At 38.7% G+C, this 121,896-nt stretch overlaps 4 protein-coding genes across 6 annotated transcripts; 3 read left to right on the forward strand and 1 right to left on the reverse strand.

The window, feature by feature from the left end:
- Positions 1-33,236: 33,236 nt before the first annotated feature.
- Positions 33,237-64,805, reverse strand: rps6ka5 (ribosomal protein S6 kinase, polypeptide 5). The gene is made up of 18 exons (XM_047345492.1): positions 64,510-64,805; positions 58,533-58,604; positions 57,845-58,063; positions 57,639-57,754; positions 57,448-57,549; positions 53,770-53,853; positions 53,563-53,666; positions 53,330-53,480; positions 50,841-51,002; positions 49,464-49,589; positions 47,128-47,261; positions 44,500-44,593; positions 42,171-42,341; positions 41,677-41,868; positions 38,176-38,335; positions 36,544-36,707; positions 36,062-36,336; positions 33,237-35,968 (listed from the first exon to the last, which is right to left on the reverse strand). The coding sequence occupies exons 1-18, from the start codon at positions 64,577-64,579 to the stop codon at positions 35,830-35,832; spliced, it is 2,535 nt and encodes an 844-aa protein (XP_047201448.1). The 5' UTR covers positions 64,580-64,805; the 3' UTR covers positions 33,237-35,829.
- Positions 64,806-66,445: 1,640 nt separating this feature from the next.
- hadhab (hydroxyacyl-CoA dehydrogenase trifunctional multienzyme complex subunit alpha b) lies at positions 66,446-77,906 on the forward strand. Its single transcript, XM_047346258.1, has 20 exons — positions 66,446-66,589; positions 67,928-67,969; positions 68,058-68,128; positions 68,222-68,355; positions 68,762-68,900; positions 68,973-69,092; positions 70,459-70,561; positions 70,709-70,831; positions 70,922-71,040; positions 71,682-71,738; positions 71,824-71,933; positions 72,094-72,228; positions 72,329-72,500; positions 72,608-72,694; positions 72,778-72,918; positions 74,853-74,921; positions 75,058-75,253; positions 75,350-75,464; positions 76,788-76,933; positions 77,016-77,906. The coding sequence occupies exons 1-20, from the start codon at positions 66,523-66,525 to the stop codon at positions 77,159-77,161; spliced, it is 2,292 nt and encodes a 763-aa protein (XP_047202214.1). The 5' UTR covers positions 66,446-66,522; the 3' UTR covers positions 77,162-77,906.
- Positions 77,907-80,689: 2,783 nt separating this feature from the next.
- LOC124856056 (kinesin-like protein KIF3B) lies at positions 80,690-92,064 on the forward strand. The gene is made up of 8 exons (XM_047346257.1): positions 80,690-82,397; positions 82,486-82,587; positions 82,727-82,849; positions 83,032-83,150; positions 86,791-86,907; positions 87,421-87,535; positions 88,793-88,965; positions 89,277-92,064. The coding sequence occupies exons 1-8, from the start codon at positions 80,982-80,984 to the stop codon at positions 89,425-89,427; spliced, it is 2,316 nt and encodes a 771-aa protein (XP_047202213.1). The 5' UTR covers positions 80,690-80,981; the 3' UTR covers positions 89,428-92,064.
- A 2,391-nt stretch (positions 92,065-94,455) lies between these two features.
- On the forward strand, positions 94,456-121,624 carry asxl2 (ASXL transcriptional regulator 2). Of its 3 annotated transcripts, XM_047345436.1 has the most exons (13): positions 94,456-94,751; positions 97,985-98,067; positions 98,230-98,232; positions 99,785-99,893; positions 103,598-103,733; positions 104,821-104,939; positions 105,836-105,956; positions 109,802-109,861; positions 110,223-110,383; positions 110,565-110,661; positions 110,791-110,896; positions 112,970-113,708; positions 115,791-121,624. In XM_047345436.1, the coding sequence occupies exons 1-13, from the start codon at positions 94,695-94,697 to the stop codon at positions 117,606-117,608; spliced, it is 3,609 nt and encodes a 1,202-aa protein (XP_047201392.1). In that variant the 5' UTR covers positions 94,456-94,694; the 3' UTR covers positions 117,609-121,624. The 3 variants fall into 3 exon arrangements, with proteins under 3 accessions (XP_047201392.1, XP_047201393.1, XP_047201394.1); XM_047345437.1 differs by lacking the exon at positions 98,230-98,232 and having other exon boundaries at positions 94,457-94,751; XM_047345438.1 differs by lacking the exons at positions 94,456-94,751; positions 97,985-98,067; positions 98,230-98,232; positions 99,785-99,893; positions 103,598-103,733 and adding an exon at positions 104,086-104,211.
- The last annotated feature ends 272 nt before the right edge of the window (positions 121,625-121,896 follow it).

Genomic DNA, 121,896 nt, shown 5'->3' on the forward strand with positions numbered 1-121,896 from the left:
AGAACGGTTCATTTTAAGCTTTTCTAGTCACAATAACTGAAAATTAAAGTGGAGTCAAAACCACAGCGGTTTTAGTGAAAGCTGCTTTATAGATTTTTACATGGTCTTACTTTGTTGCAAACAGTTTTACTTCACTGTCGCCACCTGCTTGGTTAGGATGTGGGATTGCTGTAAAGCCAAAAACTACTATAGACATAATAAATGTAATTCGACTACATTTTATCATTAGTAGAATGAAAGTGGAATGTATGTAAGTGAATTTGTATCTGTCTGTATGATGGGAATGACTTGTTATATAATTCCTTATATAAATCAAATCTGTTTGTCCAGACACATTTTTTGTTTTAACTGACCGAAAACATTTTACATGTTCCATCCGAGTATGTTTCAAAGGGGAAGGTAATTGGTGGCGTAACACCACCTCGCTCCATTTCTTATGTAAATACTCATCTGTGTAAATAACCAACCAATGCAAACATGACGACAGTTTAAACGTCCATAAAATAGCACTGGCTTATACCACTGTGACATTTTTTAAATAGGAGTTGTAGGTGTTGTTTTGTAACTTCAGGGGTCATAAAGGGTCGGCAGAAAAAAGAAAACGGCAAGCCTGTGTGCGCCAGAGAGAATCTGAATGTGATGATAGAAAGTGGAAGCCATGAAAGTACACTTAAAAAGGGACGGATGTATGAAAGACTTACCATTCTTCAGTCTGAAGCACACAATATGATTCTGTAGAAGAACCAAATCCTTTTTCTATTTTCTTTTTTTTTGCTTGAGGCCATGACATTTTGCCAGCTTGTTATCACCCTCTTGGGGTCAAGAAGTCTCTTACCATAAAGTTAACAAAGAAGCTGGTTCTGTTTTATACAACTATTTAAGGAGCAAGACCTTGGTTACAGACTGTCTGTAAAGCACTGGAGGCACCACGTTCCAAGTCTGGCCTGCGTCCAGTTCCTACACAATTGTGCCACCTTCTGGAGTAAATGGTAAAATAGAGCAGGGACAAGGAATAATTCAGGAGCCACTTAAGGTAAGAGTTTCTCTGTGCTGTTAGTCCCTTCTTTATGTTTCTGTGGTCCTATTGGTTGAATGCAAGGGAACACAGAAAGAAAGGTTGCATCTATTTAACAGTTTATTTCCCTTGTTGCCATTAACTGTTTTTGTCAATCTCTGGGGAAAACTGTATCTTTTTTAGAGCCCATGTTAGAGAGTAATTGTATACATTAACAGATTAATGGGTCATAATGTGAATTTTTTTCAACTGTCAAGGCTGTAAGCTTCAAAAAATTAAACATTTCTATTTCTCCAGTTTTATTAAGAAATTATTTTTGCAATTTTTAAATGTATAAATAAGATTTCACCAAGAAATGTAAAAGAGGGCTTCGTAAAAGAAAGAATATCAGCTCATTGTAAACAGCTTAAATCAATTTGTAGCACCATTCTATATTGCCTCGGTTATTTTTATATGTTGATGGGATAGAGGCATCTCTGTTTGTAGTTTATCACAATTAAGATTTGCACAACTGTCACAGAAAGGCTGTGGTGTTTGTCTGCATGTCGCTGGTTCACTAGTGACACAAGGGTGTATACAGACGCGTATTTAGGGGCTGGGAAACGAAAAGAGAAGATTGGGGAGTGATTCAATCGCTACACAAATGGATTTGGCTAATAGAGGCAGCCTCTGATCCTGACTGGTACACAGCTGGAGCTCCCCTAATTGGAGAGGGTGAAGAGTGGAGAAAAGAGTGGATAGAGATGAGAAAGAGAGAATATGGCCCCCAGAGAAAATGCACCTCTGCTGTAACACTCATGGCAAACATTTGTGCCCAAGGAAAAGGAAACACAAAAAAGGCTGTGGGGGATCATCACACTTTATTATAAATATTCTCATTCCTAAAAGCAGCTTTGTGTAATCATTTCTGGTATTCTAAATATCTGATAAAACGTGGTCTGAGAGCAAAAGGTGGCCCACATCACTGCAATAAGGACCATTGGAGAAATGCTACAACTATTTATCAGCACTGAGTACTTTTCATTTTTTGTAAAATGTCTCTGAAATAGTTGGAAGTAGAAAATGCAAAGCAGATGTCTAACATCTCAAGTTAATGTTTGAAGTGTGATACTCCTCCCATGTTTTTTTTTGTTGCTGTTTTATTTCTGCATAATTTTGGATCTCTCAATGAAAATGGCATGAAATTTGATCAGGTGGAGTACGTTGGGGTAAATTCGGTGGTCTTAAAATCTTTTGAGAATTTCATGTTTCATTGTCCAATTAGGTTAGAATAGTTTTTTATATAAAATTAACAATTTCCATGTAAGGGATGGAAATGAAACACATTTTAATGACTTTGTATGAAAAATTAAAATAATCCTTTACCATAATCATACTTAATGCTGTACCAAATATTTGTTCTTTTAACCTACATTTTTGCAGTGATAACATAGAAAAATACAATGAGTAAACACTGTGCCAAAAAGGATGTTTTTGCAAAAGGACAAGCAATAAAGAGTCTCTTAGTTTTTAAAAAAATACAAAAATTCTGACCCTAAGAATGTGTAAATGTGTGGGGTTAAGTATGCTTGTGTGTGTGTGTGTGTGTCAGGAGGGGGGAGACGCCCGGGCAGAGTGCAGAGTGGGAGAGCTCTTGTGTGTATTCTAAAAGTAGGTCTCTTCCAATCGCCATAAAACACAAAGAGCTGCGGAGCAAGAACTCACTAGGGGGGCTCTTAGGTACGCCATCAGCTCACAGAGAAAGGGCAAAGGAAAGGCTTACATGTAGGAAACAGGCTGTAAAGGAGAAGGATTTTTCACACACGATTTTGCACTTATATCCTCATGAGGATATTTAATTGTCCTTAATATAAATCCAGCTGCTCTATGAAGGCCTCTGAGATTTAATAGAGAATATTAGTGAACTACCAGTATCATGAAGTATAGAGAATCTGTTGACAGGGCAACTATTAGATATGCACTTCACAGATTTGTGAAGTGCATATAAAACATTGCATGAAGAAATCTATTTCTGAAAAAGAGGTAGATCAAGAACTGGACACAGTAATGTATTCTTGTCAGATGAGATAAAGGCTACACCTTTTCACCCACATGCAAAAGCTATGTGTGGCTGAAAACAGTGCATATCAACACACTGTACCCATCAGGAAACATGACGGTGGCAGCATCATGCTGTAGGCATGCTTTTCTTCAGCAGGGACATAGAAGCTGGTCAGAGTTGAGAGGAAGATTGAGAGAGCTCAATACAGGACAATCATAGAGGTAAATCTGTTAGGGGCTCCAAAAGACTTGAGACTGTGGTGGAGCTTCACCTTCCAGCAGAACACTAAGTCTGAACATACAGCCAGAGCTCAGCCCATACCTAAATCCAATTGTCAATCTGTGGCAAGAGTTAAAAATTATTTCTCCATCCAGCTGGACTGATAATGATTTTTCTGCAAAGTAGAATAGGCAAACATTTTAGTCTCTCGATGTGCAAACCTGGTAGAGCATTATCCTAAAAGACCTGCAGCTGTGATAGTAGCAAAAGGTGATTCTACACAGTATTGACCAAGGGGAGCTAAATGCAATTGTGCTCCGCAACTGAAAATCATGTACTTTACAATGATGGACTACTGCACGTTAATCAAGATTCAGCCCTGAACCAGTTATTTGAAAAGTCTGTAGCATGAGTTCCAAATATCTCCTCTTTTCATTTTTAATAAAATCAGTCCTAAAGATAGATTGGATGTACAATTATGTCCGTAAATAGTGCCAAGAGTGAAGACAAAACACAAGGGAGAACTCGAACACTCATTTGATTTTTAAATGCACACCTTCATATTCTGCGGGATAAAACAAAAATATGGTGTTTATGACATAACGCAAAGGAAATAATTGGTTTCCCACTCTTTACGCTCTACATCCAATAATCCCCGATCATCAACATGTTAATGTATAAACATCTTGTGGGTACACGTACGCACAGAAGCAAGCCAACTAACCCTCCCACCGTGTTTCCTTTGTGCAGACCATTGTAACAGTTTTGTCTGAGACATATGGGCTGGTTAAGGGATGTGGACCCCCAGCAGCTGAGGCTTTGTCTTCATGTCATAGAGGTCATGGGGATTGTGTTCCCCGCTAATTCCTTCTTTCAGGGACTACAGATCAGAGTCTATAATGATCTGGGCGACCTAAGACAGGGATTACTGCTGCTACCAGACATCAACAGGCCTCTGTGTGTGTGTGTGTGTGTGTGTGTGTGTGAAGGGGATGTAAGAAGAGGGTTGGGGGTGAAAAACAGAGAAGATAGAGAGAGATGGCATCTTAGATGAAACACTGTTGCTACTCTCTCAGCAGGAATCAATTGATTCCTCTTCTTGCTGGAAACCCAGCCACCACACCGATATGGATCCACCCCAACTCTCAAACACACACAAACACTCTGAGTTTTCCACCTCATTTCATCCAGTCCAGTTTAGGCAAACAGTATTAGCAGAGAGAGTAAAGACAGTGAAGGGAACGTAATGGCTTCTGTTGTCTTCCCTGACCTCCATTGTTGCCATGTGGATTACAAATTACAAAGCACTGTCTACTTTTTATCCTCATACCTTTTTAACATCTATTATGTAACAATTTTAAAAGAGTTAAACAAGATTTGCACACCCAGTAGATTTTACTTTCTTGGAAGCTGATTTATTTTTTTAATGAAAAATCTGCTGCAAAGTCAACAATAGATTTTAACTGCACACGGTGTCCACTGCTCATTTAAACTCAATTGATGGGACTAAAGAAGCCAGGTAAATATTTTTGGAAGTAAAACTTTTCTTTATATGTGTTCATGTATAAACTAGAGTAAAATTCTACTGAGAGTAAAATGGGCTGCAATCCCAGTCTTCTTTGTTAGGAGTCTATAAGTGTTGTGACTATGAATCTGAAAATATTTAATATTTAATATTAATAATTTAATATTTTATCAAATAATATTTCGGTCTGTTAAGGGTTGTCCTGTGAATACCAGCCCAGTAAGGCGATGGTATTAGGACAAAATAGAAAGGTGTGAGACGAGCTCTGACATTATTGAACAGCATAAACTCTGCACATAATATATGGAATGAATTCACACAATTTCTTAAAATATAAGAATTTATTAACAAAAATAAGTCAACTCAAAGTCAAACATATTTCAATCAACAAACTCTTTACTATGCTAAAACAATCCAACTAAACTACCAAGCAGAATTAAAGAATAATCAAGACTAATGGGCTATGTACAATATAAACAAGTTGATTAAAGATGATTGGAAATCATGACCAAAAAGAGTGATGCAACATTACCATTCAATGTTTATGTTTGAGAACCAAGGATTATCTTGAAGAATCTGGAAGTGAAGTTAAGTTAGTCTTGGAACTAACTTAGAAAATAATCAGCATATCTTTAGACAACCATTCACAATGCAAAATCAGATAAAATGTTATTTTAATAAAATAATGTTTTAAGAAAGATCTGCTGAATAAAACCAACCTTCTGGATGACTAATTCTCAACAATGTCTCATTAGCTGCTTTTATTTATTAAAATAATATTTAAAGAAATATTATTAAGGGAATATTTTGGAAAAGAGACAAATCTTTCTGGAGAAATGGGGCTTAATGGTGTTTACTTAGCTTTTAGTAGTTAAAGCTAACAAAAAAGCTAATAGCTCAGCACCAGAATCAAGCACACACCTTTAAAATACCGTTAATAAAAAAGGTTAAAATGCATAAGCGCGGACGGCGCGTTATGATCAATCTTCTGTCTTTAAAATCACCCTTCAAGTAAAGTGTGTCTTAACTTTAAAAACACACAAACACAGAACACAAAACTGAGCACATGTGCTGCAGATAGCCTGCTAGCACTAAGATAGCTGAGTTTCACACAAACAAAACTTTATAAAATGAAAAACATGATCATAAATCTTTCTCTATTACTCTGCCCAAACACCAAACCTTGTATGAACCATGCTGAGGAGTTGTCCGGGCGACGACGAAGTTTGAAGAAAGCTCTGTGAACAAAGGGTTAGCTTCCAGCTAACCTCCGGAGCAGTGGCTGGGCGGCCGGTTCTGTCCGCTGACCACACTGCACGTTACCACGGTGATGTGGCTACTGTTGTCCTTCTTTCAGACTGGGAAAACTCGGCTTCGTAGAGACCGCGTCTCTGCAGAGAACTCTCTAGAACACCGTTTGCTTCTGCAGGCCTCAGAGAGAAAGTCAAGCCAGGCTTGTACCTTAATTCCCGTTCAGGAATGAAATCTACCGGATACACACACAGTTATTCATTTGTACTTATCTTAGTGCATATGATCGATGATCATATGACACTCTCGGATCCAGTTAAAGAGTTATGTCTGTTTGCCAGCAAAGAGACATTAGCGCGCTGGGTCTCTCTGTCCAGGTCCATGTGTGACCCGCGTAGAAGAGGCAGGATGTAGCATGAGCGGTGCTTTTATTTGGACAGTGACATCCCAGGAAGTCCGCAGTTACCCCATTTCCTGGCTGTGCCGGAAGTATGTTAATGCAATTTATTTTGAAAGTTCCAGGAACTTCTGTACTGGCCTTTCATGCTGTGACTATGGCTGTGGTCCCAACATCATCATACCACACCAAGACTTAAATGCAATATTTGTCCACTCTGCCTTGCGAAAGTTCTCAGAATCTACCAGACTTTAAGGACACAGCCCTTTTCAGGAGATCCCACAGCTGTCTGTCTTATTTACCTGTGATTTCTGGCTGGAGCATTGAATATTTTTCTCATGAAGTCATTCTTTTGCCGATTTGGAGGAAGAATTGGCTCACTCCAATGCTGAAAATAAATCGTTCTTCATCTTCATCTTTCTAGCTGACAAAAAAATAAATGTGAGGAAAATTCAACTAGAACACCTGAACTTTATTTCAGCAGTATCAGATTCACATGAATTGATGGCAGGTGTGAACTTCAGGACTGGAAGCTGAAACTGTCATTGTTTTAGACACTGATTTGACCCACATGCAGAGAACACTCAGGAGAATCAGAAAAGTTTAACAGGTTTATTAGAGGAACGTAGATGTTAGGTCTGTACCGGCTGGAAACTCATCAACTGCGTGAGAGAAAAGCAGAATGTGAATAACGGTTTACTTTGAAGAGCAAATACTGACTGAAACTGTATCTTACTAGATTGGGGGCTGTGAACTGCCAGGAGGAGAGTATATGGGGAAACTGTAAGCGGCTGAGGTTGATGAGGGTAAGTGTGAGGTTTGCCTCTAGAGATTTAATCCAGGAGGACAGCGTCCAGTTCTGCAGAGTCTGTGTCGATTGTCGGGCGTGGGTGTGTTGGAGGGTGGACAGGGTTCGCTCTAGTTGTCCTTGATGGTTGAAGTTTGGAAGCGGCCAGTTGATGAATATGTCCGGTAGATCACGGCTTGGTTGCAGGTTGGAAACCCTCAAGTATCTTCTGTAATCCGAGAAACGAGGTAGGAACAGGAACAATCAGTCGGAGGAGAGTCTGGGTAAAATCCAGGTTGTCTCCAGCATAACACTGTTAAAGAGGAAACAACAGGTTAGACGAGAACGAAGCGAGGACTTATGTAGTGATGTTACCTCTAATACCGAGGCTTCAAAGCACGCTTCAAACTCGACAGACAGGGTAGTTATGGTGAAGCAGTGGGCTGGAGCTTGCTTCATGTGACGTCACCGATGATGTGTGAACCACTTCACTGCTTCATTCTTTAAGCTCACATTTCTGTATTAAAATTGTTTTTTATTGGTCTGATGTAGTATTCTAATAGTACTCTAATCTTAGATGTCGCGTTTTTATCATAAAATCATCTTAGTTTACAGAAACAGAAGCTTAAAAACATCAGACTGTGTGTAATATATCTATATAATTTGTTTCACTTTGTTATGGAATTACAGAAATAAATTAACTTTTCAATAACATTGGAATTTATTGTATACGACCAGGCTGTAGCTTTTCTGACGATTGTGTTTCATCACTATTTGTTTTAGCTGCCTATTTATATCTTTTATCTGATTATTTTAATAAGTTGAACTAAATATTAGAATACTGCTTTTTAACTAAAAGATTAGTTTACTAGGTAAGTACTCCAGGTTATGGCTTAGTCTATTCAATCCATTCTTTCATAGCATTAACATTAATCACTGTAAACCAGCCATGCCATGTTAATTCAACCCAGGACAGGATGAGTCCATATTTGACGTAGGACTGGGTGTATATAATTATGTAGGTTAATTTATTTTGCCAGACTCGTCCAGGGTGCACCCATCTCTCACTTAATGACCGCTGAGATGGGCACCAGAACCACATGACCCTGTAAGGATAAGCAGGCACAGATGATGGATGGATGATGGATGGATGGATGGATGGATGGATGGATGGATGGATGGATGGATGGATGGATGGATGGATGCTTCAGTGTAACATCAAAACAATAAACATGGCAGTAAGAAATGCTAAATTTTAGAATGATTTAGGTTTGGAAAATTATCCAAAAAATAAATAAAATACCATGACGACTACTTTGCTAACTGATTTTGAAGTCTGTAACTCAGCTGTAAATACTTGTGGAGTAGAAGCTCCAATATTTGTGTTGAGATGTATTGAATCATTCTGTACCATTAAGTTGAACTTATCTTACAAAATACAATACTTAATGTGAACAATTTCTGTTTTTTTCTTGAACTTTTTTGTTTAAACTGCATAACAAAATACTGAAAATAAGGTATGGCATAAAAATATATTATGAATGTAATAAAAGTCAGTCCTTTCAAACGCAAATTTCAACTTTCATTGAGATCAAGAGCAAGAAATCCAGTGTAGATGAAAGGCTTATGGAAACAAGAGCCTTTCAGTTCCTTTCAGGAAGGAAAAACAACATTGTCACTGTATTAGACTTTAATAAACAGTGCTGGTCTCTCAACCTTACTAATTAGATATGTGTTTTTCAGCATAAAGAGGTCTGCGTCCTAAATGAAGAGTAGGACAGCACATGTAGACCAAATATGGAGCGATGCTTTAAAAAACTACTTTTAACAGAGCAGCTGAAAACAAAACTTGGTTCTGTTCCATCGTCCCACTTTTAATTTTCTGCCCTCACTTGTTTCTGTTGACATTGCTTCATAGTTGATTCTCTTCCTTCTGCCCTCTTTCTAAAGGGACTTTCATTCTGTCAAGAAGTGCTCCCCATGCAAGGCCAGGCAATAATAAGGTGACCCATTTATCTGGCATTTTATTTGTGTTTTTTTTTTTCCTTTCTTTCTCTCTTGGCTTTGTACAGATCACGGTTGCTGTGAGATGGCAGCTGTCTGCAATACATTAGCATTGCAAATTAAATAGTTAATGAAGGGAAAAAAGAGGAACCTCAATGTTGCGCTACAGGCCTTTAGGCTGGTTTAGGACAGAATGGATGGGAGGCCTGGCCAGATGCTTGTGTGAAACTGAGATGAAGAGCAGCTGAGAGACCAAGGTCCTTTAAACAGCAAGGAAATATGTTCTTGGATTTTCTTTTCATTTAATTTTGTGCAAACTCCACAGATCATATTTATGCATGAAAAATGAAAAGAGCTTGAAAGAGTTTTTCGCATTTCCTCTCAGGTGGACAACATGCATTTAGACCTTAAAATACATGCATGTAGTAATTCTCCGGACTTGAGAGTACCAATATGCAATCACTATGATGTTGTTAAAATATAATGTATAAAACAATTAGTAAAATTTTATTCCTGTCAAAGGTGATCAATTCAATTCAATTCAATTCAATTTAATTTATTTATATAGCGCCAATTCACAACACATGTTGTCTCAAGGCACTTCACAACAGTCAGGTACATAAATTCCAATTAATCCTAACAATTGAACAGTGCAGTCAGAGTTAGCTTTTTATTCAAATTGGATAAAAAGTTTTTCTATCTAATCCTATTTAGTATTTAAATGTTTTTCTGCTAAGGTTAAACTCTGAGTAGAAATTAACCTGAGGATATCTTAGTGCATGTCTCATACCTTAAAAGAACACGTTGGCTCCACAGTGATAACCTTAGGCACCATGGTATGATTGAATCTGTCTGTCTGAAAAAAAGGAAAACATACTGGCTTTGAAAAAAACAGTAGAATCTATTTTTCTTAATGGCTATTGAATGTGGACACGGTAAAAACTCTGAGTTGTCTGTGCTTCTGGGAGCTGATTTAGTGGAGGGCAATAAGGAGATGAAGAGTTGTTGATGAAAAGATGGCGGACAGAGACAGACTCAATTGTCCACGTCTGACTATCCGAAACACAGTGACCAAGAATCGTGCCCACAAACAAGTTTGGTCCACTTGTTTAACATTTTGTAGTGTGTTTCTTTTAACCAGAACATTCTTTAAGCAAGACGGTTTTTCAATCTGCTTACAGTTCTGAAGTTCAATACAGGAATAGCCTTCCAGCCTCAGTGTAAACTTCCTGGCCAGACAGCGCTGCTGGAGATCCTTATCGGCCAAAGGAGATAAGGCTGATTGTTGTCTGGTGCCTGACTGCACGCCTTCCTCTGATGGGATCTTCTCATTAATTCTTCCAAACTTTCCTTCAGACTCCAGACAGGTATTTAGAAATCCAAATTATGCATGTAAACAGGGAGTTTACCCTTAGAGAGACCATTTGATTTGGTTAAATCCATTATCTGCCCTGAATGTTCTTTCCCCAACTCTTTAAGAATTCCCTTTAAGTAGTTACATTTTACATTTGCTTATTTGCCTCTTGTCAGTTGAATTATTATTATATTAGTGTGTTTATCATTATTTTTGTGACTAGATAAAATTAGATCTTTCATTTTACAGTTGAAGTGTCAATATTGGGATTCCTGTCATTACTTTGCAGTTTAGGCTCTCTGAAAAAGAGATTTTGTAGCCTTTTAGTGGCGAATAAATTAAGGATATTGAGTGAAATCTTCAAAATAATACAAACAAAATAATACAACAAAAGGAAATGAGAGTCATCAATGGACTCTATGATAAACAACACTCAGTCAGTGCAAATAATAACTGAAATAATCACTGAAACTTATTTTTTAGATAACTCATGGCTGATATTTTGCTTTCGTCTTTCTAAGCAACCTTTAGCTACTTCAGCATCCGCAGTTCCCTCAGCACTGTCAGGTCTGGTCATTGCATCTATGTCCCAGTCCTTCCTTTAATGGGATTAATGAGCATTGTCACTGTCACCCCTCTTACTTGCTCCACTACCAGAAGGTAGCAGGTCTATATGTCACACACTGTACTTCAGTCTTACAAAGCAAAAACACATTAATTGTAGCTCACACAACTGAACTTATCTGCAAAAAAATGTTTTGGTTGCAAAACACAGTAACTATCAGTTTTTGCTGAAATGTGGAAATGTTGCTCCTGTTAAAGTTTTTTGAAGAACAAATTTGATCTAATTTGCAAGTAAAATATACGGTCAGTGATGCATGATGTCCACTTAAATGGATGATTATTCAAATCCATACGTCTCACAAAAAAAATATTATATATATATATATATATATATATATATACAGTACAGACCAAAGGTTTGGACACACCTTCTCATTCAAAGAGTTTTCTTTATTTTCATGACTATGAATATTGTAGCTTCACACTGAAGGCATCAAAACTATGAATTAACACATGTGGAATTATATACTGAACAAAAAAGTGTGAAACAACTGAAAATATGTCTTATATTCTGGGTTCTTCAAAGTAGCCACCTTTTGCTTTGATTACTGCTCCACACACTCTTGGCATTCTGTTGAAGAGCTTCAAGAGGTAGTCACCTGAAATGGTTTTCCAACAGTCTTGAAGAAGTTCCCAGAGATGCTTAGCACTTGTTGGCCCTTTTGCCTTCACTCTGCGGTCCAGCTCTCCCCAAACCATCTCGATTGAGTTCAGGTCCGGTGACTGTGGAGGCCAGGTCATCTGGTGCAGCACCCCATCACTCTCCTTCTTGGTCAAATAGCCCTTACACAGCCTGGAGGTGTGTTTGGGGTCTTTGTCCTGTTGAAAAATAAATGATGGTCCAACTAAACGCAAACCGGATGGAATAGCATGCCGCTGCAAGATGCTGTGGTAGCCATGCTGGTTCAGTATGCCCTCAATTTTGAATAAATCCCCAACAGTGTCACCAGCAAAGCACCCCCACACCATCACACCACCTCCTCCATGCTTCACGGTGGGAACCAGGCATGTAGAGTCCATCCGTTCACCTCTTCTGCGCCGCACAAAGACACGGTCGTTGGAACCAAAGATCTCAAACTTGGACTCATCAGACCAAAGCACAGATTTCCACTGGTCTAATGTCCATTCCTTGTGTTCTTTCGTCGGTCCTCATGTGAGCCACTTTCACAGTTTTCCCAATTGTTCGGACTGACTGACCTTCATTTCTTAAAGTAATGATGGCCACTCGTTTTACTTTACTTAGCTGCTTTTTTCTTGCCATAATACAAATTCTAACAGTCTATTTATTAGGACTATCAGCTGTGTACTGTATCCACCTCCTGCACAACACAACTGATGGTCCCAACCCCATTTATAAGGCTTGAAATCCCACTTATTAAACCTGACAGGGCACACCTGTGAAGTGAAAACCATTTCAGGTGACTACCTCTTGAAGCTCATCAACAGAATGCCAAGAGTGTGTGGAGTAGTAATCAAAGCAAAAGGTGGCTACTTTGAAGAACCTAGAATATAAGAGATATTTTCAGTTGTTTCACACTTTTTTCTTCAGTATATAAATCCACATGTGTTAATTCATAGTTTTCATGCCTTCAGTGTGAAGCTACAATATTCATAGTCATGAAAATAAAGAAAACTCTTTGAATGAGAAGGTGTGTCCAAACGTTTGGTCTGTACTGTATATATATATATATATTCTTACTTCAAAACTGTCAGGCTGTCATAATGTGAAAGAACTGGCAAGATATTCTAGTGGTGCTCTGCACTTCTGGCAGACTATCAGACATGAGGGTTTCACAAAATACACTTCCATGTACTGTCCAGTAGGTGGCAGTCTGTGGTTTGGCATGCTAGAGTCAAAGAAAATGAGAGTATAATTCAGTTAAGTTTTATTAAATTTAGTTTATTTACATAGCATTGCATCACAATAAATGTTATCTCAAAGCACTTTGCGAAGAAAAGAAAACATCCAGTAAATTAACAAATGTATGGTCAATTTAATCCAATCATATAGCTGAACATTGTAGCAACTACTATGCATGAAAGGGCTACCTATGGCTTTCATCTTTGTTTCAAACCTGTCAGCTGAAGAAAATATGCATATTTGTGAAAAGTAACTTTTGCAAATGCATGACATAGTCATATCTACTTTAAACAAACACATGTTTAACTTCTAGTTTGGGGTAAAAAGACAAAACCCCTTGCCTTTGGGCTGGATGTTAGATTTAAAGGCAAAAAGCTGATATAGTTAACCAAACTTATACTCTATTTCCAGACTTGGGGAAGCAAGGTTAACATTTGTTGGTCTTCAGGTGCTGGAACTTATTAATTTGTTGCCAGAGGTTTTTATGACTAATGGTGATCCTTAAGATACCCCTTTTTCACAGTTTCTTGAGTGTGATGCACATTGCAAGCCTGTGTAATGGTTATTTATTCAGTATTTTTCTTTTGTCAGGTGCTTAATCAATGCATCATTATTGAACCTTATTCACAAAAAATGCAGCAGAAAAAGGCAGTTGGAAATATTGTGTAAAGAGCCTCAGATACAGAGGATAACAGTGTTTACATTTGCCCTGTAATGAATGCAGTTACTAAAAAGCTGAATTGATTACCAAAGCTTCTCAAGGCTGTCATTCACACTGCCATTAATGTCCAAAACGTGTCAAGTTGCCCAGGACAAATCTTATTAATGTTGTCTTTAAAAGAAAGCAATAGAGGAAGGTGATTGTTCCAGACCCCCTGGATTGTCCTGGCAAACAGTGAGCTCTCAAACTTCATGCATCCCCTGAGGAGACCTCAGAGTTGCGCAATGACTTGAATTAATCACCGGCGGAACAAAAATCTGAGAGGTGAGTCCGGTTGTGTTGAGAGAGATGCTGGTAAACGTTTTTGTGACATGGAGATGAACTTGGATTTCACTGTTACTCCAGTCGGATTGTGATCATTAGATGCTATCAATAAGGACAAATGGAAAGGGAAAATTTTAAATCACTGTGCATCAGTCTCAGATTACTTGTTGGTATATTTCTAACAACAAACGTTTTGGATGGAAATCTAAAATTAACTACATTTATGTAATACACACTGATTCCCTTCTACATTTGTAAATGACTGAAAAACAACAGAACGGTAAAGATCAATGGAGAGTTCAGCTTCCTATGCACATCTTTCACTGTGACTGAGAAGACTGAAACAAGTAGTCTATGTTAGTTTTTTTCTTTTGAAAAATGTACAATGTAACTTATTCTCCAAATGTATTTAGTTCTGCATTTCAAAATTATGTTTTTTATCCCAAGACACACACATAACTAGTGGTATGGTAATTATGTTGAAATTTGTACTACAGAATCCCATAAGACAGTTTCAGTGCATTTCTATCTAACAAATGTTGCAGTTTACTTTCTTTATTAGCATGTTTTATTTTCACAAGATGTTTGTTGCTTATGGCTCAAAAAAGCATTACTAACCTGTCAGAGTTTAAAATCATTTTCACTACCTGTAACTTATTTGCTTAGGTTTAGTTTTTTCATATCTGAGCTGTAATTATATTGAAATGCGCCGCATTAAAAGAGTTTTAGGAATTTGTCATTTCTCTTTGAATAAAAATTTACAGTTTAAAGAAAACCTTTCAGCTGTGCAAGGATATACCTTTGTGTGTAGTCAAGTAATAAAACAATACTACTTAATGGCAAAAAAATAGAATTTGGTGGAAGATACTTTACAGTATGTATAATGAAAATGAGCAATGGGACAAAATGGGAACACTAAGGGCCATGTTTAATTAATAAATGTCTGCCAAAGAAAGAGTGCATTGGACAAACATAAACAGAGCAAATACAACAGGGATGGCTTTCAAATGATGAGTTAGTTTAATAAGAAAAAGAAACCAATCTGGCCCTGTAAAAGTAATTGTATCCCACTGACTCGGGAATGAACTTAGATTAACCCCATCGTCACACTCAGGCATCATTACTGCCAGACTTATAGAATCAACAGATCACTTGCACAGTACCTGTCTGACAACATAAAGTAGGCTATCAGGTCAAAACATGCAACACATCATTGATGGATCTGAAGAAGCTCAAGAACAGATAAAAAAAAACAGCCTCTAAGTATATCAGTCTGGAAAGGGTTACAGAGTAATTTTAAAGGCTTGTGAAGGACACAGTGAGAGTCATTATCCACAAACGGAGAAAACATGGAACAGTAGTGAACCTTCCCCGGAGAGGCCAGCCTACCAAATTACCCAAAATTATTCCAAGAGCGTAACGACGACTCATCCAGTAGGTCACAAAACACCTCAGAACAACATCTAAATAACCATTGCAACAGTTAAGGTTAATGTTCATGATTCAACAAATAGGACTAGACTGGGCATAAATTGGATCCATCTGTTTACTTTACTTACAACAAGTTTTAAAATGTATTTACGTAGTGACACAACTACTTACACTTGCTCCCACATATTAATGTAAAAACATCCTAATCAGTCACTGAAACACTGTTTTTAGACTGTCACCTCACCTCGATCCCAAGGCACAACACAATGAAGAAAATGAACAAAAACCTTCTTGATGGTCCCTAAGATTTTTAGGAAAATATTCTGTGTGGTGACAAGACAAAGGTAAAACGTTTTGAAAGGTGTGCCTGCCATTACATTTGGCATAAAAGTAACACAGCAATATCATGGCAATAGTCAAACATGGTGGCGTTATTGTGATAGTCTGGTGCACAGCAGCCGCAGACTATCACACTAAACAACTGGCTGTAATTGATGGAACCCTGAATTCTGATCTCCAGCAGAAAATCTTAAATGAGAATGTCTCAGTGCAATTGGTTTATCCACCAGGGCAGTGATCTAAAGCAACAGCAAGTCCAAGATCAATATTTTGAAGTGCGCTTGTCAAAGTCTGGACTAAATTCTGATACGGTGGTGTGACCTTAAACAAGACAAAAATAAATGAATAAAAAATCTGTTAGGGGAACGAAACTGGAAGATGCTTGAACACCACAGTTTATGTCCACAGTGGAGTCTCTGTAAGTTCAGAGCCTGCTGACCAAGAAAGACGCCCTTGTTACAAAATGAACAGCTTCACGCTTGGCTGAAGTTTGTAGCTGTCCATGTGGACAAACCAAATAAATACCTTCTGGAGAAAAGATTGAGCTATTTGGTCACAATAACAGAAGATGTTTTGAAGAGTCAAGGTGAAGTTATCAAACCTCAGAACACTGTACCATCTGTTAAGCATGGTGAAAGCAGCATCATACGTAGGCTCTGTTTTGCTACCAGCTGTACTTGTGCATTGTAAAAAGTGGTTGGAAGATTGAAGAACTGCACCTCAAACTGTTGAGGTGCAGTTCTGGAAAGGCTAATGCAGGTTATGGACTATGAATAAAAGCCAAGTCAGTTCGACCCAACCACCAGAGCTTGGTGTGCTTAGTTTTAACCATACAGGGATTAAACAAAATTAGCGAAAAAATCAAACTTGTGCAACAAAGTGATGTTTTTAGACAGATTTCGTTCGAATTATTTTTGTACCTCAGAAAAAGAACAGCTCAAATGAATCATTAAATATAACATTCATGCTGATAATTATGTCTGTAGACTTTTGACATTCAGAAAAGTCACTTGTTTGCATTTGATCTTGAATTTCCTAATTTATTTTTCTGTAACCCATTTTTCTGCTTTGCAAGCATTTACTTGGATTATTTTCCACTTGTAGAATTTGTTTCATTTAACTCATATTTTAACATTGCCAGACTGGTTATGCTTATGTAATTGAATGGAATAACTTCAAACTAAACCATTTAGCTTTATTTGACAAAAATTAATCATGTTGCATTTCTGCTGGAGTAACCATTAAGTAGCAAAAGGCCAGAGAGAGGAAGGACGACTGTCTGGGTCCTTTAGAAATACTAGAGTGGATGTCCTCCTACTGCCAGTCCTTGCACAGGGCCACAATTAAATTCTTCACCCACTTATTCTTCTCTTTTCTGTCTGTGGAGGAGACACCTCTCTTGAGAAACCACTGAGGCTGCTTTTTAAAGGTCCCTGTGTGGCAGGGTGACAGAGGACACCACTCTCTGTCTTTTCTCTAATTTGGAAAGACCATGCTAAATTGAAAAGGGGTTCTCAGCTCCCTTCCCAAAGGCCCTCAATGCTCCTGCCCCCTACCCAGAAACACCCCACCATTTCAGCCGTGTTCAGGGAGCGCTCCCCTGGTCAGTTCTCAGATCCCCCCGCCGTTCTGTGTGATACCAGCGGCATTGTGAGAGGCGGACAAAGAACAGGAAGCCTAGGGGTCAGCAGGGCATGCCTGAAGGTCAGCTCAATCAGTCTCTGTGTGATAGATGTGGCACGAAAGCCAGGTCGCCTGAAAATGAAGCAAATAGGATGTCCAAATGCACACTTTACTCTGTTCTTTTTTCAGCTTCTAATCTGTCAGTGCACACATGATCTGTAATATTCTGCAATAGGTTTGACTATGTGTGAAGTTTCTCAGGAAGTCTGAAGATATATATTATTTTTATCCGTAGTAGTAGTAGTAGTTTCTATATAACACTGTATAAAAGATATAAATGTTATTTCCCTTCAGGATCAGTAAATCATTATTTAAATGGGTTGAACTGAATTAAACTTAACCAGACTAAAATAAACTAAACTAAACTGAATGGAAATTAACAAAGTGAATTAAACTGATTTGATTTAAATGAAATAAACTAAACTGAACCGAATCTGTTTCACTTTTACCATGTAAATGTATATAGACTCAGCTGAAGCAGCAAAAAATGTGCTAAAAATCTAATCATTGAATGAGATTTATTGCCTTTGCAAATGATGGGTAGCTGTAGAGAATTGGTTCTTAAATTCATGGTTGTAAAAAATGGCACACTAGTCAGTGGGTGGGAAGAGGTGGGTAAGGGTGCTTGTGTGTCCGAAGTTGTCATGGAGACTCCCGGGTGTGGGAAGCAGTCCAAACATGATGGAGCTGACTTTACTGACTCAAGGTGACTGGGACAGGGACACAACAGCATACAACACCGGGACAATGGCCTATCCATTAGTGCTAATGGGGGGACACATGTAACTGGATTAGGGTAAGGACACCTGGGGGGGAGACCACATGGGGAGATGGTACCCCCAACACACCCATCTCACCCCTTCACACACAGCCCCACTCCATCAAACATTCACAAAACCAAGCTACTACTGTGGAGGGATGACTACCTGCAGGGAGACGCTGGAGGCATTCAAACATCAACAGCAAACTACTGCGGAAAATATATAGAAAATGAAATTGATTATTATAACTGTGCCTGGACTGATGGTGACACATCAAATCAAATTTAAACCCAATCATAATTTCCTAAGTAGGGGTGATAATAATTATAATAAATCCATGCACAACACATAAAATCTGTTCACCAGAACAAAATATTTATGATCTTAAATCAAATCAGAGCACATTTTTCGGCTTTGTAGCTGGCATAATACAACTAATTCTCAACAGAATATTTTCAAACCTGCCACAACTTTTGCCCTGCTGGAATAAATCAATTGGTAGTCAATCTAAAATTGAGGTTGATGTACCTCTATCTGTATTGGTTCATCCTGCACCCTCCATCCAACCCTCCTGCCTCATCTCTCATCCCACTTTTCCGTCTCCCCCTTCTGCAAATTCCTGCACCCTGCTCAAGACGCCCAGTCAATTAATAAGACATTCTCTCCACCCCTTGGAGCTTGTGCACAAGAGGCCACCCAGGAGCGGGTGGGCCTTCCCTCTAAAGCTGCTTCACTGGTGGCCCCCAGGAATGCCAGTAGCTTTGGGAAAAGGCCGAGCAGGGTGGGGTTAGAGGTCCGAAGGGGGTGAAGTGGGGATGGAAAGGCATATAGGGGGCATGGGGTTGGTTGGGAAGCTAGATAATGGAAACAGCCCCATCATGCTCATGTGCTGGGGCAAGCCGGTTAAAAATTAGAGGGCAACAAAAGTAAATGCTTTCTCTGCTCTTATGGATTGAAGGCACTTCAGCCTTCAGCAGTCCAACTTAAATCCTGCCCTGTGAGCAGCCCAATTGAGAACACACACACACTTTTTAGTTTGGTAGTACTAATAAGATTTTAAGAATGCCTGGCGGCTTTTTTTTAACCCTGTCCTCATATTTAAAACAATAAAACAAAATGATCATGGATATTTCTTGATGATTTCTTATATTTCAAAATAAACTTCTAAGTCCTTCTAATTTCCACTCAAAAATTTGGTAAATGTTTAACTGTTTTGACATTTGGCATCATGTTGGTGTGAAAACACTTTCATGCTTTTATAAAATGCCTTTTTTTTTTTTTGGTGTGTCATTTGTACCAATTTCTTTTATTTACTTATTATTGTGGGGAAAAGGTAAAGACAGGAAATGTGAACAGATGAAAAAAAGAGAAAATGCAGCAACTCATGAACGTAGTGAATGGAGAACAGCTTTACAAAAGTTTACACACGATGCAGAGGGAATCACCAGTATGTATTAAAATCAGTCGCATCGTCTAAAATATGTTAGTTTCTTTGTAAGGGAGTCCAAATTGCAAACTTTACAAAACGAATAAGATAAATTTATTATGGAAATATGTTTATTCTCAAAAATCATGTTAACTTTCAATTTGATTCTTCAGTAATTGACTAATTAAAGAAACAAGGAAATTGAAAACAAACATAAAATCAACTTTAAAAAAGGATGAATGTTAGCATTAGCTGATAAAAGATTGAACTTTATGAAGTTTTATTGTCTTTCTGTCTCTGAAAGATGAACTCAAGGCTTTCATGCATAATTTGGAATCTTAATACCTTCCAAGAACAGTTGTAAGAATTTAGCCAGGGGCTTCAAACAGAGAAAGGCATTTGGAGTCCAGCAAATCCATATGCCAAAAAAACAGTCCACTCATAGGAGGACTACCTTTAGTTGGGTCAGATGCTATTTACTCTCTCAGAACCAACTTGGCTTCTGTTCCAGGTTCTGTCAGCTTTCTCTCTCTCAGCTGGAAGGACCTACAGCCTTGGCTTACATCTGGGTAGTCTGACATTCGAAGGCTGTTAGATGTAAGCAATTTGAAAAAAAAAAAAAAAACTACTGTGTTGCTGGAGAATCAAATACTATTACAGTAAATACAAAACAATGCAACTCCATTTTAAACAAACGATCACACTTGTCTGTGGACCCGATTGAGCTCTTGAGCTTGTTGGTTCTGTCTGTGTCAGTGGTCGGTCGATCATTGTCTCAGTCTGACTCTCTTCTTAAACTGACTCAGCACTCACCAGGGCACAGAAGTCGCAGACGTGTTCAGTTATCATACCGAAGCCAAAAGAGAATGATTAAACCATTTATTTTTTTACATTTTTTCAGACTATTCCTTTTCAAACTTAGATAAAGACATTACTGCTTGGAGACTGTGTACTCAGGTCTACTACACAAGTCATTCATGTTCAGTTGCTCAGAGATTTAACCGTCCAGATATAGATCCTTGCTTTAAAGAGTATTACTTTTTTTTATTTACTGACATGTACCTAAATAAACAGTTTACCATAACAGCTTCATAGTCACTGCAAACTTATAATAATAAGCCCATATTTGTATCTGTAAGTGAAGGAAAAAACATTTTAAGAGTCATTGTAACATACTAAAACATGAAAACTACATAATAATAATAATAATAGGTAATACATACATACGTTAATAACATCTGTGGAATAGTAGCAATGACAAAAATTATAATTTTGGTAACTTAACAGTCAATTCAATTCAATTTATTTATATAGTGTCAATTCACAACACATGTTGTCTCAAGGCACTGCACAAAAATCAGCTACATGCATTCAAATTAATCCTAACCATTGAACAGTGCAGTCAGATTCAGTTATTTATTCAAAATTGGATGAAAAGTTTTTCTATCTAAGGAAACCCAGCAGATTGCATCGAGTCAGAGACTTTCAGCAGTCACTCCTCCTGGATGAGCATGTAGAGACAGTGGACAGTCACTGGCGTTGACCTTGCAGCAATCCTTCATACTAAGCATGCATGTAGCGACAGTGGAGATGAAAAACTCCCTTTTAACAGGAAGAAACCTCCAGCAGAACCAGGCTCAGTGTGAGCGGCCATCTGCCACGACCGACTGGGGGTTTGAGAGAACAGAGCAGAGACACGAAGAAAACACAGAATCACTGATCCAGGAGTACTTTCTATGGGAAGGAGAAGTAAATGTTAATGGATGTAGCTCCTTTAGTCGTTTCATCTATAAAGAAAGAACAGATAAACTCTGAGCCAGTTTTCAAGGTTAGAGTCTGAAAGAGACCACATAGATTTAGTTACAGTAAAAGGTCAGTCAGTAGCTTTGTTTAGGAGAGAGAAAGGGTTAAACACTGAAAGACAGGGCCATGTGGATCATCTGTAGAAGGTGAGCATTAAGTTGTTGCCAGCAGAAGCTTGGACGATTCCCCCCCTCCAGAAAGGTGTCACAGGCAGACACAGAGCCAGGCCAGGTGTAGCTTCTAGGAAGAGAAAAGAGAGAGCAAGGTTAAAAGTTGAAATAACAGCAAATAATGCAAAATTGGAGAGTAGTGTGAGAATGTAGCGAGGAGGGTGAAAGTGATCATTATGTCCTCCAGCAGCCTAAGCTTATAGCAGCATAACTACAGAGATAGCTCAGGATAACCTAAGCCACTCTAACTATAAGCTTTATCAAAAAGGAAAGTTTTAAGCCTAGCCTTAAAAGTAGACAGGGTGTCTGCCTCACGGACTAAAACTGGGAGCTGGTTCCACAGGAGAGGAGCCTGATAACTAAAGGATCTGCCTCCCATTCTACTTCTAGAGACTCTAGGAACCACCAGTAAACCTGCAGTCTGAGAACTTAGTTCTCAGTTAGTCAAATACATTTATTATTCATTACAGTCACTTCCCTATTGTCCACAGTTAGGCCAGTCAATCTAACAGGCCACTCCTAGATCAGCCAGCATACAGTGGGCCCTCTAGACACATCCATTATCCAGAACCCAGCCCACTGCAGGGAAGGCTATGCAGAGCAGGCACATGCCCTATGAGGGGCCTTTTCTTACCTGATAAATTTATTGCCAATTTTTTTGTCAATCCCAAGAGTCTGTGTCACAGTAAAAACATACATGGCCTGTAACCTTTCATTAAAAAAACTACCTTCTGGTCTGCATGCCTCCATTCACAAAATATTTAAATTATCTTTCGTTTTTCAGGATCCATTGGTCCCCATACCAGACCCCCTCTGGCCCTTGGCTGCGCCTAGAAATCCTGTCCATGAAAGTTATGAAGAGGACCGGTGACAACGGGCATCCCTGCGGGAACAGGTCCAACTTATGCAAATAGAAACCTTTTATTTATTTATTTTTGGGGTGCTACAAATATTTCTGACAGCTCTTGTGTGATGCCCTGTAGCTGGTGCAGTAAAACAATTGCCTACAGAGACAAATAATGTATGTCTTCTATCTGGTCTTATTGCAAAATAACATTTTATCATGACTTAAAGCAACAAAAAAATAACTATCCCTGTTTGGGTCCAGTGAGTTATGTCTCATCCATTAAAGACAACTTAAAAATAAATCATGTAGTTGTTTGTCTTGGTGAAAGTTGTATAAAACAACAAATGTGGAAACTGAATGCTGTTTTATTTCACTACGAAAACTGACTGAAGTGATGTACATTAGCTATAGATCAGCAAAGAGAGAAATTGTGACTGACTGATTCTGACTGACTGAGAACATCAGAACATTGATTATGGATCATAATATTGTCAACAAGTGGGTTATTGTCAGAGTAGGTTCTTTCATCTTGTTATCAGACAAGTGTCAAATCTATGTAAATGTTTTCTAAACGATGGATGGATTTTTTAAGATAACACTGAGCCCAACCACTGGGAACGAGACGTTACTGAAAGCTTTGATGGGTACGAAGATCATCTGGATCACATCCTGCATCCTTCACCAGATCTTACTAGAACTAAAAACTCCCTGTGTAATTTTGGACCACTAAGATTTATTGATCTTTGAGAGGTATGTTGCTGTTGTGCAAAGAATTTACATTAAAACATCTTGTAGCAGCAATAAATCACATTTATCGCTGTAATGCTATAGCTGCAAAATCCATCCATTTTTCTACTTTAAGCAAATTTTGTATATATAATGTCTAAAAATATGTTTTTATTTCTGTTTCTATGCCTCTAATTTCTATCATAGCTCAGTCTGTGACTGGGGGACCAGTGTGTTTTAATAAAGACAGTAACTCTCTCTGTTGTGAGCTGTTTTCAGCTCTGCATTCTTTAAGGGCCACAAGGCGCTAATTCACATGTTGAAACACAGTGAAAAGGCAAACCGGTTCAGTTTAAATGTTTAAAATGACAATGTGTATAACTCCATTGTTCCCTTTCAGAGTGCAAAGAACAGTAATTCATAGTTTTCAAATTGTTTTACAAATACAAATCTGAAAAGTGTCGCATGCATTTGTTTTCATCAACTGAGTCAGTTCTTTGCAGAACCACCATTTGCTGAAATTATACCTGCAAGCCCTCTTGGGTACATCTCTCCAAGCTTTGTACAGAGTTTGAAACTTTTGCCCAGTCTTCTCTGCAAAGCAGCACTAGATCAGTCATTTGCCACAGATTCTGGGTGGGATTTGGTTATGATCTTGCCTTTCTAACACTGCTTTGATCTAAACCAGTATAAACCATTGTCCACATGTTTTTCCAAATGGGCCAAAATCTTCAAGTTAAGAAAACTTCAAAAATTATATATTTCTTTATTTATTTACACCTCTGCAGAACCTCAGGAAGCATGGAGGCTGATCCCCTCTTTGCCATGCTACATTGATGCAGTGATTCATGCAAAAGAGACCCAAACAAGTATTAAGTACATAGTAATTAACACATTTTTGAGAATTCTAACATTTCTGTTAAAAATAGACTTTTTTGTTGATCCCATACAATATTCAAATTTTGTGAGACACTGAATGTGTGGCTATCATTATCTGAGTTTTCACATGAATGAGCGACAGAAAACACTGAACATTATCACGATATTTTTAATTTATTGAGCTGTATTTGTAGCTGCTTTATTTTGTCAGTATCACATAAAAAATTCACGAAGGGACTTTTTTCTGTGTTAATATAAAACTGTATTCATGTTAGATAAGAACGGCTAAACTTTCTGACAAGCACAAACCGAAGTCTACCGATGAATGTTGTCATTGTGAGTAAAAAGGTTTTCCCTTTACCACAGCAGCTTTAGTCCCCCATTTTATAGCTTTAAAATGTGAGTTTTGTGGCTTACTATAAGTCCTTCATGTATTTGCAAACATATATGAAAGTTTAAATCAACCAACCATATTTTGTATGTGTGCATCTTTTTCATTAAGTGGTAAAGAATTCTCTTCTGTCTGTATTTTTGATACATCGGCCCCCAGTTTTCATTAAGAGGCTTTGTGTTGGGTTTTAGAGTGTACCTTCCATCTACATACTCACTGAGAGTATACAACACATTGTCTAGTAATGGATAGCATGTTAGTGCAGGGGAGATTTCAAAGAAAAGACATCTTGCATAGAGAGAGTACAAGCAGTGTAATGAGTTTCTGCTGCTTAACATCCATGTTGCAAAATTACCTGGAGGAAAGTGCCCTTTAAGTGCACCTCTATATTCTTGCATATATGGCAGCGAGTGGGGTGAAACCACAGCAGAGGGATTCAAAGCCATGAATAGACAACTCTGCTTTGTTTTTCAAATATTTTACAGCTGTATCAATCTTGGTCCTGCAGAAATCATCCTAACAATCAAAAACATGGCCTGCTCTTATATATAAAAGCATTTGCACACATTGGCCTTGTTAAATATTAATACTCCCCAAACATTATCACATTTAGTCACGTTACAAATACAAACTTCAGTTGGTATTAATGGTATTTTACATGATGAACCAGCACAAGGAAGCTCGGAATTACAAATAACAATCTGAAAAGTGTGGTGTCCATTCTATTGGGTTGTATTGTCCCTGGTACCCCTAAATAAAATTGAGAAACCTTCAGACGTCACCTAATCAGTGAACAGAGTCTGCCTGTGGGTGATTTCAATATAAACAGAGCTGCAATGCAAAAACATCAGAGGTTTGTTAGAGAATACTATTGAACACAGAGCCGGCTCAGGGTTATTGGAGGGCCTAAGCAGAATTTCATTTAGGGGCCCATCTTCAGTTAAGCCTTTCCACCACAGGGTCACTGTCCTTGCTTTGATATTCTCAGTGTTTGATCATTTTTTCATTATGTCAAGTCACGTTTTTTTTATATATAGTGCTTTTTAGCAACAAGGCACTCAAAGCGCTGTACATGAGGAAAAACATTACAATGATACAGAAAATTAAACACAGAAAAACAAATCAAATGACATTAATAATCCCTGGGAGTTTACTGGTAAGAGCTGGTTCTAATCCAATCTTTCTAATAGAGGTAATTAGCTCATTAAGTCCTCTGTGGTAAGGAATTCATCCTGTGCTAGAAGAAAAATGATCATATTAATCCTTGAGGTCGCTGGTATGAGGCAGTTGTGGTCCAATCATTCAAATAAGCTGGGTCACTGGTATAAAACAGTTTTAGTGCAAACCTTTTAAATACTAATAATGTTTGGCTGTCACTGGTATGTTATAGTTGTAATACAATCCTTTTAAGAAATCTAAAATTCTCTGGTCATTGGTGTAAAAACAGCTTTAGTCCAAATTTTCAAATTCTAATAATATTTGGCTTTCTCTGGTTATCCTTCTGAGAAATCTGACAATCTATGAAAAGTAATGAAATCATACTTTTAAGCAGATGAGAAAAGAGACCACATTAGGTAAGAAGAGGGAAAAAAAATCATATTTCACACTTTATCCTTAGCAGGATACAGTTTTTGTTTGCAAAAAAAAAACCTCAGCACAAAGAAGCAACATATATACAAAACAACATTATGCAGGGGATCCAGTGAAGGCGGTGTGAAGCGGTGCATATGTTTATCTTGAGCATGTGAGTGTGTGCAAGTAAGTCCATGAAGCACTGTCCCAGAGGCCATTGTCCTTGATGGTACGTTGGAGTGTTCATCAACCGGCCACAAAGTTCTGAGCAGGTCCACAGATGTCCTCAGGGAAGGGAGGGGACAGAGGGAGCAGAGCGTCATGTTTACGTAACTTCCAGGAGAAGTTGAAGATAGCCAGCCATCAAGGCCGTGCAGGGGAGCCAGATTCAGAAAAACAACAATTATTTGGGTTAGGCTGACTCTTAATTTTCTGTCTGCCTTGAGAGACTCGCTGGTTCATCTCAAAGGCGAATCCAAACAGCCAAATTCCAGGTCCTTTCCGCCAGATCCGAGCGAACACCTTTCTCCAAGATTTATCCCATTTCACCCCTGAGTCCAGGAACCGCAACCTGCCTGCGATCCTGTGTAAGGATCACATCCAGTCTGCGATTCAGCTCACGTAACATCTCAGTCTGAGTATTGATCGCTCTGCAGATCCCATCATACATGCCAGGCAGCCTTACAATGCCCAGAACAGCTGCCGACGTTTTTCAAATTTCTCGATATGCCAGGTAAACCCCAACTCCAAAAAGCAGAAATCCTGTAATCAAACATCCAATTGTGGACCCATCTTCGACATCTTCGACTGACAATATCGACAGACACACAATCCTCCACCTTTGCCAGGAGTCCATCGTGTATCCAGAGAAAAATGTCCCCTCTGGACAAGAGGGTTCCCCTTCACGCTGTCTTCTCATCGAGAAAATTTGATCAATTGCATTGAGAGACCAGCTGACCAAATCCATAACTCAGAATTTTGGAAGATATGCAAAAAGAGGCTCCAAAAGGAAAGACAAGACACAGAGCTGAAGCAGGTCAGATATGGGGAGGGCAGGAGACAGAGAAAAGCCTCCTTCTCCACCGAGAGCATAAAGAAAAGAACTGCTTGTTTTGCAATTGCCTATAAAGTTTACATTGAAAGTAAATGGGGCAGCACTGTTGCATGGTTGGTAGCACTGTTGCATAGCGCCAGAAAGGTTCTGGGTTCGACTCCCCGCTCGGGTCTTTCTGCATAGAATTGGCATGTTCTTCCTGTGCATGTGTGGACAGGTACTCCCATTTCCTCCCACAGTCCAAAAATAATCACTGTTAGGTTAATTGGTCTCTCTGAATTGCCCTTAGATGTGTGTGCATGGTTGTTTGTCTCGTATGTCTCTGTGTTGCCTTGCATTGGACTGGCAACCTTTCCAGGGTGTTCCCTGCATCTCGCCCAATGACTGCTGGAGATAGGCACCAGCTCCCCCTCAGCCCTGTATGGAAGAAGCGGTTATAGAAAAAGGATGGATGAAAGTAAATGTTTGACAGATTGTGTTTTGCTTGATAATCAGAGCAGTTACATGACATTATTAATAAAATAAAGTAACACCTTGAATCAAGGGCAAAACTTTCAGATTTTTAATTTCTTCCATATATCATTTCCATACATATTTCTATGAAAATGCAAAAAGCAGTGTTCAAATAATTTAATTTACTGAGCGAAAAAACCATCCTAACCAAACTGGCACTATGTGAAAAAATAATTGCCCTCTAAACCTATTGACTGGTTGTGGCCCCTTGGAAGCAACAACTGCTATCAAGCAACAACAACTGTCCCTTACATCCCTGTGGATGAAGTTTGGCCCAATCTTTTTGGCAGAATCATTTCAATCCAGCCCCATTGGAGGTTTTCAAGGTTGAATGTTATTCCAAAACCTTGATTTTTTTTTTGTTTCATTCAGAGGTGGACTTGCTGGTGTGCTTTGGATCACTGTCCTGCTGTATTACCGACTGCAGTGGAGCTTGAGGTCACGACTTAATGGGTGGATGTTGTCCTTGTCCTGATTTATTTACGACTAGTCAGCGTCCCTGAAAAGTGACTCTAGCTCTTACAGAAGAAGCAGGAATGATTAAAATTAGCTTTAAATTATGACTTTGTTAATATAAATTTTAAACTGACATTTTTCCCACCAATTTGTAGACAAAGAGAATTTACGCATGCACGAAGCAAACATGTAATACCATCCCCCAGGCCAGGATTTGAACCCCAGACCTTCTTGCAACAGCTTCCTCCTCAAAATAGTCCCATAATATGCCAGTAAATTTGAATAGATGGTGTGGTTGTTTGTCCTGTGTGGGTTTATGTTATATTTAAAATGAAGGTATCGTTGATATGAATAAAATAAATTACATGAAATTATCATTTTCTCAGCCTATAGGAAAAGCCAAGGCTCAAAGAGCGCCCTCTCCTGTTGGCATGTGAAAGTACACAGTTCTTTTTTTCAGCTCTCCAATCACTGCAGTTTGAGCCTTTAACCCCAATTAGTCCTACAATATTATTTTGCCTTAACCAGTCCGACATACAAAAGCCATTTTACTAATGATGCAGATGATAAGCTGCAAATGTGATTTGTGTGATTTTGGCAATTTTAGTTGCCAAGATTGTAGAATTATGTTTTAAAAACATTATTAATGAATTAATTAAATAAATACACAGCAGTTGTAATAATGACTTCAGTAAAGAAGTCTTTTAGAAAAATGGGGAGCAAATGTAGTAAATGGATAAAATTGCACATAGACTCACCCTTCAGATATATATTCATGTAGAAAAAGATTTTTATTGTCATTTATGTTTGGTAGATTGTGCATATAGATCTAGGAATTACATTTTAGGTGTGATAACATCAGAGACACAAAATGGGTTCTTCTATTTTTCTACTGCAGGCATTAAATTAGGAGTTAATGTGTAAACTTTTTGTTTACTTTTTGGAAAACACAGCAATCATTATTTGTTTATTTATCTACCATCAACATAAAATGCATCAATCGTGCCAAGAAACATTAATTTATTTCTGAAACATATGAAAACTTTTTTATAGATCAGGGCTTACCATATTCTTTAATAAACACCGCCACCTAGAGGTTCCTCCCTTGTGTAAGCCTTACAGGCCGTTAAAGTCGGTAAATCCTTTTTATTTAGCAAAGGTTTCTGCCTATTTTTTTTTTTTTTTTTTTTTGAAACCCAGTAATAACTATATAAATTATTTATATTTACACTAATCCAGGTATTACAAAATATTTTAGGAAATAATGATGTAAAGTCTGGTGTAAAGATGTTCAATGTGCAGATGTAGGCAGCCAGTATAAAGCATTTTATTGAAGAAAATTACATTTTTTCCTCAATCAGTCAAACTAGCCGATGTGACCTGAAAAAAAGAGGATCTCCACAGTGCTCTACAAAGTAGGTAAGCACAACGTATATTCTTGCATCAGGTAAAAGTACTGTCTTATCGAGGTTTATATTACAGAACAACAGCCATGAACAGGAACAGACACATAAACAAGTAAAATATATTAATCAAACGTCTCAAAGGGAATGCTTTCTACTTCATATATATAAAAAAAAAAATAACAATGCACATTTTTGCCCTTAAAGCTTAATTTTGTTTCTTTTATATGACATACACAGGTGGACAAAATTGTTGGTACCCCTCGGTTAATGAAAGAAAAAACCCACAAAGGTCACAGAAATAATTTGAACCTGACAAAGGTAATAATGAATAAAAATTCTACGAAAATGAACAAATGAAAGTCAGACATTGCTTTTCAAACATGCTTCAACAGAATTATTTTTAAAAATTAACTCATGAAACAGGCCTGGACAAAAATGATGGTACCCCTGAAAATAACGTGACCAAAGGGACATGTTAAGTCAGGGTGTGTCCATTAATTAGCATCACAGGTGTCTACATTCTTGTAATCAGTCAGTGGGCCTATATATAGGGCTACAGGTAGTCACTGTGCTGTTTGGTGACATGGCGTGTACCACACTCAACATGGACCAGAGGAAGCGAAGGAAAGAGTTGTCTCAGGATATTAGAAAGAAGATTATAGACAAGCATGTTAAAGGTAAAGGTTATAAGACCATCTCCAAGCAGCTTCATGTTTCTGTGATTACAGTTGCACATATTATTCGAAAATTTAAGCTCCATGGGACTGTAGCCAACCTCCCTGGATGTGGCCACAGGAGGAAAATTGATGACAAAACAAAGAGACGGATAATACGAACGGTAACAAAAGAGCCCAGAAAAACTTCTAAAGAGATTAAAGGTGAACTTCAAGCTCAAGGAACATCAGTGTCAGATCGCACCATCCAATGCTGTTTGAGGCAAAGTGGACTTAATGGGAGACGACCAAGGAGACCATTGTTGATAACAAATCATAAAAAAGCCAGACTGGAATTTGCCAAACTACATGTTAACAAACCACACAGCTTCCGGGAGAATGTCCTATGGACAGATGAGACAAAAATTTAACTTTTTGACAAGGCACTTCAGCTCTATGATCGCAGATGGAAAAATGAAGCATATGAAGAAAAGAACACTGTCCCTACTGTGAAACATGGAGGAGGCTCTGTTATGTTCTGGGGCTGCTTTGCTGCATCTGGCACAGGGTGTCTTGAATCTGTGAAGGTATAATGAAATCTCAAGACTATCAAGGGATTGACCCAAAACACAAAGCTAAAAACACCCAAGAATGGCTCAGAGGAAAACATTGGACTATTCTGAAGTGGCCTTCTATGAGCCCTGACCTAAATCCTATTGAGCAATTTTGGAAGGAGCTGAAACATGCCGTCTGAAAAAGGCACCCTTCAAACCTGAGACAACTGGAGCAGTTTGCACATGAGGAGTGGGCCAGAATACCTGCCGAGAGGTGGAGAAGTCTCATTAGCAGTTATAGGAATCGTCTGTTTGCAGTGATTGCCTCAAAAGGTTGCGCAACAAAATATTAAGTTAAGGGTACCATACTTTTTGTCCAGGCCTGTTTCATGAGTTAATTTTTAAAAATAATTCTGTTGAAGCATGTTTGAAAAGCAATGTCTGACTTTCATTTGTTCATTTTCATAGAATTTTTATTCATTATTACCTTTGTCAGATTAAAGTTATTTCTGCGACCATTGTGGGTTTTTCTTTCGTTAACCGAGGGGTACCAACAATTTTGTCCACGTGTGTATTTGCTCAAATTCAAAGGGATCTGCTGCTACAGTACTTCTTGATCCACTGACACTGGGAAATACAAACCGGAATAAAGCGGCAGCACATGCAAAATGACAAAATGGTGGCAAAGCCTCACATTCATTCAAACTACACATGCAAAACTACAGATTCCCTTCAAAAATACAATTTATGTCACAACATTGTCTTAGAAGAGATCAGTATTTAGTAACCACTTCTCATATGGCTGCTTTTGCATTGTGTTGTGACTAAATGAGGATTTTCTAATCATATTAAGCCAACTTTGTAAGGAAAACAAAATAAATGAAGGTAAGAAGCGTTTGTTGATATTTTTTTCTCCAATGTACATCGACAGCCACCAAAATACATCTATTTGGACTAATTCATCTTCTCAGTTAAACAAATATGAACATTACATATTTTCTGTACAGAAACAGCAAAGCTGCTGACATAAACAGACATTTATTTAGAGAATATTTTGCTAAAGTTCTGTCAAAAGTTGTAACATACTCAGGCTCATGAAAGTGGTTCCCTTATTATAGACCAGAACAATAAATACACACAAGATAAGCCTCTTTCCATTGTCAAATCCCATTTTTTTCCTGAGGCAGAATAACTGCAGTCTTTCTATGTGTCCTCAAGCTCTCCTGGCAGGAGAATCGCTTCATTAAAGGGCAATGTCACATTAAAACATCAAAATCAGTTTGGGCACTTCAGCACCATGATCAGCTCTGTGGATATTCATCCCTTACACTTTTCGAACAATTAAAATAAAAGGATTTGTCCAACAATCTACGAAGAAGCCGTGCATTCGGTGCTCAAAAACACAATGCTTGTTGTTACAGAAGCACACAGAAACATTCTAAGCTAGTTTCATTAACACCAAAACACGTAACCTCAGTCAATGCTTTCCAAAAACACAAGTTCAAAAGAATTCATTAACAGTGCTTGGATTTTAAAATGCGATTGTAATAAAGGGTTAGCTCCATCAGGTGTGGTGCTCTTAATTTCAAAACAGAGAAAGCACTGGAGGAAGAGGGAGAAATTTCATTAAACTTACAAGCGTGTTAAACACAACACAGCGCTACATCCCTCCTCTCTTTTTCATAGGACAGCAAACAAGCTGCTCATCCAATGGAGGAAGCGGGGCAGGGGGTGGGACCAAGTTTTACAATCCTCCCCAGGAGACGATGGAACCAAACTGTCCCTTTAATGTGATGCACTGTTCTGTTCCCTGCAGAGAAAGTGAAGCTTGGCCCCATAGAGACGGAGTGGAGTACCGTATTTTCTTTGGAGCAAACAGCAGTGCAGCACATCAGTTAATAGAGCACAGCTCCCAGAGGAGAGCTCAATATAGGACAATCCTCCTCTTCCTCCACTTGAGCTATTAATACACCCAAACAAAAGATGAGGCTTAATGAGGCAGCAACGGGGAACTCATGCGAGCTAACTTAGACGAGAGCTTTGTAGTGTTTAGTTTAAGGATTTCAGCTCTTTCTATAAGGGCAACAGATCCCCACTTTGCTTCTTCTTTTATGGTTGATGGTATCAGATGAAAAACGAAAAAGCACAGAGCATGTACATTGTGCTACGCCTTTTTATGTTTGAACCCATTTGATTCGATCTCTTTTTAAAAAGGACAAAAGCAACACAACGGCAAAAAGAGATGCATAGTTTTAGGCATGAGGGTGTGCTGGATGTAGATCTTAAGAAAGAAAAACAGGTCTGCTGTTAAAAAAAAATAGTAATAATAGTAATCTTGAACATGTTGAACAAACTCGAACAGAAAAAATGAAGCAATTCTTTGCATATTTGCATGAAAGGAAATATTTCTCATGCAGCTTAAAGCAGCTACCTTAGAGTTAATGCTTTGGTTCAGATTCAGAGATCATTAAAATGGCAGATGGTGAGAGTGTATAAATGGACACAGTAGTCAACCTCAGGATTTATATTTCACATCTGACCTCCAGTACCCCTGTATATAAATCAACAAAATACAGTATTTCAGTTATTAGTAGAAAGAGAGACATAACTAACACAGCAGGTTGCTAAAACAGTCAAACTATAGCGACTGTAACATTGGGACATTATAATATTTAGGCAAGGGTGAAAAGTAGAGATGCACCGAGTAATTAACTAGCGACCGGAATCGGACGATTTTTACCTTAATCGGCCCTAAGCAAGGGGAATCTCAAAAATCCCAGCCTTTTCTCCAATCATAGAATGCACCATACTAAGTGCTACCAGGTCATATAAACAACAACACTCTTCGGAGAAGATGTGGTGACGGAGTGAAGTAGATTCAAATTTAGCTATTTTCAGTAGCAGTAAGCTTTTTAAAATACGAAGACAGAGGAAGAACAGACATTTAAGTGGCTCTTTAAAAGTGAAAAAAACATATTTTTAATGACATGCCGAGACACATCAGCAGTCAGACCCTTCAAAGACTGAATCTGGCTTCTTCTCTTTCTGTCCCTCTGTGTATCTGGTTCTATACCACCCCGCTCATTGTCACTTAATGCAATGATAGTCTGTCTGTCGACTGGTCGAATGATTATCAAAGTCAAGTTCCACCTTTGCCTGCATGCATTATCAGCTGAGCTGACCAAGAAAGATTTAAGATTCGTCTCTTTTCAACAAGAGTCAGTTGTTCTCATTTGCAACAGAGCAAGAGAGAGCAAGACTTTGCGCAAGTAACAGGAAGGGTGACCACAACACAGAAAACTTGCTCTGTTTGATCATTTTGAGCTTTAAAGCTCTGTCTGTTAGGGAAATGCTAAATTTGGAAATGTTGGCAGCCTTCTAGATATACCAAAGTTCATGTAAGGGTCTACATTCTCATGGGAATTACACCAAGAGACAGTTGTTTTGTAATGGTGGCCATGCTAACTATGCTTATCCCAAATATAAGACACTAAAAAGAGCTTAACATTTCAAATCAGAAGTCATTTTGTTTTTATTTTTAAATAATAGTAAAAACGTTGATAATCCCTCACAACAGGAAAGCTACAAAAATATATTTTCATTACTTCTTATACATTAGCTCTTAAAGAATAATCAGCTAAAATTGGAAGGTCAAAGCTTTACAAAAACAGGAGATGGTAAATCAACCACTCACTCAAATCAGTGCATCTCCGGTAAAAAGGGGATTAAGTACATTTATAACAAATAAATAAAGTCTCAAATTAAATCAGGGCCTATAAATGTGCAATTAAACACACTCACGCTAAATCATGTAGGACTGTGTCTTAAAGGCCATAAATACAAAAGGATATAAGTGGTTTATGTTTCAGTTCACATTATATCATGCACTGGAAACTTAGCACTAACCAAATCTCTGCACAGTTCCTAATTTCAGACATCCAATGGGACATGGTAGAGCAAGGACAGCATCAAAGATGAGGACAAATCTGAGCTTTGTCAGACATAAAATAATTTTAAGACTTTTCAGAAATCAACATATTTTTTTGCTCCACAGTCTCCTGAAATATAACCACCTCTACACTCATAGCTGGAAACCGGACATTACTTGATTCAGCTGCAGTTTTGGCACACACAAACAACCTCCCTGTTACTGATTAATTGCATTTCGTTATTTCTGAACAGGAGACCACTTGAAACTGCCCATTCAAATCCTCAATCAGAGAAAGCTCTACTGCATCTCACATTGAGCGGATGTGACATTTTAATTTGGGCCACCAAAGATCTAATTGGCTGTAGTGGGGAGGACACATTTAAGTCTTACACAGTGCAAGCCAAGGATAATCCCCGCATGTGCTAAATGCTGCTGACCTGAGGATAGGACCATGTAGAGAAGCAGCCATGCTAAGTTTTGAAGTACTCCCACATTGGAAAGAACAACTCTAAATTAGGCTCTGTTCTCAGGGTCGCATCCCTGCAGGCTGCAGAGTTCTCAAGATGACAATAAATGCTTGGATTTGGCAGAAACTACAAAACACATTGGGTTGTTTCCTAAAATGTTTACATCTTTGCTTCTTTAATCTTTATGCATACATTTTTCTAAAAAGTGACAACAGCGTTGGCTATTTGTTTGTCCATGATATTGATTACCCGCTATTAAGGAACCGTACTTACACAAAAATATGTTTTTAAAGACTCGCTGTATCCATTATTTCTATTCGGGCTCATTTGGAACCATAAATAAGTTAACAGTACAGATTATCATAAATACATTACACTCTAAAATTCACATATAAATAAAAGCTCCATCTCACAGAGACTTCTTAATGAAGCGATCTGACCCAATGTTTTGTTAAATATCTTCTCTCCCTTTGACAAAAAATACAAAGCCTCCATGGTTTAAATACTACAGGTTTCCCTTTAAAGACGCCTAGAGACGTGGACAAATACAGAGAACGAGGAGAGGACCGAGGTTGGGAGTTTTTAATGACGAGAATAAAGATGTCTCTCCCTTCCATCTTCCTGAACCGGGGACAGCAGGACAGCCCTTAAGACAACCATGACACCTAGTCCAGTCCCTGATTGGTTCAGAGGAAGTGTGAAAGTCAGAGAAAAAGAACACAGAGGCTATTGCTAATGATGACTGATTGATTGATATCACGGTGCAAGCCGCTGCTCCTGCTGCATGCTTGGTTCTGGTGACATGCAGACGTACATGCAATAGAGCCAGAGACAGAAAGCTGCCTGGGGTGGAGACAAAGAAGAGAGCTGTCACACAAGTTGGATCCACGGGTCCAATAATGAAACTGAATCTGGATGTGTCTCCTGTTGTCTCACTGTCCTTCTGAAAAGCGAAAGGCTGAAAGTGCTGTCTGGTCTCCACAGTCTGTTTCTTCGGTCCCTGGTGTGTTGGAAGGTGGTGGATTGGGGTCACCCTCTGTTAATATCTTCTCTTGAGACTGGGAGGAGGAGGAAGAGGAATGGGTGCTCTCACTGGAACTGCTGCGGGTCTCCGTGCTGGTACTTGTCTTTTTCATTTTCCTCCTCTTGGCCAGTGGCGCCTTGTCCACTGTTTGTAGGCGGAAACCCTCCCGCTTACATTTGTTAAATGCCTAAGAAGAAAAATGAGTAAATATTATCTGAATTTCTGTAAATTATTTATTTTCTAGTTCAGCTGTTATTTGTGCAATTTTCTTACTATTATGTTTTAAGCTAGGTGGCATATTTAGCAGCAGGTTCAAAGAAGGAGAGAACTGCAAGAATAGATGGAACATTCTCACCTACTTTCTGACAACAGTGTTCTTTCATTACTTTCTTACATTAAATGTCGCTTTGACGCAGGTGTGGACAGAGGCGGTTGAGGAGCCAAGGATGTCGGGGGTCATGAGTGGGTTGGAGGACAGTTGGCTGTCGTCCTGCAGCCAGGCGTTGTAGCGCAGACCGCACATCTTAATCCTCTTGTCTGGGTCCACCGTCAGCAGCTCTGCAGGAAAAAGACCCAGACAATTCACTTAACACATGAGAGAGGAAGGTGAGTTATGTGTGAGTCCTACAAAGGAAGTGATGTTCTTCCCCATGCAGGTACTTAAGCCACTTCAGAGGTCTCTTAATGATCCTATTGGCTAATAGCCAGCAGAGGACAATGATAGGGATGGTGATGTAAAATGTTTTATTGTCACTTTAAACATTTTCTTAATAAGTTTTTGATCTCAGCTTGCATAAGAATCAGGAGAATAAAATTTAAAAGACAAAAATCTTCTCTTTTTAAAAAAAAAAAGCTACATTCTTGCCTTTATGACCTTGGGTGAAATTTTGAAATAATTCAATTTTAGGACAAAAAAATGGCCCTTTTAAATCTTGACCATTTCTTTAAAAGACTGTGGTCTAAACTCTAATAGATGACACCATCGTGTACAGCATCATGATGAAGAGTCATCATGATGTCCATCGGACGTGACCCACAGGCTGTAACAGATATTTCCGGAAAGAAGAAGTGGCTCTAAACTAGAAGCTTTTATAACGTGGAGCCGGGTGCTCAAGTCTAACAGAAAAAGAGCAAAAGCAATAGTCAACTTAAAGAGTTTAAAAGGGTGAATGTAAACAGAAATATGAGAGTTGTTGTATTACAATCATGACAGAAAGAAAATGCTTACTACTTGATTACTGAGATGCTTGTGGCCAGTTAACACATTTTAGTCATAAAACCAGTTTAACATACAGTATAACTTACTACACGGAGCTCTTTTTTGTGGAGGTAAACACTTCGCTGAAGTTCAGTTGAGGACAGACTTCCTGTTTTGACAGCATATATCTATATCTTGTGTAAAATCTGTGTGTCTTATCTACAAGGCTGCTGACATGTGTACATCCCAGTTTTGAAAAGGTTTTCATTCCCCTTGAATCAAATTTGATCACATGACAACCACAAACTTCTCTGGGTTTTTATTGGTTTCCATTGACCAACACAAGCTAGTACATAACAGTAAAGTGAAAGCAAATGATACATAGTTTTGACAATTTTTTACAAATAATGTGATGTGCAAATATATTCACACCCTTTACTCTGAACACAGTAGACAGGTTTAAGCAAGGTTAGGTTATAAAACAATATTTAGAGTTTCAGACATCTCGCAGAGCTCTGTTCAATCAACTTGACAATAGAAGGAGTAAAAAACTGTAAACCTTCTGCGACATGGCAGTCCAGTCAGCCAAGAGGCCCAAGGTAACTATGGAGGATCTGCAGAGATCCACAGCTCAGGTGGGTACTACTTTATGTGGCTCTATCACATGAAATCCCAATAAAATAGGCTGAAGTGTGTGGGTGTGATATGACAACATGTGAAAGGGATGAAATACAGTGCCTGTTATTAAATCTGGGTACTTTTTATTATTGTAACAAATAACACTTTAATCTCCAGGTCAAAGCAGCAATGAGGAGGATCCAGCCTCACCTTGTATCAGGTCTTTAGCCTGCGGGGATACATTTCTCCAGGCCTCACCTCCAAACGAGAAATCTCCTTGTTTGATTTTGTGCATGATCTCCTCAGCACTGGTGTGGGTCAGGCTCTTCTCCTGACACTGAAAAGGCACCTGTCCAGACAGCATGGTGTACTGAAACAAGAGGAGCACCAGCATCAACCTAGAATACAGACTTAATTACCTACTTCTAGTGTAATGCTCTAATGCTTACATGTTGTTTAAGTGTGGCACACAAACTGTTCAATGTTTGCTTTGCTTTATAGCACGCTGCCTACACTGAGCTGGGAAAGGACTGAGGCACTAGTGCTTATGTGGCATGCTTTAAAGGGCTCTCGACCGATCACGACCCTCCACATTTTTTCATTGTTATGCTGCACGTTGTTGACCATGGTTGCACCAGCACTAAAACGTAGAGTGTCCTTTGCTCAGCTGAATAAACAGGATGCTCTCACCTTCGCCCGCTTACATCTGCCCTCATATTTTTCTCATTAGAAGGACAGCAGAGGGGAAGAGCCCTTTCAGCTACAGTCTCGGTACACTCAGCTAGCAGGACATTGTGCACACAGCATGTCAGAAGCTATTTTATCAAAGCTTCATAAAGCAGACTACTATGTATCTACCCAGAGGGGGAACAGCAAAGCAGCACAGAAATATAAAGCCATTGCTCTGTACGGATGACCTGCCAGGACAAAAACTGAAATTTCTCTCTATCTATGCCCCCTGCTTCTCCTCCACAACCTCTCTTTTTTATTTCCATCTTTACGCAGAAATGTAAAAAAGAACTGATAACGATGAAATGTTTGCAACCAAAAAGCAGGATTCCATGTGAGCATGGTCAGAGCTGGTCTGGTGGTTTTTCGTTCTGTGGTGCAGATTTTATTGAGTCTCCACAAGATACCAGAAGTTTAGATGAAAACTATGCACCATTCCCAGCATTCATTTTTTAATCTGAAAACTTTATAAGACAAATAAATCTGCTGAGCATGAAGCTTCCTATCAGAATAAATCAGCCCCATTAAATAAAAACTTCAACGTGGATCTGTGGATTTAAATAATGTTAGTGAAAATGATGAATTTTTATAGTGCGGTCATCAAAAGGGATGTTCCTAAAATCCATTGAAAAATATTGTGTAGTTCTCTCACACCAACCAAAATGTTGTGGCTGATTTCTGTCCTCCATAAAGCTTTTACCTGAGATATTGGCCAATCCCAATTTCCCTCACAGTTACTATAACATACAAACATTCAAAATATTTTTTCTTGTCTTCTTGCAACCATTAATTTTGAGGAGCAGTGACGACAACACAGGTAAAACAGGCTTTTACTGTACTATAAAAAAAACCTGGGTATGGCATCTCATATTCACAAATACTACAGGTAGTGTGGCTAGCCCTACTAAAACCGCAGCCTTCTTCTGAGTTCCCTGAAGAATGTAGATTTTTACCTTAACTCTGAGATTTCCAAATCAATGTAAACTTTTCCATACCCAGCATGTTCCCTAACAGTTTGAAAGTGCAAAAGGATAAAACAGAGTAGCTTTGCTGTAGTGCATTAGAGCCTTCCTAGTATCTCCTGGAAATCTTACTCCCTCTCACGCTCTCACAACCTGAATAAATTGTTTTAACAAGCCCCAGAAAACTGTTTCCTTTTAAATAGATTCTTCCATCTTTGACCTTGTACAGTTTGAGATTTAGAAATTGTTTTGTTATTGTATTGTGGATGGGTAAATACTATATATTGCATATTTTTGAAACCTTTGAAGGGGCAGTGCATTTAACTTGAAGTGGTGAAGCCCCCTTTGCGGCAAGGGACCACAAATGCCCACTAGTATAAAAGCTAGTCTGTGACGTGATTTTTAGCCCTGTGACTTAAACTTCAAGTGATGAAACAATAAGGAATATAATTTTAAAGCATTCATGCATTATTAAAACTGTGGCAGATTTTTCTGAAATCAGGCTAGATTTAACACAAAAAACACAATGTGAAATGACTTCGTTAATTTTGAAAGTTAAAATCCATCATGATTTTAAAATAATCATAGTCATGGCACTATGAGATTGATGTGCAATATAAAGGAAACCTTCAAAAAGGAGATGGAGACAAAATTGGCCATTGACAGGAATCAGACTTTTTTTTTTTTACCTTAAATGGGTGAGCATCTCATGGGAAACTCAAAATTCAGATCTTTTGCTGATCAGTGAATCTTTTGTACCATATATAGGTCGTGCTAACTACACGTTTCTGTCTGGGTGCTGAGATATTAATCAGTTTTTTGAGGCTGGGAGAGAGCCAGACCTTCAGCAGATAACAGAAAGGCTGCTATCTGCTGAAATTATTTCATTGACATCTCTTTTTTTCATGATGATAACGAGACGCCGACGAGCTCTTTGATGACTAAAACATGACGAGGCGAAGCTGTTAGTGGGTCTCTCAGATACATTATAATTTTGGCCATTTCTCATTAAAGACAGATCAGAAAGTTAAAGTACAGGGTGGGTGCCAGTCACTTGATTAATACACTTGTTTGATAGTAAAGGTCATACTATTTTGTCAAAATGTAAAAGGCTAAAAAAAATAACGCTGCTTCGAAGCTTTCAGTCGTTGTTGGTTAAGGAACCTGGTGGATTAGGAAATGCTGGCGGCCTTTTGAAAATGTCAGTGTCAAGGATCTAGATTCCATAGAGAATACACAAAAATACATGATTTTCAGCAAGCTTAGCCTTATTAATTGTGTGACATTGCCTATGAATAACTAATGATCACTCAATGTAGGAGGGCTTAAAGACTCTATCTTGAATGATGTTCTTATATCTTGTAGTATTATTTTTAAAGTGAAATCAGAATTGGCTAAAATGTGATTCATCCCATCAAAGCTTAAAAAGTGCAGGAGATGGAAATCCACAAAATTCTGATTAGTTCATCTCTAAAGGACGAGACTTCCTGTAACCTTTTCTGGTGTGTAAGCCACAAGACGAACTTGTCCTGGGAAAGAATGAATGGTCAATTGGAAAAATGAATTTTCGATTTTTTAGGAGGTGCTCTTTTTAACTGCTCATGAGAAGTGTCCAGATATTTGTAAATATAACACAAGACCTACAATTGTTTGACAATGAGCAAATTAATATTTTAGAACTACAAACTGTGACTCTAATTTAAAGGGTATCTTTGCCTGAAAGAGAAAAAAGCTCTTCATTGTTTTCCATGAAATGAGTAACAAAAGTATAACCCAAAATAAAACTTAAAACTAAACAACATTGTGTTTAATTCAAAGGTGTTCATCTTTAGACATCTAATATTTGCCTGTTTTACTTGAACGATAAAGTTCTGCATTAGCTTTTTTGTTTTACTAAATTTATTGAAATATGTGATTGTTACAACTGTAAATAAAACAGAGATAACATCATGCTCTCATTGTTGAATATTGAATTACACTGTGTTATTCAGATTACCAGTATTATGCATCACCTACTTACCAGAATGACCCCCAGACTCCACAGGTCGCAGGATTCATCATAGCCATTATATTTGAGGATCTCTGGGGCAGCATACTGCAGGGTGAAGCAGGGAGTCTTCAGCAGCTGATTGTCTGGTGGCTTTAAACGTGCAAAGCCAAAGTCTATGATTTTTATCTCAGAGTTCTCACTCTCGTCCGTGAAGAGCAGGTTCTACAAAGCAATTCCACACACGGACAGCAATTATTTTCTTTCTTTTCCTCCTGCTCGGTTCAGTCAAGAGCCGGCTAAATTGTACATCAAGACTGCCTAGGTCCTTTTGACCCATTCTAAGGTCAAACAATTTTACTCTTGTTTTGAAGAAAATTGCAGAGTCAGAGTGACAACACGCCACATCATATGCAGTTCAGAAAAACACAGTAATTCTTGCTTTAAGGCAAATGATCCAGCCAGGCTGTATTTACCACAAAAGACACACATGAAAAATTCAAGCCCTTCTGGGTAATGTCTGGTACCTCTGGTTTAAGGTCCCTGTGCACCACTCCTACATCATGCATGTGACTGACAGCAGAAACCAGTTTGCGCATGATGCGGCTAGCTTCTGTTTCACTGAAGTGTTGCTTCCTCCGGATTCTCTCCAGCAACTCCCCTCCACCGAGTAGTTCCAGAACCAGGAATGTGTGGAGCTACAGCCAAAGAAACACACAGAACACATTAGTTTTATAGATTCACCATTGAGTTCTGTCAGCTTGATTGACCCGAACTAGTGGCCAGTAGGTCAGAAACTCAAAAATACCATCAGAGAATGCACCACGTGGAAGCACTACCAGGACGAGCTATTTTATCACCACTAAGGTGTTTAAAAACGGAAACTCAGAAGAGCTACAAAAGGTGTAAGAAGCTATTTTAAAGGAAACTGTATAATCTATGACACACCAAAACATAGCTGAGGATTATTCAAGCTACCAGAGCAAGACTTTTAACAGATAACTTTAAGGCTGACCATATTAAACCAAAATTGCTCAGTGTTATCCTTTTTGAGCTTCCAATCTTTGTCAGACATGAAACCGATTTGGAAATATTAACACATTTTGGAATATCTCAAAATTAAGCTCTGAGACCCCTTCACTACTGAGGCCCTGTGCACACGACAATGTTTATTGGTGAAAACAGAAAAGTTTTGATGCGTTCCTACTGTTCGTGTACAACACAACGGCGCGATTTAAAAACGGGTTCCAGAGTGTAAGGTTTTAAATATGCCCCAGTCTCCGTTGGCATGTGGACAGGAAAAACAGAATCTTCCTGGATGAGGAAGCCCTGGCATATGAGTGAATTCAGTAGAAATGCACAGCATAACGGATGCCGACCAGTTTAAAATCACAGAAGAAGAAGATATTAACAATAACAACGGCAGATTGCAAAGTACTGGTTTGAATCTAATGACGATTCTCCAACAAAGTGCTAATTTTCAACCCAGTTTTCAGACAGGAGTGTTTGTGTGCACGCAAATGTTGAGTTTCAAAAAACATACTGTCTACTATTGGTATGGCAGAGAAATTACACCATTTCTAACGGTTCTACTAGTGCGTTGTGCACAAAGATTGTAATTAAAACGGTAGATGTGTTAACAGAAAGAGAAAAACAATCCCATTTTTAATTGATTGTTGTCGTGTGCACAGGGCCCCGAGTCTTATAATATCATGAGACGACATGAAGCCCTTTGTAAATCAGGTTCTAGCATTACCTTCCTACACATTTGAAAATGCAGCATATATATGCAGCCGGGCTGCTTTTGATTCTTTGAACATGTTAAAAAATTTAATGGCATGAGAGTCGCTGCTCTCAGACGTCATATATACTGGACTTGTGTGCCACTGCCACAGAATCTATGCAACATTTTTCAACTCAGCATGCAAATGCTTCAAACTCATGATATGACCTACTTCCTGATAATTTTGGCTACTGAAAGGCTAGCAAACATTTTCACACTTGGACCGGTGCTTGTCTAATTACATTTCTTGCCAAACTCTGTTAAAGCAATCCCAAGGTATAGTTTGCTAAAAGATTAGTGATATTCTTAACTGCATATTTAATTTAACTGTTATAGCTTCAACTGGATATTAAACAGACAAGTGATCCACAGACCTGTTTAACCACACACACACATACATACACACAGCCCATTCCTGATCTCATGATGGTGAGATCAAACCATAATAGTATTGAATAAAGGTGAAAGGGGTCTAATAAAGATGGAAGGGAATAAAGTGTCTGGGCAGCAGGGTTCAGTTTCTCATTAGTGCTGGATCTAAGGAACAAAAGCAGGACTCAGTTCAGACGAAGCGAGGCAGCGCTGCTTTGATCTGGGTCACAGGCCTGCAAGGTACAGTAATAACCCTGCTGAGCTCATCAGGACTAAAGTGGTGCTCCTGGCCATGAAGGACTTTGGCTAATGAACCTGTATGCAGTCAGACGCTTGGAAACACCTTCCCAAATAACCGAGGTAAGCCATGTCAAAGCGTATGCACACTCAGTTTGGGTTAAGTGTGCAACTCTATTAGCAACACAAGTGAATCTAGGTTGTTTCCATTCAGATGAACAAAAAGGTTGTTTATACTGCTGTGGGTTGGAAATAAATCAGCTTTGAAATATCATGCACACAAAGATATTCACGGAGAATATGAAAGGATACAAAAAAAGACCAAAAAGGCTCCCAGCAGGCTCCTTTTAATCTGCCCTGTTCCAGTTCTAGAACTTAATAAAGCTGTGGTCCCAAAGGCTCTACAGACGACTGCAGAAAACAGATTTAATGCTGGCAAATAAAACCGTTGGATCCAACTTCACCTGATCGTGGTAAATTTCATGTAACTTCACAATGTTTGGATGGCCGTCACAGAGCTTCAAGGCTGCTATTTCCCTCTGAGTCTGTGCCTCCATCCTACAGCAAACACAAATTAAGCAAAGTGAAAAACATTTCAGGTGATTCTTTTAGTAGTTTTTATATGGGATTCCGGTGTCAATATACTGAATGAATTAATAGAAAATGTATAATTGAGTCAATGAATATAAAACATCCTTCAAAAGAAGGCATACTTAAAAAAAACAGATCAAACTCAGTTAGTGCTTCTATCAACCAGTAACATGTAGTACTTGCACAACAGTATTTCATCTTTTAGACAACTGGGAATGGTTGGGTTATGAGAAACACTTCCCTAATCTTTGTCCTGTTTACAACATTTGCACAAACTAGATTTTTATCACATACCATCCACAGACTTTCATGTACAGCATCTCACAAAAGTGAGTACACCCCACACTTTTCTGTCCCCTCAAAAAAGTCACCACACAGCCATTAATGTCTAAACCGTGAGTACAGGCCTAAATGAAAATGTCCAAATTGGGCCCAACTAGCAATTTTCCCTCACTGGTGTCATGTGACTGGTGTTGCATGGTCTCAGGTGTGAAAGGGGAGCAGGTGTGTTAAATTTGGTGTTATTGCTCTCACACTTTTCTGCAACACTAATGGCCCTTATTTTTTTGTTATTTTCTAAAAGTAAGCAGACAGGAAATGGGGTGGAGAGAGGGGCAAGGCATGCAGCACAGGTTGCCAGGGTATCAAACCTTGCACAGCTGCATTGAGGGCTGAAGCCTCTGTATATGGGTCAGGCACTCTACCGCTACGCAACAAACCACGCACCTCACACTCTCTTGGCCAAGGCCATACAGCGGTTTAATAGGACAGGTTCCACTCAGTGCACGTGCTCAGAGGCATATCCAGAGGTTGTCTTTTGAAAATAAACATATGAGCGCTGCCAGCATTGCCACAGAGGTTGAAGGAGCGGGGAATTAGCCTGTTAATGCCCAGGCCATACGTTGCATACTGCATTAAGCTGTTCTTCATGGCTGTTGTCCCAGCAGGAAGCCTCTTCTAAAGATGATGCACAAGAAAGCCCACGAACAGTTAGCTGAAGACAAGCGGACTTAGTTCATGGATTACTGGAACCATATCCGAGAGATCAAGATAAACTTAACTGTTTCAAATGGTGTCAAGTGTGTGTGGCGGCAACCAGGTGAGGAGTACAAAGTAGTGTGTCTTGCCTACAGTCAAGCATGGTGGTGGGAGTGTCATGTTTGGGGCTGCATGATTGCTGCCGGGTGTGAGGGGCTACAGTTCATTGAAAGAACCATGAATGCCAACATGTATTGTGACATACTCAAGCAGAACATGATCCCCTCCCTTTAGAAACTGGGCCGCAGGGCAAAATCCCAACATGACAACAACCCCCAAAACACCTCCAAGATGCCCACTGCCTTGCTAAAGAGACTGAGACTAAAGGCCAAGCATGTCTCCAGACCCAAACCCTATTGATCATCTGTGGACATCCTCAAACAAATGGTGGAGGAGCACAAGCTCTCTAACCTCCACCAGCTCCATGATGTCGTCACGGAGGAGTGAAAGATGATTCCAGTGGCAAACTGTGAAGCTCTAGTGAACTCCATGCAAGAGAGTTAAAGCACTTATAGAAAATAATGATGGCCACACAGAACATTGACACTTCGACCATACTGACCATATAAGGAACACGGCAAACATGTAGAAGAAGGTGCTCTAGTTAGATGAGACCCGAACTGAATTTTTTGACCTGCATGCAAAATGTTTTGTGTAGCAGAAACTAATACAGTACATCAAACTTAACACATCAACCCCACAGTTAAACATGGCTGTGGACACATCATGCTATTGAGTTTCTTCATCAAGGACAATGAAAGCCAGTCAGATTTGATGGGAAGATGGATGCAGCTAAATACAGGGCTGTGGTGGAAGACAACCTGTTTGGGGCTGCTAAAGATGTCAGACTAACAGCAGGACGATGACACTAGACCTGCAGCCAGAGCTACAATAGAAGGCCCTGATCAAAGCACATTCATATGTTAGAATGGTACTTTTAAAAACCCTGAAACAATCCCAATGAAATACACTGGGGTTTGTAGTTGTAAAGTGACAAAAGCAATGAATTTAAGGCAATGCAGATCAAGAAACGTCAAGAAACGTACCAAAGCTGCATGATAAGTAAAGCGTGATTTTCATTCTGGATTGTAGGAACAAGCTTTGTTTTCAGCTGTGTGGCCCACTAATGACATGGCCACAATATCTGAAGAAATATTTGTCAGTAAAAGAATGGGAGGAGTGTAGCGTCTGCTGCTAACATACACAAGTTTTACAAGCAAAGAAACACCAAAGGTTTGAAAAGAGCTGAACTGATTGAGGTCATATCTGGCAATCAGCTTACTTCCATTAGTTTCACTTATTTCTTATGTAATACATCCATAAGACCTTGTTTAAAGTGGGCTGTCCAAAACCCAGTTTTTTTTTTTTTTTTGCCAGAGCAGCCAGTGGTGGGTTGGATGCAATGTAACTATAAATAAACCAGCATCTGGGTTGAAAAATACATTTTAAAAGCAACCATGTACCTCTTGCTGACTATCTTGACTGCATATTGTTGTCCAGTCTTTTTGTGTGTGCAGCGTCGACAGATGGAGAAGCTACCCTCTCCGAGAACACTGTCCTGCAGGTCCATCTCATAACTCATGTAAAAAGGAGAGTCCTGCAAAGAAGAAAGGTGGACTAAAACAAGTTGTCTGGTCAAATTATGATCAGCCTAATGAACTATCTGTGCAACATATGTTAGCTGTAGTTCATAAATAAAATAATCTCCAAAAAAGGAGTTCTCCTGTTTTCCAACAATTACAGAAGAAAGAAGAACAACAAATCACTGAATACAATGTCTTGCAAAGCTATTTACATTTATATTATAGACCAACACAAAGTTGGGTATAATTATGAAGCGGAAGGAAAAAGTTAAATAGTTTTTAAAATTTTCTTCAAATAGATTCCTGAAAGGTAGTGGTTTCAGCCCCTTCACTCTGATAACCTAAAATAAAACCCAGTGCAACAAAAATGCCTTCATAAGTCACCTGAATTAATAAATATGGTCCACTTGTGTGTACTTTATTTTCTGTATAAATACAACTGTTCTATAAAGGCCTCAGAGGTTTGTTAGAGAGAACTAGTGAACAAACAGCTTCATGAAGACCAAGAAATATAGCAGACAGGTCAGGTAGAGAAGTTTAAATCCGAGTTAGGTTTTAAAACAATACCCCAAGCTTAATTTCCCTACATCCAAAACGCTGTGTATGTAGGGTGTGCAGAAAACTAACACTGCACGCCACCGTGAACCCATTATATTATAAATTTTTTTGCCTTATACCAGACAGAGAACAAGTACAGATATATTTGATAAACATTTAAATCCCTATTGGTTTTATCATTTCTGTTTGGGGATCAACAAAGTATTTTTAATTGCATTGAACATGACCTCTTTAAACGTACAGTTTCCTTATTCTGAATGTTATGGATGTAAATATTTCCCCTCAGCTGATCAGAGATAAATACAATATGGTTACACTTTGTAACATGGACATCAAACCAGAATTTGTCAGACTTCACAACAAAAAAGTGCACTTTACCATGAAAAACTGAGCGGAAAAGGAAAAATAAAGGACAGTCCATAAAATAGTATAAGAAAATAAACAAATCATTGCCATTAAAACAGCAATTTCCATTCCTGAATTGTTGATACATTGGTATAAATATTGGGCTTATGTGCTGCTGCGGAACTGCACCATCAACTGTAAAAAAATAAAAAAAAGAGTAGAAAAAAGGCATGCTAGTCACTAGCCTCTCCAACGCTATCGCTAGCTTCTCCAAAACTAACGCAAGTGCGCCGGACACTCAGTTACTGGTGCCGGCCTATCATTAATTAGGTCAGTAGCTGGCTTCGGAAGGGATAAAGCCTCCTGTAACAAGGAAGTAGCGACCGCTGCGTGCACAATAGGGTTGTTTTCCAGCAGGAGAACAACCCTATTGTGGAATGACTTAAATCAAACAATTATTTTGCGGTCAAATGGCTTCATCAAAGTTACTATCTAAATTCAATCGAGAATCTGTGTGAATTCGTGTTCACAGATGCTCTTCATCTTACAAAGGCGATGACTGAAAATTTATATCCGTCTCTACATTTCCAAACCTGGCAGAGAAATACCCTCAAAGACTTGCCGATGCAATTGTACTGAAACAGTTCTACAAAGTATTGACTCGGCAGGAGGAAATTCCTTTAAAATACACTGCAGCTTGGTCGTAATGTGACAAAATGTTAAAGGTTCAATGAATATGAATACTTTGGCAAGGCACAGTACCTTGAGAATGAAATTACTGAAGACCTTTGCAAAAGATGTGAAGGTTCTTTTGGCTAACTTCCACTTTACAAACATAAAGGCTAAAAACCTTTAAAGCACAGAAAAGGAAATATGTAGGCCTAAACACACTTACATACTAGCAATGTTTATAACTGAAGCTAAATCATAAAAAAGGTAGAACACAAGGAAATTAGGAAAAAAACGGTATACTTATAAAATTACTCATACTTATATCAACAAACATAATAACAAGAAGGTCAAAATGCCTTTAACAAAAACAGATTGTAACAAATAACAGATGTAAAATCATTGTTGCTACTTTCTCAAAAAGCAATATATTGCACAGGCACACAAGTGCATTAATGAAGAAAAAACACTGCTGAATAAACAGGCCTGAACACAGAATCTAAAGTGCAGAGAGAGAATCAAGCAAAGTTTGGGGAAAAAAAAGTTCAAGTGGAACAAAGAAATAGAGAAAATCTCATCTGTCTGTGACAGCAGCCATTAGTTTAAGTGTGTTTTTGCTGGGGATCCAAGTCTGTTCATCTTACCTTCATCATGGCGCTGCGGGCCACGGCGGCAGAGCCTGGCCTCTCAGAGCCCCCACACAGCTGGATCGGGTCGTCCATCACCACATTCCTCTTGAACAGGATGGAAGGGGCCATGAAAGAATATCCCTGCAAGCAGAAACCGAAGAGCTGTGTTTACATTTTGCTAAGACATTCAACGAGGAATAAACTGTATGAACAGGAGGAAAGAAACATTCTGTGCTGCAGTCGTCATTCTTTGAAGAAAAGTGTAGGAAATCCTCTTGATTTTAACTTGTCAAACCAGTCTGTCAGCTCCACAATGAGGCGGTTCTGGCTCGATTCTGAGCGACAGCAGCTGTCCAGCTGTTTCTATTGTTAAACCTGTCATTGTGCTTAATTTTGCTTAATTCCAGCTGTGGGGAGCCCAGAGCTTTGAGCTGGCGTTTAATCTCCCTCCCTTTTTTTCTACCAACACACACACAGCTGTGTGGTATGCAATGACAGCAATGGATGGACGGAAGGATGGATGCTGAATGAATGAGATGCCCTAAATTGCCGGGCTTGAATATTTGATTGCTCTGCCATGAAATTACATCTTGGCTTTAATGCAATTTTAATTTTGTTTTGTGAGGCACCACGGGGGAGCAAGTGCACAGTTTAAACTGGGATTGCTGTCGTTATCTCAGAGATTGCTAGGCTTGCAAATTATAAAGACCGCAAGATTTCGGAGTGTGTGAACGGCAGCTGAGAGGGGGAAAAAGCCAAGATGAAGTTGGCAATCAAAGACTGAAGGCGTAACCGAGATAGACGTGGTGATGCTCTCAAAGTGTAACCTTTTATTTCATGAGAGAAGCCCGTTAATGGATCTATTGATCTAGCAAGCTCAAGGATCCAGAAGGCAATCAGAGTTGAAATTTCATGCAATACATCAGACAGCTATCAGCTGGCATGGAGTTGTGGGCCATATTATGGTTCAAAGCTACATCAAAAATAGTCATTCACATCTGTTACTTCAGTGAGAGCTGCATATGGCAGCAATTACTTCAATAAAAGACTCTTTAGTCAATTTGAATACCAATGCACACAGACAGACTCATGTTGACTTACAGCAACCTTTTGAGGACATTCAAAGCTTGAAATGATTATTTCAATTGCTGTGAAGTACGTCAAATATAGTCACACAAAACGTGGGTATAGTATAATGCAATTTGTTTTTCATCCGTATCAACATTTTACAACGCCTGCAGCCACAGCCCAGACAAACAGGGGCACAGAGCATGCAAAATGAAATGTTTTCCTGTGCAACAACTCAAAGGAATATCTATTTAAGGAAAGAGCAGAAACAAGAGTCCTAAAAACACGCTGCCTGGTTGTCTGCATCCCATCCTGTTCACCCACCTGGAAAATGCGGTCACAGTTCTGAGGCAGCGCTGCAGGGGAGTAAGTGGGGTCCATTTCTGTGAACTCTTCTGCAAAGTTACTGACATCGAGCTCATTCCGAATCACTGGCTTGAACGGTGCAGGTACCTTTTTTGCAGCCAAGTCCTCCCAGTTAATTTTCTACAGTGAATTTTAAAAGGAAACAATATAATTATTCTTTTGCTAACCTTATCATAATACAGTACCTTGCAAAAGTATTCATGGCCCTTTAAATTTGCAAATATTTTTCATGTTTCAACCACAAGCTTTAATGTATTCTTGAGGGTTTTCTTGGCAAACCAATACAAATTACTGCAGTATTTTGAAGCGGAAAAGTAAACGATACATCATTATCAACTTTCTTTTTATGAAAATCTGTAAACAAATCTTTTCATCCCCTAACAGGGTTTCTTCTTGGATTGGTGGCGAGTTGAGCAGAGGGATGCCCATTTATTACCGGATCTAAAAGTTGGTCAAACACCGGCAGATTTTTTTTTCTTCCTAAATCCCTCACAAGAGGAGACTTTAATGTTTACAAAGCCATTTGCGAAATTAGGTTTTCACAAATACTTTTGGTTTTACGGCAATTTAAAACACACAAGATGATGCTTAGGGGTACTTCCGGCATATCTGAGTCTAAGCGTAAAATGCTACAGGAAACACATATGCTTTTTTCCAAACCCGTCTCTTTTGGTCCAATGGAAAGTAGGGAATCCCACCTTTGCGGGGACGTATTGTACGTTTTCGTATGATGTTTTCCAGTCACATAATTCCCGTGCGTAACCCAGGTTATAACTCTGGTAATAACGTTCGCGTTACACACAGCTTGTTTTAGGCACTGCTACACACATAGCTTGCTTGTTGTTTCATGTTTTCCCATGAATTTGAACATTATAATGTTGCAGAACAGTAAAACGAAGCCTTGGAAACAATTTTGCATTGCAGAGACCTTGAAGTGGAAGATTCTTCGGACAGCAGTGTGGATTTTGAAGTGGATGAAGATGAGAAACTTCTTCTTCGGACCCGATTCACTAGTAAGTTATAGTGTTACTTTTTATTTCCAGCAACTTTACATTATTTCAGTTATTTCAACAATGCTTTACCGTTTTTTACGTGTGCAACTACTGTTGTGTGGAGCGTCCGGCATTTTTATTTGTGATTGATTCAACTGGTTATATTCTACCTCTAGACCTGGTGATGACAACGAGGACAAGTAGCACTCTCCAGATGAGCCTGACATTGAGGCACAAGCTCCTACATTTACCCTGAGGCATCTTCCAGGACCTAGACTTGACACCACCGCTGACCCTGTTGAAGCTGTTTTTTTAGTGCAAGCACCATCCGGACCATAATCAATAACACCAATTCATAATGCTTATTTGACCAGATTTCCTTTTAGGAGATGAAAAACACATTTGGCACAGTTTTGGCACATTTGGTTAAATTGAGCCAAAATCCCAGCTCTGCCTGGCGCTCCGCTTGGCACATTGCCCACTAAAACCTTGGTGGAACAAATATGCTTCGACTGAATCCATCCACATTTGCTGCAGTTATAGTCAAGATGTTGATGAATACAACCTGTGGGTTCTCCTAGGATTTCCAATGGATTTCCGTGGTGTTTTGCAAAGTTTATTTATAGAAAAACTTTTGGCAAGGCTCAAAATATTTGATTTTCTGCTTTGTTTAATTGCAACTGAATAGTAACAGTTACAACAAAGGCTCCACTTAAAAAAATATTCTTTTATGTCTTACCGTTACACAGGTACCAAAAGTTTGCATGTAAACCTTATTACTGTGGAGCTAAGTACTTGATTTATTTAAGTCAAGTAATTTTAAGCAGAAATTGCTCTAAACCCCCTCAGGGCTAAACAGGTTAAAAAGGCAAATTTTGGTCTCATCTGACCAAGGCACCTCGATCCTTTAAACTGGACTTCTTCCGACATTCTTTTATCAATAGCATTCTTGTTGCCACTCTTCCATAAAGACCAGATTCCCTAAATTGAGCTGAGAATCACTGCAGCTACTCCAGAGTTGCAGGTGCCTCTTGTGTGATTCTTTGCCCTGACCCGTCTACTGTGTTCCTTGGTCTTCATAATGCTGTTTGGTCAACATTGTTCTCTAACAAGCCTCTAAGGCTTTTAGCTGTATTTATACTGAGATGAAATTACACACAGGTGAACTCTATTAATTAGGTGACTTCTGACGCTGTTGTATTTTTGAGGCTATCACATTAAAGAGAGCAGAACACAGCACACTTATCAGATTTGTATTGGTAAAAATCATGTAACCATGTGACCCTTTTCCTTCCTCTTCATAATTATCAAAATTGTTGATCAAACAAACACAGTCTCAATAAAATACACAAAAGTCTTTGGTTGAAATGCAAAAAAAGAGGAAAAAGTTCAAGATGTGTGATTACTTTTGCAATGCAACTTAAATAGTTACTAAAAGCATATAACAATCTCTACCTGATAAAACGGGTGTTTCTTCACATTCTCTGCTCCATTCGGACCAGACCCTAATCTCTTCTTTGGATCTTTGACAAGGAGTCGTTGGATTAGGTCCTTGGCCAGTGGTCCCATGTCTTTGGGGAAAGGAGGGTCCTTTTTGCAAATCCTCCTGTAATGTCCAAGATAGATATTGTCAGCAACGCAGAGTGTGGATAACAAATCTGATGCTCCACAAGATGATGAACCCATACTTTGCAATGTCTGAGTGGGAATTTTCATCTCCATCAACAGTAAAGGGCGATCCCCCGGTCAGGAGCTCATACATCAATACACCAAGGCTCCACCAGTCTACTGCCTGGAATGCATGAAAGGCCAAACCCAAAGCTTTAGGTAAAAAGGAAATTCACTGGAATGAAAGCATACATATTTCATTTAAACCATTAAAACTAAAATGACACCTTGTCATGTCCAGAATCTCCCCCTTCAACTATTTCTGGAGCCATGTATTCAATAGTGCCGCAGACAGAGAAAGCCCTCTCAACCTGTGAAAAAAACAGGCCATTCCATCAAAAGAAGCAAGCAGTAAATCTCAAACATCTATATTAAAGCATCAACCACTATAGTCGTATAGAGGTTTACTGATTTCTTTCCATCCCCTCCCCTTAAAAAAAAAAAAAAAATCAATGTGACACTTCACACAGATGTTTCTGATGCGTTGTCTGTGGAGAACCTCAGCCACGCAGGCGTCTTTAGTTCTACTTTTAGAACTGAAGAGGCTTTTTGACACATTTGAATGACAAGTGCCTAGCAACATCACCATCAGAAGTGTCATCAGGCATTTCATGAAATGTTACTAAATTCCAATGGTGAACAGAAGTCAATTAATTTACCCCACAGAGGTGTCCAGCTGACATGAGTTTAGAAGCTTGCACATAAAAAATAAAATCACTCATTTCACTAGTAGAGAATTTCAAATAAATGTGTTCAAGTGAAGCCATAACTGCTTACTAAAAATATTATTACAATTCTATCCTTTTCTATCCTTATTATAAATGGACAAAGATATACTAAGGTTTTACAGCAATCTGCTCAATTGTTGGCACTCCTGGTAAAGATGTGTGAAGTGCCTCAGAACAAGTTCATATTTTATTGCATTAGCATCATTTCACACTGAAAAAAACTAACAAAGAAATTTCAACTTTTAATTTGAGTACCTTTATTCATTAACCCTTATGTCTCCATTGGGGATTAATTACATTTTAATTTTAGGCTTAATATTGGCAATTTAACAGCCTGTGGCATAAACTTTTACAAAAAATCTTTTTAGCAAAATTTTTTAAATCTTTTACAAAGTACACGCACTAAAAAAACAGCAAATAAATCATCATAAATACATTTGTTTTCTGCTTTTTTTCAATACATTTCTTCAGACTCAAAACTACCAAACAATTAATCATTTTCAGTATTTTAATCCTTTAAATGCATATAAATTATGCAATGTTTTCATTACTTATTTAACAAAATTTACAAAAAACAATTTACAAAACAAAATCCAGGAGTATGGAATCGGGGCCCCTTTATTAGGGGCCATCCGGTCCCTGTACGAGCGGAGCAGGAGTTTGGTCCGCATTGCCGGCACTAAGTCGGACCTGTTCCAGGTGCATGTTGGACTCCGGCAGGGCTGCCCTTTGTCACCGGTCCTGTTCATAACTTTTATGGACAGGATTTCTAGGCGCAGCCAAGGGCCGGAGGGGGGCTGGTTTGGGGACCAGTGGATTTCGTCTCTTCTTTTTGCAGATGACGTGGTCCTGCTGGCCCCCTCTAGCCAAGACCTACAGCATGCGCTGTGGCGGTTCGCAGCCGAGTGTGAAGCGGCTGGGATGAGGATCAGCTCCTCCAAGTCCGAGGCCATGGTTCTCGACCGGAAAAGGGTGGCTTGTCCTCTTCAGGTTGGAGGGGAGTTCCTGCCTCAAGTGGAGGAGTTTAAATATCTCGGGGTCTTGTTCACGAGTGAGGGAAGAATGGAGCGGGAGATCGACAGACGGATCGGTGCGGCTGCCACAGTAATGGGGGCGCTGTGCCGGTCTGTTGTGGTGAAGAGAGAGCTGAGCCGAAAAGCGAAGCTCTCAATTTACTGGTCGGTCTACGTTCCTACCCTCAGCTATGGCCATGAACTTTGGGTCATGACCGAAAGAACGAGATCCCGGATACAAGCGGCTGAAACGAGCTTCCTCCGTAGGGTGGCCGGGCACTCCCTTAGAGATAGGGTGAGGAGCTCGGCCATCCGGGAGGGGCTCGGAGTAGAGCCGCTGCTCCTCCACATCAAGAGGAGCCAGTTGAGGTGGCTCGGGCATCTATACCGGATGCCTCCTGGACGCCTTCCTCGGGAGGTGTTCCAGGCACATCCCACTGGGAGGAGGCCCAGGGGACGGCCCTGGACACGCTGGAGAGACTATGTCTCTCGGCTGGCCTGGGAACGCCTTGGGCTCCCCTTGGAGGAACTAGAGGAGGTGTCTGGAGAGAGGGACGTCTGGGCGTCTCTGCTGCCCCCGCCACCCAGTCCCGCATAAGCGGAAGACGACGAGTACGAGTACGAGTACAAAAAAAAATCAAGAGTTGAAGGATGGGGCTTAAGAGATGATAAGAGTCTTAGATAGGTCAAAGGTTGGCCACAAAACTGATTTAATGTTTTGTGTATTGTCAGATACTCCCACACCACAGACTTGTAATGAAAGCCAAAATTTTGTCTCACCGCCATTAGAGTATAGAACCATTTATGCAATAATGTTTGCATTTTATTTTGCTGAAGAGTATTTCCCATTCGACGTTATTAATGTATTGCATTAGATTCAACTGTTTTCCCATTGTAGGCTGAAGGTGTGTTTTTTTGTCATTAGACATCCATATTTTTACAGCTTTTTTTCCCCTAAATGTCGTAAATGACTTCAGACACTTTCACAGTTTTAACCCTTTAAATTTAAATCTTACAATTTTAACTCGTGGAACAAAAAACACCCTCAGAAAGTGAATTATTTTCCATAAAGTTGCAGAAAAAGAACATTCATAGATGAATAGTAACTCCTGATCAAACTAAGTCTATTTATTTTATTTAAATTAACTTTTAGGGTTTTATGGAAATAAAAAATAGAAAATCTATATAATTAAAACAATTAAGCTGGCATGAATAAAATTCTGATAGCAATTAACTGTTCCTTAGAAGTCCAAAACTGTTTAAGACATTCATGAAATGATGTATGCTTAGTTAGGAGCAGTTTTATGTTGATTTACCACAAAGCGTTTAAAGAGTAGTAAATCTAAGGAGGGAACATGGGTTTAAGAAAAAAAAAGTGGCACTTTTTTGGTAATAATAAATATCACTGAGGCATTTATTTAAAAGTATGCTCTAACATTTCACATAAAAAAATGTCTATTAGCTTTAATTAGTAATCAAAGACATGGAGGCCAATTTCTCTTAACTGCTCTTCAAAATGGGAACAAGAGAATATGCCATTCAAGTTAGGCAGATGCATGTTGATTTTCAGAACTTAGGATGTGGAGACTTAGGAGTCAATGTGCTTTGGTCAGATGATGCTGAATTCAATCGTTCCAGGAGGATCTGGCATAAAGTGAAAGATAAATATGTGGAAAATGACCTTTTGGCTCTTTTAAAGAACCTGTGATGCTATGGGTCTGTTTCTCCTTCAAAGAACATGGGAACCTTCTTATGGTGCATTCTCAGAAATAACTGGACTTAAAATCCGTTGGGTTCCTCCAGAAAAATGAAAATGGGTGGTATTTGGGTCTTTCAGCAGGATAACAATTCAAAGCATATGGTCGCATCAAAACAGATATGGTTTACCAAACACAAAATCAGCCTTCTCTGATTCTATTCCCCAGATCTAAATCCATTAGAAATCCTGTGTATGTTCAAACCCTTTGAGGCATGTTATAGCTGCTGTCTTGTGGGCAAAAAGGCGGCTGTACTGAAAGCATCAAGAGGAGGGACGCTAAAATGCGTGGAGGGTGAAGTATTATTTACTAAACCCCAACAGGAAGAGAAGCCAAGATTCAGTTTCTGCTATAAATATGAAATGAGGCTTCCGTCAGGTTACTAAGCAGTTAAAGACAAACCATACCTGATCAAATTCTTTACTTAGGCCAAAATCTGTAAGAACTATATGACCATTTGAATCCAGTAGAATATTCTCGAGTTTTAGGTCCCGATAGACAATTCCAAGCTGCAACAAGGCAATAAAGCATAGGTTAAACAGATGACATGTAAGCACTACAGCATGATAACTCTCTTTAGATTAAAACTACAAGATACCTTATGGAGATGTTCTAGTGCCAAGACAATTTCTCCGCTGTACAGTGCTACTTCTTGCTCCTTAAACCGCACCCTCTGCACCAAGTGTGTGAAAAGTTCCCCCCCATTTACATAATCTATAATAAAAGACAGTGTATATCGTTTTCTTGAGACCAAACAGAAAATAAACAGAACTTCACAGACAGTTTACTCTCACATGTCCTAACCAAGAATTAGGTGCAGCTTGGTGTCGGTCTGGAAGGCATAGTGAAGCGTGATAAGGAACGGAGACTGGCGGATGTGCTCCAGCACCTGCCGCTCTGTCCGTGTGTGTTCAGCGGTCTTTGCTTTCTGTACAATAGTCGCCTTCTTCAACACCTTCATGGCGTACAGCTTCCCAGCATCATGGCCACTCACTTTCCTCACCAAGAACACCTTCCCATATGCTGATGGTCAAAACAAACACAGAGGGCAAAGTTCAGGGCAGAGGCTTAAAAGGAAATGACTAGTATGACATGTCTATTCTTAGGAAAACATACAATCGGCAGGACTGATATGTTATATATTTTCTGCTTGTGTTTTATGCTCAGCAGGGAGACGCCCTTCTCACACACGCTGTTCAAGGTGGTACTGCTAAGCCTTCTTCTCACCTTGTTTAAAAGAGCAAAATCAACATTGATATAAAAAGTTGGAGCCAGGACCCCTGAACATGAAACCATAGAAACAGATCCTTTTGTTTTCGTTGATTCTGTACCAATAACATTTTTAAATGAATCAATCAAAAAGCTCAACACAGGCTTCATTTATTCAGTGTGAATGCAAAAAAAACATCTACATAAGAGGGGAGTTTCCACTGCTGCATTTGATACGATCTCTGTGTGAGAAAGGGCTTAACGTTGAGGCAATGCTACTCACCTCCTGTGCCCAGCACCTTTAACAGCTCAAAGTTTTCGATCCCCACCCTCTCAATATGGCCGGTCAAGTTGGCTGGAGTGAAAGGAGAAAATCAGAGTAATATAGGTTTAGAAAATGAAATTATTTTATTTGAAAGGATAGAATTTAATGTCAACCAAAGGCAGTAATCAAGGTTCCCACACATTCTTCATGTAAAAATTACTGATGTTTCCAGACTCAACTTTCAAGTTCTTTGTGTTCATGTTTAAATCTAAAATACTAAAATTTACTGGCTGATGTTTCTTGCCAGCAGTAACTAAATATGGGCTCTTCACTATAAGTGAGCAAGGTAGGACACAAGGGTGGAAGGACATAGTGAAGTAAAGGAGAAACAAAGGGAAAATAAGTAATGGAATAAGGAAAAAGCAAGGAAGGTCATAAAGAGGAAACAAAAAAGGAAGGACGGGAGGGGGATACAAAAAGGTATATGGGATAGGATGAAAATACACAATTAAATATAGAAGGTAATAGAAAAACATGAGGAAGGACACAAGGAAATATAAAAGGAAAGAGAGACAAGGAACGGACAGAGTAGGCCACAAGGGAGGAAGGAATAAGAGACACTAGAAAGAAGGAACAGAAGAAAGGCAACAAATCAGGAAACACAGAAAAAGGGTAGATAGAACAAATGGAAGGAAAGAAAGACAAAAGAAATGACACAAAAAGGGAAGGAAAATGTCTTTCAGCATCTATAGAGAAGATTGTATAAATAATTCCTAAAATGCACAAAGCACATAGCCATGGTAAATAAAACTTGCAAACATAACATGTACATATCCCCAAACAAACATATTCATAAACATACAGATCCATTCTTAAACAAAAACAGCATTTCATAAGCAATGTTTCTCAATGACAATGAAAGAAAAAAATGATTTCAGTGTTTCAGATGAAAGAATAATAATGTTCTTATGCAGTTTTTCCTCTGCTAATTCTTCTGCTAGATAGACTGAAACAATGAATGAAGCAGATGAGAGAAGCTATTTTACACCCGAATAGCTTTCTTATGCGTGGATCAATCACATAATATAAACAATTAGTGATAGTTTTTTTCCTGTTTAATTAATGCGTCAAAACTACAAACTCACATGCTCTTTGATGCCATTGTTTCAGTTTTGTAAAGGTTATGGAGAGTTATTTTTTAAGGAAAATAGGGAATGCCTTCATTTTCTGTTGGATTCAAAACTACTATCTGTTCAGGTACCTGCAGCACATGGTCAACATTCATTACATCTACATGTTCAATCAAAACATGCATATGATACATATTTTCTGTTGAAATTAATTATTAAATATTTGTATGCATTAACTTAACACTCCCTCATGTCTGGTACATCAACTGGCTTTTGAGCAGGCTAAGTGATAAAAACTGTGTCTGAAAGCAAGTCTGTAAATTAATCCAAGCATTAAGAATCTACTTTTAAAATGTTGCTTCATAAACAAGGTTGTTACAGAGATAGGGAAAATCTGGCGTATTGTTGATATGAATTGCCTTACAGAAGTATTCATACCCCTTGAACGTTTTCACATTTTGTGACGCTGCAACCACAAACTTCAGTATTTTTAGAGCCTAAGCAATGTATATTTTGTGCATATTTGAGAAATGGAAAAAAAAAACTAATAAATGGGTTTTTTTGTCTTACAAAAAAGAATGTAGAATAAATGGTGTGCATTTATTATTCAGCCCCTTCAGAGGTCACTTAATTAGTCAACAGAGTCCCCCTGTGTGACTTCATCTCAAAATAAATACAGCTGTTCTGTAAAGGTCTGAGGTTTGTTCGAGGACATAGGTGAACAAGCAGCGTCGGTAAGACCAAGGAACACAGGAGACAGGTCAGGGATACATTTGTGAAGAAGCAGCGCTAGGTTATAAAACAATGTTCCAAGCTAGGTGCAAACCTATCAACGCACTTTGAATCCAACCAAAATTGTCTCAGGAGATGCAGACATCCAAAACTCAGGTGGGATAATCTTTTGGCAGGACAACCCTTAGTCACACAGAAATAAATGGAAGAGATGTAGGAAGAAAGTCATCTTTGAACGGAAACCAAAAATATGTTTAACTGGCGCTTTGCTACGCGCCATGTAGAGGACACAGCAAACACATAGAAGAAGGTGCTCCAACACTTTTATTAAACTTTATGGCCTACATGCAAAATACTGTACATCACACTAAACAAATCATCCCCACTGCAAAAAATAATGTCAGTATCATGCTGTGTGGATGCTATTCTTCATCACAAACAGGAAAGCTGGTCAGAGTTGACTGGAAGACGGACAGTGATCCTAAACATACAGCCACAGCTACAATGAAAAAGTTTACATCAAAGCACATTGCTGTGCTGGAATGGCCCAGTCAAAGTTCAACTGACAATCTGTGGCAAGATTTAAAAACTGATGTTCATAGACATCTCTCCTTTTAACCTGGCTGAGTTTGAGCTATTTTGCAAAGGATTGGTGCACAAATGGCAGAGATAAATAACATCCTAAAACAATTAAATTTGTAGTTGTAGCAAAACGTATTGACTCGGGAGGGCTAAATACAAATGCACGTCTTTTCAGAGTTTCATTTTTGTAAAAAAACATCGATACTTTCACCACTTGACAATTGTGCACAATTTGTTTGTTGGTCTATCACCTAAAATCCAAATGAAATATATTTGAAGCTTGTGACAAAATGTGAAACATTTTAGGGGTGTATATTCAAGATTCGCTGCAAACTAATTCCTGACAATGTTGCTGAGAAAACGCTGCTGCCAGTGCAGCTAAGAGGACCACTGATGTGTGCTATAAAACTGAAGAAATACACTAACCATGACACTGCGGTAAAAGTAACTAAAGACAACACAAGCCCAAAAAACTTCAACCTCCTTAAAAAGATCTTGATTCAAGTGGTGATATCTCGTCTGAACTGTGTACCAAATATCCTCAAGCAAAAGACTGTCTTGCATGCAAATACAGGCAAACGTGCTGGATTAGCTGGCGAAAGGTCATTAACTCCCATCAAAGAGCTTCGGTGAATTCAGCAACCACCGCCAGTTGCTTCATCTTCCTCCACTCTCTCCCAGTACAGATGACTGAGCATGGCACGCGTTTAGATATGCATGTCCATTGTAGTGAACACTTTCCTCCTGTCTCACAGTCTGAAAATATGCGATTGAGCAAATAATTTAGCTGATCTGATCTCTTCCACTGACATTTTTCATTTCTTTTCAGACACAATAAAATGCAACTCATAACATTAAAATGCATCATAACTCATTTGAAAACAACAATATCCTTCAAATTGGAGGTCAGGGACTCTGGTTGCATAACCTCCTTGTCAAGCTCGCCCTGCCAAGACCAACTTTGATTTTAGTGGTTATTAATAGACCAACAGAGATGTCCAACCAGATGATGCTTTGCTGCGAGACAAGGGGAACCTCTTTAATTTACAGGAGAAGGTTCTTACAAAGAAACATTTGGCTGGTTTTCTAAAAGATCAACCAGAAAAAAATGATAACAAACAAGTTTCCACTTATGGCTTCTCATTTAAAAAAAATATAATATTCGTCCATAAATTGTGTAAACTCTCATTGAAACCACAGTTGGGTGTACACTTCCATTTTAATTTGTGCTCATTGTGGCTTAGCTTTACAGTCAAGTGAAACACATCAAAACAGGAATCACTGACAACTTGATACACTGCATACTTAAGGCAGGGTAGTGAACTGGAGTGGAGCACAGTCATGTTGCAGCTTGAACAGAAACACTGTCATTATAAAACAGCTGCAACTCAAGTGTGAAACTTCAGGCAGCAGCCTTCTGCACTAAATGGCAATACTCTACACAACCATTACTGATACATGTCAACATTACATGTAATTCATCTGTGACAGCTGTTATTGTAAGGAAGGAACTTTAAGCTGCAAACGTTTGGGACTGTAGCTCCTGTCTCACACTGAATCTCCTATGAAAGTGACAGTAAGCTGGTTCCTGGAATCAGGCTATGTCAAAGTTTAAAGGGTTACTGTAGATTCAAAATTGTCTACGTTTTCTACATCTTTAAATCCTTTGAAGACTTCTGCCTGTATGTAACATAGAGTAACACAGTTCAGTCCCTCCCCCACCTGTTACTGCACACAGCAACAACATGCTAAAAGAAGGCTACTCAGCTTTGCCCTACCTTCTAGGAAAGACAAATTCAGCGATTTAGAAATATTTCGGATTACGAACAACATGGATATTCAGAGTGAGAAGGTAAAGCTGTTTAAAAACTACAGTTTGCAAGCTACAAGCATCAAGTTTGTTTACGCAGCATACTGCAGGCTCTCTATCTGAGAAGTTAGTCCAATGATTAAATCAGCTAATATCAGCTGATTATACCCCCAGCTTTACTCTATAAAGGGCAGAACTGCAAAACTGGATAATACTAGGGGTGGCCCCAATTTCTTTAATTTTGGGTGATCGGCTGATACTTGCACGTGAAACTGATCTTATCTAACTGCGCAAAGGTCTGAAAATGTGAAGAGTGAAAGACTAGAGGAAGTGATTTTTTAAGTTTAGTTTAGTCAATTTAGTAGTTTGGACAGCAATGCTCTAAACTTTTTATTTATATTTGAGAGCACTACCTCATGTTTGTATTGTTTCACGGGTTTTTCGATAAAATAAGATTGGAACATTTAAGGGTTTTTGTGACCTTATAACACCTGACAGTGTAAGTTATTTAAAAAAAACATTGGTATTGGTAAAAATCGGAATCGGCAGGTCAAGCTTTTTAAAGATTGGTGATCGGTGCACCCCTAAATAATACAGATAATATTCTATGGCGCAGCAAATGTTAATTCTAATGTTTTGCTAAGGTCTATGTGGCTAAATCAATATAACTACCCATTCCCACTTGTTGCTACAAACTTCCAGTCAGCTGGCTGAAAGAAGGCAACTTCTTTTTATTAAAAAAAAGACAAATTCGGCTGTTTAGAAATATTTCCACTCATGTAAAACATGACGTGGGGGTAACGCTGTTTAAAAACTACAGTTTGTAACTTCCAAACATCATATCTATTATGCCGCCAACTGCGAGACAGTCAATAAATGTCATGCACAAAATATCTAATCTAATATAATTTACACTGCAGATGACAGTGTGTTTGACCCAAAAATAATAATAACAATAGCAACACCTATTATTTGTTTATTTACTGGCCCTCATTAGAACCCACAGCTGCAGTTATCAATCCTAAAATGTCTCTAAAATAATTTACCCTGAAGGTGCGGTGTGTTTGAGATAAATATTTTTATTTATTATTATTAGTGGTTTATCATTAATAGTAGTAGTTGAAGTAGTAGTTACAATAGAGCTTATAGTGGTAGTTACAAAAAAGTCTTAATTATTAATAGATATAAAAACACCCCATCTTTCGTGTTTATAAATAAGTAGTGCAGTTGCGTATGCTAAAATGAGACATTAGTTTGCTAAAACCAGACATTAACTGTCACTGTTAAAAAAAATAACAACTTAGCGTAATGTTGAGGCTTACCGCCTCAACATTACGCTAAGTTGTTAATATAATCTTGGCGGATGGTCTGATTTAACCTTAAAACATGCTGTCATTTAACAACCAGTTTAAGCTAATGTTATTACCATGACTGAGAACGGGGAAGTTACGCTAGCAGTTAGCTGCAGTTTATAATACCCTTAGATAACCTCAGTTTACATGAGTTTCAGTAGCGTTATTAAAACAGTAGTGGGACAACGTTGGTCTTCTTCTGCTATTTCTGACTAACGTCGACGTTCATGTTAGCGCTTACTTCAAACGCCCAACTGACACTGACAGTTGGCTCCTCCAAGCTAACCTGAAAACATTTCTCTGACGTCTGTTTACATGAAATATATGCGCATATATATCCACATTAAAACGTACAGAGTTAAGTTTCAGCAGGCTGACAGCTTACTTACCATTTTTCAGCTCGTGTTTCACAGTAAACAGGTCACCTTCTCTGGAAGATCCCTCCATTGGGGATGGCATTGTAATTTCGTGTCTCTATTATGTTCAGAGCAGAGTAGGCTCACCTTTGAGACTAGTTGGCGGTAATATCATGTAAAAACAGAAATGAGTCGCCCACAACGAGCTTGACGAATAAATAAGCCAATTTATTTTACTAAGCCTGGCCGTGGAGAAGCTCTGGAGGAAACACTTTGCGTCTTCTAACAGCAAATAACCACGACCACTACCTTCGCAACCAGACAGTCCCTCATCGCTGATTGGTGTTGCTATGGATTGATCTATCCTTGGATTGGATGCTTATCCAGTAGTGACATGAAGTCCCGCCTTCTTCAGATGACGGAGCTGCTTTCAAATACCCCTGTATACTGTAATGTGAAATGTCAGAATATGAAAGTTCCAAGTTTGAATTTGATTTATTCTATGAAATAAGTTTAAAAAGATTAATAATAACTGTTACGACAAAATTTTCAAGACACTTTATATTTTACTGATTTCTATAGTCTGTAAATCAGTAAAATATTGCTAGAATCGCAAGATATTAATTAAACGACATAAAAAGTGGTGCATGTTAGTCTTGATAAGTTGAGCAAATAGGGTCCCGCTTTCTTAAAAAGATAACAAAACACAAAAATGCAAGTCTAAATGAAATATAACAATACAAAGTGTCCTAAAGAGCTCGAAAATGTTTCACCACACCGGACGCAGTGAATATTGAGCAATAAAGACAGCATATCATGAAAGGGATCGGTTCCTGTTAGACGAGGTAAAAGCAGTTCCTGTGTACTTCTAAATAATTAAAGCATGAAATTAAAATCACTCTAAAGTGACTTCTGTTACCTTATAACGTTCAAAAAGGTCGAGTTTATTGAAGGGGATTACATATCCTTGTTTCTTGATTAACAAACACATTAAATGATGTTCCCCCTCCAACAATGACAAACCCAAGCATTAATATGCAGTAAATACACTACTATAATATAATGTTGAGCTGAGTATGTTTCTATGATCTACAGATTTCTAAAAATTATTGTTGAATTGCTAATCTATAGTCTAATAATATGTATATGTTAAATAAATATCACAAATAAAGGCTGCATCACTGTGATCACCATTGCACACAAAAGGTAGTATTTTATTGTATTTTGTCAAAGCTGGCAGAATAAGACAGCATTTAAAAAAACAAAATTAATAGCTCAAGCTGTACATTTAAATAAATTGGATCTGAAGACTGTAGTCCTGAGACAACCCTGCTGAATTATGCCTCCATCGTGTGGCAGCTTGTTGCAATTACCACTAATTGGTTGTCATGTATGAACTTTAATATTTGCCAAAGGCATATAATTGTCATAACAACAGTATTTTCATGTTGTTTCGAAAACCGTTTTTTTTTTTTTATTTATGTTGCAAACACCTGAATTGTGCTTTACATCAGATAATGGAAAACTAAAAACAACAACAAAAAGAAAAAATAGCTTTGCAAGGCTAAATATGGGGGGTAAATCAGAAATTTTCAGCAATGGGTAGTTAACGGAGGCGACATTGCTTTCATGGATTAAGAAAACGCAGTTGTGTTGATTAGAAGGAAAGGAGACTTGACAAAAAATTGTATGTTCATGTCTTCTAAAATATAGAAATAAATCTTGAAAAGATTAAATCTAGATTTACAAATGATACAAAATTGTTAATTACAAAGTTTAAAAAAAACAAGATAAACACAAATAAATAGATAATGTTAATACATTTTGATTAATTTAAGATAAAGTTGAATTGGGAATAAAAAGACTAAAAAGTCAGCTGAACTGCGAGCTTATGAAATAAACCAATGAGATGCGGGGTTTCAACAATAGCCAATCAGCGTCTTGTCCGATGGCTCCGTCTCAGGAAGTAGAATAATGCTACTTTGACAGTGAGCGAGTCCAGCTAGCAGCACTTCTTAGCTCCGCAGACTGACCTCCGCTCCCAACATGGCTGGTGTTCGAGCTCTTGGTGTTCTCTCCAGATTGTCAGGCAGACGATATGCTCTTTTCTCAGGTGGAGTACACCGGTTTTTGGTTCTAAACAATAACGAAACAAACCAGTGCGAAGTTATATTGGAGATACCTGACACTGCCAGGTGCCCTAGTCGAATAATTACCCTGTTTGCTTAGCTGCTAGCTAGCTCAAAATAAATATGTGGTATTGTATATCACAGCAGGCTCGTTTTGATAGTCCAACGAAAGTATATATTTATGAGCATTTATACGGAAATTCTATGAAGAGATTATTTGCTATAATGTATTTGTTTGAGGCTGCAAACCTTTGAGGAAACCTACCAGTGCTAACTAGCTCAATGATACGGAATCATTGGTGCGATAGCAGCCTTTTTGAAAAGAATAGCTGAATTGGATAATTTTGTTTCAAGTTGTAACTTCGTGTCGTTGACGACTCTGTTTGGATAGTTTGGAGCTGGATTTAAAGCGATGTGCCATTCATTCGCCATTGTGATGGCCACTGAGTCCCCGGTAGGCGGCGAATGTAGGTGAAGGGTCATTCTCCAATAGCACGGCAAAGACCGACTGAGGTCAAGGCAGTAAACGTCTCATGTACAGTGCATGTATTTTGTAAGGACTTTTAGAAAGTTAGTCATTATAAAAATAGAAAATATTTGGAATATGTGGCAAGAATAGTGCTTATTCCATACAGGTACAAGAATATATGCAGATAAAAAACGCATAATATTAGGTTTGTATGTAAAATCTTCAAAGCAGTTATGAAATATTTTTGAAAGATCACAAATTTTAGTTGATAAAACGATTGTGCATGTAGGTAGAAAATCAAAAAAGCTTTAGCATTTTAAGGTCTGAAATTTTGGGTTAATCTGTGCCCTCCAGTTTATATTAAAACCTAAATGAATTGTGAGTTAAAACAGAATTTTCATCAGAAAGAAAAATATTTTTCCAGTTACAGATATTGCCAGGAAACTTGTAGAAAATGTTCTTGCATAAATGCTTTACCTTTCCAGTACCTGGATTAAATATTACCCATTTAATTTGACTCGTAATAGTCATTGTTTCAACCAATAGGTCAAGTTTTGTTTACTGTAGAAATGTATATATTTCCACCATTTAAAAGCTGAAACAGAGAACAATGTGGCACAACAAAAAAGGAAATCTACTTGACTCATTTTTAAAAATGACCTTAACAACCTTAACAGTTAGTGTCAAATGCATTCAATGTCTGTTTTAGGGTCAAAATGTAGAATGCAACCCCACTCGTACTCCCTTTAGCCCTTTAAAAACAGAAGCCACATACTTGTTGATAGTAACATAAATGCAGTTTAACCAGTGTTGTATACAATTGTAATAATATTCCACTGTTTCCTTTTTTTAGGCAATACTTTCCGCACCTTCTCAGTAGCTCCAGCCATGCTTGGTAATTTACTTTTAATATACACAGCATATGTGATTACTTTCACCTCAGCGCCATTGAAACAGTTATGCAACTACTTGTCTAATTTCAGCCCGAACCCATGTTAACTATGAAGTCAAGAATGATGTTGCTGTCATACGGATCAATGATCCGAACTCCAAGGTGTGAACTCTTTCAAAACAATTAAAAAAACTGTACATCTCTGAATTATACAGAAGAAATGTGACTTTTGTTGTGCTCCATGTCTGCTTCTAGGTTAACACACTGTCAATTCAGATGCAAAAGGAGATGACGGAAGTGATGAATGAAGTGTGGGCCAACGAGGCTGTTAAAAGTGCTGTTCTCATCTCCTCAAAGCCAGGATGCTTCATTGCAGGAGCTGATATCAAGTAAGTGAAATTGATTACCCATAACTCTTGTTTATGTGACCTCATTTTGCAGTGCTGTGGAAATTGCATGTTTGTGAAGAAAATGATATCTTGTGTTGCCCAACCATTTTCGTATTTGTTTACTTGGGAATAAAAGTAAGTATTTTGTGGCGAGCCACTGGTTTTTATAAAGTTTTGATTTCTATAAAAAATGCTAATGGTTAATAACGTAGTAAAATTCAACCCCTGTGATAGTTTGTCTCTGATCTCGTCCCACCAGAGAAAAACTCTTCCAACACTGCTTTGTGATCACTTTCATGATGGCATCTCTTAATAAAATCTCAAAAGTAGTCTTAATGCATTAATACATTCTGTTCTTTAAATATATTGCTTTGGAAAAAAAACAACAACCTTGTTTTCTTTTCAGTATGATCCAGGCCTGCAACAATGCAGAGGAGGTTACAAAACTCTCTCAGGAAGGACAGAAGATGTTTGAGCAGATTGAAAAATCTCCGAAACCTGTTGTTGCCGCCATCAATGGTTCTTGTTTAGGAGGAGGGTTGGAGGTAGATGGAGTAACTTTAAACCATAAAGGTATTTTGAGGGTGGATTTAATACTGTATTCTTTTCTATTTTAGTTTGCCATTGCCTGTCAGTACAGAATTGCAACTAAAAGCAAGAAGACAGTTCTTGGTACTCCTGAAGTAATGCTGGGCCTTCTACCTGGAGCTGGTGGCACACAGAGACTTCCTAAAGTGGTTTGTGTTGGAAATGTTGTATCTTATTTCTATTTTTTGATTTCCTAGACATTTTATCAGCTCACAAACAAGTGAATGTCTGTCAACTATAGACATTATGTTCAAATAATTCAGTAATAGTTTTTTTTTTCTTCAGGGGGAAAAACCCTTTCAAGCTAGACTACCTGAAGATTATAGTCATAATTTAAGATGTTTGTGGCCAACTCTAAGATTCTTCCCTCAGCCTCTCAGGTCTATAGTTAAATAGCTAAGACCAGAAATGCTACTTTCACCTTCACAAAGCTTATAAATGTATTTATTTATTACTCTTTTTAAGCACTTTCAGGCAACTGAACATTAGCAACATTAGCTTCTGAATTTGTAGTGTTTGGCTTATTAAAAAATAGTCTAATTACATCTCATTAGAAACTGAGGAACGTGAGGGACATGCTGGTCTTCTCTGATACATATCAACTCAGAATTGCTCCCCATCCTACCGCTCTTGCAAGTGACTGTTTGACAAAGTTCCCGTTCATATAAAGTATATTGGTATGAAAAGAAAAAACAAACCAGCAACACTGTTTTTCTGTCATATAAAAAAGTTTGATATAGTTTTTTTTACATTTCTGTGTCTTTTAGGACTAAAAAATGTATGAAAAATGTTATACGAGTCAATTAAAATCAATAGAAATAGGGGGTAAATGCTTATTAGAGATGTAGATATTGCTAGGAACATCCCAGTCTTTATCATTTAGGAAATAGGAATCAGCTGTGAGTCCAAAACGTCATAATGATCTATAAATTCAAACGGTATCAGTTTTTCTTGACGCTCGGTAAACTGATAGATTGCCCCTGCTGGTAAGATTTCAATGCAGAATAGTTGACTAAAGTGCTCAACTAACAATACCGTGCTTGTCTCATTAATACAGGGGTTCAAAGCATTCTCCGCCCAGGTCCAGTTCATGCTCAGTTGGAAAAACCTCTTTTAAAAAAAGTTGTTTTCGTGCTTCATAACTGTAGTGCTTTGAAAATCCTAAAATTGAATGTGTGGTGTTTCAGCTTCACTCTGTGCATCAATACAAGGTATCTGAGTGCCCTGTCAGACACATTGGGAGGAAGCTGACATGGCTAATACAATCTCTTTCACTAAGAATGACTGTGTCAAGGGTGGAAAACACTGAAATTGTTACTAAAACCCCAGATTAAACCTCTCACCTCTTTTGATTTTAACATCCCTGATTATTGCGCTTTAGATCTCACAAGAAAAATACTTGACTGTATAACAAAAAAATAATAATAATAAATGTGATTTTTTTTTTTTTTTTATAGTTTTAATTTAAACTTTGTTTACCAGTGTGCAAATGTCTGCTACTGTTGTAACCGATAGGTTGGGCTTCCAAGTGCCTTCGACATGATGCTTACAGGAAGAAACATCAGAGCAGATAAAGCCAAGAAGATGGGGCTTGTCCACCAGCTTGTAGACCCACTAGGTAAAAGTCTGTCTTAAGTCACACATTAAAAAATTTTTTAAATTGAGTTTTATAAAGCATGACTGACTTTGGGCTTTATAAGCATTCACCTCTAACTTTCCATCCCCGAGTCAGGAAGATGACACTTTGTTTTCCTTCATGTTCCAGGACCTGGGCTTAAAGGTCCAGAAGAGAGAACAATTGAGTACTTGGAAGAAGTTGCTGTTGAATGTGCCAGAGGGATTGTCAACAAGAAGATCCTTCTTCAGAAAGAAAAAAACATGATGCAGAGTATGTTCTCCTCCCTTCTTTCTGTGTTTAAATCTGTAGTCACTGGTGTTGGTTTTCATTATAGACATTATTATTTATCTCTCTCCACAGAAATTCAAGACTATGTGATGAACTTTGAGTTTGTACGGAATCAAATTTATAAAACAGTCCACGGTAAAGTCATGAAGCAGAGCAAGGGACTTTATCCGGCACCTCTGAAAATCATTGAAGTAAGTGAAAACCTTGCCTAGTGCAACAGTTTGCTTCATCTATAAATCCACATAAATATCTCTAAATTACAGTTTTAAATTAGCGAAATGGTAAACGTTAGAATTTAACAAGAAATGGACCAATCGTGTGACCAATTTCTACTTTCTTTAGTTTGACTCCAAATTCAGAGGCATGTTTCAGTTAACAGCAAACATGGCAACAGTGGATAAAATCTCCAAAATTTAAATTCTCATAGAGAGACATAAAAAGAGGCACCGTAGATGGTCTCTGTGTCCATTAACCAAATCGGCATGTGGATGGAGAAGTTTCTGTCATCGTCCTCATCTTCATTCCTTTGGCTGAACACATGTAGGCTATACTGCACCACACTGCCCCCATGATTAGGTGGTACTCTGTTGCGTTTAGATACGCAAGTACCCTGATGATGGACTAAACTACACAGAAAATAAACACAGATGAGGGACAGAAGGCTCCATCTGTATTCATATGTGTATTTAATGTCGAGCAAAGACGGACCTAAAACTATGAAAAGGCACAAGATCGGAAGATTTTTTTTTTCTATTCAAAAAAAGAACAGCTGAGAAATCATGCTACTGAGATCATGCAGAAGAAAGACACTGATTTCTTTATTTCTTCTCAGTGTGTGAAGACTGGAATAGAGCAGGGCCCCATTGCTGGATATTTGGCAGAGTCTCAGGTAAAGTTTGTCTTCATGCATTATTGGCACATTTAGTGCTTACAGCTTTGTTTGCTGAACATCAGATTTCTTCATTTTTTTGCAGAATTTTGGGCAGTTGGGAAAAACGTCTGAATCATCCGCCCTGATTGGCCTGTATCACGGTCAAGTAGCATGCAAGAAGAATCGCTTTGGAACGCCGGAAAGAGAAGTGAAGTGAGTGCTTTTGTTTTGGTTTGTTTCCTGGGAATCGTTGCTTTGTGTGGGACAGATGTCACCTGCTCGTCTCTGGTTTCTTTTAATCCTGCTCACCTCCTTGTTGGTGATGTCTAAACTATTTATAGTAAAGGGTGACTTGTCTTCTGTTTATTTCCAGAACTCTTGCCATTTTGGGAGCAGGTCTGATGGGAGCAGGTGTTGCCCAGGTGACTGTGGACAAAGGCGTCCACACAATCCTCAAGGACACCACCGTGGAAGGATTGGCCAGGGGAGAGCAGCAGGTTTACAAAGGGTGGGTGCAATTTCATGTCAGGTGGCACACCTTGTTTACGCTGCAATGCAATGAGCCATAAACATTGCGGTTCTTAAGTTTTTTTCCCTTTTTAAACCAGGCTGAATGACAAGACCAAGAAGAAGAGCATCTCATCCTTTCAGAGGGACTCCATACTGTCCAACTTGACCGGCCAGCTGGATTACAAGGGCTTTGAAAAGGCTGACATGGTTATTGAAGCTGTGTTTGAGGATATTAACATCAAGCATGCCGTCCTGAAGGAGGTTGAAGCTGTAAGTGTGTCATATTACTAACTGAGACTTCATCATGTGTTATTCTTTAACATTTTTTCACAGAATTCAGCTACATTTTATTGGATCTTATTCACATGTGTCTGCAGGTGGTCCCCCCTCACTGTATATTTGCAAGCAACACTTCTGCTCTCCCCATCAAGCACATTGCTGCTGCCAGCAAGAGACCAGACAAGGTTTGATCTTGAGAGTTGTGTGAATATACAAGCAAACATCTTATTTACAAGAACAAAAGGTGAATAAATGTCTCCACCGTCAGGTTATTGGAATGCACTACTTCTCTCCGGTGGACAAGATGCAGCTCCTCGAGATTATAACCACTGATAAGACATCAAAAGACACTACAGCATCTGCTGTGGCAGTGGGCCTGAAGCAGGGCAAAGTCATCATAGTTGTTGGGGTGAGATTCAGAGCTCTGTCTTCCGTCTTTCTTTTAACATTAGGGAAGTTGAACAGTGATCTTCCATTCGTTCATTTATGCATCTACACATCGATCTCTTCACAATCTATCAACGGTTTGTCCATCCATCTTTTCGCCTATCCATTCATCTGTTTGTCTATGCATCTAACCATCTTTCCGTACTACGATTGATTAATACTTAGGCCTGTCACGATAATGTTGTTGTTTAGAAACCATTTTCAAGTGATATAATGAAAGTGGCAAAAAATAATGCAAGTAATTAGCCCTCTTAAACTTTAATTTCTAAAGAACATTCAACACTTGAAGACATTTTAAATATCCAAAATAAATAAACAACCAAAAACGATAAATGAAATAGATCATGAAGTCTCTGTAAATTTGGCCCTCAAAATTGCCCTTCAAAAAATATTAATCATTAAGCTCGGACAGGGAAAACAGGCAAACCTGCCGGTTTTATAAACAAAAAGTGCAAACTAACAACAAAAGCACCGCATTTGAATTAGAGCAGATGCCTCGACAGGCCATATGTTAATCTGTAGCTATTCTAGTCTGTCAGATTAAACGATTAAACACTCCAGTTATTGTGAACTGTCGGAAGGACGAAGACTGCCCTTTTTTTTTCCCCAGCTGGGAAAACTGCATTGGATGATTATGTTTTAGGTACAGATGTATGTTTGTTGAATTGCTGCGTTTAGTTGCTACTGTTTAACAACAAATGTGACATACCGGCTCCCACGGGTTGAGTGGTTCACCATGGTCATTCGGTTAAAATGTGATTGAATGCAGTTGTGTGCTGCATAGCGGTATATTGTAACTTGTGTACTGAGTAGCCTAGGTTTATGTGTAAAGCTGACTGGGCTCTGACTGTATGCAGTGACAGATTTATAGCCAAAAAGACTGATTATGACTTTCAAAATACTTTATCCAGTCACAGTTCTTTAAAGATACTTCGTTTTGTCCATCGTCGCAGGAGCTAGCTGACACAAACACTTAAAGGAGACATGATTTTAGGAATATAACAATTTAATTGTTTTAATCAGTCTAACAAAGCAATCAATATAAGTGCAACATTATTTAAGTTATTAAAAACAGTCAGTAAATCAGTCATTTTCTACCGCTTATTCCATAGTGGGGAGCTGGTGCCTATCTCCAGCAGTCTATGGGCGAGAGGCGGGGTACACCCTGGACAAGTCGCCAGTCCATCGCAGGGCAACACACAAACAACCATGCACACACTCATTCACACACCTAAGGGCAATTTAGAGTGACCAATTAACCTAATAGGCGTGTCTTTGGACTGTGGGAGGAAGCCGGAGTACCCGGAGAGAACCCACGCAAACACGGGGAGAACATGCAAACTCCACACAGAAAGACCCCTGGCCGGGAATCGAACCTAGGACCTTCTTGCTGCAAGGCGACAGTGCTACCAACTGTGCCACCGTGCAGCCCGTTATTTAAAAAAATAAATTATTAAAAACTCTTAAACAAAAATATTGAAACATTTATCAGCTATCTAGAACTGGAGGCACCCCTCCAATATAACGGGGGCGACACTGCATTGTCCTTTTATGATCAGTCTTTCTGTCTGATCCATTCGTCTATCATCCTTCTGTCCATCTATTATTCTATCTATCCAGTCTAACTATACATATATTTTCTTCAATCCTTTCTCTTCCTTTTCTTTTCATTTATTAATCTGTTTGCTCAATGTCCAGCAACGTGATTTTTGTTTGATATTTAAAGCCGGATCCCCATTTGAAAACTATTTGTCATAAATTCACGGTGAATTGTTTATATTTTAATCTTGGGGTGAAACCGACCCAGAACTCTGGAATTGAGACCTGAAAAATATGTAGGAACCGTGGTGGTAAGAATTTACATTTACAAGAAACATTGCTCTAATTTCTGCTCAGGATGGACCTGGATTCTACACAACAAGGTGTCTGGCTCCTATGTTGGCTGAAGCCGTAAGAGTACTTCAGGTTAGTTGTGTTGCTGTGCCAAATGCAGCTGTAGCGTCTTTCTTTCTTGTGGATGGTGTGTCCTTTAAATACTACCATGGCTACATTGTTTCTGCATAACTGTTCTGCTTAATATCAAATCTTTGTTCACATGCAGGAAGGAGTGGACCCCAAGAGGCTGGATGCCCTTACAACCAGCTTCGGGTTCCCTGTGGGCGCGGCCACGCTGGCTGATGAAGTCGGCATTGATGTTGCAGCTCATGTGGCCGAAGATCTCGGCAAAGCCTTTGGCTCCCGTTTTGGTGGTGGAAATGTGGAGGTTTTAAAGACCATGGTGGATCAGGGATTTAAAGGTTCAGGCTTTTCATTGCTTGAGTTTCGATTTAATAATTTGCTATTTGTTTTTTGCTTTTTACTAACTTTTTTTTTATGTTGCTGTTACTTTAAAGGACGGAAATCAGGAAAAGGTTGCTACATCTACCAGCCAGGCCGCAAAAGCAAAGATGTGAACCCAGAGGTTGGAGACATCCTTGAGAAATTCAGAATGACACCGAATCCTGCTGTGTAAGTCAGAATTAAACAACACAGCAAAAGAAAAATAACCGCTCTGATCTTTCACAAGTCAACATATGGTGCCTGTGAAAGGTTTACATCCACTCATCATTGGCATGAATCTGATAATAATATGGGGCTTTTAATGATGCATTTGAAAAAAAAATTTAAGGTGAAATTATAATGCAAACACAATTCTCTGCAAGTCACGGAGAAACCACACGTTTTATAGCCATTAACAGACATAACTCTGGCTCAACATTTGACCACACTTCTTGGCAGACTTGGTTGAGTTCATTTAAACTGGCTTGTTTCAAGGTACTCACCCAGCTTTTAAGGCATGTTTAAACATTTTCGGTAGTGTTAATGTAGGGGCCATTTCAGCAATTTGATGTAAGTCTGCTTTATCTCATCCAGAACCTGCTCTGGTGGGATCATTGTGATGTTGGAACACCCAGATGTGTCCTAACAAGGGCTTTTTCTTGGTCTGCACCTTCTCACTCCAGCATTACATCAAACTGGCTTCACAGTGTTCGGTGTCGCTAGTATTTTGGCATCTTCCAGTTGGATTTACTTGCACTTTGTTGGTTCCTTGGTTGTTCCTGATTAATATGACCAATGTTCTTTCATCTAAGAGTGACAGGTTGGCTCCAATGGGTAAACTTGGACCACAGGACAATGATCCCAAACACACTTCCAACCATGTTTTGGAATGGATAAAGCGGCTAACATTAGGCTTCGCAAATAGGTTAAACTGGTAATGTTTGACCTAGGTTTAAAAGCGAGCTCTGTGTCAGGAAATCATCTATTTGTAAATGAAGTATCCATTCTGCTAAGAAGAGTAATTAAACATCCAGCTAGAATTAAGCTGGAACCTTTTTTCATTTCTCATTAAAATTGTGAAGTTTTTTCTGCAACTTGCTTAATGAATATTGTAGGGGTCTATGTATGTATAGAAACCTCTGTGTAAATTCAAACTTGTTCACAATTCAAAAGTTTGTTGTCTATGGAGTTGTTAGTTGGATCAATTCACATTAGAAAAGAGATCCTTAAGTATACCATTAGTAATGAAATTCCCATCCATGTTGGGTTTACATAAACTTTTCACCAACACTGTACGTATTGCTACTATCACAGGGCGTCATAGGCAGAAACTGAAGTGCTTTCTAAATGCATGAGGTCAAAACCGCATCAAGCATTATCCTGTACCTAGTTATAGCTTTGATATCTGCAGTGGCTGTTTTTGGGGTCCTGAGGGCTGTCGTTCTATTCAACCAATTAAACTTCGTTACTCTTTTGCTAATACAGACGTTCTTGCTTGTTAATGTTTTGCAGGTCATCTGACTCTGATGTGCAGTACAGGCTCGTGTCTCGGTTCGTTAACGAGGCGGTGCTGTGCCTGCAAGAGGGCATCTTGAACAACCCGTTGGAAGGAGACATCGGCGCTGTATTTGGACTGGGATTCCCCCCCTACCTCGGAGGTCGGTTGACCTACATTAGTTGTAAAACATACATCAACATCGTGCTTACACTTTTAACATATCTCTTATTGAATGCTTCCAGGACCTTTCCGCTTTGTAGACACTTATGGTGCTGCCAAACTGGTGGAGAAGATGAGGAAATTTGAGGCAGTATACGGGAATCAGTTCACTCCATGCCAGCTCCTACTGGATCACGCAAAAGATTCCAGCAAGAAATTTCACAAGTGACCGACTCACCAGTGCTGCCAGTAGCTCCTAATAAACTACAGTTTGTCACTTAACATGTGCCCAACATCGATTAGTAGGGAGGGGAATCATACTGACAGTACACTTTGACCGTTTATTAGGTGCAACCAACCTAAAGCGGTGCTGTCTGATGGGCGACTCCTGCAGTAATTTGAATTTAAATTTCATAACAGTTCTAATTTTTAATTTGTGTTTATTTTTCTAGAGATGTGTAAATTTGAGTCAATTATCATTTATGAAGGTAAAATTGTTTTTGCTCCTCTTGTGGCTGTATTTAACCTGTACTCATTGGTTTGAACAATGAAGAGCTTCTAAAGTTTTCTAAATGATCATGAACTTGATTCAGCACTTGAACTGTTTGGACAGAAGTGAAATACTTCAGCCTGCATTTGTTTTAGCTCGGTGTACCTAATAAACCGGCAAGTGCGTGCATAATGACAGCAAAGGTGGATGGCTGTGTTTAATTTTTTTTACACGAATGTTGACTTGATGTGTGATTAAGCGGTGTATGGACATCAGTTATTTACACATCGCATCTGTAAAGACATGTCTTCAAAGAGGAAATGTTTCCTGCTGCCAAATTACTTCCTAAATATCAGTGAATGTTAAGGTACATCACACTTCAGCAAGTGTCTTGTTTTCTTTGTACATTAAAGGTTTCCTTGCTTGGTATGGAGCAATATGTAAATGTGAAGCTTCAATAAAAATGTTAAGTTTTGCTTTTCCATATTAAGTTTTTTTTTTAACAAACATTTCTCATGGTTAAAGAAGAGCCGGTCGCTAACGGATGAGAACAAATCTGAAGATGGTTTCCTTCAGCGCGAAAGCAAAACCCTTAAAGACTTGCTTTCTGACCTCAAGAAATAAAATTAAAGCTACTTTCATGTAGAACAGATGAGAATCTCAAAATACGGTTATTTCATTCCATTACCTGAGCTTTGCAAGGCCTTATGAGTGATGATCTACTTTTTTAAGTAGAAAATGTAATGTTGAAGAAATCTTGTAATTATTTTGGACTTTTTCTAATTAGCCTCCATAATGGACCTCAAAATGGTCATTAATATTGATGCAGAAAGCATGAACTGGTGCTTCAGGACTTTAATGAGGTTCTTCAGGTACATCTCAATAAATTAGAATATAGTAAAATAAGTTCATGTTTTAGTAATTAAGTTCAAAATGCTTTATTCATATAGATTCATTATACTAATATATTTTTATGTTTCAAAATTGTTGTGATTGTGACTTTCAACTAATTAAAAATAAGTCAGTAAATTTGAATCTTAAAAAAGATTTTTTTAAATGGAAGCATCCTACTAAAAAGTATGTCCAAGTACTGGACAGTATTTGCTCTCGTACGGAGTTGGTGCTCCCTTTAGTATTTAATACTGCATCAATGCAGCGTGGCATGGAGGTGATCAGTCTACTCTACTCTATAGATTCTCTATGGGGTTTAGGTTATACTGGTTTGCTAGCCTGTTATGCACAGTGAATCAGTGGCAGCGTGGACAGGTGCCAAGTCCTGCTGGAAAGTGAAATCTGCTCTGCATAAATCTTGTCAGCACAGGAAAGTATCCAGTACTCAAAACGTTCCTGGTAGACAAGCGTGGTGCATGCGACCCAAACACAGAGGCTTCAGTCCTTGACACAGCTGTCCTAGGTTCAAGTCCCGCCCCCGGAGACCTGTACTGCATGTCTCGGCCCCACTTCCTGTCTGCCTACTTTTGGAAAATAACAAAAATGGGTCCCCTAATCAACAGTCCACTACTTTCTCTAGTTGGCCCAAATATGGCGCCTCTGACAAATCAGGAGTTGCTTAACACAACTGGATTCATCTGTGTGTGGAGGCGCTTAAAGCTCCAACTCCATCTGCAGTGCACATCTTATGAGTATCACCCAAACTCTTGAATGGGTTTTGCCTCACAATCCTTTAAATGTTAGTTACCCTCATTACCTGTGCACCTTCTTTAAACCACACTTTTTCCTTCCACTTATCTTTTCATTAGTATTCTTGGAAATAGCACTCAATGAACAGCCAGCCACTTTAGCAGTTAGCCTACTTATTGCCTTGTTGTCTGTCATCAAACATTTCTGATGATTGGCAATGGCCCACTCTTCTTTACAAAATTGTTGTAGTTCAGCCTCATTGGAGGGTTCCACCATAAACAGTCTGTTTAATGTCATGCAGCGGTATCTTAGTCAGATTTACGTCCTGCCTTTGACTAGGCCAATCCAGAACCTTTGTTTTTGTTCTTCTAGCTTTGAGAGGTAACTTGATGGGCTTTGGGTCACTGTCCTGCTGCATAACCCAACTGTGATCTTAAGGACACAAATTTATAGTTTTTCTCTTAGACGGCTAAGTTCAGGAATCCATTACTTACAGAAAGCCACCTAGCCCCAGAAGAAGCAATGCAGCCCCAGACCATCACACTACCACCACCATGCTTGACTGTTGCTATGATGTTCTCTTTCTGAAATGTTGAGTTTTATGGACACAGGAGACACACCATCCCAAAATTTAAACTTTTGTCTCATTGGTTTACAAAATGGAGATCATAAAGATATTTTGGTCAAATATGAGTGGGCCTTTGGGTTATTTTGGGGTTCTCGGCAGTGGTTGGACCATTTTTGCTCTTATTGATAAACCATGAACGCTGAGCCTAACTGAGGCAAGTGACACCTGTAGTCATTTACAGTAGTTGTTGTTCTGGGATCTTTTGTGACCTCTCGAGAGAGTCGTCAGTGCGCTTTCACCACTGATCCACTGATTTTCTTGGTTTGTATACATGTATGTTTAATGAACAGTTTTCTCGGTTCACTGGAGATCCAAAGCTGTAGAAATTGCTTTGTATTTCTTTCCAGATTGATGGATGTCAGTGACTTTCTCATCTGTTCTGAATTTCGTCACATCAAAGCATGATGTGTTGCTTTTTAGGATATTTTAGACTTTGTCGTGAAGTCAGACAGGGTTTGTTTAAGCTTTTTCTTGATTTTACTGGTTTGGCAGTAATCCGAGGCTACTGAGACAAAAAAATTTTAGTTGATTGAGGTGCGCAGTTATTTTTTCACATTGAGCCAGATTGGTTCCGAAAGCAAATTTTCCCTTAATAAATAAAATCGTTCGAAAATGACTTATGATAGCCATTACAACGTGTTTGATTATGTAGGTGAGGGAATAAAGCAAAAACAGAAGAAATCTGTAAGGGGGGAAATAACTTGACTGCATAGCCTGTGTTTCTCTTTTTGAATGAAATTCCTGAAATAAATTAACTTTTCAATGGGTAGAATTTTCTTAGAAGTACATTAGTATCTACTGCACACGTGAAGACAGTTTAGAGAAAAGTAACGCAATTGGTTGTTTAATAGGGATTCCTGATACGTACGAAATGTCTTCTCTTTCGTTTCGGAAGCTGTATTCGCATGTCAATAATTTTCCCAGTTCTGGGATGTGATCATGAAAACATTTTGCTCAAATCCAATTCGTCACGCAGGTCACATGTCTGATCTCCATTGTCCGCAGAGCAGGGTGTGTACCGCGGGGACGCTGCGTGGGCTGGATCGGGGCTGGCTGGGTGTTTTTCCTTCAGCAGCATCCTTCTGTATCTTCTTCTATCGCTTCAATCCTGGAAAGATGCTCGGGACGGAAGAGAGGATGAAAAGCGGCTCGGAATGACTTAAATGGGGCGTGTTTCACTTGTTTTGCTGCTGTCATCGCTGCCGCACCTGCCTGAAGGAGAGGAATAACTGACTCAGCGCCGGAGGATGCCTATGTAACGCGGTCAGGATATCTACGACCAAACACTAAATGATAAAAATGTCTACAGGAAAACACTGCGAGGCGGTCAGGGTGGTGGTCCGCTGCCGGCCGCTGAGCAGGAGAGAGGAGACAGCGGGGTGTGAGAACATCTTAGAGGTGGATGACAAACTGGGGCAGATCACCATCAGGAACCCGAAGGCACCACCTGATGAGCCGATGAAAGTCTTTACGTTTGACTCGGTGTACGGCTGGAACTCAAAACAAAGGGACATCTATGACGACGCTGTGAGACCTCTGGTGGAGTCTGTGCTCCATGGCTTCAATGGTACTATATTTGCTTATGGACAAACCGGGACCGGGAAAACCTACACCATGCAGGGCCTGTCAAAGGACCCGGAGAAGAGGGGCGTCATCCCCAATTCATTCGAGCACATTTTCACCCAGATATCCAGAAGCCAGAACCAGAAGTATCTGGTGAGGTCTTCTTATCTTGAGATCTACCAGGAGGAGATCAGAGATCTCCTGTGCAAAGATAACAACAAGAAGCTAGAGCTCAAAGAGAATCCTGACTATGGGATTTATGTGAAAGACTTGTCTTCAGTGGTGACAAAGAATGCCACTGAGATCGAGCATGTGATGAACATTGGAAATCAGTCCAGATCTGTGGGCTTCACCAACATGAACGAGCGCAGCTCCAGGTCCCACGCCATTTTTCTTGTGACCGTAGAATGCAGTGAAAGAGGTCCCGATGGTGAGGACCACATACGCGTTGGGAAGCTGAACATGGTCGACCTGGCTGGAAGCGAACGCCAGAGCAAGTCAGGCGCAAAGGGGAAGCGGCTGAAGGAAGCAGCCAAGATCAACCTGTCTCTCTCAGCGCTGGGGAATGTCATTTCAGCCCTGGTGGACGGCAGAAGCACCCACGTCCCATACAGAGATTCCAAGCTGACCCGCCTGCTCCAGGACTCTCTGGGTGGCAATGCAAAGACTGTCATGATCGCAGCAGTGGGGCCAGCTCACAAGAGCTTCAATGAAACCCTGGCAACCCTGAGGTACGCCAGCAGAGCCAAGAAGATAAAGAACAAACCTAGGATTAATGAGGACCCCAAAGATGCCCTGCTGAGGGAGTTCCAGCAGGAGATTGCACGCCTGAAAGCTCAGCTAGAGGAGCAAGGGATGCTGGCAAAAGAGAGGAGGAAGAGGAGGAGAGACAGCAAGAGACTGAGCAAAAGCATGGCCGGTATGGAGGAAGAAATCCTTTGGGAGAAGAATGGAGATGTATGGAAGATGGCTGAGGAGGCAGAAGATGGGAGGCATTGTCTGATTGTGGGAGGTGACAGTGCAAATATTCTGACCTGCCAGGGAAGCAGCGAAAAACTGAAGAACTTAAATCTAAATAGAAGAAGTCTGGGGGACATGCAGTGGGATCAAGATGCACTGGAGAAAATCATAGAGAAATACAAGGTGTTTTATTAAGCATGGTGTCTGGTAAATAAGACACCAGTTAAACAAAAGAATTAGCATGAATAATTTATGGTGTCTTTGTTCACAGGCTATGGAGAGCAAATTGTTGGTTGGTGGAAAGACTATAATTGATCACACTAATGAGCAGCAGAAAATGCTAGAGCAGAAAAGACAAGAAATCGCAGAACAGGTAAAAAATGCTAAAAAAAAAAGAAAAAACACACATTAAGCCTAACTTCTTGTTGCATACTTGCATGTTGCACAATGTTTTTGTTTTGTTTTGCTTAAAGCGGAATGATTGTATTTAATTGTAATTGTTTCACTCACAGATAAGAAGAGAGAGAGAGATGCAGCAGCAGATGATGTTGCAAGACGAGGAAACCTTAGAAATCAAAGAGACGTTCTCCTCCCTGCAGCAGGAGGTGGAACATAAGACAAAGAAGCTGAAGAAGGTGGGGTGACTTACTCATGTGCCCTGGTGGCACAGTCTCTAAAGAAGTTGCCCATTATTTTAATACTTATAAGCATTGAAACATCTGCTGCTGCTGAATTTATTCAGTTCAGATGTGCATCATGTTTGTTTTGTTTTTTGATAACTAGAGTTGACAGTCATTCTTTTATCCATTATTTCCAGCTGTATGCTAAACTCCAGCTGTTGAGGGGAGAGATGAAAGACATCTTTGATGAACATGTCACAACCAGACAAGAACTTGAAGAGACTCAGGAAGAGCTAACAAGAGAGCTCAAGTACAAGTAAGTAGCGAGCATACGGGTTCATCTAAAAAAAATTTGAATATTGTGTAAAAGTGCAATATTTTTTGCCAAATATTTCAGAAAGTGAAACGGTCATTTTATAAAAATTCATTCCACATAGTGTTAAACATTTTAAGCTTTTATTCCTTTTAATTTGATGGTTATGGCTCACAGGTAAAGAAAACCCAGAATTCAGTGTCTCAGAAAATTTGAATATCACATTAGACCAATCAAAAACAAATGTTTTAAGCACAAATATCAGGCATCTAAAAAGCATGCCAATTTCTATGCACTCAATACTTAGTTGGGCCTCCTCTTCCATGAATTACTGCATCAATGCCCCCGTGGCATAGAGGCGATCAGCCTGTGGCCCTGCGTAGGTGGAATGGCAGCCCAGGTTGCTTCAATAGCTGCCTTCAGGTCATCTGCCTTGTTGGGTCTAGTGTCTCTCATCTTCCTCTTGACAACAGTCCATATATTATCTATGAGGTTCAGGTCAGGGGAGTTTGCTGGCCAATCAAGAACAGGAACACCATGGTCACTGTACCAGCTTTTGGTACTTATGGCAGTGTAAGCCAGTACCAAGTCCTGCTGGAAAATAATATCAGCATCTCCATACAGCTTGTCAGCAGAGGGAAGCATGAAGTGCTCTAGAATTTCCTGGAAGACAGCTGTGTTGACTGTGGACTTCAGAAAACCCAGTGGAACAACACCAGCAGATGACGTGGAACCCCAAACCATCAATGAAGGGAAACTTCACACTGGATTTCAAACAACATGGATTCGTGCCTCTCCACTCTTCCTCCAGACTCTGGGGCCTTGATTCTGTTGAAGGACCTCTTTAAAGAGGCCTTCTGCGCGTTCGTTTATTCACCGTAACCTGGAGGAATTCACAACACATTAGAATAAATCACACGGAGACAGCTGTATGTCATTCAAAGTATCTGGACCAGGGGAAGCTCTCATGTGATCAGGACACACACCGAGACGACTTCGGAGCTTCTCAATGGGCACATTGTTTTTATTAAAACACACATGAAAATGGGCAGCGCCTTGATTACAATATTTTCTCACATGTAGTCACGTACACATTTTCCGGCTTTACCATATTTAGACAGTCATTGTCCTGCACCTGCACCATGTTTTCTACTGATATGAGAAGGGAGTAAGTCTGTCAGTTGTACTATCTCTATTTTTCACACACTCCTGCAGTTCTCAGTAATTTTCCATTTCACCTCTCCAGTGAGAAATACTTCTGCAGGCCACACACAATGTCTTATACTAACATGTTACACATTTTATTTCCCACACTGGTTATGAACATAGTAAAAATAATGATGCACACACATAATATATCTCCACAATTCCCAAATGAAATGCCTCATTTCAATTGGACCATTAAGCAACAGTCCAATTCCTTTTCAGGTAAGACGCTTCTAACGTTGTCTCTGGTTCAGCAGTGGCTTGAAACAAGCAATGCAACATTTGTAGCCCATGTCTAGTATTCGTCTGTGTGTGGTGACTCTTGATGCACCGACTCCAGTCCTCCCCCAAATTTTTGAATGGATTTCGCTTGAAAATCCTCTCAAGGCTGCAGTTCTCGCTGTTGCTGGTTCACTGTTTTCACACTTCTTCCTTCCACTCAATTATTTGTTAACATGCTTGGATACAGAACTCTGTGAACAGTGGCTTACCCTCCTTGCAAAGGGTGTCAGTGACCATCTTCTGGACATTTGTCTAGTCAGCAATCTTCCCCATGATTGTGTAGCCTATGATCCAGACTGAGAGAGCATTTAGAGGCTCAGGAAACCTTTGCAGGTGTTTGGAATTAATTAGCTGATTAGGATCTGACACCATGAATTTTCAATAATTATCTTTTTCACAGTATTCTAATTTGAGACTAATCTGAGACAGTAAACTAATAATCATCAAATTATAAGAACCAAAGGCTTGGCATCACTCTATATGTAATAATTCTATATAATATATGAGTTTCGCTTTCTGATATGAAATATTGCACTTTTATGCAATATTCAAATTGTTTTAGATGTACCTAGTTGTCAGACGTCAACTACAAACTTCAGTGTTCTATATAAATGGCCAACAAAGTAGCACACAACTCTGAAGGGAATAAAAAATTATAATTGGGTTTCAACATATTTCTTTTTTATATTTTATGAAAATCTGAAAAGTGTGGCTTGGGTTTGTTTTTGGTTAAGTTGGACAGAGCTAACCATAGACCATGCCTAAAAAAATCTGGGACTGGAGTGGAGGTTCACCTTCCATCAGGTCAATGATCCTGAAAAACACAGCCAGAGCTCCAACGGAATGATTTAGATCAATGCATATCAATGTGTTGGAATAACCCAGTCAAAGTCTCCATAGAAATAGCTTAGAAGACTTGCAGCTGTAATTGCAGTGAAATGAGGTTTTACGAAATGTTGACTCAGTGGTGCTGAATACAAATGCATGCCACACTTTTCTGTTTCTATTGGTAAAGAAATTTTAAAACTATATATCATTTTCCTTCTACTTCAAAATTATGCATTACTTTGTGTTGCTCTATCACAAACAAATCACAGAAAAATTCACTGCATTTAAAACCATTTGTGGTTCTGTCATGACAAATGTGCAAAAGGCTGCGGAGTATGAATTCTTTTGCAAGGCGCAGTAGAAATGTGACATTTATGGTGAATTTTACTCAGTTATAATCAATTTGAATACAACATGCAGATGTAATTGTGCATGAAAAACACCTCAAGTTCCAGTTTAAAATAGCAAAACACAAATACAGGGAAAAAAAGCTTTTCTGGCATGTTTAACCTTTTTAAACTGATGAGATCCCTAAGAAAAGTATGTTTAATGAACAGTGTCATGTATGGGTACATCTACAAAAATTGAATTTCGTGAAAAAAGGTCAATAATTTTTGTCGCTAATTTCAGAAAGTGAAACTCATATATGATGTAGATTGATTACACGTAAAGTGAAATATATTAAACATTTCAAACATATTTAAACATTGGAAACTAATGGTGACACATCCTCATCAGCTATTTAAGTCAAAACACCTGCAAAGGTTTCCTGAGCCTCTAAATGGTCTCTCAGTCTGGGTCAGTAGGTATCTAAACTGTCATAATGTTGGCATTAGTCAATTTTTACAAATAAACCAATGATTATTTACATTCCTTTAATGTTAACTAATGTGGATTTATACCAAATGAAAACACCTCGCTATCTACTGCAGGTAAGATAACAACTGCATAATATCATTTCACAGACTCTTACTTCAGAAAATCAGAACTATCCTTTTAAGTAATGTAAGTCTGTCTTCTGTAAAACATATTTTTTTCGTATAAAAATAAGTCCACTTGCTTGTATCCAGGATAACATTCTTTACACTTTATTCAGAAAATGTTTATCTTCACTCATTTTAAAGACTGCAACTTAAGCATTGATGAAATAATTTTTCTATAACCATGTATAACAATGGCTCATAGTATATCTTAATTTTGTATGTTTACCTTGAATCGTTTTTTGATGTTGCTTTATTTTATTTCATTTTATTTTTTGGATAGTTCTTTTTTACATGCTTGCACCAATTTTGTCAGTTTTCATGGACATTTATTTTGCATTTTACAGATATCTCTTGATCGAAAACTTTATTCCGCCTGAGGAAAAGAACAAGATTATGAACCGGCTGCAGTTTGACAGTGAGGAGGATCAGTGGTGGCTGCAACCAGTTATTCCTTCAGAGAGGTCAGTAACTCAATTTCACATCAATCTCTTTATAAACTAATTACAACTGAGCACCGAATCCTGTAGGGTGTATAAGTATCTTACCGAGTGTGATGCAAGTCTAAATCAGCAGAATACCAATGGTCTTACCATCTGTTGCATAACGTCACAATAACGCCATGACGACAGGGTCAGAGCATCCTTAGAACCACTCCTGGACATCTCGGTTTCATGGGGGTAATAAAAGAGCAAAGGCTAGCTTCAAAAAGATTGCAGCTGGTGCTTTAAAACTCATTCAAGAACTAATTTAATCTAATCTAAAAGCAAGGTAAAACATCTCCTGGCAATATAAAAATGTGTCAAATACACTGCAAAAAGTTGATCTCCAAAATTCACAAGGTATCATTCAAAACTCCAGTCGTTTGTTACTTTTTCAGAATCAGTGTGCCATTATGACAATATTAGTAGGAAGATTTTTATTTCCAGAGGATTTTTATCTGACTCTAACCCCATCCTCTCTGATGTATTTCCCAGTACACCCACTCAGGTCAAGAGAAGGCCTCTTTCTGCTATGGGATACAAGAGGCCAATCAGCCAATATGCACAGATGGCCGTTGCCACCGCTACTGGGACCCCATTTAGATACCAGGTCAGTGCTCAGGCATTCACACCACAAGTCCAGATGGCAAGCAAGGAGCAATCAAGTGATCTTAATTCCAGTACCATGCAATCTTGTTCAGGAAGTATGAAGGTGGATGTAGCTACTAAAAGCTATACACACAATGAACTGTTTCTTCCATATTTTTTTATTTGGAAATAACTGATTTTTTGTCATGACACGGAAATTTTGATAGTACTTTAATGCAGGTACTATACAGTGCCTTGCAAAAGTATTCACGTTATTTTTCAAGCTACAGAAACTTATAGATGGGTTAGGAATATATAAAAATCTGAAAATGTGTGGCATGCATTTGTACTTAGCCCTCGTTATTTTGATACCTATAAATATATTACAGTGCAACCAACTGCTTTCTGAAGGCATCTAATTTCTAAACTGAGTGCACCTGTGTATTTTAATCTAATTAAAAATAATCCTTAAAACACACCATCCTCACTGCAAAACATGGTGGTACCAGCATCATGCTATGGGATAGCTTTTCCTCAGCAGGGAGAAGGAAACTGGTCAGGGTTGATAGGAAGATGGATGGAGGTAAATATGAGCAAAATAAGAGAAACCTCTTAGGGGCAGAACTTCACCTTTCAAAAGGAAAACAACCCTAAACATACATCTAGAGCCACAATGGACTGGCTTACATCAAAGTATATTTATGTGTTTGAGGGTGCCTTGTCAAAGTCCACACCTAAACCCACTGTGGAATCTGTGGCAATTCTTGAAACTTGATGTTCACAAATAATCCATGCAAACTGGCTGACCTTAAGCTATTTTCAAAGAAATATTGTCAGAAATGTTAGTCTCTGGATGTGTAAAGTTGATAGACATATGCAAACCTGGCAGCATTATTCTAACTGAAAGGTGGTTCTACAAAGTATTGACTCAGGGGACCGGAATAGAAATCCATGCCACATTTTTCAATCCATGCATAATTATCCTTTCACTTCATAGTTATCTTGGTCTACCACATAAAACCCCAAACACTGATGTTTGTGATTTTAATGTGACAAAATGTGAAAACGTTTAAGGGGATAAATACTTTCACAAGGCACTTTAGATAATTCAGTCTGCTTAGATGTATTTGCAATACACTCAACTCTGCACATCTGAATTTCCATTTCAGAAAAAAAGCAATGATTCTTCTATTCTGTACCTTGATATTATTGGAAACAGTTACAATTGCATGGGACTATGCTTTTATTACAACAGCTGGATTGTTATCTATTCTCACAGGCAGAAAATGTCATGCTGTTGGAATTAGACATGTCCCCACCAACCATGTTTACCTTAAACCTAAACGGTGAATGCCTGGAGAGAGCCTTCACCCCCAGACTGATGCCAGATCTGCCAGTAAATGTGCAAGCAAGAGGCGCCTCATCGTCCTGTGTCAGGAGATCCCAGTCCTGGTAAGTAAATGACAGAGAAATATTTCATTTTAAATACTAAATAGGCACTTTTAGAACAATAATACACTGTATAGGTAATCTGTTTAATTTTATAAAATTTTTCCATAAAACCTGTTTGTAAAATAGGTATTAGCACATGGTCACAATGTTAGCCATAGAGAAATTATAATTTCTAACTTTTGGGGTATAAGTTATTTAGAACGAATCAGTTTCTAATTCTACACACGTCAGTATACTTAAACAAACCATATATATTTTGCATTGATGTGGCTGTTGCAGTTAAAATTACTTTTGTTTTCTATGAACTGCAGGTATCAGGCCCCACAAGCAGCATCTGTCACATCATCCTCATCCTCCACTATTCTGACATCAGAACATCAAAGCTGCTCCCCCTCTCAGAGGCAAAGACCATCCTCTGCTGCATATCTTTCTCTAGGAGGACCACTTCAAACAAGCCCCTGATTTCTGTTCTGTTGCATAGTGCTGGCGTTAGTTTTGCATGCCCCCCTGTTTAGAGATGGAGAACAAAAACACATCTATTAATTAGTTTTATCATTACTATGATATTTTAATTTGGGAGATAATTAAAAGTGGAATAATTTAACTGGAAATAATCTGTTATTTTTCTTTTTCTTTTTTGGGCATGGGTTACTTTTTTAGTGATTCCTAAGCTTTGTTTTATTTGACCAAGTAATTTTTATTTATGTAGCAACTCTTACAGCCATGATAAAAAATGTGCTTTTCTGCTTAAAGCTCCAGTAGGGAGTTCTGAGAAAACTGTGGACTTCGCCTTAAAGAAAAATGAACAAGCACACCTTGCAGGTCCCTCCCCCTTGCTCTCTGCTGTGCTACAGCCCTCTCTTCACAGCTTCTCCCTCCACAGTGGAGCCTGCTGTGAATGCGCAGGCTAGTAAACAGGGCCGCTGATGATGGCAGATAAACAGCTGTGGCACATTCACTGGTAGGGACAAAACAACAACGATATGCTTTTCCTTATCAGCACAACGCCATTAGCACAGCTGCAGCACACCTGCAATCTTGAGCTTGAGCGACTGTATGCGCTCTGCAGGGAAGGGGTGTGAGCAGCTCATACAAGAGCCCGATTGACACTGTTCTGATTCCTCCTGGCTCTGATTGGTTGGTTCTGACTGGAAACAGTGTATTTCTGCAAATGACAGTAGGACTACTGGGAGGAGCCAGAGGAGCTTGATTTTTCCACACACTATCTGTCTCATATTATACAGTCAGAACATAGTGACAGTTTTAACAAATATGTAAAAAATCAATTTTGACAAAAGTTACGTACTGCAGCTTTAAGTACTCTCAGATCAACAACATCGGATGCTGGTCATTTTGCCCATTTGCCATTTTGTTGCCTTGGCATCTTTGGTAATTTACTATCCAACTTTTTCGGGAACGAAATGTTGCAGTGTTATATTGATTATGTGTCAAATTGTACCTAACTGAAGGGTGTTTTTTACCCACTTTGACAGCTGACAATTTAAATTGGTTTTCTATAATCTCCCTTTAATTCCCCATATCCTAAAGTGCGTATATGAGTCCAATAAATACTATTTTGCAGCAGGAGATTGCTTAGAGTTATTTTGACTTGTTTAGAAGTGATAACCTGTCTGATTTCAGAAGTGTCAGCTGACCTATACAGGGTTCATATGCCCAATTAATATAAATAGTAATGTAAAGTTTTCAGCAAATAATTTACAATTAAATAAAATTCTACTTGAAATGTTAGTATTTCTATAAACCCTTTTCCTCCATAATTCATTTAAATATTTAACTACAATGAAAAATAAACTGATTTGCCATGGTTTAAATATGTGGGCATTAAATGATTTGATTGCTGGTATGAAATAAAACTAGTAAGGGACAAAATGGGAGTACAAATTGACAAAGGGGCAAACTGTCACACTGACACATGATTACGATGTTTTATTGTTTGATCAACAAATGCCAGAAAGCAAATTTAATGTGTGAAGAACCAAGCACATATTTGATCACTTTGTTATGAACTAAGAGGATAGGTAGTAACCATATGCTGCTAATTAAATGCATCTAAACAACATCAGAAAGGCTGATATTCTCTATAAATCATGTATTATTCAAAAGCAATTTGGTGTGTATGTGCGCAGTGCCTAAGTGGAAATGTATTAATTGTAATCTTAAAGAAGTAACTGTTGCTATTGTCTATTTAAAAGATGACACATCCTTCCCAAATAACACAATGACACATCTAAACAAGCCCACAAAACAACTGGAACAATGTCTAATGGATGTATAACAACTGCCAAGCATGGTGGTGGGGGGTTGATGATGTGGCCCTGCTTCTTGAAATGTACAACTCAAAGAACATCTGGAACAAAGTCTATTCTTGCTTTATCTGCTCCTTAAAAATGTGTCAGTCATTGGGTGAACCACACACTGCTCTTTGTAACAAAGTTATTAAGAGGCACTCAATGCTTCTGCATTCTGCTTTAGTATTTGTTTAATAAATTAATATTTAAACAGAGTTGCTGATCTGTCACCAGATTTTTTAGACCTAGTGAGCACCACTGTTTTTTATGCATAATTACATAAAATCTTAGGATTGAAAGTCTGTATACTTACTCATATGATTGTAGACAAAAGAAAAAATGGCCATGTCTTTGCCAAACACATTTAGGCAGATTGAATGGGAAATCATCCTGATGTAGCCTGTGTGCTTCATGATGTTCTGGCTAATGTAATTGTGAACCAAAAATGTGAAGAAAGCTTGCAGTGCTGTCTTGATTAGCTGCCTTACTTTTTCATGATTGTGAAAAGTCAGCTTGCTTACATATCAAAATAAACACTGAATAGTCTTGAACAACCTGCTTTTTTTTTTTTTGTTTGTTTATTTTTTTTAAATTTAAAGATCTATTTTGCACTTGTCTAATGAGTCTCATCATAACTGCAAGCACCAGATGTTTAAAGCCACTATCCAAACGACTTGTAAAATCACAGTTTGTCACCTACAGAACATGTTATGGTGTGTTTTACTATTGATTTTCCTATGTTGTTGTAAAACATCTTATCAAGATAAAACCCTGATCTCCCAGAAATATACTTCCTTGCTCTCTTGTCTCTGATGACATCACATAAGCTAAATCAGACTGATTCAATTCAATTCAATTCAATTCAAAAATACTTTATTAATCCCAAAGGGAAATTAAATGTTTCTCTGAGTATGCCCAATTGTGGTTTTATCTTTTCCCCGCTCAAGTCGCCTGCCTTTAAAGAAATCCCTTCTAGAAAGGTTTTTGCTTGTATTCTGCAAAAAAACAAAACAAAATAAAAAAAACGTTTGAGCCATATTTAAGGGATACTGCATGGGTTTCAGGAAGATTTTGCAACATTAAATCCTATGGGAGTGGTTGGTAAGTGGTTAGAGTGCCAAAAGAGCTAAGAAAAGTTATGAAATATTTTTTTATTAATGTAAAATTGGAAATAAATCATCCAAATGTACCCATAGTTATGTATATGTCCCCATAATGTATCACGGTTACATAAAGCAATCCATGTGAATGCATTCAAGATCTAATTGGTTAACCTTCACAGTAAGTCCACTTCAGACCACTTGATTTTTAATTGCATGGTTGCCAGATAAAATGCATTCGACCATGAAATGGTTAATAACTCTGTGCGTTAATTTTATATCATTTTTGTATTTTAAATAAATATATTTATTGTGACATCCTTAGGAGGTGGTTGGAACTATTTCAGTTTCTGTGGACTCAGCGTTTTATGCACCACAAGAACCATCTGTCACATCATCATATTTCTGTGTATAGTGGTGGGATGTGATTTGAAAAAACAAAACTAAAAACTAATTAAATAGAAGATTTGTTAATCTTGTTTAATTGCATTTTAATAAGCAAAGTTCAAATAATGACTAAATGACATATGTGACATGAGACAGTCTTATCAGATGTAGATTTACTTATTTTGGCCACAAACCAGGTCATCTTTTCTGCAATAGCCAAAGTGAGTTCTGGTGTCTGTACGAGTACGAACATGCTTTGCATGAAGGTGATACTGTAGGCTTACTCAACACATCCTGTCTAGTGTTGCCAGATTGGGTAGGTTTCCACCCAATTGGGCTTCTGCTTAACATGTTGGGCTGGAAAACATAGCTTTGGGTGGGTTGCTAATATTTGGCCTGCTTTTCACAACATTTGGCAGGTTATTAGAAAGTATTTATAGGAAAATTCTATCAAAATAATTGTCAATGTTTGGTAGAAAGGTAAAAAACTTACACAATTTAAATAGATATAGTGCCTTTGCACTCATATCTTTAGTCCATTTATTTTGAAATCTAGAGAATCTGTCAAACTCGACATAATCAATCAGTAATGGTCATTAGTTGATCAAGGTTCACTGTAAAACATCAGTTGTAAACACTCCAAATAAGGTTGAGAGTTCAACTATACTACACTGAGGCGTGTTGGTCTGAAGGTCTTTACTGTTAAGCTTTGAGTTGAAATCATGGTTGCCTGCCCCAGAGCATGACTTTAAAGCTCAATTCAATTCAATTCAATTCAAAAATACTTTATTAATCCCAAAGGGAAATTAAATGTTGTTATAGCTCATATTATGAAGGTTTCCTCAAAGAGCCGTTGTAGATGCTGCTGGCTGCGGGCAGGAAGGATCTCCTGTAGCGCTCCGTCTTACAGCAGATCTGAAGAAGCCTCTGACTGAAGACACTCTGTTGTTGTAGGACAGTCTCATGAAGAGGATGCTCAGGGTTCTCCATAATGTTCTTCATTTTATTTCTCATTGCAAGTATTGTAATACAGCAATCCGAGTGCAACTTTTTTGATTGTAAAGAACAGGATGCCGCATTCTTTATTATGCATGTAACAATTTTTTGTTTTTAATATGAGATTCAAGAAAGGTTGAGATTTGGACTGTTTTTTATTGAGGACAGGTTTTACGTTGTGTTTGGGCTTGAAAGTCAGATCTGGCAACCTGATCCTATCCTGTGCATCTTTTGGACAACTTACAATCATGTTTTAGGTGCATTATTGCCACCCACCAGGGTAGAATTGTTTGCATTTTTTTTCTTCTGTCATTAAAAATCTAAATTCACCTATTCAAGTCCCAGCCTTAATAGTTATTAAGTTATCACTGCATTCATTTCTCATTGTGGCAAGATTACACCACTGATTAATGTTTTTTTTTTTTATTATTATTATTATGGTACCTGTGGACCTCCATAAATCAAAAGGACCAGGCCAGATTTGAACGGAACTTGGACACTTTAGAATTAAAAAAAATATGTAATTGTTTGCAAATAACAGATGATCCACGCAATGAATGTGCCTCTTATGATGTCATCAACCCAAATACACATAAAAGTAGAATAAGCAGGTATTTTCTTCATTGGTGCACATTTATTTGTATTCTGTAACATCATACAGCAGATATCCCTACTACATTACCTAGCTATATTTTATGGACGGTGTATACTACACTTGTTACTTAAAGGAAAACACACCACCAGATAGTATCTATAAATACATGTGGAAACTTGGACAGACAGCCACATACAGTAGACGGATGACGTTTCCCGAAAGTCACGTGACTCTTTACAGTAAGCCCAACATGGCAGATGGAGTAGGTCCTGCACGGTGACTAAAGCAACATTTCAACTGAAACGGACAAATTAAACTCCACTCCGCCACGGGACATCCACTATGAGGGAGAGACAGAAGAAAAAGAAGGGCAGGACGTGGGCGGAAGCCGCGAAAACGGTATTCTTGAGTGTTTTATGTTCCGTTTGTTGTGGTTGTTTTCCTTGAACGCTCCCACTTGTACAACTGTGTTGATGAGTTCATGACCTGCTGCTGGAGACGAAATGTTGCGTTCACCTCGCAAGGCCTGTGTGTTGACGGTCCAAAGGCGGCTGCTGTCACAAGCAGGGAATCTCACTTTCTCTCTGCCTGCTCTGAGGAGAAAGGCTGCTTTTTAGTACCTCCTAGATGCACCCAAGCATGTCTCTAAACACACCGTTCGGGTTTCAAGCAAATAATAGGACTGACAAATCTTTATCGACTTGATTCGAATAAAGTAAGCACGAAGCGATCACGTCAAGGGTGCGTTAGCCAGGTTAGCCGTGGCTAGCTCGTGCTAAGTCCGTCAACAAGATTGATTAGTTTCAAGTAGAATACAATCAAACTGCTACTTTTACGAACGTACTTAGTTTTAACAGTTATTCTTCTATCTTCTTTATCGATGTCAAAGTAATTCTACTGCATGCCAACATGTTTAGTGAGTCTTATTAGCTTTCGAGCTAGTTGGACTAGCTTAGCATGCTAATAAGTACTTCCATATGAAAACACTCGGACATAATATCACAATTCAGACATCTTATTGGGTTGTAGGGATATTCGTAGTCCACGTATATATGTCCTCCACGTCACAGTAAATTGTTTATTAACGAGATACAGGTAACGGACAGCAAATACAATGCATATACACTTTTAAATGCGTAAAATGTAATGTCGCTGCAGGGTAAAATAAGTACAGGAACCACACAGTTGACTGTAAAAGGTTGCATAAAATAACAGCAAAATATGGTCAGCTTCACAGTGACATAGATGAAGCGCCTAACAGAAACATTATACCTCTAGAACTTGTCACATTTAGTCAAATTGCAAGCACAGACCTATGTGTACTTTACATTCATTTGGGAAATGTGAGGAAAATTATTTGTGTTTTTGTTTTTTTTTAAACAATGAAAATCTGAAAAGTGTGGCGTGCATTTGTATTGCCACCCCTTTGGTCAACCACATTTGACTTCAAAAATCTCTACCAGAGTATGAAAGTTCTGCTCTTTTTTTAGATAATAGCTCAAGCTTAGTGAGATTTGACAGAGAGAGTCTGTGAATATCAGTGTTCAATTCTTGCAACAAATTCTCAGATAAATTCTGGTCTGCATTTTGACTGGTCCAAAACATCTGAAAATGTTTGGATCTAACCCACTCCATTGTAGCTATGTTGTCTCTTGCTAGGAGGCGAACCTCCATGTAACTCTTAAGCTTTTTGTAGCCTGTAACAGGTTTTCTTTCAATATTGACCAGTATTTAGCACCATCTATATTCCCATGAAGTCTGACTTGCTTTCCTGCTTCCCACACCATGATTCTGCCGCCACCATGTATCACGGTGTGGGCTTTTTATTGTTTTATTTTAACAATGGCTTTCATCTTGCCGCTCTTCCTTAAAAGTCAGATTTGTGGAGTGCACAAATAATGTTGTACCAGGAAATTCTCCCACCAAAGCTATGGATCTCTGCAGCTCCTCCACAGTTATTAAGGTAATCTGATTACCTAGGAGTTCCTGCTTTCCTTGCCCGTTAGGTTAATTAAGGTGGACTACCTTGTCTTCATAGTTTTGCAGTTCTGCCAAGCTCCTACCATTTTCAGAACTCTGCAAGTTTTCAAAGCTTGGAATGATGTTTTATAACCTAATCCTGCTTTAAACATCTCAACAACTTTATCCCTGACCTCTCTGGTGTGTTTGTTGGTCTTCGTGATGCTGCTTGGTTACTAATGTCTCACAAACCTCTAAGACCCTCAAAGAACAGCTGCATTGGTACTAAGATTAAATTACACCCAGATCCATTTACTTGTAAGGACAATAGGTTGCGCTGGATTCTGTTTAGGTGTATCAAAGTAAAAGGTGGTGAATACAAATGCAGGCCACACTTTTCAAATTTTCCTTTTGTAAGGTGTTGAAATTTATCTTTTTTTCTTCCAATTTGCAATGATGTGATGTGCTTTTGTGTGTTGTCGTATCTAATAAAATCAGACTAAAATACATTTTAGTTAATAGTTGTGGTAAAAAGTGGAAAAGTTCAAAAGGTCTGAATAGGAACTGTATGTCGATCCTTGCTACTGTTTTAAGATAAAGCAGTTAAAAAACAATTTTCTCACAAATGTTAGCTTGGTTTTGTATAGGAAAACACGACAACAAATGCAATGTCATACAAGCCATTTATTACCAAAACATTATGCAAAGCAAACAACAAGTAATTTAATCTCTTCAAATAATGCATCAAAATATAGAATGAAATGGCGTTTCTCTTGTCCAATGGGTATCAATAAAGTCAACTTTTCCTTTAGATATTACAAGATCAATAGCACCTGGGAGGGGAGCAGCACCTGCCACATCTCCAAGCAGCAGAGGGAGGGTTAGATATCAGTCTAATTCTTTGCTCAGCAACAATGTTACATTTAAACTCCATGATAACCAGCGGTTGCATAGACCAGGAGATGGTTGTATTGCTATAGTCGTTTCCTGCAGGTCAGCTGTAAGCCAGACATGGCTTATGGCTCCATTGCCCAGCTTCTCTCTCCAGGCACACTGCATTCTGTGTGTTTTCATTTGGCTATATGTAACTTATATACATCTAAATTACAAAAAAAACAAAAAAACACTTTTACCCATTCAATTCCTCACCAGTTTGTACTTCCAAGTCGTACCCAGCCATTACCAATTTGTCAAGACTTAGTAATTGGTACTCAAAACCCCACTCATTAGGTTTAGGTATTCTTTTACATTTATTTATCTGTTTCTTCTGGCTGGAATCACTATTAATGTTTTGGAAACAAACCTTCTGTTTGAATGAAAATTATTTTAAATTTATGTTTGCCAAGGGTATAAATAATTCTGGAGGCTAACCACACCATTACATGCCCTTATATTTAACAATGTCGCATTGGTTCATTTCTTCTGGTAGTTGAGGGTTATGGTGTATTATGGCAATAAATATTCAAAAAGTGATATATATTTTTTTAATTTTGATAAAATACCACATTTCTAATTTATTTTGGGTCCATTTTCTGTTATTGCCAGCTTACTAATTTACAAAACATAATTGACCCTAATCCAATAAAAATAACAGTGAGTAACTTTGTGATTAAGAAGCTGTTTTCTGTATTAATTGTGTTATTTATTGCTTTTGTGTGTTTTTATTATTTTAGGTTTTGGAGAAATACCCTAATACTCCTATGAGCCATAAAGAGATCTTGCAGGTGATCCAAAGAGAAAGGCTTAAAGAAATAAGGTAAACCTGCGTTCTAGGAGGCACTTTTACATGAAAGGCAGCACTATACCTTTCTCTCTTTTAATTCTTTGTTTCATGATTTTTTTCCTGTTCATATTCACAATTATTTTACTCAATAACTGTTTAATTTCTTTTTGTTTCATTGTCACTGTTTTCATCCAGAAGGTAAGAAAAGACAAAGATGGCCTCCCCCAACTCACCACCCTGTCTTAATAACCTCACTGCATTTCCCCATATTTGTTCAGATTTACCTTTTGCATGTTAACAATAACTTGTAGTAGATTCAGTTGCAAAGAGAACACGCTACATGTATTTAGCTTTAGTGTGACACCCAGCTGCATAGACGCGTATGTGGACATGTTTCCCTGTTGTCAGGAGCAAACAGCCGGAGAGGCAGATTCTACAGTCTACACAATATTTCTGCTCAACACGTAGTCTTTTATCGTGTTGTTATTTAAGGTTTTTATTTTATCTTTGAACCTGCGGCTCCTTGATTAAAAAAAAATTTTTTTTGACAGTTTTGTGTTTATTTATTTTTTATTTCTGGTAGAAAAGGCTGCAAGCTCGGTTTGCGGAACACGAAAAATAAAGCTTTACTGAGAAGATCGGTTTTCTATGCTATTCTTCTAAGCCACGTTTCTAATGTAAAATATAACGCATTATTGGAAAAATGAAAGAGATTTCCCCAAAACAGGAAACTGTCAAAACACGTTTCATTTGTGCTCCCGACACCAGGGAAATAGATCCTTTCAGGGGATCTAAATTACACCAAACACCAAACTGGGCAACGCTATGGTCTTTTTCTTTCTCCAAACTTTATTAAAAACAATAAAACAGAACAAGAACACAGAAAGGCGTACAAAGGAAGGAAACAAAAAGGATTCAACCTAATTAACAAACAAAATTAAACAAGTATATTAAAATGTTAACAAAGATGACCAATTTTTAAGACTTTTTTTTTACTGTTGCTGTCCATTATTGAGAAAATATAATGATTTATGTACAAAAGTAATTCAATAAAATGTGGCTTACAATTGGAGAACTTGGGTTTATGAATACCGAATTTGGACAGTAGAAGTAGCGGGTTAATATCATGAAGGTGAGATTTGACTGTCAATTTCTGTGGAACCAAACGACATTCCTCCAGCATCGGAAAAAATGAGGGTAATAAATTCAGAAATAAAATGTGAAAGTTTGCTACAAAGATGTTTTGTAAATGAATAAAACCAGAATAAATTAATAAATTATTATTGTTTCCCTATTCACAAACAGTACGATTTACATTAATATAGTCTGAATGTAGTGGCTAGTTGGATAGAACCTATGAAGCATTTTAAAAGAAACATCCTTTACTTGTTCGTCAAAAAGAAGTTTTGTGATAAAAGCCAAACTCTGTCCCAGCATATTTTCCACAAAGCAAGATGCAACGCTCCGTTAGACACAATATACATTTTTATGTCAGGAAAGTGTAATATTGATAATGTGAGTTGCTTTTAATCATTAGCTCTGAGTCAAATTTATGCAACTGATTCTATGTGAAACGCAGAGCAGATTTCCTACCCTGACGTTATTCTGATCCAGACTGTCACGAGACCTGATGCATGAAAACACTTTGTTCTCAGACATCTGATCAGCCTTTACCTATTTCTGTTTTTAAATAGCTGCTTGAACTATTGAAGACGATACTTATAATTTGTGGTTTTCTCTCATCACCCAGTGGAACCTCGCCGCTGGCATGTCTGAACGCTATGTTGCACACAAACTCTCGTGGTGAGGAGGGGATCTTCTACAAAGTTCCCGGCAGAATGGGAGTCTACACACTAAAGGTTAGTTCGACTCAAAACACTTTGCAGAACGGTCACAATCTTCCAGTTTTTCACATGCTGAATTTTAACATCAGATGCAGTATATTGTTGTAGAGTCAGTGAGTCTATGTAGCTTTAAATCTAAATCTCCCGTGAACTATATCATCGGTTTGTTGTGACGTGTTTATAGGGGGTGTAATGGCTCACTTAGTCTTGTTTCACATACCTCGGTTTTGTGGTCACATTTCAGTATGGGAAAGTACAACAGGAAGAATAAACAAATGCCAAATAATACTTTTCTCTGAACTACATAAATAACCTCTTTAAAAACAGAAAAACAAACCACTGTTAGTGACGAGGCTTTTAGGCAGCAGTGTGACGGCTACCTTAGAACAGGCAGAATGTGTCTGCTTGGTAACTGTAAGGGATGCAGCGATGGATCCCGCTCACAAGGTGGGCAACAGATAACCCACACAATATTTTAATAATTTTTTTAGGGAAACCTAAGAAAGCGACATTGTTTTTGTATTGTAACAATTGAATAAAGGTTGTAACTATAACTTTAACTTAGAGCCAATTGGAGGCTCTGGAATAGACCCCAGTTTAGCCACCTTGTTAGTAGCTAATGGTTAGCCAGCTGCAGCAGACTTCTTAAAGTGCCTACAAATCGTTTATTCACTGTCACTGTTTCTTTTTTATTGAGGACCAAAAGTCCTGCCACACAAATGATTAAAAGATGGTGGAGGCTGTTTTAGGATGAGGAGTGCAAACAAATACAGGCACATAATCATAAAAAACGTTGCTGTCTGTATTTAATTCCATCTTCTTCTGTGAGTTATCCAAAAAAGAAAGCTTATACTCTGGAATGTCAGAAAAGTTGCCTGAAATAGTTGATTGGATTTTTTTTTAATGTTAATATTTTCTGATAATGGGTATTAAAATATGTGACCATCTGTGTTTCAGTCCAGTTTCTTAACTGCCCCCTCTGGAGTCACAACACCTAAAAGTGTTAAAGGGATTTTAAGCAGAAAACTGCATTGGTTTTAAAGCATTAAAACAGCTGTATATCTTGATGCTGGTTACCAGCACATGCTTAGTTTGTTGCAGTTATTCTACCCTTAGATTTACACCAATTAAAAGCCGATACGGAACTAAATCCCATCTCCCATTGTGAAAAAATTAATAAAACACTGGCTCGCTTACTCACTTACAGGGGTTGGACAATGAAACTGAAACACCTGTCATTTTAGTGTGGGAGGTTTCATGGCTAAATTGGACCAGCCTGGTAACTAGTCTTCATTGATTGCACATTGCACCAGTAACAGCAGAGTGTGAAGGTTCAATTAGCTGGATAAGAGCACAGTTTTGCTCAAAATATTGAAATGCACACAACATTATGGGTGACATACCAGAGTTCAAAAGAGGACAAATTGTTGGTGGACCTCTTGCTGGCGCATCTGTGACCAAGACAGCAAGTCTTTGTGATGAATCAAGAGCCACGGCATCCAGGGTGTCAGCGTACCACCAAGAAGGATGAACCACATCCAACAGGATTAACTGTGGACGCAAGAGGAAGCTGTCTGAAAGGGATGTTCCGGTGCTAACCCGGATTGTATCCAAAAAACATAAAACCACGGCTGCCCAAATCACGGCAGAATTAAATGTGCACCTCAACTCTCCTGTTTCCACCAGAACTATCCGTCAGGAGCTCCACAGGGTCAATATAGACGGCCGGGCTGCTAGAGCCAAACCTTTGGTCACTCATGCCAATGACAAATGTTGGTTTCAATGGTGCAAGGAGCGCAAATCTTGGGCTGTGGACAATGTGAAACATGTATTGTTCTCTAATGAGTCCACCTTTACTGTTTTCCCCACATCTGGGAGAGTTACGGTGTGGAGAAGCCCCAAAGAAGCGTATCACCCAGACTGTTGCATGCCCAGAGTGCAGCATGGGGGTGGATCAGTGATGGTTTGGGCTGCCATATTATGGCATTCCCTTGGCCCAATATTTGTACTAGATGGGCGCGTCACTGCCAAGGACTACCGAACCATTCTTGAGGACCATGTGCATCCAATGGTTCAAACATTGTATCCTGAAGGCGGTGCCGTGTATCAGGATGACAATGCACCAATACACACAGCAAGACTGGTGAAAGATTGGTTTGATGAACATGAAAGTGAAGTTGAACATCTCCCATGGCCTGCACAGTCACCAGATCTAAATATTATTGAGCCACTTTGGGGTGTTTTGGAGGAGTGAGTCAGGAAACGTTTTCCTCCACCAGTATCACATAGTGACCTGGCCACTATCCTGCAAGAAGAATTGCTTAAAATCCCTCTAACCACTGTGCAGGACTTGTATATGTCATTTCAGTTTCATTGTCCAACCCCTGTATGTATTTGTACAAATGTGGATAACAGGTGAAATATGAAACAAACTCACTGATTAATATTTTCTTATTAGCAGACCTGATGGGTACAAAGTAATTCTTATTTCCATATAAGGGGGGCACGGTGCGTGGTGTGGAGGCTGTGAGTCCCCCATGCAGCTGTGCGGGGATCCAGGGATCAGATGTCAGAATGGATAAAATGGTCCAGGATAAATGTGAGAGAATACCTTCAGAGTGCAACGTTTTCTTTTGTCGCCAATGCCTTGATTTTTCTTTCTTCTCTCACTCTGAATCAGTTTACTGTAGCAGTCTCTAACCCTTAACCTCTAAACCTGAACCAAAACCCTCAAAAGGGGGTTCACAGTATTAGGAATGTACTTTGTTCCCTATGAAGCCGATTGGTCTTAGACAATTAGTGACTATACCAGAAAAGATTCTAAATAGTTAACTAGTACAAGATACACTTGCAGAGCAGTCATCAAGCTCACCTTTAGGTAAATTGTTGCAGCTGTTTCCTAAATAAAATATCCAGCCCCATGAAAGTGCAGTGTAAATATTTCGTTCTCCCCTGAATAGATTGCGGTTAAATGACCTGCACTTACCTCAGGTTCATCACGTAGAAGACAGCATCAGGTTGAAGTTCTCATAAATGTAAAGTCCACTCCTGATTGAATTCATCTGAACACGTTTATGTGGTGACCCGTATAACTCATCAAAAAGTGCCAGTGCAAATGATTTTTTTGATGAATGTGACAGTAAGAAATCTAGACTGAGAATTTGATCAGACAAATAATGAATAGCTGATGTGAATCCTGTGTTTTATGTGTGTGTTGAACTCATAAAGCCCCTCTAACGTGTTTTCTAATGGAGTAAAGACGGAAATTCAATCTTGGAGACTCACCCCTCCTCCAGCTTCACCCAATGGCTTCTCCGTGCGTCTCCGCGCCAACCAATCGGCTTCAAGTCTGCAATAATCTTCAGCCAATGATCCTTCAAGGCTCCGCATTTAAAGTCTCCCATCCATGGATCTCCCAGCTGTCAGTCGAGCTTCGAGCCTCCTCCACCCCATCGCCTCCATCGGATTCTCAGTTCCATTACCATCAGGCCCCCTCTCCATCACCAGTACCAGATCCGGGGGGAGACAATTCTAATTCTAATCCTAAGACGTTCATCAGTTCATGCATTATCAGCATTCATGTCTTCCTCTGGGGTCTGAGCGCCAAACAAATAAACATCCATTGTGTAACTTCTCTAATCGCATTTTGTGTTTTCTTATTGTGTCTCTACAGGATTGAATTGTGACTGTATGTTCTTGTTTTTTTTTTGGTCACACAGAAGGACATCTCAGAAGTGGTGAAGAAGCTGTCAGAGGAGGGCTCTGATGAGAGCAGTGACAATCTGTCTGACTCCCGAAGCTCAGAGAACAGCACCGTACCTCCAGAGGGCAGGAGAGGAAGGTGGATGCGGAGAGGTACTGTCTCCTGCTTTTGGGTAGAAGTTGTTTTGATCTGACCTTTAGAGGGTAAACTACTGACTGTTTTATGTTCCAGCAGATCAAGTTTATTTCAGTTTGAATTTGAATTTAACACAAATGCGGCTTTAATTTTGAGCTCTTGCTCATAAAACAGCAACAGTTTTGTTTTTTTCTTGTTATTGCTGTTCAGTAAGTGCTTAACAGGAATAAATTAAGTATCAAGATAAAACGTATCCGGATTGTCACGCAGCTCTTTTTTTTTTTTTTACTGATTTTAGCTGATTGGGTACTGAGATGTCTTATGTCAGTGAGCGTTAACGCCTCTTCTCAGCTGTTGTTAAGCTGTGTTGCACAAACACAGGAAGCCAGCTAATATAACTGTAGACAAGCCTAAGGAAAGTGCCTCCTCCAGAAGATTAGATCAAATCGTTCTGTATTTCTGGAATACACTGAGAACCCAGCATGATAGCGAAAGGTGGGTTTCTTTTCTAAAGTTCATCGCCCATAAAGTGTTCCGCCTTCACCAGCAGACTGTAGCCGTTTTTACTCGTTTGTCTATCGTGTTGTTGTGTTTTTTAGTGTTTGCTTTTTTGGAATTTTTCTAAGATTCAGTGCAAGTTTCAAAATTGCTTTTCTTTTTTGTTAAGTGGTAATTATTTTGTGTTTTATCTGCTACTTGAACGTTTTGACTGTTGAAACAGGAAACTGAATTTTCTGAGTGAGACCCGTGACCACTTCCTCATTACGCATAATCTTGAAGCTGCTATTAAATAAGCTACGTTTACATCTGAGAAAGAGATCTGATCCTTTGTTATTGAGCTAATAAACATGAAGAAGTCTGCTGCTGGAACTGAGGTGATGTGTAGAAAAGTTGTTTACCTGTATGAAAAGAGAGCTTAATAGAACCCTTGCTGAGATGAACCCATTTTTCATAAAGTGATATCTTATATGGGTAATGTAATCTCCTTCTTTGTGCAAAGGATTGGTTTCAGTTTCAACAAAACAATAGCCCAGCTTGATGGTTTCATACTCGCCTCAGGAAATGTAGGTTTGTAACCTCTGTTTTCCTCCTTTTCTGTTATAGTCCCCTCTAAGCTGCAGTCACAGCCATCCTCTCCGCAGCCCCAGTGCTCATCGCCTCCTGTCCCCTCCAGTAAACTCATCTCTCCCTCGCAGAAACACAGCAAGAAAGCACTCAAACAGGTGTGTTTTTTTTTAAAAACGTAGTTTTTACAGTGCAGTTGGGTTGTTTCTCAACAACATGTACATCACTGTTTTACTTGTCACCAATGAAACATGAGTTCCTGCCACACCCTTTTATTTAAATAGTCCCATAGAAAGACCTTCCACACCAAACCACACCACACCACCCCACTCCACAAAACACAAATACTTCCTGGTTAATGTATTTATTGAATTGTTCTGGTTTTATCTGAATGATGTGCAGTGTTAGTTTCCACTTCACATAACGTTTTGCATTTAGGTCAGAAAATTCAATTTTCCTCATATCTGGCCTGAACACCTTCTTCCTCGTGCTTTTCTTATCCTCTACCTGACATCTAGATTGGACTTCTTAGGAAATTTGTTTTGAATTGTTGAATGTGTAAATGAACATTTGTCCTTTCAAATATTCTTCCACCTGGGTTGTGGATCTCTGCAGCTCCTCATGAGTTACCATGGGCCTCTTTAAAGGGCAGCAAATACAAATGCATATCCTACTTCATAGATTTGTATTTGTATGAAGTTTTAAAAATAATATATCTTTCCACTTCACAGCTATGCACTACTTTGTGTTGGATTAAATAAAATCCAAATACAATATTTTGGAGTTTGTTATTGTAATGTGACAAAATTTGAAAAAAGTTTAAGGGATCTAAATACTTTAGCTGGGCATTTAATGTTTTCAGTCAACCTGCTAATATTTCAACACAGAGATCTTGTCTTTTCTTTGGTTGTTTGCAGACGATTCTTATGTATGGAAATCATAGCAAGTTGTGTGCCGCATAGATTTGTGCCGCGTAGGCACAATACTCATGAGTTTGAGATAAAAACACTTAATTGATTTTACATGTTTTTTTTTTACGTTACTCTTCTTATAGGCGCTGAAGCAGCAGCAGCAAAGAAATCAGCGCAGACAGGGTGGTATGCCAGCCATCTCCAGTTCGAGGCTGCTACTAAAGACCATTAAAGACATGGCAGAAAACATTACAACAAAGACGGGTAGGTTGGAACTATTATACTGTCACAAACAACACCAATTGTTATTTGTACTGCATATTTAGATAATTTTTGTTCCTTTTGCATTACCGTATTTTCCGCACTATAAGGTGCACCGGATTATAAGACGCACCTTCAATGAATGGCCTATTTTAGAACTTTTTTCATATATAGGGCGCACCGGATTATAAGGCGCATAGAATAGAAGCTACTGCAGTCAAACGTTTGACTGGGGTTGCGTTATGCATCCACTAGATGGAGCTGTGCTAAAGAGAATGTCAACAAAACAGTCAGATAAGTCAGTCAGTCAAACTTTATTAATACACTACAAACCAGCGTTCTGATAACTCCATTCACTCTCATGGTAAGGTCTCCTCTACATAGAATTCTATTGAATAGAGCCAACCGCACGTTAGGAATGCATTGGAGTCTATGAAGTTGAAGTTGAAATCAAACGTTAGTTAAAACGTGAAAGGAAACTTTTCCCTGATTCAGTAAACACGTAAAAGAAACAGTTTGATGCACTAAATCAAACGTTAGTACATTCAAACGTTATACACACACAAGTGGTGTTGGACTAGGAGTAAGCACAGTACAGGTGTTTACCGCTATTACTTCGGCGACACCCCTGACTACGGTAGCCGTAATGCTGCAAGCGGTGCGGCTTTGTAGTTTACCAGTCGTACTGAAACATTTTGACAGAGCGCCGTGTACAACCAGTATGAATTAACCAATTAACCAATTGATCCATATATAAGGCGCTCCGGATTACAAGGCGCACTGTCATTTTTTGAGAAAATTAAAGGTTTTTAAGTGCGCCTTATAGTGCGGAAAATACGGTACATTTAATTTCATAAAATTACACATTTTCAGTAATGACTATGATGCTGTTCTTGTAGGTTATCATGTCATTTTCTTTTATATTAAAGAGCTTGTGGTTTTATCCCATGCTGACTTGTATAAGGTTGTGTAATGTGTATGTGTCTCGTGTAATGCGTGGCCTCAAGTAAATTACAATCTAACTTTGTATTTCCATGCCTATGATACTGTAGCAGACTTTCATGACCTAGACACATCATATCAATGTGGATATATTCACCACGCTGGCGTAACTTATGCAAGTGTTGCTCAAATGTCACAGCAATGACGTGATAATGGTGGTGGTTAGTCTCTTACTGTTATGACATACTTGAATTGATGCTTGAAGTGGCATCAATCCAACGTGTTATGTGATTCAAGTAGCTAGAACATGTTGTTTGACCACTTGGAGGGAGTCATACTTTGAATAGAGCATTGAAAGTTTAGCCTGAGATATGACTGTTTTCCATTATTACCTCCTCAACTCACCTCGACATGGTTCGGGTAATTTTCCATACCAATGGAGTATCACCTTAAAGTGGGTGGGGTCATAATTGCAAATCGGCCCGAAAGATGATTTGTACATGACCAACCACCGTCTAGTCACCGCTGTAGTTTCTCATCAGCCACGAGCACAGACATGTCTGCACCTCATCGTTGAACGTTGGTTTTGATCTTAGTTTTCCGTTTTCCTTAATGCTAGGAATACACTCAGTCATTGTTGGGAGTTTTTAAAAGTGGCGGGTTTGATTTTTGTAATACAGTCGCTCTCATGACTCAACAGATGACGCTACCCCCTAGCCAATCAGTGACCAGCAGTCTTCTGACCTCACTTTTTCAGCTCGACTGCTCAACTGATTGGTTACTAAAAAAGGTGCTGGTACCAAACAAGTAACAGTTCCTGAGAGCAAACTCTGAAATCCTAGCCGAGTAGGTACTAATGGAAAAGGGGCTATAGTCAGGTGATCATTTAATATGGTGGGGTAATGTACTCTGTCCTGACAGAGAAGCACACTGTACATTTTACACCCTTCATCTCAATACGTAAACCACGTATAAAAGGAGGGAACATCTTAAATGACACACATGCTTAATAAACGTGGAGTTGATGTTTCACAAAAAAAAACGCTTCATTTCTTCACATTGGTCCCCTTTCCACTGAAAGCCCCAGGATTTGTTTTACCCAGGTAACAGTAATCCCAGGGAATCTCCTACATTCTTTTTCCATTGCCATGGACCATTTACTTAAATCAGCCCAATGATGTATGGCGAACTTGTGAAGAAAACTGCACTACACCTTCCGTCCAGCAAATGGCATTACTCCTTTACTCCATTTAAAGGACAATTAGTTAATAAATGTTGTTTTTTTGTTTCAACTGATGAATAATAGATGAGCAGCTTTAGAGGTATACAATTTATTAATTTATTACATTATTCCTTAAGTTGCTCTGGATCCATAAGCAAGAATGTTTAAATCATTATTTTACATTTAAATTCTTACAAACCTTGCTGCTTTAGAACTACATGATTCATTTATAATAACTACTAAATACTGACTAACACACTTATTTTTTTTTATCATCAGCTAAACTCATTTCAGATAACTACAGACATTGTTTTTAGTAAGAATTTTATTTATTAGAATGAAAAAAAACTGATAATCGGTCCAGAAATATGGGGAATTAATACCTTGACTGTCTAATCATAACCAAATATTTATATAAAGTAGAAAATGTGTAGACAGTGGAGTAGAGGGTATCAAGACATGAAGAGGATCAGAGCTTCTGGGAATCTTCATCCAAACCTGGAACTGGGGTTTCTCCTCTTGCAGAGCTGTCTGCATAAAACTATGAAAGCTTCAAAATATTAGATAAATAAATATAAGAGATAAATCTGAGTTCATACCCGACTAAGTTAGGTTTACATGAAAAGACAGTCTTAGGGAAATGTGTATTTTTTATGTACATGGAAAATTTAAAGTGCTCTGATCATCAGCACTGCATTAAAACATTTGTCTTACAGAACTGTTGCGAACTAGTTCATAATTAAGGCCAACATTAACTTAAAATGTCACAAATTTACGCCGAAAAATATTCTGTTTTATTTTCTGGTACTTATGGTTATTCACCGCATACCTACTAAACGCTTTATAATAACTTTCAGCCGCCACAAACAGATACCAGGTAGTGGAAAATCCCAGAGTGCCGGGTCGAGATCAGGCAGCGGTTAGTGGAAAAGTCTGGAGGATCTGACTGCACAGATGAAGTTTTGGGATCTGCTTTCTTGCAGAAAAACATCTTAAAACTACATTTATGTGACAAATTAATGGTATAAAAATTAGAGGTGCGCAGATTGATCGGCCCTGATCTCCTTAATTTTGGGTGATAGCTGATATTTACATGTGAAACCGATATTCCACCGATTTCTACCGATATTATGCACCTAATGTGCAAGTTTTGTTTCTTTTTAAAATGTTAAAAATGAAAGACTAAGGGAACTGCAATGCTGTAAACGTTTCTTTATATTTGAGAGAGCTACCTCATGTGCAGTTAAAACAAGCTTGTATTGTTTCATGGGTATTGTTCAGTGTTTTTGAATAAAATAGGATTGGAACTTTGAAGGTGTATTGTGACTTTATAACACCTAACAGTGTCTGTTATGAAAAAAAAATCTGAATCGACAGGTCAGCCTTTTTAAAGATGTGTGGTTGGTGATCGGCCAGAAAACGGCAAATGTGCACCCCTAAAAAAACGATAAATTTGTATACCAACCTGTGCCTTTATGGAAGCCGCTGGTGCCATGCTTCGATGCACACAACCCCACCCCTTAAACAAATCTTGGGGAAAGCTGAAAAGACCATCTCCAGAGTAGGACCATTTAGACCCACATAAAACCAAACTAACATGATAGGATGGGAAACACTGAGACTGCAGATTTACAATAAGTTGTCCTGAAAATTCACAAAGTTTTTCTATATTTTGTCCAAGCAGAGTTGTGCCACCCTGTCGTACCCAGAAAAGTTCCCCAAAGGTCCGGTCGCCTCAGTGCAGGTAGGTCAAACAATAGGTGCTTTATCAACTAGGATTAGCAATTGGTTTGACACTTTCTATGGAATAGAAAAATAAATTGATTAGTTGGCCTAACAAGAATAATCCTACTGCAGTTACATTTTCTAAACACCGCAGAGCTCATGTGACCAAGCTGATTTGTCTATGGTTGTTAAATTTCTGTCAGAGATATAAAAGAGCTTGGAAATTTGTAATGTACAGATCAGAAGATACTATGTCACTGATGGCTTTAAAGATTTACATTGGAAAATGTACTTTTCACTTAAGATATTGATTGTTAAATGAAAAGCTGTTATTTCTCAATTATTCTGTGTTCACTTCTATTTCCTGTTTTGTGTTTAAGGGCAAATAAAGCGTACAAAGTGTAAAATAGACGTGGAAACACCGGACTCTATTTTGGTTAACACCAATCTGAGAGCACTCATCAACAAGCACACCTTCTCAGTCCTGCCTCCTGACTGTCAGCAAAAGTTGGTCAAACTCCTGCCTGAAGTTGACCGACAGGTGACTTTTACATTATACACCCTCTTTATACCTCTGTTTTATTGAGGATCGCTATACTGTATGTATATGAAGTTTTGCCCTAAATGTAGTTTACTGACTCTTGAGACTGCAGTCAATGTTCCAATGCAGTGATGGTGATTATTGAAAGATTAGTCATCACAATTGTGCCTCTTCTCAACAGGCTTGCTTGGACGGCCTTCTGAAGGTCACAAGCTCTGCTTTAAACAATGAATTCTTTGCATCGGCAGCACAGTCTTGGAAGGAGAGATTGGCTGAAGGTTAGTTGCTTGGCTCCCAGTTGATAACAGCATTCATTTCTCTTATAAAGAAAACAAAATACATCTCCAAGGTGAGCTTGCGTTGCTTTTTCTTTCTTCAAAATGAAATGAAGATTTCTCCTTTTACAGGGGAATTCACACCAGAGCTGCAGCTCCGAATGCGTCAGGAAATTGAGAAGGAAAAGAAAGTCGAGCACTGGAAGGAAGCGTTCTTTGAAAATTATTATGGGGAAAAGTAGGTTCTCTTGTATGAGTGGAATTGTTCATAATCATGTAATTATCAAATCCAAATGACATTTGATTGTTTTGAAAATGTCTTTGTTAAGGTGTGACCGAGACAGGATACTCACCCCCCCCAAAAAAAAGAATATTGATCCAACTCATTTAAGAAAAAGTAAAAGTCCTAATCTAATACTGGACCTCTTAAAGCCCCAACTTGCAAGATACCGAATACACTGTAAAGTTATTAAAATCAATCTCGTGCATAATGGACATCTCAATGGCTCCAAAGAAGTTTAAAGTGCTAAAAATCAACTATTTTCAGTAGTAGGCATGGGCCATACACCCATACTAAAATATACCAAGAGATTCGCTGTTGCTGCGCATTGCCTGTCAGCTGGTTGAAAAGTGCACTGAGCTGACAAAACCACAGCGGAATATTGAGCTGATATTTCTTCTATGGTTTTGCTTTGGTCTGTGTATCAAACTCAGAAACACCAATGTTATAAGTGTTCTGGTAAATGGGTTTTTTGTCTTTGCAGCAGTTGGAAAAACTGCTTTTCTGTTATTAATAGATACCTCGAGATCAGAATCAGAAAAGCTTTATTGCCAAGTACGTTTTTGGACATACAAGGAATTTGTTTTGGCGTAGTCAGTGCAATACAATACAAATTAAACAGTATAAACATATCTACAATATAATATAAATATATGTGCACAGTTTTAAGTGAGTGAGAGTAAATATAGAGCAGTATAAGATGCAAGAGCAATACAACATTATAGAAGTTTCACAATTAACATGCAACCACACACCCCTCCATAGCAGATCACTTTGCCCTTTCCCATTATACAACCCAATCGCCAAGATCGTTCACATTTTGCGCGTTCAGATCATGCAGCTGGGGTCACCAAAGGGGCGTGGCATACAACTCTCTGCCTACCTCTGCACAGAGCGCTGAGCTGCGTCTCGGGACCCTCATCTGAATGTTTTAAATTCAAGCAAAGTTGCTGTGTCCCATCCTTAGCATGTTATTATCTTAATCAGATTCTGCTGATTAACGTTTTACTCTGGTCCGACGGACATTAGAGGATGAAAATGTTTCTGTTATGTACAGAACTGCAAACTGAGCAGCTGCTGCTGATGTCTTTGCTTAGTGCTTCATACTCACTTCCCAGTACCACTTTATTCAAACCATTAACATAGGTTACCAGTTGATGACCACCACATGACCACTATGTGGATCAGGCGAGTAATATTGTAATATATTCCAACCGTTCAGCTGATTGTGAGGAGTAGTAAACAGACGTAGATTACAGAACAAAAGGATGATTTGAAACATGTTTTTGTTTCAAATGTTCCATTGTTCATCCAGAACAAGGAATTCACTCCCATATTCTGCAGGGTTCTTTTGCCTTATTGCAATCACTTAAATCATCCTTTCCTTTTTTAGTGCTTTCTAGGAAGTGTTTTGTGTAGGGCTGAAACAATTGATCTCATCAATCATGATTAGTCAGTTATTGAAATAATTGTCAACTATTTTATAATCGTTTACTGGAGTATACAGACTGTCTAAAACATGCCATTTGCAGAATAAACAACCCACTCACAACAGTAATTAGGCCAAAATTGTACAAAAAATATCTACATTTTGCATAAAAACTTTTGTCTGTAAATATGCTCTATCCAGACCTCCTCAGGTAGCATAGATTTAGCTTCACCTGGTTCAAATTCTGTAAAAAATCTTTTATTAAACACCTTTTGCAGAACAAAATCGGAATTTTGGGTTTTCATTAGCTGTAAGCATAATTATCCAATTTAACAGAAATAAGCACTTAAAATGAGTTTTAATTTCTGAATTGAATTATCGAAAAATACTTTTCAGTAATTTTCCATGTTTTCGGATGTGCCTGCATTTGCTTTTACTTGTACCTGAGGAATTGCTGTTTTTTGTCACAGTAAGCATGAAAGCCTAAGATTGGTGTTCTCATATCTAGAAGGTACAGAAACGGGTGTCATAAATCTAAATATCTGTGATTTAATGGTGGAGAACAAAGTCGCTGAATATTTCTCTTCTCTCCTTCTGTACAGTTCAGGCCTCAGCTATGAGGAAGCCAAAGAGCTGATAAAACCTGATGTGAATAAAGAGCCTATCAGGCGCCGGTCTCCTGTTGGTCAGACAAATCCAGCTCCTCAGGCTCTGGAGGACAAAAAGAGCATCAAGGACTGTATTCAGACTGATGCTACCACTAAAGACAAGAAACCAACTGAGAAACTGCCGGAACCTCCGAAGGAGCCACCCAGACACAAAGAGACCATCCCCACCACAGAGCCCATGAAGACACGGCGATCACATCATGCAGAGGATCGAAAGTTGAACACAGCTGCACAGACTGGGCCAACGGCAGCCATGAAAACACCAGAAGCTGAGAAACTGACTGAACAGAGCTCAAAAAGCACACATCAAGAGAAGCAACACAAAGAGGATAAAGAGGAAAAGAAAGCTGAACTACCCGAGTCGCCTGTGAAGAAAAGCCTCCCACTAAAGGCTTGTTCAGATATAAAAGATAATGAGCTGGTGACTGTGGTTAAACCTGCTCCGGATGACGAAGAGGTAACCGCAGAGCCCACTGGTGGCTCGGATGCCCAGAAGAGAAAATCACTCAGTGAGACAGAAGGTGAAGTGACACCTGAGAAAAGACCTCGTTTGTCTTCCGTTTCCTCAGTGTCTTCGGTCTCCTCTGCATCTGCATCTGCATCTCCATCAGCATCATCCATATCCAGCCCGGCCACGCCATCTCCGACAGGTCAAAGGGTCCCGCCTCTCAAGGTGAGAATACATACAGTCTCCATGTAATGAATGTTTCCTGAAGCACCCTTTGTGGCTTGCGTCTTTAAAGAGGATGACATCTGTAGTTACAGGGCCCTATCATAGCCCTCAAACTTTCTCACAGTAAAGTTATCACGTACAACCACTAACTTCACTGTATTTCATAGGGATTTATTGTGATAGGCCAACATAAAGTAGCATAACATTAAAAGGAAGAAAAAAAAATGTTTAAATTTTTTTTATTTTCCCTAATAAAATCAATGGAGCATGCAATTGCATTTAGTTTCCTTTATATTGATATCCCTAAATAAAACCCGGTGCAGCCAACTGCTTTCAGAAGTCAGCTGATTAGTAAATCCAGTCCATCTGTGTGTAAGTAGTAATCCAGCTGTCCTTCTTTGGACCTCAGGAGTTTGTTGGAGAATATCGATTACCGTATTTTCCGCACTATAAGGCGCACCGGATTGTAAGGCGCATAGAATAGAAGCTACTGCAGTCAAACGTTTGACTGGGGTTGCGTTATGCATCCACTAGATGGAGCTGTGCTAAAGAGAATGTCAACAAAACAGTCAGATAAGTCAGTCAAACTTTATTAATACACTACAAACCAGCGTTCTGATAACTCCATTCACTCTCATGGTAAGGTCTCCTCTACATAGAAATCTATTGAATAGAGCCAACCGCACGTTAGGAATGCATTGGAGTCTATGAAGTTGAAGTTGAAATCAAACGTTAGTTAAAACGTGAAAGGGAACTTTTCCCTGATTCAGTAAACACGTAAAAGAAACAGTTTGATGCACTAAATCAAACGTTAGTACATTCAAACGTTATACACACACAAGTGGTGTTGGACTAGAAGTAAGCACAGTACAGGTGTTTACCGCTATTACTTCGGCGACGCCCCTGACTACGGTAGCCGTAATGCTGCAAGCGGTGCGGCTTTGTAGTTTACCAGTCGTACTGAAACATTTTGACAGAGCGCCGTGTACAACCAGTATGGATCAACCAATTAACCAATTGATCCATATATAAGGCGCTCCGGATTACAAGGCGCACTGTCATTTTTTGAGAAAATTGAAGGTTTTTAAGTGCGCCTTATAGTGCGGAAAATACGGTACTGTAATTGAAACAATTCACTTACCAGATAGCTCATGGATTGGATGGAGGAGTGGTTTATGATAACATCTGCAATCCATGTAGAGGATGAACATGTGGACAAATGGGCTCTAGGCCCGTATTCAAAAAAGAATCCTCAGACTAAAAGTAGCTCATATTGACACCATTCTAAGAAAAATTGTAGAATTTCTCGATTAGATACAATGCCGTTTTTGCAGGTCTTCCCTTTTGCAAAGCATGTAGAAGTCTTTAATTGGAGCGACAGGATGGCAGATATAATGGGAAAGTGAATGGAGCTAACTACAGGGCAGTCCTGGAAGAGAAGCTGCTAGAGGTTGCAAACAACTCAGACTCAGACTTCATCTTCCTGCAGGACAGCAACCTTAAATGTGAACCAAGAAGTGTCACAAACATCCATGATGGCCTTGCAGGCTGATATGAGCTGCTTTGATCAAACTCAACAGTAATAGTTTTTGTATTTAGCATTTTTTTCTTTGAAATGTTATTTTCAGTAGGAATCCAGCTGTCCTTTTCAGGACTTCAGAGGTTTTATGGAGAAAATTAGTGAACAAAAAGCATAATGACCTAAATGCAATTGAGAATCTATGGCAAGCCTTGAAAATTGGTCTTCATAGACTCTCTCCTTTCAATCTGACTGAACTCCAGCTGTAGAAGAATGCAATCCAATCATTTTATTCTCACTTCATAAGTCTACACTTTGTGCTGGTCTATTACATAAAATACAAATAAAATATATGAGGCTTGTAGATGTAACCAGGTTAGGGAATAATTTTGCTAAGCTCTGTATCTTGGATCACTGCGGTTTTCTTAAATGTATTCTGCTGTATTCTCTGTTAAATGCCTACTGCTGTTGTAAGAATGTGTTTGTAAATCTGTAAGGATTTTTTGTTTCTTTTATTTGAACTCAGAAAATTGTCAAACATTGCTCTCTTCACTCTCTTTCAGATCCCAGTGTCACGAATTCTTCCTGTCCCTCTGTCACCAAGCCAAGTATCACCAAGAACTCCCCTTCATGGCCCACTCAGCAGCCCAGGGCGTACTGGAGCTCGCACGTTGGCTGACATTAAAGCCAAAGCTCAGCTTGCCCGAGCACAGAGAGCAGCAGCCGCCGCAGTGTCATCTGCATCAAAGGGACCAGTGCCAGGCCCGGGGCCTGGGGGAGGTAGCAGTAGTGATCACAGGCAGCCATCACCCAGCCTTAGCCTCAGCCCAACTTCCCCACATGCCTACACCAGGTTACCAGCTGCAGGCAGAAACAGCGATCCGTCCAGTGCGCTTTCTCCTCCGTTTAGCGCAGATCAGTCTCCGATGTCTCACTCAAGAACAGCTGATGACAGGCTCAACAGACATTTTGCCGGTACAGTCAGTACAGGGCTACAGAGCATGCAAAGGAGCGCCAGTGCTTCAGAAGAACTTTCATCTGTGCAGGCTATGGAGGATAAGAAAGCCCCACCAAGTACTGTGCCATTAACCAGAAGCAGTTCTTACATTCCTGCAAACAACCCCCTTGTGACACAGTTGCTGCAGGGAAAAGAAGTTCCACTGGATCAGATTCTCCCAAAACCCCTATCCAATGTGGAAATGAGGGTGTCAAACCTGGCTTCTGGAAGTAAGGGGAAAACACAACATTTTGTTGTTCACAGTGGAGATAAGCAGATGGCTTCACAAACCAACACAGCTGGGCGAGCTGTAGGTCTCTCAGATTTCGCAAAATATCACAGGGGGCTTCCTGATAAGGAAACCCAAGAGCAGATCCTGCAGACTCTAATGCAGAGGAAGGCCCAACAACAGATCCAGCCTTCTGGAGGTGCAGGGCCGCAGCCCACACAGCACAAAGTTTCACAGATGATACATGGGGAGGAGTGTCGGGAGCAGTCCAGAGTTTTGGTTGGCTTTCTGGGCCGACAAAAGATTCCCAGGCCTGCCATGACTGGGCATTACCTGCTCAATGTGTCTACATATGGCAGAGGATCAGAGAGCAAAAGACTGCAGCTGTCACTCTGTCCCAACAAATGTGTGTCTGATTTAAAAAGGGAAAGCACAGAAGGAAAGGAGGCTGCTAAGAAGGAAGAACTAGTCAAAAAAGATTTCATGTCCATTACTAGGGTAAAAACTGAGCACCAGGGATGTTCAGTTACCAGGTCTGACAACACAGCAAGTTTTCAGCATTGCTCCAGCATAAAGACTGAGCCTGGATCCGAGAATAATGGAGCCGGTGGTGACAACAGCAGCACCAGTGCAAAAGCCAAAGACACCAGCCCTTTTTCTCCGTCACATCGAAGTCCCCTCGAACTCCGCAATAGCAATCAAGGAAACTCTGAGCCATATCTTACCCACATGGACCCAAGTCACCAGCTGCCGACTGCCTTTCAGAGAACACTTGACAATCAGGAATCCGCGGTAGCCTCAAGCTACGGCGGCACTATCAGCATGTCTGTACCTCACACTCTTAACCACAACACTGCAGGCACCGGCTCTTCCACATCGTCATCGGAGGTCAACGGTGGGGGAATCTGTGGGAGCGTCATGTCGTTCTCAGTGACTGTCACCACGATACCAGCCGGTCACATGTTAGACCACGGCAATCAGGGTGAGACCTCGCATGAGCAGTCGTTTATCGAGGGCTCCAACATGGAGGACGTCCAGTCTAAATGCTACTGCCGACTGAAGGCAATGATAATGTGCAAAGGCTGTGGAGCCTTCTGTCACGATGACTGTATTGGCCCTTCAAAGCTGTGTGTGTCATGTTTAGTGGTACAATAATTTGAAATTAATAATAACTAAGTGACGTAATGGTTTCATTAGGCATGGGCCGGTATGTACAACAGTAATATCAGGGTATCTTGGAGAAAAAAACAATTGAGAACAAAGTGTTTTTTTGTTGTCTATCCATTTCAAGAAAAAGTGGGAAAGTAAAGTAAATTTTTTTTTGAAGAAAACAAGTTAAAATGTCAAGGAAAAGATCAAAATGGGACAGTCAAAATGTCAAAAATCAAAGACTTTATCAAGAAAAAGTTATAACGACAAGAAAAAAACTAAATGTTAAGAAAAAGTTAGAAGAATACTCTTTCAAAACAAGAAGAAAGTCAAACTTTAGAGAAGAAAGTAGAAATGTCCAAGCAGAAAATTATACATTTTTAAATAAGAAAAGAAAAAAAAGTTAATGAGATTAAATTTCATTAAACAAAGCATCGGCACAAAGATCTATTATTTTTAGCCTTGTGTGTTAAGCTGTTCTAACAAAACAGCAGTTTCAGCATGTTGCCTGCTCTTCTTTCAAATATTATATCCACTTTACTCTAAACATTTTGACTTGAGCCATAAAATAGTTTTTCCATTTCTTTTCCATACATTGTACTGTTTTTCTCAACATTTTAAATAAAATTAAGAATTTACTTTGGATCTTTATACTCAATATTTGGACTTCAAATTTAGTTTGTCCTTCATTTAACCCTAGTGCACCAATAGCCGGTATGACATTCTCACAGTAAGCTTAAGGAAAAACAACACATTGTAATTGTATCACAAGGTCTACAGAAAAAATTTAAACAAGAATGTTTAACAAAATCTAATTGCTTTTATTTTAAAATTGAAAACAAAATATTTCTAATGCTGGTCAAATAATATAATGATTTAAATATATGGATTATTACAGTTGTAATACTATAAATATTTATTTTGATTTTTCTTCATTGACTAAACCAAAAATGTTAAATAAACACCCCCTTAATTTAGTAGAAGTTTTCAAGTACTTGTGAAGAATACTTTTTGTGCTGCTGTTTCAGGGTTTTTTATTTTTTTAAACCATTTTGATTCAAAGACCTAGATGAGTTTAAAAAAATAGCTTTAGTAGATTTAATAACACACCTAACTAATAACTGACTCATTACAAATCTTGGGTTTAATATAACTTTGACAATATCACTAGGTGTTTCTTTTAGCTCCTGCTTATCTAACCAGGTGAACACACATTGGACTGGCCATAACCTTAGCCTTCAGCTAAAGTGGAACCAAACAACTCATAAGCACTGAACTTTAGCCTTGGGTATTTTTCCTCTCAAAAGTATTACATGTTTTAAAATCAAACTGTAGGAGGTCTGAGTGTCATGTCATGGAGTAGTTGAAGGCTGCCTAGATGCTGCTGTTGTTTGTTCTAATAAGTTAAATTAATAAGGGTGTTATTGAAACACTTAAATTCTTCAGTTTGTTTTGTTTTGTTTTAACAATTATTGACAACTGGTTTTAGCCAACAATTAAAATCCCTTTTTCGAAACTCACCCTTAAATCTAAACCTTCCCATAACCCAGGGGCAGAATGACATAACAAGAACGTTTTTAATAATTGTTGCTGCAGTAGTTTCCACATCATGACTGTAAGTGTTCTAGGTAATGTGAACTATTTCCAAACAGCTACATTTGTCTTTCTTTGAGGGAGAAATGTGTAAGAGCCGTTTTTTTTTTTTTTTCCAAATGGGAGACGGCCCCCTTATTATATGGTCCAGAGATACTCTGTTCACTCCAGCAATTTTTCTGGCGTCTCATCAAATAAAATATAAACCCTACAAACATGATGACAAATAATGTAGATTTTTAACTTTTAGTATACCTTGATACCGGTAACCTGCCCATGCCTAAAGTTTATATGTTGTTGAGGCACAAAATGGCATCAGATTATTTAGAATGAATACAAAATGTGGTGAGACATATTAAGTGTTCTACGTCTGAAACAGGCAGGATCTGATCACTGTTGGAAAAGCAAGAATTTACACTGGATGGTCTTGTTTTTTCATTCATATATGTTTTTAGACTTGCCAATCAATTCTCAGTCAGTTTAGTAGTCTGTCAGATATGAGAGATATCTCACATTCAACAAAGTTTGCACTCAGCTAGATTAGTCTATATTTTTATAAACATGTGTATAGTTTTTAAAAATAAGGAGGGAAAATGAATGTTGCTATTTTTAGGACTTCATGACTGTTCTTGTGTTGATACTGAACTTTTTATTTTTGGGTTAATTTGGGTCATTTGTGAGAAATGGCACCTGAGAAAATCATGGGTTGTAATTGTTAAACTTTTTGAAGTTTTGCAAAAGTCTGCCCATGTGGATTGCACAAAATAATGGTATCAAACCAATCCAAACCAAGGCCTGCAAAGCATCAAGATGTAAAGTTGTAACTCAGGATAGCACTTAAATTCAAACAATTTAAATAGAACATGCTTTAATCTTCCCTGTTCAATTTTATCTTTATCGGAAAAAAGTCTTATGTCAACTACTACTGTTTAAAGTCACAGTTTCTCTCCCTAAAACTGTTGTGTTCATCAAGTTTCCCATAAATAGTTTTTTTAAATTGTTATTTACGTGTATAAACTGATAAGCTGCGGCTAAAAGTTAACAGAAAAACACTCAAGGCAAAGGGAGAAAATGAAGACCTTTCTTTCACTGTAAATATTAGATGTAGGTATTCATTATTTTTTGTGCAGCACACCTTACTTAACTATATCCAATTTTTTAGTACAAAAAGATATTTAACAATGGAAAGAAAAATGTTGTAGTCAAATGATTGTAGGTTTTCTAAAATGATCTGGAGGTACAATAGTCACAAATTTATAGATGAGTATAACAGTTTACCTCTGACCTTCTGCCATAAAATGAAACCCCTTCTCTTCCATTTTAAGATGGTGTGAGGTGTTGTAAGCCTAATTATTTGCAATCACCTTTGTGATGTAGAATAAACTACGTTTGTTATGATAACACAATGTAAGTCCTTACCTAACGCCATATGATGTGCAAAAGGATCAGTGGGAAGTTGTTAACTCATGTCTTTTATTTCTACTAGGGAATAAAAATGAAATATATTTTATAATCTCCAGGATGGGCTAAATGTTCCTGTTTTATAGCCGTTTTTTTCAATGGTAAAATGCCAAAGCCACCTTAAAAATCTAAAATAATCAGAAGTTGTTTGTAATCTTAGTCTTGGTAATCAAAGTAATATATTTTAATTAATATATTTTAATATAAAAGAACTATTTGCTATTTTTTGGGACAAAACATGGTATTTACTATAGTAATATATTGCCTGTCTTTTTTTCCTATAATTTTGTGTAGACAGGACAGACCACCATAAGGAATGATTTAACTTTGTGTCTGAAATAGCCCAGGTATATCTGAAATTCTGTGTGAACAAGTCAATCCATTTGTCTAAATTGTTCTATGGAGACTTTGTATGTGTTCATCCTTTGTCTACAATTGTGTCATTACCTTGGTTTTATGAACTATATGGCAATCTAAAATTTTAGGTTAATCAATTTTTATGTTTTTTTCTTGAAACTGGATGGTCATGTCTGTTAAGTTTGGGTTTCAGAGTAGTTACAGATAGTTACACGATTTTATGTGAAAATGCAGGTCTTACTTGGCTAAATAGAATTACAGACATCTGTATTTACACAGTTAAATTTTGGGACTGGATTGCACTTCAAGAAAGGCAGCTGATGTCCTTGTTGACGACTGAAACGTGCATCAGGCAGCAGTCTTTATTATTTCTGAACCTACCTGTTTGTATACATTCAGATGAGCGGTTAATCGAGAAATAACTGGGTTGAGGTTACTGATTCCAATCACCATTTTTCAACTGTAACATTTGTCACTAGTTTCATTTGTTACACGTCTGTTTCATTCTGTGTCCAGTAAAACTCCAGTGAATGTAACATGGTAATCTGCACTTGTAAACAAAATGTATTTTAAAGTTATAATCTATTATAAATAAATAATACAAGAAATTACTCTGATTTTACTATTTAACATTTGGATGATAATCATTTCAGATAATATTTCAGTAAAAGTTGGAGTTGAAAGTTATATTCTGGAAGCATGAGGTGCAGAAACTGAACACAAGCTTTCCTTAAAATCCTTGAACATTGATTAATATCATTTCATGGCATTCCTAGAAGAGCTAAATAGTTTAGATGTTTTCCAACCTGGTTTTAAAACTTTACACAGAACTGAATTGAAGACTTCACCGGGCCGGGACTCGAACCTGGGCCAGCTGCGTCAA

Source organism: Girardinichthys multiradiatus, chromosome 19 (genome assembly GCF_021462225.1).
Source record: "Girardinichthys multiradiatus isolate DD_20200921_A chromosome 19, DD_fGirMul_XY1, whole genome shotgun sequence".
Lineage (NCBI taxonomy): Eukaryota > Metazoa > Chordata > Actinopteri > Cyprinodontiformes > Goodeidae > Girardinichthys > Girardinichthys multiradiatus.

Bases quoted from the DNA above. Each gene is read 5' to 3' on its own strand.
- rps6ka5 (XM_047345492.1), bottom strand. From the start codon at position 64,579: ATGCCATCCCCAATGGAGGGATCTTCCAGAGAAGGTGACCTGTTTACT. The intron at 53,667-53,769 runs GTGTCATTTTAG...CATGCATTCCAG, and splicing joins GAGATTCTGGACATGACAAG to GCAGTAGACTGGTGGAGCCT. The intron at 38,336-41,676 runs GTAAGTAGGTGA...CTCTTGTTTCAG, and splicing joins GGAGTCTGGGGGTCATTCTG to TACACCATGCTGTCTGGACA.
- hadhab (XM_047346258.1), top strand. From the start codon at position 66,523: ATGGCTGGTGTTCGAGCTCTTGGTGTTCTCTCCAGATTGTCAGGCAGA. The intron at 68,901-68,972 runs GTAGATGGAGTA...TTTCTATTTTAG, and splicing joins GTTTAGGAGGAGGGTTGGAG to TTTGCCATTGCCTGTCAGTA. The intron at 71,041-71,681 runs GTAAGTGAAAAC...ATTTCTTCTCAG, and splicing joins CACCTCTGAAAATCATTGAA to TGTGTGAAGACTGGAATAGA.
- LOC124856056 (XM_047346257.1), top strand. From the start codon at position 80,982: ATGATAAAAATGTCTACAGGAAAACACTGCGAGGCGGTCAGGGTGGTG. The intron at 82,398-82,485 runs GTGTTTTATTAA...CTTTGTTCACAG, and splicing joins AAATCATAGAGAAATACAAG to GCTATGGAGAGCAAATTGTT. The intron at 83,151-86,790 runs GTAAGTAGCGAG...TGCATTTTACAG, and splicing joins ACAAGAGAGCTCAAGTACAA to ATATCTCTTGATCGAAAACT.
- asxl2 (XM_047345436.1), top strand. From the start codon at position 94,695: ATGAGGGAGAGACAGAAGAAAAAGAAGGGCAGGACGTGGGCGGAAGCC. The intron at 110,384-110,564 runs GTGACTTTTACA...TCTTCTCAACAG, and splicing joins TGCCTGAAGTTGACCGACAG to GCTTGCTTGGACGGCCTTCT. The intron at 110,662-110,790 runs GTTAGTTGCTTG...CTCCTTTTACAG, and splicing joins GAAGGAGAGATTGGCTGAAG to GGGAATTCACACCAGAGCTG.